General features: G+C 40.8%; 4 protein-coding genes across 6 annotated transcripts; 1 reads left to right on the forward strand and 3 right to left on the reverse strand.

Annotated features, from left to right (window-relative positions):
- Positions 1-8891: 8891 nt before the first annotated feature.
- On the reverse strand, positions 8892-13354 carry dctn6 (dynactin subunit 6). The gene is made up of 7 exons (XM_082528797.1): positions 13042-13354; positions 12742-12806; positions 12530-12635; positions 12285-12373; positions 10367-10414; positions 9709-9851; positions 8892-9600 (listed from the first exon to the last, which is right to left on the reverse strand). Exons 1-7 carry the CDS (start codon positions 13074-13076, stop codon positions 9502-9504), a joined length of 585 nt encoding a protein of 194 aa, XP_082384923.1. The 5' UTR covers positions 13077-13354; the 3' UTR covers positions 8892-9501.
- Positions 13355-15906: 2552 nt separating this feature from the next.
- Positions 15907-74076, forward strand: LOC309703381 (zeta-sarcoglycan-like). The gene is made up of 8 exons (XM_082528166.1): positions 15907-16293; positions 32275-32469; positions 40761-40862; positions 50535-50622; positions 52891-53013; positions 54063-54135; positions 68915-69038; positions 72139-74076. Exons 1-8 carry the CDS (start codon positions 16255-16257, stop codon positions 72328-72330), a joined length of 936 nt encoding a protein of 311 aa, XP_082384292.1. The 5' UTR covers positions 15907-16254; the 3' UTR covers positions 72331-74076.
- Positions 74077-77490: 3414 nt separating this feature from the next.
- LOC309702988 (uncharacterized protein) lies at positions 77491-87043 on the reverse strand. 2 transcript variants are annotated; one of them, XM_082527692.1, is made up of 19 exons: positions 86847-87043; positions 86664-86686; positions 85698-85910; positions 85535-85601; positions 85253-85440; positions 85092-85172; positions 84936-85004; positions 84688-84855; positions 84323-84490; positions 83733-83796; positions 83541-83631; positions 83319-83460; positions 82340-82444; positions 82021-82120; positions 81606-81858; positions 79654-79728; positions 79422-79524; positions 78733-78848; positions 77491-78352 (listed from the first exon to the last, which is right to left on the reverse strand). In XM_082527692.1, the coding sequence occupies exons 3-18, from the start codon at positions 85701-85703 to the stop codon at positions 78741-78743; spliced, it is 1788 nt and encodes a 595-aa protein (XP_082383818.1). In that variant the 5' UTR covers positions 85704-85910; positions 86664-86686; positions 86847-87043; the 3' UTR covers positions 77491-78352; positions 78733-78740. The 2 variants fall into 2 exon arrangements, with proteins under 2 accessions (XP_082383818.1, XP_082383817.1); XM_082527691.1 differs by lacking the exon at positions 85698-85910 and having other exon boundaries at positions 86847-87042.
- A 1021-nt stretch (positions 87044-88064) lies between these two features.
- On the reverse strand, positions 88065-96635 carry mfsd8 (major facilitator superfamily domain containing 8). Of its 2 annotated transcripts, none has more exons than XM_082526463.1 (12): positions 96004-96635; positions 95505-95587; positions 95265-95308; positions 94107-94347; positions 93885-93998; positions 93652-93796; positions 90348-90406; positions 89988-90096; positions 89421-89555; positions 89238-89341; positions 88868-89094; positions 88065-88795 (listed from the first exon to the last, which is right to left on the reverse strand). In XM_082526463.1, the coding sequence occupies exons 1-12, from the start codon at positions 96057-96059 to the stop codon at positions 88589-88591; spliced, it is 1524 nt and encodes a 507-aa protein (XP_082382589.1). In that variant the 5' UTR covers positions 96060-96635; the 3' UTR covers positions 88065-88588. The 2 variants fall into 2 exon arrangements, with proteins under 2 accessions (XP_082382589.1, XP_082382588.1); XM_082526462.1 differs by having other exon boundaries at positions 95505-95590.
- Between the last annotated feature and the right edge of the window lie 6393 nt (positions 96636-103028).

The raw sequence follows: 103028 nt of genomic DNA on the forward strand, positions 1-103028 counted from the left end.
GAGAGAGTCTGTCTTTTTTTGCTGAACTTGCACCTCAAAGGCAACAAAAGAAGGAAAAAGCAGTCGTCGTGGATGGGTCGTACAGATTTCTGCTCTTTCCCCTCCCCGATCACGTCTGTATCAATTACGCCGCGTCTGAAGCGCGCGCGCCGAAGAAGGGACACGGCAGAGTCTTTTTATGCTGATGAGAAGCGGCTGATGGGAGAGGGAGGAGGGTCTCGGAGCCTTCGAAGCAGATAAAAATGGAAATGTTCCCCTTTGCTTCTCGACACCCCTGTATCAAAGCTTCCAGCCCGAGTCTGGGGAGCAAGGAGGGGGAGGAGAGGTAGGAAGGCGGAGGAGAGGATGGGATAGGAGTTGAGGCGGGGTGACGGAGAGAGCGGGGTGGGGGAGATGTCCCAGCTGTGTTTGACAGGTCTCAGGGCTGAGCTGTGTGGTCTGATGCTCGGAGAGGGAGGGTGCCCACCACCATAAAAGCACACACACACACACACACATGCATATATAAAGACAGACAGACACGCTGAGGATGTGTGTGTGTGTGGGGGGGGGGGGTGAAAGAGGAGCCGGCAGGAGACAGACTGGTCACGGTGTCCTGGGTAACATGTCAGCAAGCTTTGACATGGTCCAGCCCAACATGAAGATATCTCTGTGTTATCTAAGGGGCTGCTGGGTTAGCAAAAAGCAACAATGTCAGGCAGGCTGCTCAGAGAAGCTTTGTTTCTTTGAGAGTTGATAAAAACAGAAATAGCGTGCATAAATCTTGTTAAAGAGTCGGGGGAAGAAGGTTAGGAGTAATACTTGAAAGCTACAATTGGGAGCCGGTAAAGTTGGATCAGCATAAACATCATCTAACCCAGCTCTGTTTGAACCTGAAAAAAAAAAAAAAAACAGGCACCTACTAATAACTCAGGTCTTACCTTATTATATTGGTTTGATATTTCACCACCTTCCCTGAAGTTCTTTTAAAAGAGCCCTGCTGGGGAATTTCCTCAGAATCAGGTCTCAACAATGTCCGAAGACTTCTCGGCTCACATGTAAAACACAACAGGAGACTACTGAAAGCACTCGAGTTTGGTTTAGCTGTCTGAGAGGGCTTCAGGAATCAGACTTCACACAGATTTTGTACTAGGGACCTGGCAACACAATGTGTGTCATTTGTGCCTTCCTATACATGCATCTCCACTGGGAAATGTCTGGGAAAGCTGAGGCCAGGGATGCATGTGTGAAAACAGCTGGCGGCTCTTGTGGAAGTGAAAATGGAAAGGCATTTTTGTAGCACTTCCCCAGTCTTACCGACCACTTGAAAGCGCTTGACTACGCCTTTCAGTACAGCCCGTAATTGTTTCATTCTTATTTTATTATTCCAAACAAAAAGTGAAAGTACGAAATTTGTTGCTGCACTGCTGCCAGATCATTAGCACGTAATAGCCCAATATGTAACTCTTATAACATAAAGTGTAATTTTTACACTCTTTTTTTTTGTTAAACAGATCAAGAACACGAGCCTTTGCATAATAACTATTTGTCTTTAGAGATCAGCAGTTACCTTTTCTCTGAGCCAGACCAGCTGTTTCTTTACTGTTTCCACACTTTATGCAAGGCTACAAGCTGAAACTGAAGCTTAAAAATTTTCCCAGTATCCTCCCATTGTTTCCCAATATGTCAAAGCACTGCTTCAAGAACCAGAGAACTTTTCTGTAACAAGCTAATCAACAACCAAAAGCAGGAGTATTGAGACACAGATTATCTAGTACCTTCTTCTGGATCAGTGACTCATGGCTAAAATGCCAGCTTGATATTAAGCCCAAAACAAAAATCTATCATGACACATCGCCGATGTATTGACCAGCGGTGGATCCCTGAGGGAGGACTCCCGTGGATCTTGCAGTCCGCTCAGTGAGCACTGCAGTCAGATGACTCAACAATGTCTTGCTTTGCCTGTAACTCTTCCACACCCTTTCTTTGCATTCCAGCAAACTCCTTACAAATCAACAGTTAGTATCTTTATCCTGTATTACCAAAAGAAAAAAAAATCAGAGGATGAACAATGTTGCTAGATGTCAACTGTAAAAACTGTCTGTAAACCTAGTAGATCAGTGTTTGGCAGGGCAATGCACTTCACCCCTTTGAGTGATGTGGGATAAGTGGCTCTCATTGGGCTTGGAGCCAGGTCATTCCATTCCTTGGACTTACTGATACAGAGTGTTCCTCCCTTATTCTCGCTGCCCTTTGATCTTCCTCTAAGATCACTAATGAGCAATTTGTGGTCAGATTGACCCGCTCTAATTGGGCTAGAGAGGTTTGGTGCTTTGTTTCAGTTTGATCAGTCCTTTTCGCTCTAATTAATTACCCCCACCTCCGCGCCACAAAAAAATCACACTAAGTGACAATACCAGTAATTTTTTTAAAGCTTTTTTTAATGGGCGAGCTTGTTCTCTTTCCTTTCTGTCCTTTCAAGTCGTTGTGCTCAGAGATCGCTGCCTTCAGAGACAACATTTTGCTGCAATAAAGCCTTCTCTATTTTTTACTAAGCCACTGAAGCCTTTTTTAAGCAGTGTCTTTTCAGCTATGCCTTTGCCTCTGGGCAGCCTCTGTGCATACTTATTAAATGTGCATACTGTGTTAGCTTGTAAAGTATGTTTTGATCAGTTTTCCCTGATAGCCAGAATCTGTAACTATTACGTCCATGTTGTACAGATCCTGTCACCCGCCATATCATGAAAGGAACATAAAACACAGAAGTCAGTATGGCTGACTACAAATCCAGAAAAAAATTAGAAGACAAACATTTCCTTAACAGTGTGGACAAAAGGAGGGGATGCCTGACTAAGTTCCTGGAAATCTACTAAGAATAGAAAAAAATAAAAAACATTTTGTGCTCTCTTTTCTACAATGAGATTCAGTTTTACTGTGGAGATACTGTAGCTTTTCTAAGACTTTAAGCCACGACATATCATGGGAAACATTATTTTAATCAGGGTGACCAACCGTCCTCTTTTCCCCGGACATGTCCACTTTTCACGTTCTGTCCGGGGCGTCGGGGGGGATTTTCGAGATTAATAAAAATGTTTCCTGTATTCCGACAGAGGACCCATGTGTGAGGAATGCAGTAGTTGCTCAAATATTGGTGATAAACCAAATAATTGTGCTGCTTAATTAGCTTTATTTAATTTAGCTTAGTGGTAGAAAAAAACTTAAGCAACTTGCAGAAAACAATGATTACCGTTTCGTTTTGTTTCGAGAATCCGTGTTAGCTTGAAAAGTTTATTCACGGTTACATTAATATTTCAACAGTATTAACAATATTGAAGTTGGACTGAACATAGCTTCATCATATATTGTTGTGCCACGTTTATCACCTAAGATTAGACTTTAGGGTCAATGTGAACCACAAGTCTAGCCCATAAATGTGCCTAACCTGACTCATCAAAATACCTTTCTGTCTTTATGTAATGGACCTGCAGTTGTGTGAAGATAAAACATCCTAAGCAAGAAGGCACAAACTTTTGTCAATAGACACTACCATAAACCTTAGTGGTTCGCTGGGCAGAGGACGGGTTAAGTAGAGAGCAAGGCATTGTGTCAATTCCCAACTGTTGACATAAGACATTGTAATGGACTCTGATGTTCCCTTTGAATGTTTTTGAGTGGTCCTAAAATGTCTTGGGACAACTACTCTTCTGTTGTATAGCAGAAGTAATAAAAGGTTAAAATAAAACCAGGGCCCTAAAGCCTTTCTCATTCCTACTGCCTTTAATCATTACTGAACAATGTGCAGGTTTAAAAAAAAGTAATTTGCTTTCTGCAGGTTGCTTTGACCAGCCGAATTACTTGGCACGTATGTTACATTGGCCTTTGCTTAAAGTGGATATAAATTATGCATGTATGGTCATTGTCATTTTTGCTCCATTTCGTTCTTGTTCTTTGATTCTTATTCTTGTGAAGTCACCATTTTAAGCTATCGTGATGATATATTTTTTTAATGAAATATTGATTTGCAGTGCAGAAAAAACATGTTCTTAAAAACTGTATTTTGAGTACAATATTTAAATTTATACAGGGGAACATCTGCGTTGAGGATGCTGAGCTTCATTTATTTATTTCACGCATTCTTGTCTTTTGTCCATTAAGTCCTTATTTCAGTGCCATATATGCACATATAAAATGGAAAAATGTAGAATTCATTTATGTAAATGGTAACATTACCATGCGAACAGGCCGGTGCTCAGGAGAGGCAAGGGCAATGGATGAGAGAAGGAGGGAGATGGAGAAACAGACAAATATTCTGTGGCAAATGGAAGCATTTAGTGCGACATTCACCTCAAAAGGTCCTGTCATCTTAATCTCAAGAACTGTCACCATTGGTGGGCAGAGTAAAAGACCTCGCCCAAGCTGGTAAACATGCTATGACTGAGTGCTTCCAGACCAAGAAGCATCACTTTTCTTGGCCTGCAATCAGAGGGTTTAACCTGGGACTTCATGATTCAGTTCTGAATCCTCTTGAAGTGTTGACCTATTTGTAAAAAACAGAAAACAAAACCCAGGAAACTTAATTAATAACCTGGAAATCTGCACCACTCGCTCATCCATCTCACAAGGTCTGGGGTCTAGCAAGCTTTATTCATCAAGATTGAGGTTGTAGGTTTTAAATAAACCTTCTAATTAGAATAATATAAAAAAATAAAATAATAAAATTGCACTTATCAACACTGAAGCAGTATTTTTTTGGATAGTCTGTATTACACAGTAAGCCTTAATATTAATCAGACGACATCATTAAATATCCAAAAATGCTCCAACAGCACAAACAAAGTGCAAAGGTCCAAATACGTGACTCATCGGTTCCAGTTTCGCATCAGGGTGTGAGAGTCGGTTCTCATTCCCAGTGTGTAACATACCGACAATTTGTCACATCCCGAGGCGTCTCATAGTAAGGTATCCTTCTGCGTCCTTATGAAACGCGCCAGATTGTGGATGGAATTCAATAGAATGACGCTCCTGGCAGTAACACAAGTTTTTGTATTCCAGCACTAACCCTAAATTTATCCCTAACCTTAACCACAAGCTTAATCATATTAGATAGTGTTTTCCAAAGTGATTCATGATGAGAAAGTAAAATAAATGTACATGTCTAGATTAATTCCAAACTGTTCTCATGTTTCCGAAGACGTAACATACTGATAATTTTTCACAAGTGTCCATCACAGCCACTGTCTGTTCTTTTCGTACTTCTGTTTTCTGATGTTTGATGTTGTTTTCACACTTTTGCCATTTCTGGTAAACTTCATTGACACATTCCCTTCCCTGCTTTGGTCTACTTGTCAACCAATCAGCATTGGACTGATGCACCCACATGGAGCATGCTATTGGGATTTCAGAGGACTGCATGTAAGCACGTTTACATTGGTTGAAAAATCCTATGTGTAGCCTCTCAGCTAGCATGGGTAAGTTAGCCAGTAAGCAATTAAGTATGCAGACTGACGCAGGTAAGTATACTCCAGTGGTACATTACATAGAACAAGGTTAACATTATTTCTTTAACTTGGCATGTCTATAATGAGGTACCACCAATGTTCCCTCTAAGCTGCGCGTGTGCGCAATTACGCAGGCACGGTCTCTGCGCACAGAAAATCTGCGTTGTGCACAAAAAAGAAAAAATCTAATCTGAATTGAAATTAAAATGAATACTTTAACAATTCTGTTTTGCAGTGTTAGTCTCTGACTGGCTGCTGCCGTATGGGATTAGAACGATGCCACCATATCCGATAGTCCAGCCAATGATTCACATTCGTATATACGCAGCTAATCAACGTCGACAGGGTATGACAGCGGTGTTTTGAGATGTGAGAGATTTGAGATGTTTAGTGCAAATCTTGTGTACTTAGTGTGTAGTGTAGTCAATAGTTTTGTTGTGTGTCAGAACAATGAGGCGACAACTGAATGTTACAGGTGTTACAGGAGCGATACATCCTGTTGTCAGGCCTGCAGGTATCAGGCTGTTGTTCTCCTTCATCTCATAGTGGACAGAAAGTATTTTTTGGAGTGGCACAAATAATTTGTGTGGCAGAAAATTTGATGCAGAAGAGCTGATTGTTCTGTAAATAGTTTGAAATGTTTATTTTAAAAATGCCTTGGCTGCATTTTTAGGTTAAACAGCTGCAAAAAACTTTGTTGTTTGCATAACTTGGATACTTTTTTGAAGAAGTAACTATATAATTAAATTGCCCAACATTGGTCATTATATACTGTATTTTGCAGACACAGAGTTACAGGACTCTCTCCCAGACCACAGACTCATAATACAAGTCAGAGCTTTATATATATATATATATATATATATATATATATATATATATATATATATATATATATATAAAGAAAGAAAGAAAGAAAGAAAGAAAGAAAGTTGTGTTTTCAAAATTGGAGTTCAAGTTATTGTTTACTTACAATAGTGTTAACATGCCACACAGGTCATGAACAATTTTTTTTTTAAATTTTCATTGTATGTGGGCTAAAGCAGTTAATTAAAAGTAGTCTAACATAAATGTAAATGCTGTAATTGGATTATTTTAATAAACCAGGTAACTTGGATGGATTTGATGCTGGCGTGACCACAGTGCACACGTCTGCTGTTGCTCACAGTGGTCCAAGGGACCACTCAGGGAGTTTGTGTGTTCGCTCAGACACATGAAAAATTAGAGGGAACATTGGTTACCACTACTACTACCATGACCTACCACTACTTTCATCCCACATATACTACTAAAACTAAGCTAACTTTGGCCATGTTAGCTTAGTTGGCCTGCTAGCTTATGAGAGCTTTAATTAAAGCTATTTTCTGCAGTGCCAATCATATAAAATAATTTTACAATCACACATTTAGAAAAACATGCTTTCAAGCACATGCTGCATTGTCTGTAAATATCTTTATGTTTACTGCATTACTTGGATCTAAATGTCTCCCAAGTAAAAGTGTAGGTGTAAGCTAGCAAGCTGTGTGGTTGTAATAGCTTGCTGGTACACTGAATGGAAGTGATCCATTTATCATTCCACCAGTGCTTTCCCTGCTGTAAAGTCAAAATGTTTGCCAAGCAAAAAAGTCTCTTGGCATTAGGTGCGCATACTGAAGTGACAGTCAATAATGGTTAACCAGCATCAAGCAACACCTGCCACTGGAAAGTGGCTCAATGAATACCAGCAACATACCACCCGAGAGCAGCAGGGAATGTGACATATGCCACTGAACCAGGAGTGGCATACCACTCCACACTTTTCAACAAGGGTGTCACTTGGTGTTTAGTCATAAAATAAAGTGCTGTATGTACTGAAACCGCGTAGCCACAGTAATTCAGATTTGACCAAAAGTGCTGCACTAACCGAGTGACGCTGTAAGCCACAGAGCCAGGCAGCTAACACGGCAAAAAAGGCATGACATCCAGAGGTTGTGGGTCCCCTTGTGATGAAATTAATTATTTCTGTGGGACTGCAATGGAAATCACTGCGGCCTATAGGTCACATTTCACTTTTCGAAGGTGGACCGGACCTGGATGCAAAGGTCAGCTGTCAGAAAGCTTTTATGTCCTCCAAAAGCAACTGGTGGCCTGTTTGAACATGACGGACTACAGTGGATTAGACCAAGACTCTCTGACTCTGACTGCAAGTGCTGCTGAAAGCACCATAATAGCTCATTAAAGAGCAAGAAAACACATTCTCTCACCCTTTTTTTCATACCAATAGTTACATGTTTCCAAACAGTGCTGGCTCACATTGTTTTCCAGCAGCCTGCTCAGTATCCAGCACTGTTTTCCCATCTAAGATCTCATACTTCTCTTTGTTTAAGATAAGACATTATGGAGTGTTCAAAGAATGCTGCATATTGTAGCTAAAGCCAAATAAAGACTTGAGATTTAAAAAAAGAAAAAAGTGAATACCACTGCAATCTAGAGCAGCCCGCTTTAACAAATAAGTGGAAGCTGGATAATTCAGTTTCAGAACTGTACAGTAAGGGAGGGGTATAAATAACTGCTTCCAAATATAGCACAATATTTGAACTTCCCCTCACATTCCTGCTATGAGCTGCTATCACCATGGCCATTTTGCCTGCGTAAAGAACCCACTGCAGATTAAAGGCCACACCAGCCCCCCATGAGGTGTTTGTCACTCTCCACATCCGTGCAACTGTGCGCAGCATCTGTCTTCCTTGTCACATTAAAGTAAACTGACCGCTTCAGCAACACCCCAAAATAAAAATGAGGGTAGTGGAAAAAAAAAAAAAGAAAGCTGAAGAAGTGAGAACAGAAAAGAGCCTAGACGTGGCCCCGGCTGCACTCCGTTGTTGAAGTAATTAGCCCCCTGGTTGACGTGCACTCCTTGTGGGACTCCACCGTGACATGTTCAAATGAGTATTGGCAGTGTGCGACACCAGCTGTGGGCCTCCTGCAGGGAGCCGCTGTAGCATGCATTGAGCACGACACCAGCCCTTTAGACTCCGAAGAGCATGAGCAGTGGCCTTGAGCTTGTTTTACAGCTAAAGGAAGCAACTGTAAACTGTGACTTCTGAACTTTTTATGTCAGGTGATTCAGGCGGTGATGCTCTACTGACTGTCCACCAAACACACACACACACACATTCAAATCTGTGTCTGTGCTACAGATGGGCTCAGCAACTCTAAAAGGGGGCTTAGACACGATGAGGGGAGGGCAGCCAGGCATTAATCAGACCCATTCTGCAGCAGAAATTGAACCACACCCGCTCTGTGTGGAATTCCCACTCTACCCACCCACAGCACCAATTTGGTAACCCCTGGTGGGAGGACACATGACTGGCAACACCAACATATCCAAGAAAGGGGGCTGCCACACCCATCCTTATCTTTTCAAGGCCTCACTTTTGCTCAGTGATCGCATTTATTAAATCATAAACGAGTCACAGCCAAATCACGCTTCATTTGAAAGGATTATATTTAACCACACACAAACTCGATCGTGTGAGTATTATTTCTAGAACACACACAAAAAAGATATTTTTAGTCGTGTTATTTAAGAACGCTGCTTTAATTGGATATTTTGCATCACCTGATGAAACAAAGGCTTCGTAGCCAAGAGCTGCTCAACAGTTCCTCCTAGTGGTCGAATAATATTATTAAAAAAACTGAGCTTGAAAGGAAACCTATTTGAATCTTTACTGCATTATTTATGCCATTTTATTGGAACATTTATAAACATAGATGAGACACATTAGCATAAACAGACATGATAAATTTGAGATTTCAGGTCCAAAGTAGATCATAAATAGTCACAATATTGATCTAAAAAGCGAAAGTGCACGTGGTTGTTTTCGTTGGATCCGTGAAGACGGGCATGGAGAATCAGAATCAGACAGCGAAATGCTGAAGTGTAAGATAAGTACACATGAATTCAAGTGAAGTGCACGAGTGTAAGGTGTCTGTGTGTGGAGGTGCTTGGGACTGCAGGAGGTTTCAGTCCTCTGGATTCTCATTAGTTTCTTACAGGCGTGCCGTTTCCTTTCACCGTTTTCTTCAGGTGGTGGTAGTTGGGCAGGATCTTCATGAGGAAGTCCAGCTGCAGAGTCTGAGGCTATGTGATTAAAAAATAAATTAAAAATCATCCCAGGTTATTACAAATGTGCCTACAAGCCAGCAGAACCTGGAGGATCGCAGACAAGCATCAGCGTGAAGCACTGACCTGTGGCTTTTCACTCTGCACACGCCTGATGCAGTTTGATCCGTAGACGACTGTGTTCTCCGGCACGACCTCGCACGTGTTGATTTGACAGCACGCGCCGACGATGCAGCCGCTGGTCAGGATCACGTTTCTCCCGAGATCAGCTGGGAATGAACATTACAAAAACACACTGTCAAAAATATGAAAACTGGGCTCACTGTAAAACCATATTTACATGTGAGTTTTAGTGGTTTTTGTAGATTTAAGTAAAGACATGTGAACAAACAATGTGTCTTTGTGACAGGCTGCTAGTAACATAGTACCTAATGATGCGTTGTTGCAATCTTTGCTAGGTTTTCCATTATGTGTTGTGACACTGTCAAATACAAAGTTCATCTCTGAGCAAAGTGACTTTCTGCTTGAATGATTTATAGGTTGGTAGTGAGTGGCTTTAAAAGACAAATGAAAATGGTTAGGTACAAGGACTGGACTGGAAATGGGTGAAAAGGCAGCCAGTATCCAAAGAGAAATTTTAAAAGACCTTCAGAAAGCCTGGAGAATTATTGCTCAAGAGCACTTTAAAACATTGTAAGAAAGTCTGGATCCTTGGAAGCAAAATATCAAGAACTCAGGGTGGGGTCAAGACTCAAGTTTTTTCTAATGTTAATGCAGTACTTACCCTTGGACTCAATCACATTGTTGTCTCCAATTTTCAAAGCTTGAGAGACTGTGTCAGACTTGTCAAGGACTTCAACCAGTACATCAGGGGAATGAAACAACTGATATGTAATCAAAAGATATTGCATACTGACTTATATTGCTGTTTTCATACGTGCTTTCCCTTATTTTCTGTCATATATATTGTTACAGTTGTGAGTAAACATGGACAAATACTAAATACTAAAGTCAGCGTATGTACAAGTAATCCCTGTGACCACTGAACTCGTTTTCTACTCTGTACAATGTCATAGCGAATGGATAGCTCAAAAATAGTCATCTCAGGCACACAGCTCTAGCTGTGACCACAGAAGCTCCACCCACCAGCCATTCAATCCTTCTGTTTGATAGGGACAGCCAATCACAAGGAAGTTGTCTTAATATGATGGTTCTTAAAATTTTTCCACAATGTCCGCTTTGGAAGCCAAAAGTTTGATTTTTTTTTAGGTTTTTTGTTTTGTTTTGTTTTTTTTACAATAAACAATAAAATAACAAAGATCCAAGATAAGTTTGAATGTGATGTGATGCAGTATGTTAAAAACTAGCCAAAAATGCATACCAAGGATCCCAGCTGAGCACAATTACAAAGAAGCGATGACACAGTGATGAATAATCAGACTTTCCCATATTTGAAATGTTTGTTATCTTAACTTCACTGTCTTCAAACATTCTCAAAACTATGTCAAAAAGAAAGTTGTTTATTTAACAGTTTGTGGGGCATAAACTGCAACTAAACATGGCACTACTTTGTCCTAAACCTCTCGGGCGTGAGAGGAAAATCCCTGCTCAGCACAGGGGTGCGACTCGGCCAGTCAGCCAACAAAAATTGCTCCCTTTGGCACTGCTGGTAACTTTTCCGTCTTTAGCCTGAGGCGATGACGCTGTGTGAGTTGTGATCATTGGTTTCCTGTAAACCTGGTGGAGTTTTTAATCAGAGATTAAATCATTTACGAATGTGCTGCTATGACTGAGTATTTTTCTACTAAATCACCGTCTTTCAAAGAATTGCCACAGTTTGACATATTCGAGTTAAAAATTCATAAAAAATAAACAAAGAGAAATTGATTAAAACTGCTTATTGGCATGGTAACCTACATGTTTTTAAATTACCGGAAGCAAAACCGTTTTCACACGCTGTGCCAAAAAAAGAAAGAAAAAAAAAAGTGGCCTCCTATTTCTTAACTAACCCTTCATAAAACAGTTCATGTCACATTCAAATCATGTCCTCCAAATCAAATGAGTCTCTCACAAGGAGGCCTGCACCACATGTTTGAAAACAGCTGGGTTGAGTGGATGAATTTAGAGGCAGCACAGTTACTTTTAGAATAGTTACTAGAACAGTTACTTTTTAGAATATAATAGGAGTGTGGAGTAGATAGAAATGAGCATTAAGGAATTGCACTGTACTGTATGTATATAGTATGTGATGAGCAAGTCAAAGCCTGTTAGTGCTCTCTGGTGGACAAACTCTATATGGACAACAATATTCCCAAATGAGAAAAAGCATTTAACTTATAAAGCAACAACAACAAAATTTAAATGATAATTTAAAAAAATAATAATAATACAAAAATCAGGATTGTATATATTTATTTAATAGGCTAATAATTATAGAGGGCCACGAGTGCCAAAATGAATCAAACAAATACATCATTAAATGTGTCATTAAATCATTAAATTGGAAACAAACACAAATAATTAATTAAATGTATTATATTAATTGATATATGATTAATGATTCATGTATTTAATTAATTATTAATTTCCATTTTAATTAATTAACCACACATTTAATTAAATGATTCATTACGTATTTATTTAATTATTTTTGGCATCCGTGGGCCTACATAAATAATGGCTATTGTTACAGCAAAGGATACCACATCCAACTTCAAACACATTGTTAGTCCCGATTGTCATGGCCTTTGGCTCGACTCCCTCCGAGTCTGGCATTATATTCTCTGGATAACTATTAAGAGACATTAAAGGGATGTAAGCGTGCATGAAAATGATCACTCAGGAAAAAATAAATTTAAAAAAATAAAAATAAAAGCGAATAAATAAATAAATAAATAAATAAATAAATAAATAAATAAATAAAAGTCACACATCACCTATGGGTTACCTGTTAATGATAAGCGCCTGCTCCTCTATTAGATTCCCCTCTCCGATGATTATAGGCCCTGCTTCTGCTATGATCCGCGCTTTTGGGTGGACCACTGTTCTAGCGCCTGTGAATGAAGAAGAACTGGATTTACATGGAGCTTAAAGCAGCCGCTGTAGATTTCTTTATTCTTTCTTTTTATTTTGAAGGTAGTAATAATATAAAAGACTCACCGATAGTCACATCTCCTCTTATTTCGCTTTCAACACACACAACGGCTCCAGCGGCGATTTTAGCACTGCAGGAAAACACGCACAGACACACACAGATATACCGAGATCATCATTCAAATAAACGAGGACTACACGACAGCGAGAATAAGCAGCACATATAGATCATCGCCTGGCTGCTACAGTGTCAGCCAGTGCAATACATGGAGAATATGATTGAACATTTTAATTTCCTGACATCTGTCATTGCTTCAAAATACGCCACGCACGGTGCAGTGCAGGTTGGAAAGCAGGGGGGTCTACCTTTTCTGTGCCATTAGTTGCTTAGCGTCGGACATCTTCGTGATGAAGAATGAATTGATCCACGGTCGATTATTTATCCTTCAACTGGGGAGCTCTTGGGTTGATTGCATCTGTCTGGCTGGAACATGGTTTCCCCCCTCTGCTGGGACTCCAACGCTAAAAACGAGGTGCACGAAGTGCAGATTGCAACTTAAGCGACGCACAGTCTAAATTATCTGTGATTTCAAGCCCAGTTTAATGAGCACCAGAAGTTTGTTTGTGTTTTTACACACTCACGCTGACATAAAGATCGCCTCCTTTTTGCTGCACTGTCGGTGTGCCTCCTGCAGGGTGCAACAATCACCAACTTTTGGGAGCTGATGGAGCTGTACAGTGAGCCAGTGACATTGATGCCTTTAACTAACAGAGAGGAAACTCTGTGCTGACCTGCTTGTTCATTTAGTGTCAAATACTCTCACATTTTTGTGTCTACTGATTTCTCCCGGAGAGCGTAGGCTTTTTCAGAATAATCCAATTTCTGCCTTTGGATTGTCCGTTAAGTGGGATTTATATTTTGTAAAGTCAACCGGAGTTCACTAGGAATAAACCGGAAATTGAACAATGTGTTATTTTCAGATTAAAACGATCTACTTTGCCATGTTTAAAACAAGCTCAGTTCAATTTTCTAGTCATTACAAAGTGCATCTGATGTTTGTTATGTCCCCCTATTATTATTATAATTGCTATTATTATTATTATTATTATTATTATTATTATTATTATTATTATTATTATGAGAACTTGACTCGTCTTGTTAGGTCTCTTCGGGCTTCTTCAGTTCAAAAAATAGATTTGTTAGGAAATGTCATGTATTTAACCCCTTGTGGGTGTTGTGCCCTTTGGAGGTGGTCTTGAAGTCTGTGGACCCACTCTTAATCGTGTGAGTCGTCCAATGAATGTAATTAAAAAGGCTTGGGTCATCATTGTGCCCTATACTCAGTGTTGGGGAGTAACGGAATACATGTACCGCCGTTACGTATTTAAAATACAAAATATGAGTAACTGTATTCCGTTACAGTTACCGTTTAAAAAGGTGGTATTCAGAATACAGTTACTTTGTTGAAATAAATGGATTACACTGCGGTACTTTCCTGTTTCATATTGTCGCGGGTCAGGACTGTTTGGGTTTTGTTTGACAGCTGTGTTCTGTTGTTCCAGGCGGCAGCGTTACGGTTGCCATGGTTACAGGGCGACGCTCTCTCTCTCTCTCTGCGACTGTGTGTTTCCTGGGTGAGAGAGCGCCTTTTCGTTGTTGTTGTGCTAAGCTAACAGGCAGAATGCTACAAGCATAGCTTCGGTGTTCGCTGTTTGCGTTCGGTGTGAACACACCGTAAAGAATGTAGCATCATGGGCAGTGTAGTTCGTGTTGCAGGGAGAATGGACTGCCATACACGTTATGGGTCTGTGAGCGCGAGGAGGGAGAAAAAGGGGAGTGGAAAGGTACGAGTTGTCATCAAGGAAAAACGGGAGCTGGAAGCATCTAAATATAATAATAACCACTTCAGCCAAGAAGAGTGCCTGACGAGCCCAGTTGTAAGTAAGCTATTAAGACTCGACTGTACACCGTGTTCGTGTTTTCCTCCGAAAACAATAAGTTCCGTTGGCGCAGTCTTTCAACGCCTCTCTCTGTCTCTCGCAAGAAAAGTTGACCCACACAACAAAGTAAAGCTATTTTTCGGCTACGAGCCGACAGGGACCCCGCCGTATTAGTCAGAGGTCCCTCTACTACAGTTCGGAGTCGCGGACCTTCAGTAATATTAATAAATCACACAGCAATAGTACATTCACGTAGTTGTAAACAGCATGATAATATATTAAGTAATCCAAAGTATTCAGAATACGTTACTGTCATTGAGTAACGTAACGGAATACGTTACAGAATACATTTTGGGGCATGTAATCTGTATTCTGTAATGGAATACATTTTAAAAGTAACCTTCCCAACACTGCCTATACTATTATGCGACCTAATGAGGTCATCTGAGGCAAAGTGTGAGTGGGGGTTGAAGGGATTTCAAGATGGCATTGTGGGTGGCTGACAGCTTTCGTCATAAGCCATGATCTCCTTTTGATGATGGTCCTTTACAGTGGACATAAATAGCCTCCTTTACCCCTTTTTCAAGACACATGTCTTCTCAGTCCAAAATGTGAACATTGACATCCTTGAAAGACTGACCTTTATACTTTAAGTGCTGGTGTATTGTTGTAAAGCAGATACTTTCAGCCAGAGGTTTCTTCCTCTTAAAAGGGAGTTTTTCCTTCCCAATGTTGCCTGTGGCTGCTGGGGTTTCTCTCTATATTTTTTAGGCTCTTTACCACACATTGAGGTGACTAAGTTGAACACACCCACATTTTGATGAATGCATCAGAGAGAAACTTGGGGTTCAGTGTCTTTTCCGAGGATACTCTGACATGCCAGGGATCAAACCACCAACCTTCCAAGATGACCTGCTCTGTCTCCTGAACTAGAACCAGGACCACCCAACAAAGGACGTAGGAGAAGGAGCTTTCAGTGGGGAGGAAAAGAGGAAGACCTCAGAGGAGGCTCATGTATGTAGTAAAGGAGGACATGCAGACGGTTAGTGTGATAGAGGAGGATGCTAGGAATGATGGGGACTGCTAAATGGAGCAACTAAAGAAGATGAAGAAGAAGGTGGTCACTTCTGTATACAGATTAATTTAAAGTAAATAAAAACTCTTGTAACAACAAACAGCATGTTGACTACTGTGGGTTTCCCTTCTTGAGCGGCGCTGAATAAGCGACATCATTTTCCGACCTTTATTTTGAAGTTAAGCAGCGGAAGTCCAGCTGGTTATTCCGTCATACTTGTCGGCTGTTGAGTTTTGAAGGAGAGCGAAGCGTGTCAAAGCGAGCTGCGAAGGGGGAGCGCGCAAGTCGGAGTACATTAATTAGACCGCAGCTCGTTTGAACACCGGCTTCCGTACACAATACAGCTTAAACACAACTTAAGTGTACCGTTAATATATACATTAAAAAAAAAACAGCCTTCCTGAAACAGCAGGTATATTTTTTTTATGCCGCTTCATTTCTCTCTTGTTCTTTCTCTAATGAGAGTGAAGAAGTGGGTCTAGCGGCGCGGCGGGGGAGCTGAATTTCACGCGTTCGCCTCAACTTTGTGGAAATATGTGAAGTGTGATAAATGCCACTGGAAAATGGAGCAGTCGGCTACTCTGGACATAGAGACTCTGAAGGTAAGCCCGTCACAGTGGAAAAAACACCTTTTTTAGTCTTCGTTTTAATTGGAACCGCGCACGTGCACAGGTGGCATTAACCATAGCTTAAGGCGCATGTCCAGTTTGGCAGCATTAAAGGGGTTTCAGGCGTGTTCTGGCCGGCAGGAGGACACCTGTGGATGCCTGTGACATTTTTATCAACGTGGATGATGTTGTTCGTTTTAAATGCAGCAGCTCAAACTCGCGCAGAGTCCTCTCTGCAACAGGTGCGCCCTCCGGCTTCAAGTGTTCCTGTTAAAGAAAAAAACTCCCAGCTAATTAAAGATGAATGGAAAGTGTCTGCTTCTCTCTACAGGCAGTAGTGTGATTAATAACAACTGACCAGCGCTCAGGCACTTCAAGAAGCCTGTCTGCATGGACTCCTTCACACATCTCCCCCTGCTCCTCCTCATCCCCCTCTTCCTTTGCACTACACCTCATATTGTATGCATCCTGCTCTTCAAGAATCACTGTAATGTGACAGCCTATGAATATTCTGCTGCTATGCTTTCTCATTATTATTCCAGCCTAGCAGTGGAGGCAGTAACCTCTGGGTACAGTATGTGCATCTTGTCAGTTCTGCAGCCCCCCCCCCCCTCCAAAGAAAAAAAAAAGAAGCTACTCTGAAGCCCATCACCCGGTGGCTGGGTGACTCTTATCAGTCGAGAAACCCCTCCTGCCCCGCTCAGAGTCCGTCCTGCAACTTTTCCTTTCACCATTTCCTCCCCGTTTCCTGCGAAGGCTGTGCTCCGTTGAATCCTCTGAATTGACACTGTGTTATCTAATTAAAACAGAGGCTTTGTTCGGGGTGCTTTGTGACAGTATTTCTGTTGATAACGCTGCGCTCAGTCTGGCACTTCACCCTACCCCTGCCCCCAGTGCGTTCCTCTGATGAATGCAAATGATGACTACGGGGTGCTGTCCAAAATGGCCCCGTTGGCTCTCGAAGGATTTGCCAGGGATTAGCAGGGAAAGCTAGTTTACTGTGGAGAAGTGTGTGCCTGTTTACATCAGCAGTTTGTCGACTGTCTCGCACACCATCACTACCACGTTCCAACCTCCCCAGAGCTGCTGAAGAGACTTCACACCAGCTCTCGACTGTAATTAACGATGCGAGGGTCAGAAGGTATCGTCGGCCACATGATAGGTGAGCCACGGCCGGCCTGCCCATGTTGCCACAGCGTCCTTGAGTAAGGCCCAAATTGCTCCCCGAGGCAGCTGCCGTTTGTGTGCGCAAGGAAAACACATTGTGAAAACACTCTGTAAGAACCCATCTACCTCTCAAAGGCTCTGTATAAGTGCAGGCAATTTGCCATTTGAGGGAAGTGTCTTCAAAAGCAGAAAGGAAACTCGCCCCCAGCCCCCTACCCAAATGGCATCTTCAAACAGCCTGTGATGTGATGCTCACTCTTGGTGCCTGTGAGTGCTCCGACTGAACAGCTGCGACCTTTTGTTGCGCTGGGCTTATTGGAGATCTTTGATCCCCGCTGGTCTCGTACTTACAGTAGAGTTACCTTGTTGCTTTGACTTTTTAAGGAAGCGCGCGCCCGTCCATCGATTTGCCTAGAAAGGGCAACCAAACCGCAGAAGATGAACCCACTGACAAACTATTGTATCTCCTGCAGAGATGAAGGAGCTGCAAAAATTGGATTTCGCGTACAAGTGGAATGACTATTGACAGCAGCACCACCCTACCCACCCCTCGCACCCAAGTGCTTGATTGTCACATCAACAAAATGTGAGAGAGTAACGTCGATGCGGCGAGCTTGGCTTTGAGGAGCGTAATTGGCTTTCCCGCTTACAGTCGTGTATTCAGGCTCAACTGTGCGACCCTTTTGATTGAACTTTCTGTCAAAATAAAAGCCCAAAGAACTGAAATAAATAGGTGCTTTAATACTGTGTGTCAGACTTGGAGCTAGATCGTGTCCATCTATTTTCCGTGCTGCTGCCTCAGCGATTGTGCAGCGATCGCACGCGGGATGGACGCGTACGAGCTTTCCAGTCATTAGTGCGTCTCAAATGTTTTCTTACCTCCAGCTGAGGCAGCCCTGTGGGACTCCAGTGGCACCGCTGAGCGAGAGAGCGCTCGCCGATTTGCTGATTAACATTATCAAGCATTAATAACGTCTCATTTTCTTTCATTAGGGGCTTCTCAGCTGTATTTTGCTGCCTCTGCAGCATGTCGTGCATTTGATCAAAGCAGCGTGTAGAGTATCACCCTCTGTGCTAATTGCTGAAGATGAGGCACGCCAGCAGTGGGAAGGGACTGCTGGGTAATTGCTGGCTTTGGATCCAGCTTTAAGGTCTGTAGTGAAAGCAGGACCTAGTCCCACCCTCGAGGCGAAAAGTAAAGTGACAGATTCAGATCTCAGCACAAACTTAAATGGGATTGATGAAGAGGCATGTGCAAGGATAACTTTGGTTGTGCAACAAATCCACGCGGATGTTTCCAGCACACTGTTTCATCTACAGAGATAGCAGCTTTTTGGCCTTTTGTACCTCAGAGAAGCTAGTTTCTGTGTAGGCGTTTACTTCCTATGAATAGAACCTGCATGTAAAACAGGTTGTAGATGGTAAACCATCTGAGAGGATTTCAGACCCACCTGTTCACGATAATTCGTTGACATTTGTCTTGAGTGCTGTAGAACATATTTCGATGATTTCAGCACTGATAGCTCTGTTAAATTACATACAAATACAAATCGGTACCTACAGATTTTAGCCGTCAGATTAAAATCATTCTCAGACCTGCAATTGTGAACACAAACGTATGGTTGTTGTCAGTGGTGTAAAGCTTAATTGTTTATTTTCAGAAGACTCTAAAGCTTCGAGTCTCATTTTGGTTAAACTACATGAATACTCAACAATGGTCAGATTATTTTTACTTTAAAGCAGTTCTTGTGACCTGTGCAAAATTTAAAAGGTCATTATTATTATTATTATTATTATTAACAATAATAATAATAATAAATCCTTTATTTAAATTCGTGTGATCTCTTTTTTAAGAATGACCTCTGTGCAACATATTATAACGACACATGCTTCATCACAAATTTACACACGTACAAGAGTAGTTGTTGCGCGTGGGGGATCGATACAGCATATAGTGTTGTGACATGTTGCATGGTGATTATGTGTCGATACAGGGTGACCAAATTTAAAATATTTATTAAATAAATTAAAATCCTCTGGGAATAATACGAACTAGAGGGATCATCCCATGCACCACCATCCTGTTATAATGTTAGCTGAGCAAAATTACATTAAATTGGCTCAACCGAAAATCCGTCCAACACTGGGTACACTTAGTTTGACAAAGCTGCCTAATTCAGACAAAGCTGATGGAGGAGTTGCACCAGTAAAAATAGGAAGGCATCATCGTTCATCTACATCTAAAAACAAGAACCAGTGTCTGCCTGGTGATTGTATTGAATTTCAATTGTGACCGCTTTTGGTGACAGGGTGATGGCACAGGTCGCCTGATAGGAGACAGCTTGTCTGCAGGCAGTCACAGTCTGACTTGGACTGACTGCAGTCACTCTCAGATTGTCAAAGGGTTGCAAATAACTGTTGTCTAATTTACAAACAGATTGCCATCAGTCTGAAAGAGTCTTTGTCGATGAGCACAACCTGAGGGGACTCAGCTCGTTGCCAGCTGCTTGTACTCTGGTTATATTCCTGTAGAACAGGAAGGCTGATGAGGGCAAATGTCATAGTTAATTGTGAGTTTACGTATATGTGATGTTTGGTGCTTTATCACAGTTAATTGTTGTGTTATTAGAAAAAGGCTGCATGTAATTGCCAGCTTGACCCCCAGTCAATCACAGACTGATATACGTGATAACAGGAATTGTATTTTTGATCTAATTTTTCAGTAAAAAAAAAAAAAAAATACAATTAATAATTAAAAAATCAACAACTTTATCTCAGTGGATACAGCATATATTGGCAAAGATTAAGTTTAAGCACATAATTTAGAGTGGAAAATTGTTATAAATCACAATATATGTCGTTGCAGTACTAAAAATCTGAGTAATATTGCATCGTGGGGTTTCTGGTGATTATCCTGTCTTATGGTTGCCAGTGAATAGTGTCAGCAGGTAAACAGGTGGCCTTTGTAGTACAGACTTTTAAACAAGTCGTAATTCCAACACAGAATCAAGAGGCTTTGAAGTGGATGTAGACGCAGGCATATAAACTAGATGTAGAAAGAAAATACTTTGATGAATTGCCAAATGCACTTGAATGGCCATTAAGATATCTGGGTTTGCCTAAAATGTAGACTTAAATCTTCAGTAGTTTTTGCTTAAACCCAACCTATGTATCAACTGATATTAGCTATTAGCTAGATGTATCGGTATCAGTTTCTATAACAGCTCATAAATTAAAGTTTAGAAAAGTAAAGAAGAGATGGAGGAAACACCCTTCAACAATGGTATCAGTGTTGATGTTGCCTGCTTTTTCCACTAGAGGTCACTCTGCAATTTCTCTGTTGTCAACACGTGTTTGAAACAACACAAACACAACATCCGAGTGGAGTTGGGCAAGAGTAAACGAGTAATCCACAACTTGTTGGTACAATAAAACATTAAAGTTTATAGTTTTCTCTTACTAAGGACTCATAAATAACTGCACCTAACAAATGTCAGAGATTTGCTTTGTCCGAAAGAAAAAATATATTAAAATAGATTTCTAAATCACCAAATGTCAATGAGGGGCTTAAATGCCCCGTTTCGGCTCTACTTTTACCTTCTTTCTAATTGCACAACTTGTGATATTCTGGGCCCATCATTAAAAAACTGAGAATTAGAGCAGTTCTATTTGTTATCAGTGTTTTCTTCTTAAAAGTCACTGTTGTTTCTTACACTTTGATGCAATTGGACATCTTCATCGGTCCAGGCGTGCGTGTTTGTGAGCGTCAGCTGTGACCAGCATGCTGAAATGACAAATTGACAAAGTGCCAGCCACTATGCACTCCTCCATTAGCTCTATGAATAACCAAGCTTTAGGAGGCAAGAGTGGACCAGGGTAATATATGCATTAAAAACCCTTGCAAAGAAATCACAGGATCTGCTAGCATTGGGAACAGTGGGTTGCCATAGAAATTACAAGTGCTGAAGTTTCCCCTAGCAACAGTGGATTGAAAATAGACTAAAAGTGTCCAGCAGGGCCATGGCTGTAGGCTAAAAGATTGGTTGGAAATAGTTTTTTTTTTTTTCTTGGAGTTATTAATGTTGATAGGTCCTCTTGGATACCAGTTGTGTAAAGATCTCATGATAATTTTGAGGGTTCAGTAGCTCAGGTCAGTTTTGTGTAAACATCTTCCAGTGTTGTGAAAAGTTGTGGCTGTGAAAATGACTTGCATGACTACACAGAGAGTTGATTTTATGCCTCTGTGTAAGCACCTCTCATAGTGTTCTTGTCCCTCAGCTGTATTGCTGGTTAAATTGGAATCACTGACATTTCTAGGCCAGCGATATGGGTCATTTGTATTTGCTGCTAAGTCGCAACATCCATTTGTGAGACATCTGCCAGCACCAGCAGATGTGACCCAAACTATCCATCCATGGAAACAATCACTTGAAGAGTGGATTAGGTTGTTTAACAGCAGAAAGCTTGTGGGAGTCTTCTTTTAGATGCCGTGTTTGCAGCGAGGTATGCTGCTATTTGCAGGTATTAGTATTTTCTTCAAGGCTTAGCTGTCCTATGTTTGAATGGCTTTTTTTTTTTTTTTTTTTTTTTTTTTTTAAAGGATCCATCACAGCAGTTAATGGCTATTTTAATTATTGAATGAGCTGTCAACATAGAAAAGGGGGTTTATTGTACTACATAGGGTGACAATGGTGGGTGCTGGGCTCAGTCTGAAGTATGACTTCAAACTGCTCTAAAGGTTGTTTTTTTTTCCAGAGCAAAATAATGGTGCCAACATGGAAGTGGCAGAAATTGCAGTTTCTCTTGGTCAGGCGTGTCAAACATAAGGCCCGGGGACCAGAATTGGCTTGGCAAAGGTTACGTCCACACTAGCCCGAATAGATTTGAAAAAACGGCGTTTTTGTCGGAAAACGCTCCACGTCCCCCTAGCGTTTTCAGCCAGAGTTGTGCGTCCACATTGAAATGGCCGAAAATGCTTACGTTCTAGTACTGCGCATGCGCGAAACGCATTTCTGTCTGCCGTTTATTTACTTTCCGGCTCTTTGAAACGTCGCGGCAAAATGTTGAGCAAAAGCACCGAGTTTTTTAAATATACTGTTGGTGTTTTTATAGACTTAAAAAAGGTGTTTGATACAATTGATCATTCTATATTAATAAATAAACTAGAGAGATATGGCATAAGAGGGATAGCATACAAGTGGATGAAAAGTTACCTGGATGACAGATATCAATATGTCGAATTCAATAATGTAAAATCTAAGCAGTTGAAGGTAACTTGTGGCGTTCCTCAGGGCTCTGTGCTGGGCCCTAAATTATTTATATTATATATAAATGACATATGTAGTGTTTCCAAACTGTTAAAATGTGTATTGTTTGCTGATGATACCACTCTGTACTGCTCAGGTAAAAACTTAGAACAGCTTCTGACTACAGCGGAAAAGGAGTTAAATATATTAAAAAACTGGTTTGATGTAAATAAGTTATCATTAAATATAAAGAAAACAAAATTGATTATTTTTGGCACTAGACAAATGAAAAATGTATCTAAAATAAGGGTTAATGGAATTGAAATTGAAAGAGTGTACGAAAATAAATTTCATGGAGTGATAATTGATGATAAGCTGAGTTGGAAGTCTCATATAAACCATGTGAAAACAAAAATGTCAAAAACCATTGCTATTCTCTATAAAACAAAGCATGTCCTGAACAAAAAATCATTATACACACTCTATTGTACTCTGTTGCTTCCATATATGACTTACTGTCTGGAGATATGGGGTAATGCATATAAAACGAACACTCTTCATATTTTTTTTTTTTTTTTTTTCTTAAAATGACATCAGAAACAGCAGTATGCGACATTACGTGATGGCAGAGCTTCAGTTCATCCTTTGTCTTTTTTTTTTTTTTTTTTAATAAATAGGACAGGGGGAATGAATGAGAGAAAGAGGGGGAGAGAAAGAAAGAAAACCAAGGGGGAGAAGAGATGGTGAGAAGGGGGGGGAAGAGAGAGAGAGAAAAAAAAAAGAACTCCTGGGTCACCTGTATGGAGAAAAAAAAAACAAAAAAAAAAACAAACAAACAGAGGAGACAGCAAACAACAAAGAGCAACATAATAATAGAGAAAACAAAGCACCATCACAATAAACTAGCTAGTCATAGATATCAATATTTACTAAATAATAAACGATATTGTGCAGCACGCAAGATAGACAGCGCACAGTGTGCTTTGAGGCAGCAGCCAAGAAAGCTTTAGTCCGCGTCTGTGAATACCCATGTGTGCATACCTGTGTGGATCAGCATGCTTGCATTCCAAAGGTTTCTCCATGTAATGATCTGCTAGGGAGTGTGGGGGGGCCACAGCCCCGTCCTCCAGGGTGTGAAGCAGGTATGGAGGAGATCAAAACTCCAGACATCCAGAGGCCCCCAGAACACAAGAGACCATGGAAGACCAACAGAGGGGCAGCCGCGCCACTGTCCCAGTAAGAGCTGAGGAGAGTCCCAGATGAGGGCTCGCGGAGCAGAAGTCAGGGGGAGTTGCAGTGACGCGCCCGTGAGCTCCGCCGGCCCCCAGGTGTGCCTGAGTGACCGAGCCCCCGGCCGAGAGGCCGGGGGCACCCCACCTCCAAAGGGGCCCGAGCGAGCCCCAGGCCCCAGGCCCCGACAAGCGGCCGCCAAGGAGTGAGCCGGTGTGTACCTGGACGCCCACCCCCAGACACAAAGAACCACCAACACACCGACACCTGAGGGAGTCCGCCACCGGCAGGGGAAGTGGTGGTGGGTGGAGATAGGCCTCCAAACCTTGGAGGGCCTGAGGTGTCCCCAGAGAGGTGGCGTCTGATACCCAACCTGACATATAGACACAGACATACAGGCACACACAGACACAAACATCCATTCCCACCCTCATGCTCTCATATGCACTCACTCCACACTCAACCAACGTGGAGACAGACATAAAGAGACGCTGTACACACAATCACACTCCCCAAGCGTACTCTACAAACCGGGTCTAGGTACCCTTGCCCCTGGAGGGGGGAATTGCACCCAGACCCAGGTGGTGTTACCCTTTTCCCTGCGGTGGGGAGAGGCAGACCACCCCGACTCCGCAGCAGCAGGAAGGCTCCACACCCCAGACCGCAGTCGGACGGCCAACTCCTCCTACTAGCCCTCCCGCTCCAGCAGGCCGCAGAGAATGGGGGTGGGAGAAGACTCCAAACCTCCCTCCACCCGCTCATTGTAGTGTTGATGCATATGTGTTCTAAGGTGCAATTAAAACCCAGGAGGGCATGGAGCTACCTGCCAAGGAGCAGCAGGTAAGCGCATAGTCCCTCCTGCTAGCCCTCAATGACTAAGTGTATTTAAAATTGAGAGGTGGGCAACGACGTCAGGGGTGAGGTATACACCCTGATGGTAATTTGCACTCTTCATATTTTCAAGTTACAAAAAAGAGCTATAAGAATTATAAACCAATCAAACTATATAGAACCAACTAACATTTTGTTTATTAATCTGAATACCCTGAAATTTTATGATTTAGTTGAATATAAAATGGCACAGATAATGTATAAAGCACAAAATAACTTGCTTTGCCCCAGTACTCAGAAGCTGTTCAAAGTCAGAGAAAGTCAATATGACTTAAGGGGAACAGATTTCTTTAAAAAAAACAAGATAAGGATAAATATAAAGCAGAGATGTGTTTCTGTTAGAGGAGTTAACCTGTGGAATAGTTATGACAGTGATTTAAAAAGGTGTAGTTCATTTTCCTTGTTTAAAAACATGTTTAAAAATAGAGTATTAGAAAAATATATAAATCAAGAATGAAAAGAGCAAAAAGGAGAAAAAACAACAACAACCTCTTGATTCTTTTGCTTTGATGTAGTTACTTATCTAAGGTGGAAAGTTTTTTTTTCTTTGTTTTTTTTTTTGTTTGTTTGTTTGGTTTTTGCTTTGTTTTATTATTTTCTTCAAGCCCTGTGTACAGGAGCTGCATACAAAAAGATATTTTGTGAAAAGGGTTGGCGTAATAAGCAAATGCTTCAGCCAATACCTTTTGATTAGCCTTGTCTCATGCTTTCTTTCTTTCTGGTAGATTTTTGTTCTGTTTTCACTGTTTTTTTTTTGTTTTTTTTTCACTGTTTTCACTGAGATTTGAATTTGAATGCTAATCAATAAATCAAAAAATCAAAAATAAATAAATAAATAAATGGACTAACAATGAGGTGGAGTTGTTGCTGCGAGTAACACAAAAGTACAAAGTTGCAAAAGCGAGTGAGAATTAAAGAATTTGAAGAAAAGCTATGTGGAGCATGTACAGACTGATAGTAATCTTTAATAGGGCTGTCAAAATTGAGAGCAAACAAAACAGCTGCTGTATAATGCCCTCCGCTATCTTAGTTTAATTGGTCACATGACTGCATCATCATTTTAGAAAGTCTCAGTTTTCGCTGTCCACACTGCGACGTGAAAGCACCGTTTTCAAATGTATGCATTTCGAGAGCGTTTTGAAAACGCTGCATTTTCCATGAGCGAAAATGCCAATTTATGAATGAAACCATGTTAACTTCTGGCTGCAATAAACCAAAGCGGCGGCAGATTCAATTCAGTATTTCAATAATATTTATTCTCAATATGGGCTAGAGGGCTATCAAATAAAAAAATAAAACTTCTTCTTTTACATTTCAAAAGGGCTTTTGAGAAAGTTTTCTCAAGTCCTTAAATTAACAAAAGAAAGTAGTTTGAGTTTCCCCTTTCATTCTTTTTCATTAACAACATTTCACATGTAACCAAGCTCAGGAAACACTGACAGCAGCTCTTTTCTCTCTTTCTGTTTCCCTCACTTACTTCTTGGCACGTCTGCATCTCATCTCGTCACAGACTTTTCTGTTTACGCACCTGCGCACACAGACATTTTCAATGAAGTGACATGACTGGCTGATTAGCATCACGTGGCTGAATTGCATTGGTGACCTAGGTTTGGGACTGTCTGTGGGTTTGTGACTTACCAGTGTCAACTATCATAGTTAAAAATAGTGTTGTTAAGTGTTGTAAACAAAAACTGATTAATATTGTAAACAGGCGATGGTTACTCACCAGTTTATTGCATCTTTCAGTAACCAGTGCATCCTCAGCTTATTGACACACTCCAGTAGAAGAAGGTGACTGCTCCTAACAGCATTCACTCCCTCCTCTCACTGAAACTTCTCGTACTCACTAGGAAGAGACTTGCCTCCCACAGCAAACATTGAGAGTCAGACTGAGTCACTCACACAAGTGCAGTTAGGCTATTAAGTGTTGAGTGAAGCAGTTGAGACAGGCGAACTGTTGTGGACTTAATTTTGGATTTAACTACCAGTTTATTATCTGTTCTTTCTCTCTCTGCACGCTGTTTAAATGCCCCGCTGTGCCCCGTCCCTTGGCTTACAGGTGGGCCTGCAGTTTGTGCTGACTGAGTATTTGTTGTGGTTTAGGCAGGAATATTTTGCTAGCATTAGAAACATGTATTCTGGTAATGTCATTTGATATGCCACCAAGCACCTCCTTCATTCCCATAACATCAAATACCTCAATCCACTGAAATAAATGGCCATATTTGCCATGTAGTATAAAACCTATGTTCACAGTCCTCTCTTAAATGCTCACACTGACCATTTTTTCCTATTCTTGGCTCTGCATGATGTCAGTGATAAAAGATATTCCGAATACGGTCATGCTCACAGCTCTGGCTGTGAGCACAAAAGCCCCACCCACCTGCTGCTGATGAAACCTTCTCTTTAAAAGGGGCATCCAGTGGGAAGAAAGTTGGCATGAAGGGGAGGGGAGAAGGGAAGGGAAAAAAAACACTTTTTACACACAGAGGATAAACTGGGGAGCTGCACGAAGGCCTGGTATAAGATAAAGAAGGATAAGTGTGAGTCATGAAAACTCTCTAGCAGAGTTCAAGAATAAAAATATGGAGCAAGGAATGAGCAGTAGAGGTCCCATTTACGTGTGTGTGTGTATATATAAAATATTACAGAATAGTTATAGTGTATACATGATGTGATAGGTTGCCCCTCAGTGCAGGAAAGCTATAAGATTAATTCATGTTTTGTCCCCTTGGTCTTTTGAATATCACATTCTTCAATGAAGTCACGAGTTGGAGTTGTGGAGTAAAGAATCTGAAAAAAGAAAGAAAAATGCAGGCGTTTCCATGAACTCATCCGCAGCCCGAAGGTTGTGTCTATTTCTAGCACCAACCTTTTACCACCACTCCACACACTGCCTGATGATGCAATGCTGCACAGTTGTACAAAAACACCTTCAGTGTCTCTGCTTTTATAATGACTAAAATTCATCAACCGCTCACCCTTGTAAGAGATATTGATTTGTTGCAACAACACAATACCTTCACAGACTGCGACTCTGGCCTGACTGTTAAAACAGATATTGTTCCCTCCCTCTATAAGACTCCCTCTATAAGTAAGACGTCTGCAACCATATATATATATATATATTCTGCTTTACCGTGCTCAAACCTTGGCAAAGTAGTTGAGTTCTTCTTGGAAAAAGTCTTTACCCTGCTGAGAGTCTTTGCCCGTTCTGCCACAGCTAATGAAAGCCTGTCAGGGGGGGAAAAACACATACAAGCTAATGATGCCTGCCATAAGTGTCTTATCAGAATCAGAATCAGAATACTTTATTGATCCCTGGGGGAAATTATTTTTTGTTACATTATGCTAATGGCATGCTGAGTGTGAATAAAGCATGTGGGGCATGGCTTTACTTGTGCATGCATTACACATCTGGGGGTCTCTCAGAGGGGAACTGTGCACAGGTGTGTCAGTTATGGATGTGTGTGTAATGGAATTAAAGCATTTCATACTGCTTTGATAAATTTATAGTTTCTGCTTTGTTGGTCTAAAAAAAAAAAGTAGAAAAGAACAAAATTGACATAATAAAACGGACGTTTTATCTTGGATTGTATGGGCTGGTATCTTTTCTTCATGTATATCTATGTGAGTGAGTGGCATGGCAAACTTAGTATAAATTCAGGCCAGCTACAGCTGAGCAGAGCAGCTGAGAGCTCAGCCAACCTTGCACCCTGTGATCGAGAGTTTCACGCTGTCAGCCAGCGGTCACGATCTGCTGAAGAACAGCGACTGCTCGCCCTCATTCGGACAGCCGCACTTGACAGACATCATCTTCTCTGATCTCAGATCAGAGCTCCCATGTCGCAGCTTCTTCGTGGCTGGCAGGCACCTAGTTATTCAGGCAGAGTGGTGAGGCACTTTGATGGCGCAAAATCGACCCTTCAATCAAATTCCAGTTTATCCTGTTTTGATTGATGTGGAGTGGATGGAAAAACACAGAAATGAGCATCGGAATTTAAGCTGTGTTATGTGGATGGGATGAAGTGGAGCACTAAATTCTCTGTCATGTTTTGTTATTTTGGGTTCAGCAGACTGCATAAAAAAAAAATGAAAGAAAAGTGCATTTTTATTTATTTTTAGTTGTTTTTAACGTTACACACTAACAGTGCCTCATTGGACATTGTTCCATCTCACAGTTAAGACCCCTAAATGCTGGCATATTGTAGAAAAAAGAAAAACAAATGTTAGTAAGAAATCAGCGTAAAGCTTTGAAGTCATAGTGTGTAGAGGGCCATCACTGTCCACGAAGCCAAAAGCTTATTGAAGTGATTTTAAGATCTGCTGGTGCCTATTTGTACAGGACAGACAGAACAGAGAAAAATGAAGATCTGAAGGGGACTCTAGCAGGGCTTTAACCCCCCTGAGCACATGTTCAGATCTTTTAAGATAACGATCTGTGATGACTGAGTGTAGACATACGGCATTGTTCAAAATTCTTTAGACGCCCTTGATTTCTTTATAATTTGCTTCCCTTTTAAAATTGGTCTTGAGCAATAGTCCTACAGGCTTTCCAATGGTCTTTCAAAGTTTTTCTGTGGACATTTGGACATTTCCACGTCTGCAGAAAACGGTGGAGGCTCAGTGGTGTTGGAAACAAGCGCAGTGAGATTTTTGCTCCATTGTGTAAAAGTTTCTTGCCGAAGACAGTTCAGGCTGTGTTGAAGAATAAAGGTGACCTTACACGTTATTGACTTTAGAAATTGTTTTTACTGTATTTCCATGTATGTTTGCAAATATTTCAATAAATGTCTGAAGGCTATTTACTATTTTCCCACCAAATACAAAGTGATGAGCAGTGGCTCAGGACACTTCAGTGTCTCCGCAGTGCTAAACATGCCTGTAGCTTAAGTTATCGCTTTGGCGTGGTTTGAATCTCCAAAAGGAGGCAGCTTTAATGATGTAGAGAGAAGAGCTCGCCTTTTTAGCCTTTTACTTATTAAAGATGGCCTGATCCGGCTTTCTTCTAGTTCCATAGTGATACCTCGACTGTGTGTATCTGCTGATAACAGGAACTGAGCCGATACCAGTGTTAAATTAATAATGGGTGACCATAACTGAACAACAGAGACCGAGAATCATTGTTATATGTGTAAAGAAACATCAGACTCAACTTTAAAGATCCTTTCAAACTTTGTAACATAAAGTTTAAGAAAAAAATACATCCAAGAAATTTCCAGAATTTTTGGTTGATATCAACAAGATAAATACAATGGAACAGCAATGTACTTGTGTTATGCATCTGATTTATTTGCATTGGACTGACTTTAAAAATCACAAAGTGAATGCTACTGCTTCATTGTCAAACAGCTACGGAGCTGACAGGAGACAGCTGAAGTGAAATATTATTTAATGGCATTGACAACACGTTACTTTATCACAAGTATAATGAGAGCTTAAAGCAGCGTCCTTCTAACGTCTTGGACAAACTCTCTGAACAAAGTGAGAGTGAGTGAGAGAAAGAGAGAAAGCCACATCTGATCTTTTCACCCATGATGGCTCACTTTAACCACAGTTTGTTCTTACGTGAAACAGTTTTGCAAACATACAGACAGAAGCTGTTGGTGTAGCTACAGTGAAACACCTCCAACTCCAACAGAGAAGTGAACTGAGGGGACTGACACCGGATGATTGTCAGAGAGATTACCTTACAATATAAAGCGCCTTGAGGCGACTGTTGTTGTGATTTGGTGCTGTATAAATAAGACTGAATTGAATTGATATGGGCTCCATCTTTTTGGGTCTATATCAGGCCGATATCCAGTCCAAATATCGAGTCGGCACAGCCCTATTACTTATGCTAATTTACCTTAGACTGTACATAAAAGATGGCTATCACCTTTTGACTTTCTGGCCACACGATTTGAAGCCTCAGAGTTGGTGCACTGGCTGGCACATTTTTGTTTTTGTAACCATAGGTGAGTGTTTGCAGATAGCTGCTGGGCACAGCTACCCATGACCAACAAAATCCAGATGATTTAGCTTTTAAAAAAAGATAATCTGTAATATTGATTTGAAGGTATAAATTCTTATCTTGTGTTGACTTGAGGCTGGAGTTGACCCATGGTCACTGTCAAAACACACTTAATAGATGAATCATTCATCACAGTAATTGGTTGTAAAAATCAGAGGGAGTTTCTAAGTTGCATACTGAACAGCAGGGCTTCGTGCATTATGTTGGTCTGTGCCGATGTCACAAGTATTTTACTTGGTTGTTAACAGTGTGTTTTCTCAAACGTTAATTTAGGTGGGCTGGATTTACAACGATGCAAAACGAGAACATCGCCGAGAAGCTGAAAATGGCACAATGACCATTTTCCTCTCGATTATCTCGTTCTCATAATCATTGGAAGTCAAATTAATTGAAAAAAAAAATAATTGAAAATAAAATAGTCTGGGCAGAACTCCTATACTTAAGTCGTGTGCTGACTGCCTGTGGCAACCGTCGCAGTGTGTTTCACATCTTGTGCTGGATGTAGCTCCATAAAGCCAGCTATGTGAAATATTTTCCACTGAAAGGTTGATGGGTAGTAACATTGTGAAGTTCTCAGCCCGAGGCGAATGCTGCACAGGTCATCTGCAGGAAGCCGTTGCTCTCAGTGACTTTCTTTTCCAAGTACTGGAATGACAAAATGTCAACAAGTAATTAGCAGTGAAAACAAAGCTGTGACACGTTATTAAGCCGGTACAAATGAAGTTTGATTTTTAAAGAACGTAAATACAAGAAGAAGAGAAAGGTCAAGGACCTTGTTTTCCAGAGTGTAGCTTACATTAATCACTATGATTAGCTCGTTAGTATCTAGTTTTGGCTGTAGATTTATGCTCATTGACTTGCAGTGTATGCTGTTTAAGAGCTTTTCCACTTCGGGGCCAGTTACTCCGACAACTGATGGCTTTTCTTCTGATCAATGAATGTTGACAGACGATCCCTCTTTCCTTCAGTGGGATGAAATGCACAACCTTTTAAGGCTTTGATTTGGTTTCTTATGTTGTTGTTTTTTAATAAAATTAAGTCAGAAAATGACTTTGTCTTTTGGACACAGCTTGATTAATCACTGGGCTACTGTGCTTGTGTTTCCAGGTTTATGCACATTGCAAACAACCAATAAATAAATTGGCTATTTGCAATTTTCTCAGTAGAAATCTGTAACTGTGGTCTAAGATGCCAGGTAATACCCTAGCTGATATTCATGCCATGCTTTCATCTTTTGTTTTTTTGCGTAGTGGCACTACTTTAAAAAAAATTGTAAAATAACACAGCCGTGCCTCAGCATAGAGTCATTTTAGCGGCACTTGCAAGGTAATAACCACTTAGAATATGGGATTGCTTCTGTGCGGAGTGAATATATCCTTGACAGCCGACTAACACACAGTTTTTTTTTTTTGGTTTGTTTTCCAGATTACCCAGGAGCAGTTTATTCTTGCATCCCAGTCCCTGCACCTCCAACGACCAGGCTGCGATGCCGTGTACCCGGTAGGTTTATACGGGTGGAGAAAAAGATGCCTTTATTTCTTCCTGCTACTGCTCCTGGTCACCATGATAGTTAACCTGGCCCTCACCGTCTGGATCATAAAGGTTATGAACTTCTCAGTGGTGAGTACAGCACGGCAAACACACACTTTGAGTTATCAGAAGGAAGCCTATGATCTCATCATTAAAGTCGACATATGAATAGATTCTGACTGATGTTAATATTTGGTGATTTAAAAAGTTGATTTGGGCCAGTAATTATTTTTCTTGCAGGCACAAAAAACATAAACAGATTTTTTTAATAACATTTGTTACATGTATTTATTTGTGAATTCTTACTAAGATAACATGACTGCTGTTTAAAAATGATCTTGTTTTATTGTCACAACAACTCGTGGATTACTGTGCCCAGATCAGCTGGTTCTTTCCAATCTTTCCAATCCAGTTTATTTATAGAGATGTGTTTTAAAGGGAGCCAGTTTAGCTCAGTGAGTGAGCAGGTGACCCTGTGCCTTGTTTGGTATCATCCTTTTCAGCACAACCTCAGTTGTGTTTTCATTTTGACATACTGTATTAACACAATTGATCTAAAATTAGACAAAAAAACAAAATCAGAGTAGAAAATGTTATATTTTTTACTGTAACAACCAAAAACATGTTTAATGAATCATATTTCATAACTTTAAATGCAAATATAAATAGTCAAATCTAAAATCCTATGCACAAGTTTTGCAAACAAAGTTTGCAGTTATTTATTATTTGCATCCATTTACCTTTTACCTTGATTTTTTTTAAATAACCATTTCAAACTATTTACAGAACAATCAGCTGTTCTGCATTCAATAAGATGCCACACAAATTATTTGTGCCACTTAGGGATGGGTATCGTTTAGATTTTATCTGATACCAGTGCCAAACCGGTACTTTTGAAACGATGCCGGTGCTTAAACGGTGCTTAAAGAATGGAGAACACAAACTTTGTCCAAAAACCTCTCATGTTTAGCTGTTTTTTTGTAAAAAGATAACAATGTTAGCCTTTTCTGTAGCTATAGGTTGTATTAGAGAATTTACAGAATTTATCTGCTTGTCTTGCATAAAATGAAAGGCCAGTTTGAGACCAATATTAGCCACTGTGGTTTTAATATATGGCTGCAGAAGGCCCAGGATCAAGAGAGGAGCAGCGCACTACAGCAGTGGTTTAGGGAAGCTGACATCATTATTTTTATGGACATGTTTACCATTTCTATGCAGATAACACCCAAATTTACAACGCCATGGTTAAAAAAAAAAAAATCAGTCCCAGCAGGAGACGGTAAAGAGGAAAAAAGAATTCCACATGACAGAGAGGCTAAGGAAGACAGTAGCTGTGTCCCGAAACGTAGGCCGCATCCTCCTGAGGCCGCATTTGTAGACCGATTATGTCACAGTGACGCGACAAAGGCTGTCTCAATTCGTAGACTCCTACGAATGCGGCCCACAAATGCTTCCTCCTTTTCCCCAGATTTGAAGGGTGGGTCGGGTGTATCCTTCATGGCCCAGCCAATTCCAGTTTCCAACAATGGCAGCTGCTACTAAGTTTTAATATTACTCTTTTATTCTTTGTGGGTCACAAAATAAACTTTTAAGATAGTTTCAGGCGAGAATGTAGCTGCGTAAACTTCAAATATCTGCTCGGTTTATCAAGACATCACATATTTGCAAAAGTGCTCCGATGTTTTCGGAGACGTCTGTTACCCACCAGATCGATAGCGAGTTGGGGGTTCAAGGGTCACTAGAACAGCGGACTCCCGTCTTCATCGTTTTCAGACCCCCAATGTCTTTTGCTACTCAGGTTAAACATGATATGTAAGTCACTCAGATAACTTAAAAATGTTATTGTTTGGCTTTTTTCAGTGTTTTATTTGTTCCTGAGTAAATCGGTTTGGTTGAGATCAAAGTTATTAGATTAGATTTGATTAAATAAAACTTGATTAATCCCTCGGGTGAGTTCCTCTGGTATTTTCACACAGCTGGATAAACATCAAACAGAAAACTGATTAAAAAGAAGTATGAGGTGGTCAAGAATTTCGGCAGTGTCCTGTTATATTTTAGACAGCAAGGAGCAGACAGCTGAGTTTATTAAACTCCACCGAGACAGCGGTGACGCAAATCTGAAGGCTAGACCGTCCTATTTCAGTCTTGCACTTCCGGCTTTTTCTTTGAAGGACCCGGCCTATGTAGACCGCTGCAGAGTCACCAAAGTGGACTACTTTTGTTTGTGGCTTTCCAAAAACATAATGCCTACAAGGAAGTTGGTTAGTGCCCTCTGGTGGACAGACTATGCAATGCCAGGACTCATAATATTGGTGGAATAGTGTTTCTCACCTTGCTTGTGTAATTTTTAAATGTTTATTTGCCAGCTGATAAAAATCCCAGTAGATATATATCAGCAAATGGATAATATTGGGCAATAATATCCGCCTGCTGCTATATCAGTCCCGCTCTAATCTGAAGTATGAAGAGGAGTATTTGAATAAGCCAGGGCTTGTCTGTGATTTGTGGACTCCCGTAGATAGAGGGAGGGGTCATGATTTTGGCTGCTTTGCTGCCTTCTGATTCCTAACAGGTGCCCATTATTGAGGGGAAAATGAATTCCCACATTATCTTGCAGAATAATGTCACGGTGACTGAGTAAAGTTTGCAGGAAAAATAAATCTCCGACTGAATTTCATCAGACAAAAAAAAACAAAACAGTATTGTGTTTGGGGTGGCCTGAGAGGAAATCTTATTTCTGTATGTGCAGGTAGATATTTGAGACCAGCACTAGAGATCATATATTTATACATATATTCATAGGATCTCTAGTGCTGTCCTCAAACATGTAAAGAAAACTGGTCCAGAATTTCTCCTTAAAGCTGTCCGGCTCTCCTTCAGAGCTGTCAGATGTGCACAATTAAGCTCATTGTTGCAAGGAAGGCTTGTACTCTTATTAAATCCAGCATCACTGAAATGAAGTGTTGGTCTTAGCCCGTCCTCCTGTGCCTATCAGAGGTGTCGACCGCTAACTCAGTAGGAGAACCATAATGCTGTATCCAGAACAGCATTTGTGGTGTGCGTCTTGTTCTCTCAGACACATTAACAGTCGTTGGAAGCTTTTATTGCACTTAGAGCAGGCTAACAAGTTGTTGGCAGCACTGTCTTCGCTTTACCGTCTTTACCCTCTCTGATACACTCCAGTCTGTGCTGTGTTCCAACCCTCTCCTATGAAAAGCATTTATAGTAATAACATAATTATATAAATCAGACAAATCAGCCAGTGTATAGCAGTTAGATTTGATTGAGACTGCTTTAGTGTCTAAACTAAACAAGTATTGACAGCAGGGTTACAAATATAGGGGATCAAATATATAACGGGCATCTCGTGCTGTGTACTGGATTCGTCTGGATTCTGTAGTATTAGGAAAAGCCTTGGCAGCAGAACGTGTTAATCTCAAGCAAAATCCAAACAGGCAGAAGCTGCGAGCTCCTCCCGTGACATTTTCAGGGACAATGCACACAATTTACCATTTTGTCAACAAATTCCCAATGGCAGCACCCCTCCCAACCCCCCAAACCCCCTCGACTATTACAATCACTCCTCTGCTCCTTCTTCTGTCATCAATCTATGTCATGAGTGAAAGACCTTATCAGTGGTGTTGGTGTTGCTTCAGAAAATGCACTTCGCTGCTCCAGATCTCTCAGGACTCAGCAAGTTTCATTAAAAAAAAAAAAAGCATAACAGTAGCTTCTAAGAACCGCACCACGAGGGCATTGCTGTTACATTTTAAAGTTGCCACTGATTATCATTTATTAAAATGAGACGGTATTGGAGAACTTGCATTAAAAAAATAAGTCACTTTGAACACTTGGTGCACGCAACAATGCTTGATTTAAAATAAAGCAAGATTTTCCACTCAGCAGCCATATTGACAATCCTATCAAGGGAAAAAATCCTCAACATTAAGTTTCATTTTCTCCAGTACATAAAAACTGCATTACTGCATTTTGTTGCGGCAAAATGAGATTGTCAAGCACAACAACAAATTTCATTAAAACCTGCTATAAATGTTGCCAGAAAGAGTCAGTCTGCTATCAGTGAGTGATTAAATGGAGTCAAATTGGTAATATAACTGTAATAAATCATGAAAAATCTCATATCTGTTGTTGTCTACGTAGACAGAAATCCACAGAAATATAACCAGACTATAACCAGCTGGCAGTCAGTTGGGTCGAGTCCCCTGGAGTTGTGCTCACTGACAAAGACTCATTTAGACTGACGGCAACATGTTGGTAATCTGTCTATAAATGAGACAGCAAACCTTCAACAATCTCTCTCAGAGCGATTGCAGTCAGTCCAAGTCAGACTGCAGCTGTTTGCAGAAAGGTTGCCTCCTATCAGGTGACCTGTGCAATCGCCCTGTCCTCAAAAGTGATCTTGAGTGTGCAACACCCTCATGTTCTGGGTAACCACTTAGTCTGCCACACAATATGAAAAAATTCAAAACAGTCATCAGACAGCACCTGATTCTTTTTTTTCTTTTTCTTTTTTTTGGAGATGTTGCTCTCCTATTTCTACTCATGTGACTGAGCCATTAGGTTTGGCTGAATTAGCTTTGTCAAGCTAAGTGTGTCTATTGCTGGATGGTAATTCAGTTAAGATAATTTAATGTAAGTTTTTTTGGCTAACATTATCTCTGGATGGTCGTGCATCAGATGATCACTCATATTTGTAGTATTTCCAGAGAGTTTTCATTTAATTGTTTGATGAAATATCGATATTTGGTATCCTTGTATTGATACAGTATCGTGGTAGTACAGTTTGTTTGTTTTATTGTGGTAACATGGTTTGACATGTAATATGTTGTGTAAATACAGTATAAGTAATTGCTCAATGATAATTCCATCATTAGAAAAGTAATAGACTGTCTTGCGTGTTCACTATGTTAATGTATTAGCAGGTATTCTGTTTGGCTAGAGATACACCACGGTGCTTCTATCATAACTCTGACAACCTAATCACACATTCAGTTGCTTCTGAATTTGACTCTCTATTCTGAATTTCAGTAAAAGTAGTTGTTCAGTATTTATAATCTCCAGGATGAACATTATTAGCTCAGTTCAAACAATGATGTTAAGCACTATGATGTAAGGCCAACAGGGATTCATTGCAGTTCTAGCAATCAAGCTCGTAAGACTTTGAGTCAACTATTAATCTTAGGATTAATAATCCAGTGGGACGGGATAAACACTCACCACAAAGCTGCCCGGTAAATCAGAAGTCACAACCTGAATGTTTCCAGCAAGCTGAGTGTGTGAATATCTCTGCGGTTACATCACACGGGCAGCCTGATGATGCACACTACTCAAAAGCATTGATTGTTAAAAATAAAGTTTCTCTGAAAATGCTTTTTTCCCCTCTAAATATGGGAAAATGGATTATGTGAGTCAATCCTTTTTGAAGTCACTGGTCTGAAAACCATGTGGGCTGTTTTCCCTTTTTATTTATTTATTAATTTTTTTCTGGGTGAAATGTGCATGTGCTATCTTGGATCCTCTGACTGGATCAAATAGGATGATAAAGCAGATATGTAGCATTAAAGAAACAACTCCAAAACTTCTGCCCGTCTGTCGAGGGCAGAGGGGGTAAAGCTCAGGTTGTTTTTGGCTCTACAGTTTCTCTTTTAACTGTGGCAGGAGTTCCTCCTCTGGAACATCACCCTTTGTTTCACTGATGCTGACGGTCTCCTTTAGCCTTTGAACATTATCGAACTGGGGCTGTTTGTGACACCCTCCTTTTTCTCCTACCTCCCATCTACTTATTTAAGTGACTGCAGCGTGTGCTGAATTCTTCACACCCACTATGCCGCCTCCTTCCAGCACAGCAGCAACTTCACAGTCTGACCTCCACACTGCCGCACACACCTCCGAAACTCCCCTGACTTTGTTCTCCTGTCTGTCCCTGCTCTTTGCTCTCATGCATGATGGCGCTCTCCCTGCTTTTCTCTGCCTCTGTAATTCACTCCATCCATTTGAGCACTATGGACTCTTTCAACACATCCCTCAGGGCCAATCTGTTCATACACATCTCTACAAAGCTGCCCTCACACTTCAGTCTGCTCATTGTGGTGCAGCTAGGCATAACCTTGTCCAATTTCTACTGAATTATATACAGCCCAAAATCAGCCCCCGAGTAAATGTGAGGTGAAGTTGCGGGATCATGCTTCATTTCATACAGTATTTGGTATTTCATTTTTTTTAAAATTGATGTAGCTTCTGTTGAAACGGGATGGCAAAGAATCAATTTAAGTGCAAACCACTGGGCTGTTACCTGTGGAGAGAGGTAGGACTAGCTGTACAGCTAGATAGTTGAAAAATCAGTGTGACTTTTATTGGCGTGACTTTTGTAAAGCGCGCAGGTGAAGCAAAAGATCCCACCAATGATGTGCTGCTTTTCAGAAAGTTCAATCACACAGATGGCCAGACAACTTTTAAAGCTGAAAAGTTTAAATTTAGCTTCTTACTGCAGGAAAATCTCAAGTGAAACAAATTCGTTATTAACGATCCCTATTTTGTTCATTCTAGCATTAATTAACAGCTACGGTTACCCAGACGTTGTGCTATTAATAATGAAAATTAAACGTGAAATCCTGAACACGTGGAAAGGTAGTTAAGGTGGAACAAATTTCTTTTGAGAATCAATTTTTTGAAAATATTTTTCTATTTCTATAGCAAAACACAAACTAAGATGCATTGAACATATTTACAGTCCGGACAATCAGAGAGAAAAATTAATTAATTAATTAAAAGTAAAGAAATTACTTAATTAAAACAAATATAGCAATAAATAAATAAATGAACAATTTAAATAATTTTAAGTACTAGTATTGGGACAATAATGCAACACACAAAAATAAGCTGGTAATTACCAAAATCCTTTTTTATGTTAACACCATTTATTTCCAAATGTACAGTTTTACCAAAAAAGAAAAAATGAGTAAAGCACATTGTTGCTTTTTTAATCAAGATACCAAATCAGTTATTTTCTTGCATTCCTGAGTAGAAGAATCAGCTTTAGTGGTTAAACTTGAACGTTGAACTAGTTTTAAGCAACTTTTTTGAGAGATTTCCCGAACTTCCTTGTTTTTATATATAGATATGTATATAAGATGTTTATTTGTTCATACCACATACTTTTTATTTTTTAATTTTATGAATGATGGATGTAGCCTCAATGACACATCCCATTGTGTAGCCAAATCATCAAAAAGTATCAAAGATGGTACAAAACAATGAAGCCAGTGCAAAATGGCTTAAATCTAAACACCACCACGATAGTTGTGGCTACAGAAAGACTTCCTGTCCTATAGAAGTATATGAGAAAAACAGCTTTCCGTCTTGACCTCTGTGAACTCTTTCCTGCAGAGTTTATGGGCTCAGTCACACAGTTTGAGAAGCGCTTATGTAAAACTTGAAGGTGAGTAAGATAATGGATAATAGCTGGAACGGGCCATCTCTGCAGAATATGGATGTCTTTAATGTCACGTGCCTCTCCTTTCTAATGGTTTTCCTGCTATTACATGCCAAGTGTCTGATTTGACTGTTAAATTCTAATACAGCGCGCTGCTTGAAATGTAAGTTGGTCCTTTTTCAAAGAGGAGTTGGCTGGCTCTTGCAGTTATTAATCATTAAGCCGTGTGTGGCGAGGAGCATCTTGAGCCGTTTTGATAGCAGTTAAAGAAAGCTGGTGTGTAAGTGGCAGTGACTGTCAGGTCCCATATGGTTAAAAAAGCTCTGTTGACATTGTTCGCAGCCATTATTTTCCACAGCAGTGTCTTTAATTTTGTCCAATTTATCACACGTGCCCATTTATGTAAATGCAGTGGACAAAACATTAGCAGCAGCTTTGAATGTATCACAGTGCAGTACAACACTACCCACTTTGACCTTGGTAAGAAGAAAACTCCCAAAACTTGCATATTAATATACAATATTGAGCTAATACTATTTCATGCAAATCAGCAGGACCATAAATCTAATTTCTTTCTTATTTCCATGAGTCTTCTCAACATTCGCTTCCATAGCTGCCACATTAGTCTGTTCCTCCTCAGTTTGCCTCCCACTGCATGCAGCCTGTCACCCTGACAGTGCTGAGTGTCTGTGGCATTGTCACCTCGATGTCATGTCCTACTTCTTCCCTGTCACTCAGCCCCGCTGCCTGTCCACCGGCCTGTCTGCTACACAACAGCTTGAGCTCCGTCTAATGTACTTCACCGACGCCAGGATCCTTTTTTTTTTCTTTTTTAAAAAACGTTTGGGAAGCTATAACCCTTTAAATCAAATCAGGAAAATGAACACAGCTTCTTACAGCGTCACTGATGATCATGACTCTGTTTCAGGATGGAATGGGAAACCTCAAGCTGAACCAGGATGGGATTCGCATGGAGGGAATCAGCGAGTTTCTTTTGCCTCTGTATGTTAATGAGATTCAGTCCAGAAGGGTAAGTTGCTCCCTTTTCTCACCAGCTTCAAGTTGCTTGTTGATCAATACTCTGATGCACTAGGAATAAGTACCATTGACTGAAACGCATGTGAAAAGCTCTCAGGGAGAAAGATGTCTCTAAAGCTGCAGACAAGTTCATATTGATCTTTCACTGTTGAGGAAGTTATGATCAATTTATTATCAACAAAGGCCAACGTTCCTCCAAGCTCAGACTTTATGCATGCCTGGGTTTAAAAAATAAAATAAAATAAAAGACGACCCCTTTCCTCTCTGTGTATTACTCCTTTCCTCTTCGGCTTCCCTCATTTCCCGTCGTCCTCAAACGGCGTATTATCAGGGCCTCCCATCGGCAGGAGGTGGGTAATAGGCTGCTTCTCAGCTCCTCTCAGGCCACATACAACCTACAGGAGATTACAGACGATTACAGGGGGGGACCAGAGTGTCCCTGCTGGATTTCCAATCAGGCCCACACGATAAATTCCTCCCCCTGTGCACTTCCTCCCTCTCCTTTCTCCTCTTTGATGTTTAGTAGATTAACCAACACAGCTCCAGCCCAAAGTTGATCCAAATGTTCTTCTCCCACACAAATCACAGACACTCAGTTGGATCATCCCCTTTTTCAGTGATTAGGCATGGTGCAGAAAGCAATTTCAAGCACTGTAGGCTAGGGTTCCAGTATAAATTTGATTTTTTTTTTTTCTGCTTTTTCTCCTTTTTTTTCTTTTTTTTGAGGGACATGGATGGAGGAAGTGGCTCGATTATGGCTCCAATTTGCCACAGCAGATTGAGAAACAACTCCGAATTGCCCACTCGTGCTCTTTGATGTCCTACTTGGAGCTAAATGTTGATTTAAATATAACGCTCTTGTGCCTTAGCGGTAGAAGGAAAAACCACCTCACGGCCGTAGCAGATGCCCAAAACTGAGTATTAGACAAAGCCAATATTTCACCGCTTAGTTCAATACCACCTGCAGACATTTTTACGGTCTTGTTTTACAGACAGCGCTGTGCAGGGCCCCTCTTATCTGCCGCACCAGAGATATTTGCAGGACAAAAGTCTCCATGGGTCACTCAATATTTCCTCACCTGAGGAAATATGTCAAGCACACACAGAGCAGGGATTATGGTTATGTTTACACAACAGTGCACGGTGCTTCTCTACAGTCAGATAACCAGCATTGATCAATAAGCCATTACCACAAATGGCAGTGAACTTGGTAGTGCATCAAAGGTTTCTTAAAATCAAATATAGCATGACCTTCTTTATTTATTTATTTATTTATTTTTTCAAGCTGCAGCTGCTAAACTCACAGTAAGCTGTAGTTTGATATGTTTTTTTTCCTTTTCACGAGTCAATCATTGCTTTAAATTTTAATCAGTAACTGAAGCTGTAATCTGCGGGTAACATATTGAAATACTCCCTCTGCTTATTTTGGCAGTAACTCAGCATGTACTTTGCTGGCAGCAAAGTACATGCTGAGTAGCCCCTTAAAAAGGCAGAGCAGCGTCAGAGTAGCATGTTGCGAGGTGACAGCTGTTCTCTTTCAGTTTACATTGATTAACCGAGCAAAAGGCATGGGAAAAATGCAATCAGGTTGTTTTTGTTGTGTTTGTGAGGTGTCAGCAGGTTAGCATTTTGACCTGCAGACTCTTTTGCAGGTCGAAATGATTAAAAGAAAGTCACTGTGGATGATACGCTCTGTTTAAAGGCGTGTGTGTGTGTTGTTGTGGGGTTTTTTGTTTTTTTTTTACTGTCATTCTGTATCATTGTTGCTGTTTGGCCCTACTTTCAAATTCAATTGAATTCAAATGAGTTGAGTTGAAGTTCAGTTTATTCCTGCACATTTAATTGCATCCACCTACCTGTCACCCAGGGGAGTGAGGCAGACAGGAGGGAAATAAGAAAGGAAGGAAGAAAGAAGCCACTGTTAATCATAAAACCAAAGTCTTGTCGGTTTTGTTTAAATCTTTATTTAACCATGAAGTGGAGCTCTTGAGATTTAAAATCTCTTTTGTGCGAGTCCGCTGGAGAGCGGGCTGCGCCAACCTAGTGTTTATTTAATGGTAGGTTAATGCAGTTTACAATCTCTGTGTGACATTGGTGATAATGGGTGGATGACTGGATATGTAAAGCGCTTTGGGGTCCTTAGGGACTAGTAAAGCACTATATAAATACAGGCCATTTACCATTTATTTTACCATAAATAGGCCACATTAATAAATCAGGGTAGTTACCCACAAAACAAAAGCTAAAGATTTAAGCAATGTTTTAATAAATATATTAGTAAGAGTTTAAATTAGATTTTTAACACATTTTATTTCATTTTTCTTGTAGTATAAATTGTTATTTAACAGTATTTATTGGTTACATGTAACAAGTTTTGTCTCGGCAGTGTACAGGATCACTGAATGTTTGGATTTCTGTGTGACTTTTGTAAACCTTTTCATATTGAGAGCTTAAAATCATGTATCATAACCATATGTATATCAGAGTTCTTGTTTTGATGAACCTACAGAAAAAGGCTCTTCAGTTTTATTTTGTGTGTGTGTGTCTTTTTAGTTTTTTTCACCCACAACTTTAGCGTTTTGAGTCGCTCTGTCAACCTCAGCAGCAGCATATGGCTGTTTGAGTAGAAACCTCTGATAAAATCACTGTTCACAACTTGTTAGGCACCAAACAGCAGGCAGAGTCGCCGGTCTGCTGCTGAACATTTTGCAGATAAAGAGCCCGATATATGACCGAACAGAGTTAAAAGGAAAGCGCCTAAAAGCATCAGTTCAAAGGAATGCTAATGATGGTCAGCATCTGCTGCTGTATGTGTAAATAGTGTGTTAGTGTTAATGGGTTACCCATACTAACATCATGAGATGATCATATGTCTGCGTTCACAGCTTGTTGCACTTTACCAAGTGGTCAGAAAATCAATTATTGCTGCTTTCAGTTTTGATATTATTAGTAAGTTTTTCCAGCCGTGTCTGTGTAACCTTATAGCCATGAAAATGTATTTGCTCCTTCCTGATTTTTTGCTTTTATGTTTTTTGCATATTTCTCACATTTTTTATGGTAACCTGAGTAAATAGCCACAGATGCAGTTGTTAAATGTTGATTAATTAAGAGAAAGAAATAATTCAAATCTATTTGGCCCTGTGTGAAAAAGTAATTGCCCCCCCCCCGTTAAGTCATGAATTAACTGTGATAAACTGCATTTTTTGGAAAGCTGAGTTCAGTTTTACGAGCCATGCATACAAGACCTGCTGAATCAAGAAATCGCTCAAACAGAACCTGTCTGACAAAGTGAAGAAGTTTTTAAAAAAGAAGCCAAAAATGCAAAAATGCGATCTAAAGAAGTCTTTGGCATCTATCAGTCTGGAAAGTGTTATAAAGCCACTTCTAGGGCTACCGACGACTCACTGTGGAGGTCACAAAAGAACCCAGAACAACGTACAAAGAGCCGCAGGCCTCACTTGTCTTACTTAAGGTCAGAGTTCATGATTGAACCAAAGAAAGAGACTGGGCATCCACGGGAGAGAACAAGGAGAAAACCACTGCTGACCAAAGGGAACTCAAGGGCTCGTCTCACATTTGCCAAAACCCGTCTTGATGATCTCAGAGACTTTTGGAAAATATTCTGCGGACTGACGAGACAAAAGTTGAACTTTTTGTCCTTTTACGTCTGCATGAAACTAACACAGCAATAAATAAAAAGAACACCAGCATTGAGATATGGTGGTGGTAGTTTGCTTTGCTTTTTCAGGTCTTGCTGTAACTGATGCAATGATGACTTTTTCTCTCTACCAGAAAATCCTGAAGGAGGATGTCCGGCCATCAGTTTGTGCCCTGATGCTCAAACACACTTGGGTTATGCAGCAGGACAATGATCCAAATCACACCAGGTTCACTTTTGAATGCCTCATAAAAGCAAATTTAAGCTTTTACTAGTCAAAGTCCAGAATCAAATCCAATTGAGGTGCTTTGGCTTGACCTTAAACAGGCCATTAATGTTGGAAAATCCAGTTTGGCCTAACTTAAAACAATTCTGCAAAGAGGACTGGCCGAAATTCCTCCAGATTGAAAGACTCAATGACTATAATCACAAAGGCTGCCACGATGACACAACCAGTTATTAGGCTTAGGGGGCAATTACTTTTTCACACAGGGTTGAGTAGATTTCAATAATTTTGTTCCTTTTAATAAAAAATGCTTTTCCCATATTGTAGAAAATGCTCAATAACACACACGCCATCAAATGAGGGTCTATTATCTATATTCATTCTAAGTGTTACCATAATGTTGAGTTGAAGAGTTGAAATAGTAAGGACATAAATGAAGTGTAAAACGTTAGAGCCTGTGAAGGTTCTCAGTCATCCAGGTCATCGTAGTCAAAGGAGCTTGCAACGAAAAGCGTCTGGACTTCTTTAAGTTGCTTGAAGACGTTTCACCTCTCATCCGAGAAGCTTCTTCAGTTCTAAGGCCAAATGGTGGAGAGTCCCAGATATAAACCTAGTTGGAGTTTCCCCCCACAGAGGGACAAAAGGACCCCCTGATGATCCTCTAATCGCCCCCCAGACGCTTGTCTTTGCAAAACGTTAGAGCCTAACACTCAGCTTGTTTTAATATGTGTGATAATGTTAGCCTCTTTTGCTGCAGTTCTCATATGTACCTGTGCTGAGTTGTCTGTCAAAACTGACAGGCAGATGGATGGAAGGAAGAGTTTCGATATTATTTTTTTCCTGCCCCGAAGGCTTCCTCACTGCCTGCATGTCTGTCCACCTATCTCAGCCCTCCCTCCTTCCCCGCCTCTCTCCCGTCACCTGTCAGCTTCTGCAGATAGCACATTACATGCAAACTTGAGCTGTCCCACCAAACACAGTCTTGTATGAGGACTGTGAAAACAATACCGCGAGATGACCTTAATATCAGACGTTTGGATTACAACAAAATTCAAGCATATGATTGCGAGACAATAGCTTAAATTACACCTGTGAAAGCCACAATACTGTTATAATTTCAGGCACGACAAATCAGTTTGGAACTCAACATTTTTGCCCGTCTGAGTGCAACAGCAATTTCAGGCTTTTTGAAATCGTCGTCACACTTGGAGTTTTACCTGTCAGAGGAACACTGCATTTATAATTTCAAGTGTTTGTGAAAGCAGACGTGTGAGCGGGCACTTCTTCCCCCTCCCGCTTTCATCGAGAGGAAACTTCTCACAGGGTAGATCAGTACTAATCACTATCAGTATTGCAAAGATGTTGGAATAAATAAGGGTTGGATAGCTGGTTAGTATAAACTTTTAAATGACACTGGGACTGCACAGATGAATATATATGGCTATCTGAATATTTTGGTTGGGGCAAAGTTAAAGTTGGTTAACGTCAAGTTAAATGAAAGATTTTAGGCACGTGGGATTGCATAGCTTAAAGTCTCAGCAGATTTCTCTGCAAACAGAAAATGAATGCACAAAGGAGACGCGTCTTGAGTTTAGCAATTTATCTTTTGGAATTGCTCCTGTTTTGCACATGCATTAGGCTAATAATCTCTGCTGCCTTTAAGGACAAACTGTGGTCAAATTAGATTCAGTGAACAGCAGTGATATATTTTAGCAAAGTGGCCAGTCCACTCTAATTAGTCTTTTTGCTGTTTTTTTGTAATTTAATGATGTAATTCCAAGAACTTTCAATTACTGGCGATTAAGAGGAAAGTGTTTTTATTTATGATAAGAACTTTTTTTTCTTCTGCCAGCTCAAACATTTACAGAAAGAAAGAAATCAGCTGCTGGACTGGACATAACACAAGGCAGGAGGCCTGGGATGTACACCAACTACAAATTCTCCATTTATATAGTAAAGTAATTGTAGCTGAATTCTTTAACCCTCTCAAGCCACAGCTGCTTGCAACTGTAGAATTTTACCCCCATTAGGAACGACAGTACGGAGATCAAATCTGACAGCTGGGAGGCTCTAGATGTGGGAGCAGTCAGTCTTTATTTAAAGGTAATCTTCGCAAATCATGGAGCAGACATGGATTTTATAATAACACAACATTTCTGGGGTTTTTATAAATGATCTTGTAACTTTTTAACCACTAGATACAGATGGTACTGTCGCTGATTAAAGATGTAAATCAAATGAAAACTTGGTTGGAATTTGAAAACTGAACACAGTGGTACGAGTGCATCGCAGTGCCCAGATACAGTTAATCACATCTCTGCTGTTCAGACTGTTGGCTCTCGTTATCGTCTCCAGGGAGCCTGACTGATCTATAAATAGCCGCAGATGCAGGTGTATCTTTATTGGAGTGAAACTTCTCCTTCACTAAGCCTCACCTACTTGCATTTGATAAGCATGAGAGAGCTGATTGTAAGCACTATTTCTGAATTCAAGTCGGCAAAAGACGGCTTAAAGCCATCCACCTGTTAATCTCAAGCAGCCTAAACCGCAAACTGCAGCGTCGCCTCGGAAAGCTAGAACCGCCTTGATTTGCATTGCACTAAAATACAGGCAACTTTTAATATTGAATATGACTGCAGACATGTTTTTAAACAGCCTGCTGCAAGATTTCTTATTTAAATGAGGAAATTAAGGCATAATAAGCATTGCTTTTTCACGCCTGGCATTTTAAAAAAATTACATTTAGTTGTGCCGCTCAGTATGTAAATGAGCCTCCAGCACAACAATCGGTATAATTAAAATTTAAATGTATCTATGCAAATAGATAGTTAGGCTTACAGTTAAACTCTGAACAGTGCTCTTTATCTGTGCTTTAAACAGTTTTCATTTTATACTCACTCGCTGAAAGTCAACAGCGTCAGACAGCACACATTTGCTTTGTTTTGAAACTATTTCTTAGGAGCAGGGTGACGTGCTCTCGCTTTCTGCTCTGAACTTATTCATCATATGCGGGGAGGCATCCTCTGCCGTATACCAGTCATGGTAATTTTTCAGTCTGATGGGGCCCGGTACACCTACAACAACAGGCTCCGTTTACGTGCATTCACTCTGATCTGCGCTTGACCTTCCTCGGCAGACACAGTGACTTTAAAAGCCTTTTATGTGATCCCGGGGAGGTTGTAAGGAGAGCACGAGCGTCTCAGCCGTGCCCCCTCAGGATACTGTTAAACACCTATAAACTCTTTAAAGGGATACTTCAAATCAAGAAGTCAAATTTCTCCATGATGCCGCTGCCTCGTGGTGAAACTTGATGATGCACATTAACATCGGAAAGGAGCGAGCGGGGAATGAAAATGAACCAAATGACCTCTGCAAAGTTGAGATAATTATTAAGGGAACGGCAGAATTATTTGCTCAAATACTAGACTGTGATTAAATGCTTGTAAATGTCACTTGTTTTAGTACAATTGTAGAGCTAGTGACATGACGTTTTTCCTGGGTCAGAATGAGCCTGTGGTTGACTAACACACTGCAGAACGATCAGAGTGCTGCAGTAAAGTAATAGTAAAATTCTCCATCAGCACCAGTTGGTGTTTTAAAGAAAGTAGCAGCTGGCTTACCTGACTAAACATAAAAAACCTTCTACAGGTACTAGTGTACCCCTAACATGTACGGAGGTAAATTCTCATATATTCAGGCCACTAAAATAGCAAAATAAAACACACTGGCAATGAGTGCCCATGCTGTTTGGTCTGTTTGCGCAGTTGGCATCCTGCACTGCTTAATTACATTAAAATTTAAAAAACAAAAAGAATAAATCAAAGCTAAATATAGTACTGTTTATATAGAGTAAAATATATTTAAATCCCTGTGTGATCACGGGACAATGCCAGCTTTCCATTGTCTGAAAAATAAGCGCACTCCTACACTCGTCAGCCAGACACAATCCACCTCCATTTAATAAAATGTGTAATAAAATATTGGTATTCAAGACTTAAGTAAACACCCATATGGTAAAAAAGGATTTCAGAAATCAACTGTCATTATGTTTGCATGTTTATGCCTTATGGTTTACCCATACCTGTGAATAACATGCACCTGGCAAAAAAAAAGCTAAAATTACATGCTTGAAATGGACCCTGCAAAGCTCACGTCTTGTTGTACTGTATGTTGCAGCTTTAGTCTGGTCTTAACACATCATATGATCGTATTAAGGATACCCATTTTTATCGACATAGAAATAGAAGAAAGCGCCTGGAATTGACTGTTCAGCGGAGTCGCATGGATTACTTGCACATATATCTCAGCTCACATGCAAGCAGAATAGATCCACTTTTACAGAAAAGCTTTTCAGCACTGTGGCTAAAACATCGTTGGGATGCACCAGTTATTCATCTCTCTTTACTTCCTCCTGGTGACTAACTCGCATAGAAGTATCGCCCAACCAGCCCTCTGCCACTAATTTACACTGAATGGTCTTGTTGGATAGATTGAATTGTGTTATGAAACTGTGCTGAATTACATGTGTACAGGGGATCATTTTTAATAATAAATAATAATAATAAAATAATAAAAACAGCGTGTTTAAAAGGAAACGACACACAGAGCTCTCAAAACAATTCCAAGTGAAGGGTAATTTCGCTCTGTGGCATGTGTAAAAGAGTAACTGCTTACTGCTAACTTTTCACCATAAGAGTTATACGGTGGCGCTAGGTCAGTGTTGCTACAGCTTCTTATACTGCCTGAAGATGTCCAAAAATCAATTAAGGCAGTCTTGACATACTGTCTGGGTTTGCAGCCCTAGAGCACAAGTTGTCATTATGTCACTGAGCTTCCAGCAACATCTGTTTTTACAGAATTCTTATTTATGTTGCTCTTATAGGTTTATAAAATATTTTGGTCAAGTACCAAGAGAAAGATCTCTAGCTGCTTTAGGACGTTTGACAGACCGATACAACACACAAGAAACATTGATATGTGCTTCACATTTTCGCAGACCCACATAACCCTCCCAGAGTATGTTGATGTTCAACCATATATACTTTGTGTGATAGCAAGTGTGTGATTGTAGCGGTCAGGTATTTAAAATCTAAAGTCCAGGTAGAAGTCTCCTAAATGTATTCATAAGATGATGTTACTGGGAAATGTAGACGTCTGAGGTAGAATGGGTGCATTTCAAAGCTTTTTCAAAATGCACATGTGCCATCATTCAAATGTCAACAAGCTATAAACTTGCAAAATGCAAAGCTGCCAGAAAGCAGGACAGGTCCACAGCCGAAATGTCTGCAGCGATGAAAAGGATGCACCCACGCTCATCACACACACGTCCTCGGCTGCCCCGCAAACCCCTTCCTCCTCCTCTATCTCTTTCTTCACTTCATTACTCATCTTTCAATAATTCGGTTTTAATTTGTTCCATTTTAGCCTTAATGTTGTGTAATTCGGTGGTTATTATCCAGGAAAGATCCACTTGGGAAACCTTTTTACTGTAGACTACAATCTACTTCGAACCAGCATAATTACATTAATTCTGATTTCAACAAGACAAGGCAGCCTCTGATAGCTGCTGAGTGTGGGGATTTAAATAATTCCTGTTCAGTGATCTTACATATTTAATTTCTTCCTTCCTCTGTGGTTCTTTAACATTGAAAGAATAAGTTTAACAGTTTCCAACGCTGTTTATGAGATTTAAGCTTTTTAATGCAGCATTTTTTTTTCCTCTCTTCTCCGTCTCTCTCCCACTGTGTGTCTCTTCCTCCCCCCTCCATGCTTCCCCCTAGGACAGCTTGTTGGTCTTGCGGTCAGACAAGAACGTAACGCTGAATGCCAGAAACGAACAAGGCCTGCTAACTGGTCAGCTCACAGTGGGTGAGTTTCCACTTCCTCCTTTGTGTACCTCTACACTACTACTGCTGGTGCCATTTCCATCCTGAAACTATAAATTGCTGCTTGCCTCACCTGCAAGGAAACACCTGCTGTGGAATGACTGTCTGCAATGTAGCCTAAAAGTAGTTTCAGTTTTTACAGTGCTGTGCAAAGGTCTTGAGCCACCCCTCATTTCATTATATGTTGCTGTTTGCCATTTTAAACTTTAACTTGTGCAAACATTGACCAGGCTTTTTAAAGGTTTATAAAATATTTTCCTTGGAGATTGGCTGCTTTTTCACTTATTTTCCATTTTCCAATTTAAAATTGTATTTTCAAGCATTTTATCACCAGCAGGCTGTCGCAAAAAGGCTTTTCACCATGTGTATTTATGAAAATTATGATTATGAGAACACATTTTGACAAACATAAAATTTTGTTTTGAAACCTTACCTTCAAAAACTATCTTTAGTAGAAGAACAGTATCTGAAAGTTATGTTCTTAACAAAAGGAAAAAAGTCCTGACAGAGACCTGAGAGATTAGGCCACAGGTTCGACTCGAACCTTTGCTGCTCCATTTCATCCACAAGGCATATGGGCGCTTGCTCAACCAGTAACCTAAACGGGTGCCAAAGAAGCCATTCTTAAGGAAGCAAAACAAGGAGAAAAGGCTGAGTTCTGCCAAATTACAAAAGAACTGGAAAAGAAACACGCGATTAGATTTTGATCCAACATGTAATACAATCTGGAAAGCTTCTGATTGGCAACTCAATTCATTTTTCAGCATGACAATGATCCAAAACACACTGCCAATGCAGTAAAAGAATACCTGGATAGAAATAAACACACAGTGGTATGCTGTCCGTCATGGATTGGCCTCCCCAGTTCCTAGAGCTGCACATTATTGAAGCAGTTTGGGATCAACTCGACAGAGAACAGAACAAAAAGCAGCCAACATCCAAAGAAGAGCTTTGAATGTCCTTTAAGAAGCCTGGAAAACTGTTCCTGAAGACTATTTAAATGACAAGAAAGCTGCCTAACAGTTCAGGCTGTGTTGAAGAATCACATTTTTATACCAGATACTGACTTTCAAGCTTGTTAGAGTTGTAGAATCTCTGTTTTTGGCTTATGAATGTTTTTCTAATAAAATATATGAAGAAATAAGATGCACTTCCAGACTTTTGCACAGCATTGTATTCCTCTCTCTTTGTACAACTTATTATTGAAAAAAAAAACTGGTCTTGGATTAATCTGGCCACAGCTGTATAAATTACCAGATCAATACCATTTGTTGATGACTTCATTTAAGATTAGCACAACAATTTATCTTGAAGTTCTCTTTAATGCTTCTACATCTTATTCGAGTAGTTTGTTTTTTTTTCCAGACGCTAACCTTTGATGCTCTTATTGAAAGAGCAATAGTTTCATCTCTTTATCATCAGGTTCAGCCATCAGTCAGACTAAATTACCAAAGTCATTTACATGATTAATCACCACTAGAAAGCAAATGACCTGCTTATTAACATTAATAGCTATTGATCTTAGCCAGCATAAGTAGAGAGTTGATGGTGATTTGACAAGACTGTTGATATGACACGTTTTGGTCACGCTTGACCTTCCTCTGAAAATTACGCCTGCTTTTGTGGGTACTGCGTTTCGTCTGAAATGAGATGAAACTCAGCGAGAATAATTAAATTCCCCAGCCGTCGCAGGGCATGGATTAATGGCAGAGAGAGGAGAGGAGAGCAAGAAAAGGAGACGAATTTTGTGCATGCACATCTGGAAAAACACCAAAGTCTGGAGAACAGGAATTAATATTCCTCACCAGCGGAACAGATTACTGATTTGTCTTCATTCATCAGAGAAGCATGGCTGATCCAGCTTTGTTAGGAGCCTTTCATTTGCAAAGCAAGCACTCCACAAAGTATTTCAGATTGCTAATAGTCTTACATGCACAAACATACTGTAGCTTCCCGGAGCAGATTTAAAAGACCAGAGTCGCATAAGTCAACCTTTATTTGACAGCGATATTTTCAAAAAGTGAAAGTTGTTACCACTGCAGACTAATAAAACTTTTGAGGTGGAAATTTTTCTAATCGTAACTAAAATGTATAGTTAGATCTAGAAACATTCATAAAATACTGGAAAATGCAGTAGAGGTAAATGAATACAAATAAGCTGAATCGTTCCTTTGCCGTTAAATTGAGTGCACTCAGCAACGTTTACTGAAGGTTTTCAATGGAAACTTGAGTATCTACGTCTCTCTTGCAGGTCCCGAGGCTGTGGAAGCCCAGTGTCAGAGGCTGGAGGTGCGAAGCAGAGACGGGGGCACACTTCTGTTCACTGCCGACGAGGAGGAGGTCATCATGGCAGCAGAAAAGTTCACAGTCACAGGTAAGACGATGCTGGAGTCTCACTCAGTTGTCTTTGGATATCTTAAATAAACCGTGATCAATGGTGTATTGTCTAAAACTAAAAGGGCAGATTTGAATCTTAAGTTTTTGTACTGTAGGTTTTCCCGGAGTATATTAGAAGTCCAGCACATTAATGAGTAAGGCATAAGTAAGACTTAAGACTTTAATCCACAATATGTCAACACAAGTAATATACACTATCTGGTGATTTCATTTGGTACACCCGTTTGGCTGCTTGTTTGTCAGTTATCTAATCAGCCATGGCAGCAATGCATTTGGGCATGCAGTCAGATGACTTTGAACGTGGCGTGATTGATCTACTAGGATTTTCCCTCTAAAACATCTCTAGAGTTTGCAAAGACGGGTCCAAAAAAACAGAAAATATTCCATGAGCAGCTGTTCTCTGGGTGCTTTGTTGATGCCAGAGGTCAGACTGCTTCATGCTAATTGGAAGGCAACAGTAACTCCAATAATCACTCGTTACAACCAAGGTATGCAGAAGAGCATCTCTGAATGCAAATATACAGCAGAAGACCACACTGGGTGACACTCTCAGCTCCAAACAGGAAACTGAGGCTACAGTTGACACAGGCTGACCAAAATTGGATATTGGTCACCTGGTTGGGTGAGTCTTTTTCCTGCCACATCATGATGTTAGGGTCAGAATTTGGTGTAAACAACAGCATGAACGAGTTGCCTCCATTGGTCTTCTGGTTTTACACATTTGCTTGGCAAGTAAAAAGGCAGCAGAGCTAATCACACAGCCAGTGCTGGGCTTAGCTGTTCTAAGGATTTTAATGATTGAAAGACTGCAGCAGGAGGTTTATGTGGACAATACGTGCCCATTGCCTGCAGTCTGTTCACTTGTTTTTTCTTCTCTTTTAAATGGTGATATAATGTAATTGAATCATGCAAGTCACTGAAAAATATGGATTTAGTTTCTATGTTTAAATCGTTACCAAAAAAGTATTTTGTGGAACATAATATAAAGCTGCACTGAACACGATCTGGGATTTGTTTTATCCGCAGGCTCGGAAGGAGCCGTGTTCAGACATTCAGTGGAGACTCCTCTGATCCAGGCGAGGGCTTCTGAAGACCTGAAGTAAGTTCATATTCAATGACTTTACTGAAATTCATTAAAGCTTAATGTCATCTGTTCATGTCCTGTTAAATTAAAATTAAGATCTTTAAATAATGATGATAGATGTTCTGTGGCATTTCAAAGTCAATGACTGTGCTTAAAAAAAACACATGTGGCAGGAGCCATTATTCACCAATATCATTATCTCAAGCACCCTCTTGTACTCAAGCGTCTCCTGGTCGCCTTGTTATGATACAAATGTAAAAGAAGATTTGACCAGTTTTACAGCCGAGGGTTGAGCTAATTTGTTAGTTATTCTCTGGCAGGCAGGATTTGATTAAAGCACTAAGAGAGCTTGGAGAGAAGGGGGTAAGGTTGAGCTACGTGTTGGAGTCCTATACTCCCTCGTGCATGTGATCCTCACTGCACTCTGCCTGAGGCTCTGAGCCCTGCGTCGGTCCATTAACGAGCTATAACGAGTGTGGTTTGTTGTCCACCTTACTGGTCCTGAAAGGAGGGCTGGGATCAAAGTTGGCAGAAAAAGCGGTGTTCTGGCAGCTAATTCCCCCAGAGTGAGAGGAATACTGATGAGTTTCACTTTAAAGCGTGTGCGCACACACAGGACTCACACAGACACACACAGGCTCAGCTCAGGAGCGACCATCTGCAATGTGGTCAAAGTCTTAATGAGAGGAAACCGAACAGGAGACGGTCGACACACAGAAACGGCAACATGACTTAAGCTGGGCTCTGATTTTCTTCTGTTTAAAAGCATATTCGATCAAAGATATTTAATTTATCAAAGGTTGATTCTGTTTGGGTTTAATTTAAAGATTTCCAAATTGAATTTCCTAAAATCCACGATGCTGTCTGACTGTGGACGACTGTCTTCCCTCACTGGTGAATTACTGAAGTATTTCCAAGCAAACAGATGTACAAACTGTACTGTGAGGACTAAATAAAGACTCCTTTTATATAGACCTAATTTTCTTTCCAAATGTCTTATGAAAGATTTTTATTTCTTTATTTTTTATGTTGAGTCAAACGGTTTTCTTAAAAAAGTAAAATGAAGGAAACATAATCCTGTGAGTTATTTATGACATCACTTGAAGCCTAATAACATTCTGTCTGTTTATTGAATAAGTGGGTTGTGGGAAAAACAACATTGCAGTTGATGCAAAATAAATATAAAAGTTAATTTATTTTATTTTATTATAATTCACAGAAATCTTCAGAGGATATCCTGGGGGACCTGCTTCCTCTTTAGTTATTGCAAGCTATTAAAATAATCATTAAACAAGCTTTTTAATCAGATTTTTTTCAAATTTAAATCTACAACCAAATGTATTTTTACCTGCAAATTAGCAAAATCACAATTTTTATCTCTTAGTTGCAGTCATGAAAAAAAAAATGCAGGACTCTTCGCTTGTGAAAAACTTAAGCAGACCCTTAATGCTTCCATGGTAGTTAAGAAGTCACAGCAAGGTAATTCTAATCAAATATACTTGCTTAATTGATCATCAGCAAGTGTGAGCACCTCAATGAAAGCAAAGGTTTTGGCATTTTGCTGGTCTGGAGCATTTAACTGTGCGTTAACACAATGCCACAATCTTTTCAGGAGTGGAAGTGCCAGCAAATTCACACCAAGTTCAAACTATGCTCAGAGAAACTACCGAAAACCCAAGAGCTTTACTCAGACTGTACAGGCCTCAGTTAGCATGTTAAATGTTAAAGATCATGACAGTAAAATTAGAAAAACAATAACAAGCATGGCTTGTGAAGAGAAAGAATATATCAGTATGGGCTATGTTTTAAAGTGGCATCTGAACACAAGACTTCTTCAGAGAGATGAGACCAAAGTGATGTTTGGTTGTAACGTGCAGCACCAAATTTGGAGAAAACGTAACACTTCATACCAGCTGTAAAGCACGGTGGTGGATGGGATGAAGACTTGGGTTTGTTTTGCAGCCACAGGTGCTGGATATCTTGCACTGGCTGAGTCGACCATGAACCCCTCTGAGTACCAAAGTGTTCTGAAGTCCAATGTGAGGACATCTGTCCAACAGATAAACTTTGACTGGACCACTGCAACATCCTGATGCTTTTCTTTTTTAGCAGATTTGTCGCTGTGCTTTGGATCATTGTCCATGACCCAATTTCAGCCAAAGTCCAGACTTCAACTGAAACTGAAATAATGTTGGGTATTACCTTAAGAGAGCTGTGCATAAATGAAAGCCCGTAAACATCAATGAACTGAAGCAACATTGTAAAGAAGAGATGCGTAAAAGTCATCCACAAGAATGTGAGAAGTTGATGTATAGATGCTGAAAACGATTACTTAAACTTATTGCTGCCAAACTTGTGATTCGTGGGGTGTTCTTGGTTTTTCAGAGATTCCTGTGAAAACTTTCTTGTCCACATGACTGTAAATGACCAAGATTCAGATTAAAGAGTAAAAGTCTCTTGCATATTTTAAATTCAGTATGTCAGTGGTTACATTTTTTAAATACTAAACTAGGCTTTACAGTAGAAATTGGATGAAGTGGAACGTTTAATATTTTGTCCACAAAAAAATTAAAATGTAATCTTAACCTTGAATTAGTGATTTAGAAACTACTTTCCTTTGTCCATTAGATGTGTTTTTTTTCCAGCAATGAGCAGTTAAAGCAGCCATGTTTTGAGTCTGTGAAAGCGTGACTGTTTCCTAAAATAACCCAACTCTCACACCGTGCCAGCAAAACTCCATCCCCACAATCGCAAAGCAGAGACTTTTCATGATATAGCCAAACAGTAAAATGTGAGCTGGAACAGCCTCGAATGATTACACATGTAGATCTAATAAAGTAGTCAGTAAGGTGACATCATCTTCAGAAAACACTGTCACTAAAGTAAAATATATACTTAGATTTTTACTTTAATGCCCAATATAGCTCATTCAACAATCTGATTATTTATCCAAAGAAAACATTTTTTCCCACATCTCCAGTATTTCTTTTAAAAGTGGCATTTGCCTTGTTCAGCATTGTTTATGTATGCAGCTCTGGGCCTTTCCGTAAATGCTAATGAGGCTCTTCCCTCCCGCCACCTCGCTGAAATCATGACAAGTTAAGCCCTCCTTGCAAATCGTGTGTCACCTGTGCAGTAAGCCCCTCCGGATGATAAGGACACAGCTTGGCTTGCGTCCACATCACCTTTCTTTCCCCGTTTAAAGAAACATCACTCTCTTTGTGATGCGTTTTATTTCCCTGAAAGCCAGGAGTAATCTGGGAGATGAACAGAGCAGAGTCAAATCAAAGAAAGCCACATGAGAACTTCTTCCTCTTTGAAGCACCTGTTCTTCTCCTGGAGTTTACCCGTGTACGCTGGCACTCAAGTCTGTCTTTGTTTGTTATGATCATTGCCTTTTGTGATTTAATTTCTTATTATGTGTGACTTTTACTGGTGGACAAGTGCAAATGACTTAGCCAGAGTGGCTTCCAGCATCTTTTGCGTTGGCAGCCTATTTAAGCGTGAGACAACTGAGATGTACAAGTTTAAACTGGAATGAGAGAACTGGAAATCTGAATTTGTAAATCTATAATATGTATATTTGTTGATGTAGATGCAGACCTAGCAGGAGAACTACATCTTTCCAAACTACAATCAAGAGCAGGAATAAAATTAGACATAGTTTCACATACTGGAAAGATTGTGCTTACTTTTCTTCATCTGCTGAGTCATCTGCTTTTTCTTAATTTGTTTTATTGGCTGGTTGCCTTGTGAGAGTTCTTAGTCTATGTGAGAATATCACCTGATAGACTTTTGTGACACAGCTTCAAGTGAATTTGTGGGGACAATCTGAAAGCCTTACGTGCTTGGGACTCTGTCCTGCTGGGGAATTTCAATGCTCACATGGTAAACAACTGTGTGACCGTTGGAAGGTACAGCCTTACAAAATAATAGTGTTTTTGTATTTGTTTTGCTTTCATGGTAATCACTTTTTCGCCATTAGTGCACTTGGCAACAGGACATCCTAAGTCAGAACTTGATGATTGATTTTATAATCATATCATCAGACCTTATGTGTTGGACACTAAGGTAAAGAGTGGAGCAAAGCTTTCAACTAATCAAAACCAGGTGGTGAGAGGGTGCTCACTTATCAGAGGCCCTGATCTACAAGATCTTCAGTTCCCACCTCCAGCAGAGCTTTGACAGCATTCTGAGGGAGACTGGTGGTCTGGTGCCTGGTCTGGTCCACTCAGTGGTTGGTGCCTGGTCTGGTGGTAACCTCAAACCAGATATTGGACACCAGAGGGCAGCTGTCAAGTTGAAGAAGTAGTCCTATTGAGTTTGATTTCACAGGCAGCCGACAAGTCAGGCCAAGTGGGTTGCAACCACAGCTGAAGTCAAAATTTGGATGTTGGAGGAGTTCGGTAAGCAAGACTTTCGGTCATCCTTAAGGCTAGGGCTGCTCGATTATGGCAAAAATGATAATCACGATTATTTTCACTGAAATTGAGATCACGATTATTTGACGATATTTATTTAACCCTTTAAGACCTACTATAGAACCAAGTCCACCAGAGCTTATATTATTTTTTTACATGCTGTAGTGCCATTTGTGGGAGCATTTCAAGTTGCTATACATCAATACAACTGTTATAGCCCATATTTTAATAATATGTATGCATTAAGTCCATAGTAATTACATAAATTGCAAAAAAGTGCAATAAACTACAAAAAAAAATTGAAAATCGCTTTTGTTTTGTTTACATATATTTCTACTTGGAGAAATTTAAGAGGTTTATCCCTCAAAACTTTAAATACAATAAAGTTGCAAAAAATAGTTTACAACAACAGGAAATTTATTTTGAGTGTCTTCATAGTTTTATTTTGGAGATACAGCAATTTTTATATACTGCAGGAAAAACAAAAAACAATCCTATGATGCAAATTTGCAAAGAAAACAGCATGTGCATCATTTCACTGTGGGAAGTGTTACGAACAGCTGATAGGAACGGCAAAACGTGTTTCTGGAATATTATGTTTTTGTTCCTGCAAGCGCTTTTTATGCAATTTTTGCAAAGCTATATGTGGAACGAAACCGTGACCGAGGACAAGCTGATGGCATCAGATGTAAGTACAACTCCTCCGGTTTCATATGCAAAACAAATTATTGCGTTAGCTTACACGGTTCAGGTTCTACAGGGATTTAACAATAGTTACGCAAAACGGAGCGTGCTGCTCTGACCGGCTTTAAAGGGTTAACAATGACTTTAAAAAAATTATATAAAATAGTGTGCAACACCACTGAAGTTTTTTTTAAACTCTCTTTTCAACCAACGGCAGTCACTCTCCTCTCCAAATAACTTCTGCTTAGCTTTCCGAGCTTCCCTCGGGTCCTCTTAATCAGCGGTCTCCAACCTTTTTTGCGCCACGGACGGTTTATGCCCGACAATATTTTCACGGACCGGCCTTTAAGGTGTCGCGGATAAATGAGGGAGGGGCTAATAATCGGCTCAGTCATTTTTAATGATCGTTGAAAGCCCAGATCGTAATCGTGATTAAAATTCGATTAATTGAGCAGCCCTACTTAAGGCAATTCTTGGAAACAGGAAGCAGGAATATCACACTGTGTAATCCTGACTCTATACTGTGCACAGTCAGGATGCAGTACCGCCTGACTGCAGCTGAGGATATTTTAAGTCCCACTGATATCCCTTATGTAGCAGGAGCAGAATTTGAGGGTGGTGGGTTGACTTGCTCATCATTGTCGTGTTAAAAAGCTGGGATTTGTAAGGCTGTTTTGGTTAACACACTTGTGCAGCATTCATTCATTCATTTCATTCATTTATTTGTTCATTTCAGGCACAACAAAAATACATGTGGAAGTTGGTGACAGAGCCAATGGTTTGGGAGACTAGGGTGTTGGTCCCATCTTATATGCCAAGCTGCTGGGGAAGAGAGTCCTTTTTTTTTTTTTTTTGTTTTTAAATCAAAGTTACGATTAAAGAGGGGCAATGTGGTTTTGATTCTGGTCGTGGAACACTGGACGAGCTTTTTAATCGTCTCGAGGTTACCTAATATGCACGGAAGTTTGCCCAATGAGTCTACGTGTGTTTTGTGGACTTAAGATTTGGCATTTGACCGAGTCCCTCAGGACTTCCTGTATGCAAAGGCTGTCTCTTACCCCCTCCCAAATGAGTTTTGTCTTTCAGGAAGGGGTAAGAGACCTTGATAAGCAGAATGAGCATTATATTAAAGATGAAAAACAAAGACCAGGGGTGTTAAACTCACTCTTGTTTATGGGTAATGTATAAACAAAGCTGCATAATAACCTGACTTTCTAGAACTACAGGTATATTGTAAAAACAGTGAACAAACAATTTATAAAGTTGTGATGAACATCTGAGATTCTCACTAATAATAATTGTAGTAATATTTAGCAATATTGATTACCACATGTGCACTGCATATTTCACCGAATCTGCAAAAGCAAAAAACCTTGACAGGTAACGTTGAACAACAGAAGTATTTCACTTTTTATGATTCAAACAACTTGTTGAAACTGATTTTCTGAGACCGACTATTTTCTTCACAGTAACACTGACATCACCTCATGTCAGATATTAATGACTTCACTGCAATTTCCACACTTTCCACCGCACTCTAGGGGGCTGAATTGGTCCATTTGGTGGGATGGTTCTAGCAACCGGTCCTCATGTTTGATGAAAACAGAAAAAGTCATTCTGAAGTAATTTCAGCCACAAATATCAAAAGACAAAATTAAATTCTTAATTTCTGAATACTTTGACAACACTGCTCTCTGCATAAGTAAGAATCTAACTAATTACTTAATCACGCTACTGTTTATGCTTTAGTCTCCTGTGTAATGAATGCTGTGACAGCAATGTGCAAGGTTTACAACTGAGTAGAGTGTTTGGTCCTCTGCTTCGTCACCTGCTAACTAAAAGGTATGCTTGCGTGCTGCGACTTGTGGATAATTGCACTTGTGCTGACAAAGAAGAGAACTCTTGATGTTAGGTCTGTAAAACGAGGGGATTGCAGTTATGAAGCGGATCTGGTCCTGCTGGAGAGGCGCCAGTTTGTCATCTCTTGCTCTCAGCTCACAGCTTCATTACCTTTAGACATAGCTGTTTTCAGACTCCGATCAGCTCCCTCGCCCCACAGTAATTTCTTTAGTTCAGTTCCACTCGTAAAATGCGCCCCCGAGACTGAGTTTGAGACAAAACGAGAGAGATAATTGCTGTAAACTTGGCTCCGACTCTCTACCTAACTGCCCTCTTAGCTTGATGATAAGGAGCAGCTTGCTTGTAGCCCACAATTATAGGCTTAAATATTAAAATGTTTCTGTCAATTACATAATGACATAATTTCACATCTCATTCTGAAGGATGGTGCTCTGATTCCTAATGCGAATGTCCCAAATCCATCAGGACAGGCAAAGGAAGCTGTGTGATACTGCTGTGATATTATCCTGGTGTAGCTGCGATACTTCTGTCATCTAGTTTGCATACACTTAGGGAGACTTCATCTATTCTTTTGACATCTCTTGACAACAGATGGTAGATTCACTTCTAATCAATGTGACACAAAGTCTCCAGGTCTCAATTATATCAAGAACGAACATACTCAGTTTTTTGGGGGTTTTTTTTGCTGGCTATAAACTGCTGCTTGAACCCACACAGGAATCTGCAGTGAGACAAGTCTGACATTAAGCAGCAAAGGCAGGACAGACAGGATTTGAAGGCTCTCTGGGTTCTTACAGTGCAGACATCACATGATGAATCAGGCCCAGAATCAGAGAGCAGAAAAATTGTTTTTCATTTCGTTTTCTCTGTAACTTTCTGCTACTAGAGCTCTCCTCTGCAATGCGGCCAGCTGCACGTCTGTCTACAGTTTATCTAAGCAGCTCTGAGGACAGTCCGTGCTCTAGCCGTGTCCACACATGACTGACATGTTCATTAAAGAGATAAAAACTCTTCTTGTTCCCACTTAGCTCTGGTCGGACTCTACTACTGCTACCAGTTAGGGAGCACAGAGTTATTACAGAAGTGTGCACATGTTCTTTTCCTCTTATTTTGACTGCAGCAGTGAAATATTGTTTCTTGGTTATTGCAGTGGTCTTGTAGACCAGATGAAGAATGTTTGGACTGCTGATAACATTACTTACAGATATATTGGAAATAATTGGTGTAAACCTTGTTAGGGATACTGATTCACTGTCGTACTTGCTTCTCCATGTGTCTTCATAAGTAAAGACATGGACAAGTGTGTGGAGCTTTTGGGATATCTATTATCGTACCCCCTTCCTAAAGGTCCAGACGCCATCAAATCTCAGCATACGGTTAGGTCCTTAAGTATTTGGACAGCTACACAATTGGCCTCTGTACACCACCACATTGTATTTAAAGTCAAACAGACAATATGTAACTGAAGTGCAGACTCTCAGCTTTTATTTCATTTATAACAAAAGTACTCCATTAGCTGTGGCTCAAATGTAATTGGACATCATTTTAAATGTAAGGATTGCTGAGATGCTTTGCCAGGCTTTTAATGAGAACACCTTCACTTCGTGCATGTTTGTGCGTCTCTACTTTTGGCCGTTGAAGAACATCCCATTTGTTTTCTTTGAGAAGTTCTTGGGTTGCTTTCGCATTACGCTTTGGGTGATGTGCAGATTATTTTGGCTGAATCTGAGCAGAGAGTAGAGCCGTATACACTTCACAGTTCATCCTTCTGTCAGCAGTCACATCATCAATAAACACTCGTGGCCTGGTTTCACTGGCAGCCTTACATGCCCATACATTAACTCTGGATCACGAGCAGTTTCTCTCCTTCTCTATACTTTTCTCTGTCTATCATTCTGGTACAAGTAAACCTTGGCTTTGTCTCTCAAAAGATTTTCTTCAGGCATGTGCAGGCTCTTTTAGATGTTTTCTGGTGAAATGTAAATGCCCTTCTCATCGTTTAGTGCAACGAGCTGGTTTGCACCTTGTTGTAAACGCCTTGTAATTGCGTTGAGTTGAAGCTGTCTGCAGTTTACATATTTCAATTGGTCTGAAAGATTTCTGATACTACAGCATCTGACCTGTGTCATATTTTCTGTGTATTTGAACAGTTTGAGCCATTTCAAAGCGGATGAGGATGGATGGATGTTCCATCCTCTTTGTCTCTCCTATGGGAGATTACTAAAGGGCGGGTTGATAAGACAGGAAATGTATGCTCATGAGCAGTCGGTGGATGACGTGTCCATAATATCACATTTCTGGGGTTGGTGGTGGCGTCGACCACTGGTGATTGGCAGAGATGGTGTCTCTTCATGACTCATGTTTGGTTTAAGTTTGGGTGGGTTCTATATTTTACTCGCCTGACAGGAGATTGTGACCTGAGGAACAATTAGGTTGATTTTAGTTTTGTACTGCAAAAACCATTCATGTCCTGCCTCTTTTGTTGTGCCATTTTAGATTGCATCTGAAAGAGTTCACTGGGAGTTCAAGTAATGTCTGTGCATGCATGGCTTTTACCTTAAAGATGAGATTTCTAATAGTGTATCTAAAGAGGCCCTTTTAAATGTTTCTGATCAGCTGCTAATATGAAGCTTTCCATGTTGATGAATATGTGTCCTTCCATTGTGGCATAGTTTAAATTCTGTCCATGTTTTATATTTTTCATACTCCATCCTATGTTTTTGTGGCCACAAGCCTGAATATAGCTTTCATATTTATGGTGGGGAAAACAGTAGCATATTACCTTTTTTTTCATTCTGCACCCATCACATTACTGTTTAGTGGTATGCTGTAGTAGTTTTGGAAAGTTTTTCTTTTGCTGTGTAATGTTTGAGATAGTTTTTGGGTACTGCCACACATTCACCACAACCAGTTATTGAACTTGTGCTAAAAGGGAAACTGATAAAGATGGTAGTATATAAAGCCCAGTGGATCCCTGTAAGTGATAGTAACATATAAAAATAAATTAGTCTTTCACCCCCCAAGCAAACATGCTAGATATGCACTATTTAAACAAATCTCTTTCTCTTTGGTATCACCTTTTTGGTCATCAGCACATCCTACAGCTATTTTCCTCCAAAGCTCTGTGATACGGTGACCTTTATGTGGACGTAAAGGTCAGCTTGAATACACCACAAAAGGTTGGTCAGGTTTCCCAGAGAGCGGGAGAGCCTGTCATAAACAGCCTTTACGACTGCTAATACCAGATAAGTTATCACTTGTGACGGCTTTACGTTTCAAAGCCCTGAAATATGGTGGATGCGTCAACCTCTTTTAACTGACGCCCTCATCAGTCAGCCTAATGATCGTAACGTTTTGGGGAATTGTGACATTTTAAGAAAAACTCATTTAATGTTTTATCACATTTTCCCATTCTTCTGCAAAGGCAGAAGACAGTTTACCAACTTTGTAAAAAAAAATGTTGAACTAATTTAAAAAATGTTTGATGAAAAGCTGTGTTTTTCTGTATTTTTACCCAAGTCTTTTAAAATGTGGTTGAAATCTGTGACACGGTAGAGAAATTTAACTGCTGATTTGTTAAATTTGAGAAGCAGAACACAAACAACTCAATCAAGTCAGTCCAAAAATGTTAAATGCAGACTGTACACACTCACTGACCTTGCGTCTAGTACTGGGTTAGAGCCCCATTGTAGACTTCAGAACTGCCTCAGTTCTTTGTGGCACAGATTCAAGAAAGTTCTGGATCATTCCCCAAAGATTTTGGTCCATATTGACACAATAGCATCACGCAGTTGAAGAAGATTTGGACATCCCAAAAGGTGCTCTTTTTTTTTTTTTACAATCTAAGCATAGTGAACTCATTTTTGTGTTCAAGAAACCAGTTTGAGATGATTTGAGTTTTGTGACACGGTGCGCTATCCTACTGGAAGCAGGCATCAGAAGATGGTACACTGCAGTCATAAAGGGGGATGGACATGATCAGCAACAATACTCAGGTAGTCTGTGGTGTTTAGACTTTGGTCAGTTGGTACTGAGGAGCTCAGAGTTTGCCAAGGAATTATCCCCAACACCATTACACCACCAGCCCTGAATCACTGATTCAAGGGGCACTAACTCCACTGGAGTGGCTCTAGCTCAGGAGGTAGCGCAGATCACCTGCTAATCGGAAGGTTGATGGTTCAATTTGTCTGCATGCCAAATATCCTTGGGCAAGATACTAACACCAAGTTGCTCTTCGATGCATCGATTAGAGTATGAATGAGTATAGGTGTTATATAGAAAGAGCTTAGAAGAAAAGTGCTTGTGTGAACGGTGTAAAGCGCTTTGAGTGCTCAGAAAGCGTAGAAAAGCACTATACAGTGGCCTGCAAAAGTATTCAGCCCCCTTGAACTTTTCTACATTTTGTCACATTACAGCCACAAACATGAATCAAGTTTATTGGAATTCCACGTGAAAGACCAATACAAAGTGGTGCACACGTGAGAAGTGGAACAACAATCATACATGATTCCAAACATTTTTTACAATTAAATAACTGCAAAGTGGGGTGTGTGTAATTATTCAGCCCCCTGAGTCAATACTTTGTAGAACCACCTTTTGCTGCAGTTACAGCTGCCAGTCTTTTAGGGTATGTCTCTACCAGCTTTGCACATCTACAGACTGAAATCCTTTCCCATTCTTCTTCGCAAAACAGCTCCAGCTCAGTCAGATTAGATGGACAGCGTTTGTGAACAGCAGTTTTCAGATCTTGCGACAGATTCTCGATTGGATTTAGACACCAGACAGGTCAGGTTTAAAGTTATTGAGAAATTTAAAGCAGGCTTGGGCTACAAAAAGATTTCCCAAGCCTTGAACATCCCACAGAGCACTGCTCAAGCGATCATTCAGAAATGGAAGGAGTATGGCACAACTGTAAACCTACCAAGACAAGGCCGTCCACCTAAACTCACAGGCCGAACAAGGAGAGCGCTGATCAGAAATGCAGCCAAGAGGCCCATGGTGACTCTGGACGAGCTGCAGAGATCTATAGCTCAGGTGGGGGAATCTGTCCATAGGACAACTATTAGTCGTGCACTGCACAAAGTTGGCCTTTGTGGAAGAGTGGCAAGAAGAAAGCCATTGTTAACAGAAAACCATAAGAAGTCCCGTTTGCAGTTTGCCTCAAGCCATGTGGAGGACACAGCAAACATGTGGAAGAAAGTGCTCTGGTCAGATGAGACCAAAATTGAACTTTTTGGCCAAAATGCAAAACGCTATGTGTGGCGGAAAACTGCACATCACTCTGAACACACCATCCCCACTGTCAAATATAATGGTGGCAGCATCGTGCTCTGGGGGAGCTTCTCTTCTGCAGGGACAGGGAAGCTGGTCAAAGTTGATGGGAGGATGGATGGAGCCAAATACAGGGCAATCTTGGAAGAAAACCTCTTGGAGTCTGCGAAAGACTTGAGACTGGGGCGGAGGTTCACCTTGCAGCAGGACAACGACCCTAAACATGAAGCCAGGGCAACAATCACCTTTCTTCCCCATTCTAGTGCTCAGTTTGAACTTCAGCAGGTACTCTAGATCATGTCTACATGCCTGAATGCTTTGGCTTGCTGCCATGTGACTTGCTGGTTAATTATTTGCATTAACAAGCAGCTGAACAGGTCTACCTAACAAATTGGCCAGCGAGTGTATAGTGTGCTAGATTTAGCTTAAAGGCCATTTTCATCTGCACCCCCTGAGCGACGGCTTCTAATGATTCACAGCTTACTAAGAAAAACAGATAACTACTGTGGTAAATTAGAACCTGGCATTTAAAAGCACAAACACAATAAAACACTTCACAAAAAAGCACAACATTAAACAAAATAACAAAACTAGAAGACAAAACAAACCCCCCCACGCACAAAAAAACAATGGTCCTTTCTATCATCAGCAAAGCAAAAAAAAAAAAAGGAAATTAAACATTTTATCAATGCCAGAAAGTGCTGATGCTGGCCTAAATGTTAGTGTCAACCTTTTAACATGTGGAACTTATTAAACTCACACACGGCTCTTTTCCATTCACTATATTTAATACAGTTATCAGGAATATTGGATTTAAATGAATCTAATGTACACATGTCTTGAGCAGCCATCGATGAATTCCAGTTGATATGTCGTTAGTGATTGCTGGGTTTATTTATTTATTTATTACACCAGTCAGTCTCAGGCAGAGTGAAGTGTGACTTCACGCTGCTGCGTTAGCCTCACAAAGGCCATACATGATAATGGAAGGAGTCTGAGACGGTTATAAAACCGAAGAGACATTTTTAACTTAATTCATTTAATGCTTTTTTTTTCTTCTGGACTGTGCCTGAAACAAGCACTCATGGAAATTGAGCACTTTGTCTTTTGGCAGAAGCGCCTGCTCTGCTGTGTGTGTGTGCGTGTGTGTGTGTGCGCACAGTGGGTGATGACAGAACTGCTTTGAATGGAGTGAAAATATCACAGGCTCATGCATTACATATCACAGATTTCTTACGACACGGCTCAGTGGACGGTGTTTTAAATGGATCTTTTAATGACTGCCCTGTCCATAGAGAATCAGCAGACTCTTAACAAATAATTATTGGGGGGTTTAAGAGGAGAGATGGGATTTTGAGTGCTGCCACTGGAGATGAATGAGGTTGTTTTTTTGTTTGTTTTGGGTTTGTTTGTTTTTACACAATAAATAAAAAATTTGAAATTAGTACTTAAAATTACATTCTTGCCTTTTTTCTGTAATAAGCCGTTATTTGCATTCACAAAACCAACAACATGAAGGGTTTGAGATTAAAATTGAATTGGAAAACGTAATACGCAAACAAACATGTCATAACACTGTATGCTGAAGCGTGGCGTATCTGCTCACTGAACAGCTTTCACGGAGAAAACAATAGATGGGTATTAAAAGAAAAGCCACTCTATCTTCTTTATTCCTTCACGTCTAGAGCACAAACAATCCCGGGTCAAAGGCACGTTTTCACAGATCCCCTTCAGACTGTATCTACTGACAGGCTTTTCAAATGCAGATGAAATTCGTTTGCTCGTCTTTCTTCGCACCCTTATTTCCACTAGTGCATAATCCAAAATATGTGTCACTTTCAGAGCGTATGGAGATTTAAGCGATTTAAAGGCAGCTCCTTAAAGTCTTCCATTTAAAATTCATTGAAAACAGATTTGAGAGAGATGTGCGCGTGGGGGGGCGGAATCAATTTGAAACGGTTATGAGTTATGAAAACAAATTCCACATTGATTGGCTCTCACACTTATCTTTCCCTGTGTAAACAAATAGTCCACAGGAGGAAAATGCAAATTGCATTAGCCTCAGCGTGGCTGAAGGTCAACATCAGCTGATACAATTATGGGCTGTTTAGGACAGCCATACTGCTTTGGAATAATGAAAGCAGCTATTTAAACATGAACAGCAGCTTTAATATTCCTCCGGTAGGGAAGCAGTTGGTACGGCAAACCCCAAGCTGCACTTGCTCAGACAGAAATATCAGTGCGCTTTCTTTCCTTCTTTCTTGTTAAATTTGAGACATTTTGACTCAAATTTGAAATCCTTGGATTTGTTATGAAAACAAAGACGATTCGCGTCATTAATCTGGCCTAAACACGGAGAGATGTATAAAATATCAACTGAATAACAATCAGTGTAACCTTGAATGAATTTTGTATCCTTAGCTATTAAATCCAACTGAGAGGCAACGTTTTAATAATGCAAACATGCTGAAAGTATAAGCAGAATAAATAAATGAGCTCATCCGCTGCATCACTGAGCTGCTTCTTTTTTTTTTTTTTTTCTTTCTTTTTTTTGTCAGGCTCGAGTCTCCCACACGAACCCTGACCATGGAGGCTCCCAGAGGGGTGGAAGTGAGTGCCGCTGAAGGGTCGCTGAAGGTCAGCGGTCGCAAGGATCTACGGCTAGAGTCCACTGAAGGAGAGGTGAGGAGCATTCGTTTCTATATATGTATATCTATATATTTGTTTTAAATATTCTACCACAAGGCATGTGATATGAAGCAATCAAATGTGACTGAGTAGTTTTAGCTTTAACACAGGAGGAAATAAGAGACTTTTTTTATAGTCTTTCCATTTTCACAGACTTAAAGATCTGTCATTGTTTCTTTAATCGTAAATTAAGGAACTCACAAGTCTGGAGTTGATTCCAAGTGTTCAATTTATATTCATGAAAAATGCAAATGCAGTATTTATTCAAGTCAAGAACACCGCTGTCATGATACTCCTGATGTGATATTATTGCGATTTTAAACGTTTTGCTATATGCTGAGTATCACATTAACATATATTGCGATTTATTCCCTTTTTTTCCAAACTTGGTCAGCATCTCTTTCTTTTACTTTGTAAAGTTCTCGCATTTCTGTCATTTTATTGCAGCAAAATAGAACTGTGAAGCAGACAGACTGACCAACACGGTCATTAACACCCATCAAAATGTTGCATGCACCTGACAGACTGAGCTGTTTGTGCTACATTGTGTTACATTGTGTGCGACTGAATTCAAATGTGTGGGCTGCTGTACTATTAAAGGTATTTTAAGCAGCGGTAGCCAGTCATCTGTGAGATAATGAGCCACATATGAATCCACAGCATGTAATGTCCAGATGTCTCAAGTTAATGCAACCCTTTGCTGTACTCACATTTATGCCTGACCTCTCTGTAGAGCCTGGGTACAGCTGTATCCATCAAAGGTGTCACACACCTGGGTTCCAGTGCCTTGAGATTGGGGAGGGGAAAATGCTTCTTTTTGTCCTCCACGTAGTTGCACAGCCAGGTGTCCTTGAGTTTCTTAAAAGGCACCTATAAATATTTTCTTAGCTCTGAATTGGGAGGTAGTTTTGTCAGTGGTCCCAGTGTTGGTTGTTTTGTAGAGACAGCAGCCAGCAGTGAGGACAGAAAGTTTGCCAAAGTAAACTGTATGGTGGACCACCATGAAAACGTCCCTAATAATAAACCCAACCAGATACTATTTCACCTTCACAAACATGAACGTTTTCATGAAACTAACAAAGGCAACACGAACAAAGCTAAAGCTATTCAGAGCTCGAGCCAACCGCGAGCTAGGAGCCTCGGTATGAGCAAAGGATCAAGACTGTGATGAGGGGAAATTATGGAGACGAGTCAAAAAAAGAGAAAAGGGCTCATCTGGTGACTTTTTAAAAACACAGTAAAAGTGATGTAAGAACCTGACATTTGTTTTGTCATGTAAATCTTTTGCTTTTGTTTGAGGCAAATATGTCAGGTAAAGGTGGATGTGCAGCAGCTCCCTTTTAATTAATTATTTGTAGCTGTCTCCAGTGTCAGAGCAGTTTTTCGGTTTCAGTGTGAGAGCACGTGCTGCAAAATCGAATAATTCATTTTAGTTTGAAGAATTTTATAATGTAGAAAATTAGATTTAGCAAAGATCACTATGAGCAGGTCACACATAGAGAATAACCGAAAATTTGCATCAGCCAAGCTAATGTTCATAGTTCTCCCAGAGTATTTTATGACACTCCCGTGTATTATATCCACCTCCTTTGTCCCTCCTTTTTTGTAAATCCAAACTTCTTTTTTTCTACAATGCTGCCATCTGTTTTAAAAACTTCCTCCCGTATGCCGATGTCACTTGGGGAAAAAAAAACACAAGATCACCATCTGTTGAACTGTTAAAGTAATTTCTTTTATTATTCTAGGGCTAAAAAGTTAGTATTGTCTTTGCAGATCATATATTAAAATATCAATATTTGATGGGTCTGTATCAATACAGTATTATCTCTCAAACTATTGCAGTACTCTGGCGTATCAGTACCCTCTGCCCTTGTTACCTGGATGATGGAAAGAGAGGGAAAGCAAGGACTAATTATCCAAAGCAAAGGATTCATTGTGATTGCATGTACGGCTACCTGTGGAGCTAGGTCTGTAGTATTAATTAGCTTCAGCAAGGAGGTTATGTGGTTTGTTTATTTAGTCTGTTTGTTAGCCGGATGACTCAAAAAGTTGAAGATGATTTGCATGAAAACTTGGCCAGAGCCTGGGCTTGGCTCAACTTATTTATTTCAAATTTGTCATTTTACAAACTAGTCTAAATTCAGATATCCTTCTGGATCCAGGAACTCGTGCATGGTGCGGAGGAAATGATCAGCCTTGGCTGGGTTTTTGTAGTCTCTTGTTGTGAATGCTGATAAAAGAAGCAGGCTAAATTCTGGGCCGTGGCTCTACTTCCTGCTCAGATTCAGCCAAGTGCTGTAAAACGAAAAGGACGGTTTTTTACGGTGCAAATGAACAGTGACCTCAAACATCCCAAAACAACCCAAGAGCTTCAGAAGGCAAAGGATATTTAATGCTCTTAAATCGATGAGTCACTTGCTTGATTTTTTAACCCAACCGAGCCAGCTGTTCACTTATCTGAGACAAAAACTGAGCCACGAACGCTGAGACAGAAGGCAGCTGCAGTAAAGGCCTGGCAGCGCATTTAGTGATGTCATTGCTTTCAGACTGCAGGTGGTAACTGACTGCAAACAGTCTGCAACAAAGTCACAATGCAATCCTTATATTTATGAGTTTGTCCAGTTGCTTTGAGCCTGTGGATATGGTGGAAATGAAGTCGTTTTACTTTTCTGTTTTTCTTTTTAACATTTGAGCCTGGTGGTGGATGGAAACAGATCTCCAGAGTTCTAATAATGGTCGTTTAGAGAATTGTCAGTCACTAATTGGGAAATCTTGGCAGTCTGTTTAATAGTTGTTGAGCCATTTCAGTCTGAACCAAAGCAGCGACCCACCAACTGACACTCTGCTCCCTTGAGCCACTAGTGTGGCCAAAAAAACAAAAAGAGAGAGAGACCAATTTAATGTTCCAGGCCACCTTCACTGCTGATCTAACTCATCAGATCAGGACTGCTGTATCTCACTCCACCTGCTACTGTATTTACTGATTGTGCCACAGTCATTTATCAGTTCCAGTTGGTACTATATCACTCCAGGACACCCCTGACAGTGTTATTTGAATGACTTCCAGCTTGTCTCCAACGTTGTGTCCTTCCAGATACTTTTAGATGCCAACGCCGTTCAGTTTGGAGGCCTCCCGCTCGGCACCTACACAGCGTCGCCCAGGCAGGCCTCGCAGGAGCAGACCGTGTACGAGGTGTGCGTTTGTCCCAGTGGCAAGATCTACCTCTCTCCCGCAGAGAGCAGCTCCACCTGCCAGGCCATGAGCAACATCTGCCTCTGGAGCTGACCTGGGAGCAGCGGCGGTTGAGCGGAGACAGTTAGAACATCTGCTCTGGAGCTGCAGAGAGCGGGATGGGTCTCTCCGATGGTACAAATGACAGAGTGGGACACTGAGATGGAGCTGGTAAGAGAGACTGCAGTCAGGTCAGCACAGAAGCATCCAGGTTGCTACCTGCAGTGCGTTGAAGGAGGTCAGGACTCTTCCACCAGTGGAAGTCGCGGCGGCTCTCTGAAATCAGGAATATCCCACACGGAGAGGAGAGCCTCCATCTCCTTATTAGATTCAGAGGACACGACTTTTATTTTTCTACTCCAGGTTGAGTGCTGGCAGGCAGTGACTGTTTTTATGATAAGGAAGAAGAGGAGAGGTGGGGATGGATGAAACACAGGTGCCTTCAGCTTTAAATGGCTTCATTCTAAAACTGTCTGTGCAGCTGGAGTCAGACATTAGCTGTAATGGTAGAAAGTGGAGTAAGCACAATGATGTTTTTCCCTCTAAAAATCCCATAGACTGAATATAAAAGATGGACATAATCACTGCAAAGCCGCTAACAGGTGTGTGAAGCCTTGAGTGTAGCTTTTTGATGGTCACATCTTTGTTAGATCTAACAAACTGAGCAACACTGCACAAACATACAAAAAAAACTTGCTAACTACACGCATTACCCAGTTTGTCCTTGATGGCACCAATGGTGACGTTTGTTAAAGTAGCCCTGAAAATACTGATTGAGCCCAAAACATGACAGAAAATGGTTTAATGTGTTCATGAAGAGAGAAGTAGGATCATTTTCTCATACAGTCGAGCTTCTTTCGCAACAAGATGAGTCGCCCTCTGCTGGTCATTAAAGAAAATGCAGGTTGATCCATGTTTTATATGCAGTCTATGAAAAAATTTAGATTGTTTTTGTTTTTGAATGATCTCAATAGGTGGTGTGTGTTTGTTTTCTACTCTGTCAGAGGCTGTGTATTAAACTTGTTTCTGTGTGGCACTCATCGTTCTTGACATTTAACTATTCCCCGAGGTTCAGGTGGACAGATTTCCAAAGACTTCGCTCTCTAAGATAACTGTGACATGACGTACTACAACTTTAGCTGGAAGACCGTCTCATTGAGAGTACACGTTTGGAGCGTATATCACATATTATGTGATATTCATTGTGTTGAAAATTAAGTTTAGCTGAATCGAGGATAACTTAAACTACAAAGAATGAACATTATGTGATCAAAAGCTCCAGAACAGCAGGTCAATGGACCTTGTGGTAAGTGTTTCTTTGACATTTGTTCAATGACAGGGGAAAGTCCCCCGATTCTCGAGTACTACAGCGCCACCAGTAGGGCAGAAGTTGAAAGTGCATTTAAGTCGTACTTCACAAAAAAATTAGGTGTGGTTGGATAACTTGCATCAAGCCAATTTCAAAGCACCCTATTAAGTCAGTTTCTGCCATACTGAATGTTGTTAAAGCATTTAATACACCGGGCACGTTTGTTATTTTCCCCAAGTCAGCACCAAAGAAGGCACAGACCATCTTCAGATTAAGCCTCACAAAAGCTGAAATTAGTGGCAAAGTTGACAAACAAGCAAAGCCGTGTACCATCAAAGCTGCGATTAGTCTAAACTAAACTTCAGACAAATGCACGTTGGGTGACTTAGTGAATCTAAATTTGCTGTAGACGTGAGTGTGGATGGTTGTGTGTCTCTCTGTGTGTTTGCCCTCTAAGACAAACTGGTGACCTGCTCAAGGCGTGCCCCACCTTTCCTGCTATGACAGCTGGGATAGTCTCCAGCTTCCTGCGACCTTAAATTAAACAAGTGTTTAAGAACGTGGATGGATGGAAATGTATTTAATAGTCATCTCAAGGTATTTTATATAATGCATGCTGTACACCTTAACTGATATTCACTATCTTGCTTCTTTCTTTTTAGGTCTTGAGGCTCAGCTGGTACTCCAGTGTCCTCTTTCATACTGGTGGATGCTGTAGGTAATACTCAAGTACTACCAGACTTACAAAACTCCAAACTAACCCTTTAAGTTGCCGTGCACGTGTCATCTGTGTGGCCGCTGCAGCTTTGTCCCACAGGGTGTGTGGTGCACGTTTAGCAATGACATGTGACAGACAAAAACCTAAATTATATTATTACATTTAATTTAAACATACCTGTTTATTTAAGGCCAGTAAATGATTTGCAGACTGTATTTAGGTTCTCTTCTCTCGTGTGAAATCTCTGGCTGAAGAAAACGAAAAGCCAGAGAAAGACACAACATGTTATCCACCAGTACTTTCATAGCTGTGATGCTTTAGCTTCTCTGCAAGTATCAGAATTCTTTCTGAATACATTTCTGCTGTCTGTTGCATTGCAGCTCTTTAACATTTTAGCTACATTTTCTTGCAGAAGGTTTGTGCATTTTCCACTCTGCATGAGAGACTATAGGGGCTTGTGTTATAGGGTGATGTCATGGTGCAAAGCCTCTATAGATTGGACGAATTACACCCAGAAAAATGCATAACGGCGCTGCACCCACCCGGTTAATCGGAGCCAGCCTAGAGTTTTATTCTTATAAATTGAGAGACAAAAAGGGAAGATTTTGGAGTACTTACGATGACACATCCAGTGAAGGGGGGAGGAAAAAAACGCCCTGCTTTTCCAGCCTGTGGCCTGGAGAGGAATGAACAGCAGTCTGAAAAAGCAGCAGAAATGATTCAAACCTGCCTTTTAACAGACGCCGCTACCTCTCTTTTTCATAATTCTCTCTGCCCGTAATGTTCGTCGTGCACGGGAGCAGGAGCATTATAAAACCTTTTTTCTCTGCCACAGGCAGTCTGAACAGAAGAGGCAGAGGAGAGTGTTTAAGGAGCAGGGTTAAGAGCTGATATTATCGAGCCCGCTGCTGTACATTCACGGCTGGGTGCACTTCACACGTTTTCTGCCTCTAATTAGGTCCAAAGTTGCCATCAAGGAACCCGATTGGTGTCGCAGGAACTCTGTGGCTGCTGTATTTTAAAGTCTCGCTTTTCAAGAGGGGCTCTGCGGCAAGCAGGTAGTTAGACGATTCACACAATTAACACCGCAGGCCCCTTCAGAAGTCGCATCAAATCTCCAAACTAATAACTCGCTCCCCTCCACCTGTAAGAATACATAAACCCCGTATGAAGGGAGTAGGGTGACAGGTGAGAGGAAATCTGTTCACATTGGGGAGTTGAGTGTTTTCGCTCCCGGCTAAAGACGGCCTCTTTGCATTTGTGATCATGCTGAAGCATTCATTTGACTCAAACACGCACCATATGCTTAAGACCTCTGAGAGTATCCCTGCTTTGGATTCACACCTTCATATGCATATCAGTTAAGAAGCTCAGTGTGAATATTTGTTTCTGATCCCTAAGGGAGGGGGAGGCTTGATTGTTTGGCGTGCCGAGCCAGAAAAAGTTCAGATTTTGTGCTTCTGTTCAGATCTGTCCAATTCATACACCTGTTCAGAGCTTTTGCTGATGAGATGCCATGTTGTTAAAATGCCAGCTTTTTTTCTTCGTCTTCTTCGTGCACGTGGCTCTCTATTCACAGGTTGAACGCATCTTGCCAAGCTTTCTGTTTCACTCCTGTCTTTGAGTAAAATATTAAGCACACTCGTAGCACGATGCGATAGATTTGTAGAGCACTATACCTGCAGTCACCCACGTAACAAAATGACTCAAAATTGAGGCTGCAAAGAAAAGTCAGTAACACAAAACCGTGGTGTTTATTAGAGTGGGTGTGTATTAATGTTTCCAGTGGAGAAAGCATGTTTAATGATGGCAAATGTTGAAGCTGCTGTAGCTCCAGGTGCTACAAAGGAGGTGTGTGGTCCATGATTGTAACTCCATGTGCCATAAGGGTGAATTTATAAAATATAATTTGTCAGGATTTTTTTCAAGGCTGGAACACCATTTACTTCTGGCTCACATTTTCATTCGCTTGATTTTGCTGCCATCTATTGGCTGATATAGGTCTCACATTTACAGCTCCCTGTTCAAAGCTGGATTACTGCCTGAACACAAAGGGCACATGTCCTGAGAGCCACTCCCACAGTTTACTGAGAGCTAATTATTTTTGATTTAGTTTATTGTAGACATATGCACTGATCACATATATTTAATTACGTAAGTCCTGCTCTAAATGTTCATCAAGAGCTCCATCTTATGTGCACATTTTCCAAGTTTGACATTTACCTACGTCCACACACCAGCGCAGTTTTCAAGAAAAATATAAATTAGTCTTCAATCCAGACGTAATTGTTTTCATCCCTTTTCTTTTACTTATCCTCATCAGGGTCATGGGCAGGCTGGGGCCTATCCCAGCTACCACAAGTGGGATACACCCTGGGCAGAAACGTGGATTTCAGTATTCTGATTTACCAAGATTTCTGCATCTCCTGGAATGGGCTCCATACAATTTTGGCACTTTGACTCATGTTTAGGGATGAACTGATCATGTTGGTCAAAGCGTCAGGTGACTTCACAGCAAAACAAAAGTTTAAGGCCGATTATGACAAAAGTTCAAGACATGAGCCAACAGGGTGAGTGGGTGCCCCATCACCATGGTGGTTAGCACTGTTGCCTCACAGCAAGGTCTTGGGTTTGAATCCACTGGCTGATGAGTTTGCATGCTCTCCCCGTGTCTGGGTTGGTCTCTCATGACACTTAAGACTTCCTCCCAAAGTTCAAAAGTATGCAGGTGTAGCCTACCTCTCACCTCACAGCAGCAACAGTCTTCAGCACAACTACAACCCTGTATGGGATAACTGGAAGAAGACGGCTTTGACTCTTTAGTTGTCTCTACTTATGAGTTTGAAAAATGACATTTTGCTCTGATTTTGGTGTTCCACCGTTTTTCTTGTGTGTACCCGCTGTAAGGAAATCTTTTTAGCGAGATATTTTTCTGTTTCATTTTCACCTGTTTGGATTGCAGATGGTGTGATTTGTGTAAACAATGCCCTTCTGTAGGGGGGAGCTGGAATAGCCGTAAATGTGATGTCAAGATCAAGACCTGATTCACACAGATCTGGTCCACTTCTACACTTTCAATCACATCTGTAACAGGACACCCCACTACAAGCTTTCTCTAGAAAGGTCCATCTATGCCCCATGAAGTTAGTTCATATCTTTAAAAAAAAAGAAAAGGATGATGCAGGAGTCCAGAGTATAAAGAAACTTTAATTGTTGGATTAAGAACAACCTTCACAATTTGAGGACTTTTATATTTTAAAAAAGAAATGTGCAATGGCCTTTCAACCCTTGAGGTTTTTCCATTTAAGACATGTTTCAGGTAAAAATAAACTAGGAGCACTGAAACCGCATAATGCTTGTGTTATACAGCTGTATTAAGCGTATAATAAGAATTATGGATGACCATAATGACTACAGATAATTTTGGAAAACCAGCTGACCACATGTTTAGGCTCTATATATTATTTAAGTATTTCGACATAAAACTTTAGGGATTCCTGCTGCTTAACATGTTTAAAAGAAATTATGTAATACTGTATTTGATGACCAATGTTACTTGCATCACTCAAAAATTGTCCACGGAACAACTTTTTAATTAACACTCAAATTTACTTATTTACTCAAACAGACTGGTGTGCTTAGCTGTAAGCCTGCTCTGCAGTCTTAGACTAATCCGCAGACTTTAAATAAACAAATATGTAAATTATATACTGTTTTTTTCTGAATACTAACATTTAAAATACATACCCAACCCTTCCATGTAAATTGTCAGACTGAAAATTTTGGCAACATGAAGCGCTTGTTAACATCTGGATTCATCACCTTACAATAACACAATATTTTCAGACATAACTTACCAGGTAATTTTACATAAAGCTATTACATCAGGAGAACCTGTAGATACTGTTGATTAGTCTGTACTGGACAAGAAGTATTTATTGAAAACAACATTCAGGCCAAGTAGCAGCTGGGTCTTCATTCAGTAGTCCCCTCTGTGGTCGGGGATGGGTTTCTAAGGACGTACTGTCCTTTGGCTTTTCTCGTTATGCCTGCAATAAAAACAAAACTACATTTGAGGTATGAGTCACTTAAATTTAGCAGTTTAAACACATAATCGCATTATAATCCTGCTATTTATGTGTTGGATAATTAAATAGCTTGCTCCTTTATGCCAGGGAATAAAGTTTTGAACTATTCCTTTAAACTCTTGGCCCATTTTCACACATTAAGTCTCATCCTGGCAAGATGGTGTCCCCAGGTGTCCTTTTCTTATGTAGCTTTCAGCAGGACACTTCCAGTAATCAGACTGACACTGACACTCTCTCACTACTTAAAGTACTCTGTTTGGTTCAGGTGAGAGAGCCGCCCGGGTAGAGCGAGCAGGAGGCAGCACAGTCAGAGCTGTGAAGTCTGGTATGAAAGGACTCACCTCACGTTCTAATCTGGCAGGTCATCAGCTCTCAGGGCAGATCTGGAAATACCCAAGCCTGCAGGAATCCTGTCCGGATACCTGACAGCGAGCTTGTTGTGATTCAGCTCAAAGCCCTGACGAGTGAACACAATACTAGTTTAGTGGGTGGAGGAGTAACCTGGGCACGTGACAAAGTATTCACCAAAATCACAGAGAGACGCGTGACCGTGTGATAAGAGTTACACATCAACAACGCATTCACAGCATGATCCAGACAGTTTCAGACGACTCAAACAAAAACTAGACAGACACAAGTGTAGAAAAAAACTGGCCTAAGGAGATTAGGAAAGGGGGCACACATAAAGACGAACCCCTAAAATGCAAAATTCAGGGCTTGAAGCAGGGCAGATTTCTGACCCTGGAGATTGATGCACTTCTTTGCCTGCAGTCTGAATTTTTATTATTCATATTTAGTTGAATAGATAAATGACAAATTAAAACTCCTTTCATAAATTCAAGGGCTTTTGTAGCTTCGGTGTCTCAGGGAGTTAAAATTTAATGATACATTAAAGAATCTAAAGCGGCCCCGCTTCCTGGATTTCCGCCAGAGAGCCATCCTGCAAATTACAACAGCGACTGCCTCTCTGCAACTTCACAAACAGTACTATGGAATTACAACACAGTACCACAATAAAGGATGCACTTACATGAAAACGTCGGATTGCTTCATCACAATGTTCTTGTTTTGTATAGTTAACAAAGGCACATCGTTTGGCAGTCAAAACCTTGACGCTATAGACGACCCCGACCCTGCAGGACAGGAGTGTGTAAAAAAACAAAACAAAGTTACCATAAAAAGTGTCTCACTACACTACAGCAATGCAGAGCTATTTACTTTTATTACATAACAAACCCTAGAACTCCACTACAGGCTCTTACTTGTTAAACAGGTTTGCAAGCATGGAGTCGGTTACTGGGAAATTCAGGTTTCCCACCCAAACTGGAAACAGCTCCCTGTTGAAAGAAGACACCATTTAAAAAACAATATACGACCTATGCACAAGGTCTGTTTTGGGGATAGCTATACAATAATTTATAATATGCATAGTAAACAGTTTAAAAAAAAAAAAAAAAGCCTAATGACTTTCTGCTCTAATGATTTCCTGGGATACACCGTCTAATTAAAGGTGAAAGAATACCAATAAAGTACCTTGTCTGTTGACTAATTAAATTTTGCAATTACAAAAACCGATTGAGAATCAGTTGTTTTTTTTTTTATATTAACCTTCCTGTCTCGCCACATATACCCACGCTGCTTCTGCTTCATGTAATCAATCCACCTGTTTACACTAGCTGTGGATGAAGTGGTGGTTATGAAGTTTGAGGCTGTGCCATTTGAGGTCATTATTATCCAATTGGAAACCAGTAAATCAGCAATAGTAACACAAAGGGCCATTTTTGAGTTAAAATATCAAACTCCGCTTTTGTTTTTTAGGCACAGATTCAATCCAAGTAGGGCTGCCACAAACAATTTTGATAGTCGACTAGTCACCGATTATTTTTGCGATTAGTCGACTAATCAGATCACGTACGTACTGATTAGTCGCTGTACGTTTTACGTCCATTGGATGTAAAACTACAGCTTATTGCACCAGCCTACATCTGCTCTTATATAACTATCATTAGCTTACAGCTTTAAGTGTTTAAGGTCTGTGCTAACTAAAAATAAAGACAAGATGATAGTTTATTAAATTTTAATGAAATTTGCAGATTGTTTCGGTGAAGTTTAATAAACTCCTTGCTATCTAAAATATAACAGGACACCGGAGTATATTCTCCAGCATCTCACACTTCTGATAATCAGTTGTCTGCTTGACGTTTATTCAGCTGTGTAAAAACTATAACTTTAAACTCAGCCAAACCGATTTACTCAGGAACAAATAAAATACTAAAAAAGCCAAACAATAACATTTTTAAGTTATCTAAGTGACTTATATATGTTTAACCTGAGTAGCGAAAGACGGCGGTGGGTTTGAAAACAATTAGCTGGGAGTCCGGTGTTCTCACGGGCTCTAGTCAGCCTAGCTCCCGGCTAGCTATCGAGCTAGTGGGTAACAGACGTCTCCGAAAACGTCGGAGCGCTTTTGAAAATATGTGGTGTCTTGATAAACTGAGCAGATATTTGAGGTTTACACAGCTACATTCTCGCCTGAAAATATGTTAAACGTTTATTTTGTGACCCAGAAAGAATAATAAGAGTAATATTAAAACTAACTAGCTGCCGCCATTGTTGGAAACTGAGCTATGAATTCTGGGACACAGCTTCTTCTTCTTCTGGGTTTAACGGCAGCTGGCATCCTTGTACATGCAGTGCTGCCATCTTCTGTTTCAGTCCATTATTACACTCTTAAATCCTACTACTTATTCCTGCGTCTTTTGTGATCTTACAAAGCTTCAAACGACGCGTCGACTATTAAATTAGTCGTTGACGATTTTGATAGTCGACGTAATCGTGACTAGTCGACTCATCGTGGCAGCCCTAAATCCAAGCTGAGTGAGTGGCGTGCTTACGGTGTTCTCTCGCTTCATTAGTGGTGCCGCACGGGAACAGTAAGCAGAGAAATTAAAGGGCTCCTGGTGTACAACCTCAATCCCACATTGTTACTTCTGCACAGTTATATTAGACTACATTTACTCCAAGAATTAATCTGTTGTGAAATCAAAACTAATGTATTTTGAGAACTTTAAGCCAAGAGTCCAGTCTGGATTTTTTTCCCCCACCATCACTTCAAAAGATCCTTCAATGTCCACTATAAACATTATCATGTTAAAAATGCAACATCTCAACCTTCCACGTAAGCACCCTGCGGTGAGAGTGAATCAGTACTCACAGTGATGGTCGATTAACGCCGTTGCTGGCCTTCATGGGCTGAGTAAGAATAGGCTTTGATTGACTCTGAGCAGCAGATGTATTCTGGACTGCGCCCAAAGGTTTGTTCATAAGTGTTTTTTTCAGCGCATCCTTGGACTGAGCAGGACGCACAGCGGAAGCAGGTGCAGCGATTGTGTTGGCTGAAAGGATTGGAGACACTCCAGTGACATTTGCTACTTGAACAGGTGGGAGAGAGCCGTTCGGAAGAGCTCCTGCACACAAAGATCAGCAATTAAACTGGATAAAAATACACAGTTAAACACATTTCGTCAGTTTAAGCCTAATATACAAGTGATACTCTCTGTGGATAATACACAGGTGGGCTACAAGAACAAAATACTTATTTCCACAACTGCGTGGAGTGAGAAACTCACCTGGTCGATCGTTTAACTTAGACAGCACTTCTAGTGCTTTTTTAACCGTCCCATGAATTATTAAAGCATTTGAGCTCTGCTCTCGAGTAAAACCGAACTCCTGAAGCAAAACAGAAACACACAGTAAGAAGCACATTCAAAAAAAAAAGGCTCAGTCTTCATTTTCCCAACTTTCCCTCACAGCTGAAACCTCGAGCTGCAGGCCATTTTTCTCATCTCAACTATGAACATGTTAGCACTGTTTCTGGTTGGATTCAAGTACACAATGTAGTTACATGCATGTAGTGTGACTGCACCACTAAGCGCAGCTGCTACATACCATTAGCTGTGTTATCTGCACACGCATCAGCTCCTGCGCAGCTTCTGCACACGAACTGTCCAGTTTGAGAACTTCCGTGAAGGCCAGGGCAGCTTCCTCATACCTCTGAAACATTACGGACAGCAAGAACTTCAATTCAAAGTAAACCTGGGTTCAGATCAATTTGTTGCTTCACTAATTGGCCTAATTGCTGTCAGAACACTGAGTCAGAAAAAGTCTAATGCTTCTTTCTCAATAGTATCTACTCGACTCGACTGTTTCAGTTGCTCTCTGTTACAGTTGAGGATCACCTCAATGTGTGTGGGGTTGTTATAGCAACACGGCTGATGTCATCTGTATGTGAGGCGATAGTATACGGCTTTTTAAACGGACTTTGTGGAGCCATTTCCCTCATTGACAGGTTTCAGAACTGGCGCTCTCATGACTCATCAAGTGACGTGACTGACTGGCCAATCAGTGGCACGCGATCTCTTCAGGTCACATTCTCAGATTGACTCAGCTCACTTGGAACCCCGACCGAGTAGGAAAAAAAGTTCCTGGTTCCAGGTATTACTACGTAATGGAAAACCCTGAAAACTGAGTTGAACTGAGCCGAGTTGGTCTTAGGGGAAAATAATGTGAACCTGTGCAACAACTGCAGTGATGCTGCAAACAAGGCGACATTGTCAAAGTCGCTGTAACCTGAACTGTAAACATTACAACCGCTGACGGGTCACATCCAGTATGTGCCGCTACACAGCCGACTGCAGCTGCATCAACAAGTTAAGACTAAGCTAACTTCCCTGTGACCAGCACTCAAATGTATGTCCCTTTATAATGTTTCTCATTGGTTGGAAAAATGTGTTGCTACTTTGGTTAAAGAGTGCTTTGTAACAAAGGACACTGTTGCACAAGAGTCTGCTCTTAAAATCAGAAACACACAGCATATTAAACATGACATGTGAGGGTTGTTAAGATTAGATAAAAGCTTTATTTTTACCTTTAGACCAGCCAGAGCTCTTCCCTTCCTATACAGGCCTTTATCCCAACCTGGACATATGCCAAGCGACAACTCTGCATCCATTAACGCCTTCTCGTATTCTTGCAACTTCTCAAAACAGAAGGACCGATTTCCAAATAGCCTGCGACAGATGCAAAGATGGCATTAAAGCTAGTGGTGCAAGTGAAATCACTGCTGTTACTTAAAGTGAGATGTTCTTACTTAAACTCTTTAGGGTTGTGCTTAATTGCATCTGTGAAATACTTCACAGCCATATTAAAGTCTCCAGCACTCGCATGCTTATTTCCAATGACTAGGGGAAAAAAAAGGAAGATAAATATTTATTTTACGTATTCTTTAAAAGTCAAATCACCTCACTGAGAATTTATGTGAATGAATAATGACGAAACTTACCGGCAAGCTCTGTGCTTATTTTTACATGGTCTTCAAAGGAGGGAACGCTGGACGCAGCAGAGTCCTGCGTAGACAGCAAGAACAGAGTTTCAACCTTTAACGTGCACCAAAAGACACAATACAGCAGGTTTTACAGCTTTGTGGTCATTCTCCAGCGTTTCCTTCATCACTGCTGTTTTATCTAAGATGTTTAACTAACAGATGTGCACACATTTCATTTCTCTGCGGTGAGTTTCACACACCCACACACTTTCGTTTTGACATCTTAGTGAGGACATCTAATTGACATAATGCTTACCTAACCCTTAGCCTAAACCTAACCATAACCTAAATGTAGCCCTGACACTAAAACCACATTTTGAGTCTCAAAACTTCCTTCAAACCCGTGAGGAGAGGCACTTCTGTCCTCACATGTGACTGTTGGTCCACACAAATATAGTAAAATTCCAATTTTTGGTCCCAACAAAGACGTCTAAACGGGTACAAACACACAAGTAAGAAGGAGGAAAAGCGTAGTTTCCATCTCCTACTTAACTCACTCGTATGGAGGAAACACTGCATCAATCTGATCTGTATGCGAGCTTCTTCACCTTCTTTGCAGCCTCCCGTTCTTCATGTGATTTTTCGGGGACTGTTTTGTATTCTTCTTTTTCTGGCATCTTCCTTTTCTCCTTCTTCTCCAGTTTGGGCTTCTGCTCCAGTTTATGCATGGCTATAAGAGCAGCTTTTCTCACAAAACTACTCGTCATATCAAGTTCCTTAAAAAGAGACGAGAAAAAAAATGTAATTGATGAACAGAAAGTGATATAATTTACAGCCACATCTTATGCGATCATCTTTTCCTGTATTCAGTAAATTGGATTAAAAGAACAGTATCAGGTTAATGGCACTTTACACCATCAGGCATCAATCAGTGGTTCATTTTGAGAATGATATCCACTCTTAAAAGTGCTACCTCTGAGTCGCCTGAGTCGTTCTTGGAGTTGCCGTCTTCATCACTGGAAACGTCGCTACTGTCACTGCTGTCTGTATCTTTGGCTGAGGCCTGCGGTTTAACACTAGTATTGTTATTGGCTCTGTGTTCATCATTAACAGCTTCACCCTCCTCTGCATCATCTTTTCCCTGTAAAGCACAGAAGACAAGTTTGTGAAATAAGAGGACCGTTTCTTTTTTCGAAACGTGTTGCATAAAACAATCATCACCTCCTCGTTTTTTTCAGGGTTCAGCTTGTCCTTCTCCAGCTTCTCGAGACGTTTCCTTTCCTTCTGTTTCTGATCAACAAACACACGCAGTGAACATTACTCACACGGGCTGACATTTATTACCAATCACTTCATATTCAAGAAAGCAGGATTTACCCGTTTCTTAAGCCGCTTCTTCTCAGCTTTGTCTTTCATTTTTTTAGATTCTTCTAATAATCTGGCTTTTCTCTCAGCATCCTAAAGAAGCAGATTTGAATCATTTAGAGTCTGCAGCACAACTTCACATCAAAAAGAAAACGGTAAAACTAAACACTTACGTGCTCCTTTGTCTGAAATCTTAAAGGGGACGGGCAAGAAGAATTACGGGCTGAAGGGTATACAGGCTGATATACAGCGCTGGATGACCTCAGGCGGTTTGCAGGGTATCCATGGAAATCATGACTCCAACTACCGGTAACATAATCATCATTGCCTGGGTCGTCTAGATCGTCATCGTAGTCAATACCTGTAGGAACAACAACAAGTTTCATACAGTCACACAAATAAAGACCGACACACTCAAATGTGCACAGCAGACATGTTGCACAATATCTCCTTACCAAGAAGGCCACATCTTATTATTCTTTGCATATGAGGACGTCCTTCAAACATCCCTAAAACAGTTCTCTAAACAGGAGGGAGAGAGACAAAGAGATTTGAAAAGTATTCACAAACAGTCACGTACAGTCCTCGCTCGCAGCCTCTCCAGCCTTGAATTCTTACCCACATTCCACCTACATCTGGATCCCAGTATGATAAGTGTGGAGTATTCCCACAGCTGCTGAAAAACTGCACCACTGCCACTACTCAGCATGCCTCTGAGCTCCAGTAAGAATGCTGGCACTGAAAAGCACCATGTCCAAGAGTTTCACTTTCCTTTATCCAGAAGCTCTGAGTCACTGGATCAGCAGGCAAGCCCCTTTCTCTGGTCTTGCACTATAATAAATACACGTGAATGCAACAACAAAGCAGCCTGCATCTAATTTGGGGATGTGGAGCATATTCTCATACTGAATACTATCGTTTATTTTAGTCAGACTTATAGAAGAATCACTATAAGAGCTGTAATGTTGAGCACAAATGCAAATAGAAGGTTGGTGGGGCAACAACATGCCACTTAATGAAGAAATGTCACTAACCCAACAGATACGAAGACGGCACTTTTCCTTAGAATAATCCACGGACTGGTTTAGGATTTGTTATGGAGTCAATATATTATATTCGGAGCAGAAATGTCCAATTAAGACCACTTTGCACGTACAATACGAGATTATTACCTCAAATATCCGCCTCACTGTCACGCAAAAAAGCAAAGCGTGGTTTGTAATTCCTTGTAGACGGATTACTAATATCACTGTTTTCTAAACCATTTCACAGACATCCTGCTCACTGGTAAAACTGTGTTTAGATTTCCGTAAGAAGCAGCTGTGCACGTACAGCGTTTCTCTGAATACAGGATATGTACAGGAAGTGACACGGCGCAGTGTTTACATGTTTCCATTCAGCAAATTAGACTGTGCTGCTTTTACGGCCAACCTGCGAGGAACCCATTGATGATCTTAACACCTTACCCATCCGGTCCCCAGACCCATAAACTCCCCCCACGAAGTAAGAGCCAACACGCGGGGAGCTTTTCCACAAAGCGTAAGCTAACGCGCGCGTAAACTTTAAGGAAGAGAGCATACTTACGAACATATGAGGATCCGGAATCTCTGCAAAACCAAACAAAAGAACAAAGAGCAATATAAATACAGTCGGTTCAATAACCAGGCTTTGGCTCCTCTCTACACAAACATGACTCCTACAAGCGAGCTAGCTTCGTAGCCACGTTAGCCAACAACTTTTTAAAAGACACAAAAAGCGCTTTCTTACCCTCCTCTTCTCTATAAATCTCCATGTTTACTAATATAAGTCCTGTCACGGCTTTACACACTCTCACGACGCAGTTAATTTCACCCTAAGTTTCATTACTAATGCTAATGTTAGCAGCCTCTAACTTTTGCTGCCAACATACTGGCGCGCTCCCTCTCGATCACTTTCAACATCGCGTGAACGCACACGAGCGCACGGGCGGGACTTGGCTTTTATTGAACGCATGCGCGCCGTCTTCCTGCCCCCTTCCCGGACACATGGATGACCTTTTGTTGTTTATTTGCAATAAAAATGTAAATGTAGTGGGTCTGTTTCAGTCCTTGAACCTGCAGATGTGTCTGCTAGCTCTGCAAAGCCTACTTTGGTATGGAATTTGGTAGGAATTAACAGCATTAGACTGTGTTGTAAATGTTATGTCATTATAACAATATAGCCAAGTACGCACCGTAGACACTGGATTGGCAAAAGCATTGGTTCGTCTGCCTTCACACGCATATGAACTTCAGCGGCCATCTTTAGGTTTAATATGATGTTGATCCACAGCTTTTACAGCTTCCAGATCTCATGGAGAGGCTTTCTCCAAGGTTCAGGAGTGTGTTTAGGATTTTTTTTTTTTTAAACCATTCTTCCAAAAGTGCAAAGTAGGGTTTACATGAGAAGGTCTCCTGTTTTTTCATGCTAACAGTGTTCTCTGGTTGAGGTCAAGACTTTGTGCAGGCCAGTCAAGTTTTTCCACACCAAACTCACTCACTGTCTTTATGGACCTTACTTTGTCCACTGGTGTTCAGTCATGCTAGAACAGAAGGGTCCATCCTCAAACTGTTTCCACAAAGTTGGGGACGTCCAAGATGTCAGTATGCTGAAGCTTTAAGAGTTCCTTTCACTTTGAATGAAAAACAAACTCACGCCATAATCCCCCCACCACAAAACTTTATTAGTCAGAAAGTATCGTTCTCCTGGCAACCAAATGCAGAGTCATCCATCCGATTGCCCGAAGAGGTCTGCAGTGTTATTTTTTCTTTAAAGAGAGGGAACACTTCCTGCCTCTTCTCATGTTTTTTTTTGTTATGTTTTTTCTTTAACAATTTAAAGTGCACAGCTGCTTAAGCCTTCTCTGAGGAGCAACAATGTTAGGCTACACATAATACATTGTCTGATATAAAGAAGCCCACCTCATCATAAGATATACACATTAAATACTGCCAGCACAGGGTTAGATAAAATCTTAAACAGTTTATTTATTAATCAGTTTATTGTTACCATACACACCCGCACCCACCCAGACATTTCTGAATATTTTCCAATAGACAAAAACCCGCAGTTTTAAACAACTACAGGTTAAGCCATTAACAGAAGGAAAAATAATATCAGTATTTTTTTCCATTAAGAAAAAGAGTTTAGCAGGAAATGTTAAAATTGTCAAATGTAATGTTCTATGATGTAATGCATGTGTAATTATGTTCATCACTCAAAGACACACTTCTGTCATGTTTTCTTTCCCAACAAGTGAGCGGCGCGTTCACTGCAGTTTTAGCTCCTTTATAAATCATGAAGCAGCGGTCTTCGATCATGTTATGAAAAAAACTGTCTTTGCAAGAGTTAAAAAGTCAAAACCCTGAGTTACAAACTTTTAAAAGTTTATCCGTCCCCACTTTTCAAAGTGGCAGCGACAGAATGTCATGATGGCCAGGACTTATGTGCTGAAAGCAAGTATAACAAACGGCGATCGGTTTCCATCAATGCTACTCTACAATCCTTCCATGGCGAACAGAAAAGGCAATGAGTCTGCGGTAGGCCGAGATGAGGAGGATGATGGCTCCTGCCACCATGCCGCAGATGAGGCTGAAGGTCCAGCGAGGTCCCAGGTGGGTGTAGACATGGGAGACGAAGACCGGGCCCAGTGTCCGTGCCCCGCTGCCCGACGCCGTCAGCCAGCCCATGTACACACCCTGGTGAAACATTTGAGAAGTATATGGGCGCGTTCAAAATTATTTTAAAGCATCACACATGTTAGTATTTACCTGAGGTTTGGGTCCAAGGATTTTGGAATACAGTGTGTAGGACATCACATTGCAGGCTGGGTATCCCACTCCAATGAGGAAGTCCGCTGAGAAGAACTGAGCTATGTGTATAGCAGGAGTATACTGGCACCAGGTTTGTTCGATGGGACACCCCGTTGGCTCCACAGTACTGTTCGGGGCTGGCACGAGGTCAGGCATCTGAGTCACAAAGGAGTTGTTTTTTATGTCTGTTTGTGAAAGAGGAGGGTAGAAATTAGTTTAAATCTAAACAGATGCTTGGAAAGATGTAACAACTACACACTGAGCTGTCAAGAGTCAAAATGGCAACAACTGGAAACTAATCTGACTACTTAATTCAACCGATCAATACCTGCCCACTGGATTTTAGGATAATGGTTTCCCCATGGAAGAAGAATAAAGAAGCCACAGAAAATAATGACCAAGCCGATTAACAACACAGGCCGATCTCCAAATCTGGAAGGAAATTAACGAAATTCAGGAAAGGCGATTCTTTATTTGATGTAATTTATATGTGCAGTGAGAGGGGTGATACCTAAGAGCAGCCACTTTTACAGCCAGAAACACCAAGATTGATACAAATCCGATGCAGCAGAGAATGATCCCGTTGTACAGCACAGCTTCTTCCCTTGTCCAGGCAAACATGTCCATAGATAGGGGCGTGGTAATTCTGAAGAAAAACACAGAATCACAACAGAGTACAAAAGAGGTTTTAAAGAGAGAGAAAGACTGCCTAGACTGGATATAAAAGACAGGCATAGCTCTGGCTGAGAACTGTCACCATGCTTGCGTTTTGAAACCAGGAAGCTTGTCAATCGCAGAGATAATGTATAAAATGATCTCCTTTATATTTTTCTGTTTTATCCTCAGTTACTTTGACACAAAGTTATCTGCTGTGATGCTTACACCTCTGATGAAGTCTCACATGTACTTGTAAATGATCATTATCACAATATTTCTGACTGAGTCAAAATGAAATCAAACCGGGACCTCATCAATCAAAATTGAATAACTAATAGAAATCAGTGGCGATACCCAGCCCTACTTGGAACCAGCTTTTATGTACCATCTGTGAGTCTGACGTCTTTGAAGAAATACATACGTCTCAAAGATGGCAAAGATGAACATGATGATGAAGAACAGGATGTTGGATGTCATGACAGCCACCTGATCGATGCTTTCAACAGTTTCTTCTGAAATATCAACTCTCTCTAGAAAACAAATGTATCTTCCATCAGAAACTGTAAAACATGACTCATTTTTTTCCATATTCAAAATGTATGATTCCTTTAACATTAGCCATTCAGACTCGGTGCAGTACTGCTTTATGTCACTCTGTATCTTAAATGACTTAAAAATAAATAAATGTTTTAGTCCAAATAGTTTTCATTTTTTCTGTAAATTGACTTCAGCAAGTGTCTTTCCTTGGCATACAGTAAATGCTAAAGAAAAATAGATACACCTTCTGATGTGTAGTTGATAGATTGAATGTGCCTTCCATCTTCATCAACGTGATGCTCTCTGATGGAAAGAATCAAACATTTTAGTTAAAGGGTATATCCACAGTATTTTTTAGTCCATGTAAAATAACGAAATAAACAGTCAAATACTGAAATTTTCCAGAACTATCCTACTGAAGACCGATCCTTTTTTTTTTTCCTTCAAAAAAAAAAAAAAAAATGGTTAAGGAAAAACAACTTCACACGTTAAAGACAAGTCAAAAATATTTCAGGATGCAGGAGTATCATTGTCAAGGTCTACAATCACCTTCATGAATGTAAATATGGAGGATTTAAAAGGTGCAAGCAACCACTTGAAGGCCAGACTAGACTTTACCAGCAAACATCTAAAAGAGCACAGCTCTGTAAAAAAAAAAATGTTTGTTCAGATAAACCCAAGTTTAACTTTTATTAACTTGTATCAAAATGATGGGAAGAGAAAGGTATGGAGCAGGAGAGAAACAGCTCATGATCTGAAGCATACCACATCATCTGTCTAACATGGAGGGGCTAATATTATGGCATAGACACGTATGACTGTCAGTGGTGTTTTGTGACTGCTGATGGAAGCAACAGGGCTGCACTCTCTGCTCGGATTCAACCAAACGCTCCTGATCAGACTGTGTAAACAGATAATGACCCAAAGCAAACTGCAAAAGCAATATGAGTTTCTCAAATCAGCAAAATCAGATGTTCTTCAAATTCAAGTCACCTGATCTCAACTTATGTTTTTTAGGTTATGAAGAGAAACTTGGATCATTTTTTCAGTATGTTCAATAAAAACCAAAAGCACAAATAGTGCTTTAAGACAGAATTCGAAAGAATTGTGAACCTTCACATTTATACGGCAAAGGAAGTCAAAGCTGTCCTCAACATGAAGAAGAAGGCTTTCAGGAGCAAAGTGAAGGAGGAGATGAAGGCAGCACAGCGGGAGGTGAAACGCTGCCTGAGGGAAGCAAAGGACACCTACAGGAGGAAGGTGGAGCAGAAGTTGGAGAGGAACAATATGAGGGAGGTCTGGAATGGTGTGAAAACCATCACAGGCCATAACACCAAGAAAAGCACAGTGGGGGGGACTGTGGAGAAGGCAAACGAACTCAACAACTTCTTCAACAGGTTTGACCAGCCCACAACCCCCCCCACCCTCACCTTCACTACAGAGTCCAATCCCCACTCTCCTACCTCCCTCGCTTCCCCCCCTTCCTGACACCATGACACCCCCCTCCTCCAATCCCTCTCTCAGCAGCAAGACATCTCCCCCCCTCCCCTCTTCCCAAACATCTCCCAGTGTCACAGTGGATCAGGTCAGGAGACAACTGAGGAAGCTTCGCCCCAGAAAGGCAGCAGGCCCAGACAAGGTGTGTCCTAGGATGCTAAAGGCGTGTGCTGCTGAACTTGGGGAGCCGCTACAACGAGTCTTCAACCTCAGTCTGCGACTGGGGAGAGTGCCCGCCCTATGGAAGACATCCTGCATCGTCCCGGTCCCCAAAAAGAACCAGCCCAATGAGCTGAATGACTTCCGACCGGTGGCACTGACGTCACATCTTATGAAGACTCTAGAGCGGCTCTTCCTCAACCTCCTCCGACCACAGGTACAACATGCCCAGGACCCACTACAGTTTGCATACAAGGCGGGTGTCGGAGTGGAGGATGCCATCCTGTACCTCCTACACAGAGCCCACTCACACCTGGATGGGGGAAAAGGCACGGTCAGGATCCTGTTTCTTGACTTTTCCAGTGCCTTTAATACCATCCGGCCCTGTATGCTTCAAGAAAAACTGAACAGGATGGAGGTGGACCCCTGCCTGGTGGCTTGGATCTCCGACTACCTCACCGACAGACCACAGTACGTCAGGCTGAAGGACATCACGTCTGACACAGTGGTCAGCAGCACAGGAGCACCACAGGGAACTGTGCTGTCCCCTCTTCTCTTCACCCTGTACACCTCTGACTTCTGCTACAACTCTGAATTATGCCACATTCAGAAGTTTGCAGACGACACAGCCATCATGGGGTGTATCTGGGATGATCAGGAAGAGGAGTACAGAAGTCTGGTGAGGAACTTTGTCGCATGGAGTCACACAAACCACCTGCAACTCAACACCTCAAAGACTAAGGAACTGGTTGTGGACTTCGGGAGGTCTAGAGCAGGTCCACTGCCGGTTCAGATAGAGGGGGAGGAGGTGGAGGTGGTCAACAAGTACAAGTACCTCGGGCTGTGGGTGGACAATAAACTGGACTGGTCATGCAACACAGAGCACCTGTATAAAAAAGCCCAAAGCCGACTGTACTTCCTCAGGAGGCTGAGGTCTTTTAACATCTGCAGGAAGCTCCTGAGGATGTTTTACCAGTCGGTGGTTGCTGGAGTACTTTTCTATGCTGTGGTGTGCTGGGGGAGCAGCACAGCAAAGAAGGACTCATCCAGGCTGGAGAAACTGATCAGGAGGGCTAGCTCTGTGGTCGGCATGAAGCTGGACACTCTGGTGACAGTGGCAGAGAAAAGGACATTAAAGAAACTGATGGACATTATGGACAATGCCAGGCATCCTCTGCACACGGCCATTAACAACCAGAAGAGTCTGTTCAGTGACAGGTTGCTTCTCCCAAAGACAAGAACTAACAGACTTAAAAACTCCTTTGTCCCACACGCCATCAGACTGTTTAACTCCTCTCTGGAGGGGAGAGGGAGGGGAAACAGGAGGACAAAGGAGGGAACAACTAAGCTGTAGTGCCTCTTCACCTCACTGTACAATACCTTTTGTGCAATACTTTTGTAAATAGTCAACAGTGCAATAGACTCAATACTTGAAATGTGCAATTCACTTGTATTTTTATTTTTATTCCTATTTATTCTATTTATCCCCTTCGTATATTTTATTTATATTTGTCTCTGTATTTATATATATATGTGTGTGTGTATAACTCTGTAACTTCTGTCGGTGCTGTGCTTTTTTGGAAATCGAATTTCCCAGAGGAACCCACCCGAGGGATTAATAAAGTTCTATCTTATCTCTTATCTTTAAAAACATTAATTATACATAAACTGACAGATCAATAATACTAAACTCTCAAACAGTCCTGATTTAAATCTTTGACCCTGCTGACCGCTAAAGTTCATTTAGGTAGTGCCTCAAAAAACAAAGAAAGAAAAAAGAAAAAAAAAAGGCCCAGTTGAGGGATGAAGACAGATTTACTACAGTACAGAGATCAAGTTTATGGCAAAACTATAAACAAACAAGAAGTCACATCAAGAATTTGTTCAGTCACCTCAGCAGAATAACGACGAGCAGGATGTTGATGAGGCCGAACACTGCAGCCAGTAACGCTGGGGTGGTGTACATGTTGAGCTTCAGCGCTATGAAGTCCAGTGTGACACCTTCCTCTCCAATGAAGGACAGACATGCCTGCAGGGCTGACATATACACAGAAAAATAAACAAACATTAAAACTGATTTTTTCTTCAGCAAACTCGCAGCTTTGCACCCTGTTGTCAAACTTACCTGGCCCGAGGATGAAACCAAGGGCCTGGCAGGCACTCATGTTAGCCATGGCACCAGTCCTCTCGTTCAGTGATGTAGCTCCAGCAACATAGGACCTCACCACAGCTACGTTACCTGACATGGAAAGACTGAAACGTGTCATGGATCATCATAAAGGAAACAGATCCATTTGCTTACTAAGGAAATTATATCAAACTTTTAGGTCTATATTTAAATGATCACCTGCTCCAAAGCCCACAAAGACTCTGGACATGAGGATGTGATACTTGTTATAGGTCTTCGGCAGGTACGCGTAGGCATAGTAGATGTTGGCTGCCAAGTTAATGGAGATGGAACACACCAGTGGTTCCCTGCGTGGCCGATGATTGGACCACCAGCCAAAAATGGGTGAGGCCACCATCTGTCCGATGCTGTATGCTGCAACCACCCATCCCAGGAAGCTGGCATCAGTGCTGTCATCAGTCTGTAAGAAATGAATGCTCCACATTAGACCTCATAGGAAACCTAGTACAACATCAAACCCCACTGTTGATCAAAGCCACCACATATTAAACTGAATACATGTTTAGGCAATAATTCCACCGGCTTCCAAGCTGCATGAAGTGGGAGGAAAGTTCACTGGTAGATCACCGTGTTCTGGCTAAAATGTCTCAGTGTAACAGTAAAATCAGAACATGCAGGGTCCTACACATTGTCTAACCATAAGGGGGGCTTATACACATTATTTCACCTCTTCATTGCATACAAGTGTATGTAGAAAGGTAACAGCATTTCAGGTTTTCAAATATACTTGGAATCCAGTTTTAGGACACTGAAGTGACATACATGAACATATACTGCTGAAGCGTAGCTTCAAAAGCACAACGTGGTGCAACTGAAGTATACTGCAACTTAAGCAAGACAGAAGTTGAATTAAACACAATGGAACAAGCAAAAAAAAAAAAAAAAAAAAACAGCAGAAGTTCAAGGAGATAAATGAACTCAGCGGCAGGCATGACAGGCTAACAGAAAACAGTGGATCATCCTATTAAAACACATCATGGGTCATGTAACTGCAGTCTGTTCATTATATACTTGAACAGACTGCAGTTACATTCAAAGCAGTTTAAAGCACTCAATTAAAAATCCAAGCACCTTTGTAAACCTTGAAAACACTACATAAATTCAAGTATTCTCCAGCACCCGTATAGGAACCCTGCTTACAAGTGCTTAATCTTTCAGTCATTTGACCAGGGCAAAGAGCAGGGCACTATATCCTAAATTAAATCCCCAACAATCCTCTTTGCAAAAACAAACCACGGAGCTTAGTTTGTATTATTGACATCAGTTGAATCAGGCAACAATCTTCAGCCCAAAAGACACCGTGTCATACTTACTTACCTTTTGCAAATATGGCCAAAGTGATGTGATGACAATAGTGAAACCTGAGAGAGAGCACAGATCACATTAATGACACACAAGCTGTTGAAGATGCTCAACATGTTTTTAGGCTAGAAGTGACTGAAGTTATTTCATGTCTCTTCAAATGGCATCACAGGTCAGAAACCACAGTTTTTCCTGTAACAGTGCTGAGATCATTACTTTGAACGTGATAAAAGTGTTATATTCCCGTGTCCTCACCTACACTACTGAGGAACATAGTGAAGTACATGACTCTGATGGACCTCCACCGACTTCTGTAGTCATCATCCTGCGAGTCATCGCTGCTGACATGGAGTACAGATTATCCATAAAGGATGACATACCAGCAAGACAATGTAACCTATACGAGTAATGTACGAGCCAGCAAGATATATGGCCAAGTGACAGGTCAGCGTCTCCTTTTTATAGGAGCGAGAACACAGTATGATAAAGAAAAACTGGGTTAAAGAATAAAGGTGAATAAAGCTGCTGCACCCACCATCTCTGACTGCAGTTGCGTGTTTTATTTAGCGACTGTAAATAAAGTCTACCTATGTTAAGTTGCTTTGTAGCTTAGCTCTGTTGCTTACATACGGCAAAACAGACACAACACAAGGCCAGTAAATCCAGTGCTTCTACAACCTGTTGGGTAACAGTGTATTCATACTCAAGCTTCCTCTCGTTGTTTTTATTTAGGGAGGCGGCTATCTGGACTTACCTGCTCCTCTCATCCCTGAGCAGCGGGGTGGTGCTGTCGGGTTCAGGTTGAGACATCTTTTAACAAAACACTAACTCTGCGATATTATGACTCCACCCGTGGACTTTGAAAAAGCAAAACAGTACTTTTAGGTCGCCATGTAGTCGAGGGTCAGTGAACGACACTTGCTAACTTTCACCTCTCCCATAAAGCTCCGGGTAGCTAGCTAGCTAACGTTAGGGAGAAACATTTGGCCCCTTAAGTCATATGCACGAGTCTAACTGATACCGCAAACCATGATAAACGGTCGTTTTACCAAGAACAAAGCACAGTACGCCACATAAAAACACGCAAAGCTGGACTATGATATCAGTGACAGCTCTAACACGCAAGGCACCCATTATTTAAGCATCGGCTTCCGGTAAATTCTTTCAAAATAAGGCAAATTGAGTCCCAAATAAACTGTGTTCTGCCGAGTTTTTTCTTCAGTACGCTTATCATATCTTATCAAAAACTTAACATGAAATTATTTATATAAACATTAAACACTCTGAGGTGTCTTTCCTTTGTTGTTGCACAGGCTGCGCAGTGTTTTAGACGCTAATTTCGAATAACATCCGTGTTTACTCGACTGTTAGCGCGCACCTTGACGAACCGCGCTCACGTGAAAACTAGCAAACCACCCAAACAGCAGAGTGAAGCTGACCCCCCACCCAATTGAAACGTAAAGGCGGAGCGGTTAGTGCTACGTTTGTGCTGATTTGTGCAGGTAAAATTAGCGTTTGTGCTGCTACGGTTTCCGAGATATTAAACTTTATTTTATAGGTCATTCAAAGGTCACCATCCCCCCAGACTGCTCCAAAACGGGCCAAAATGGTCTACTTTTTTAGTGCTACGTTTGTGCTGGTTTGTGCAGGTAAAATTAGCGTTTGTGCTGCTACAGTATCTGAGATATTAAAAGTTATATTTTTTGCTGATGACATCACCATCCCCCCAGACTGCTCCAAAACAAACCAAAATGGTCTACTTTTTTAGTGCTACGTTTGTGCAGATTTGTGCAGGTAAAATTAGCGTTTGTGCTGCTACGGTTTCCGAGATATTAAACTTTATTTTATAGGTCATTCAAAGGTCACCATCCCCCCAGACTGCTCCAAAACGGGCCAAAATGGTCTACTTTTTTAGTGCTACGTTTGTGCAGATTTGTGCAGGTAAAATTAGCGTTTGTGCTGCTTCTGTTTTAAAGATATTAATGAAAATGTAAAGGTCAACCAGCCCCCCCACATTACCCAAATCCAACAAAAGTGGTATCAAACGTTTGTGCTACGTTTGTGCTGGTTTGTGCTGCAAAGATTTTCGTTTGTGCTGCTATCATTTTAAAGATATTAATAACAATTTCTAGAGGTCATCAGAGGTCAACCAGCCCCCCCACATTAATTAAATCAAACAAAATGGGTGTCAATCAACTGTGCTACGTTTGTGCTGGTTTGTGCTGCTAAAATTTTCGTTTGTGCTGCTTCTGTTTTAAAGATATTAATGAAAATGTAAAGGTCAAAAGGTCAACCAGCCCCCCCACATTACCCAAATCCAACAAAAGTGGTATCAAACGTTTGTGCTACGTTTGTGCTGGTTTGTGCTGCAGAAATTTTTGTTTGTGCCGTTATTATTTTAAAGATATTAACAAAAATTTCTAGAGGTCAACCAGCCCCCCCATATTAATGGAATCAAACAAAATGGATGTCAAACGTTTGTGCTGGTTTGTGCTGCAAAAATGTTTGTTTGTGCTGCTAACATTTTAAAATGTTTAATAAAATAACGTCTTGATGCGTGCTTAATCATCCAGGTAAGTAAATCCCAAAAGGTTGATTCTGTTCATCTGGACATATTCAGTTGGAGAAACGTTTCGTCACTCATCCAAGTGACTTCTTCAGTCTCAGCTGACTGCAGGTTTCCCCAACCTTATAAACACCCGTGAGTGAAGTTACCCCCCCTACCTTCTTCAAATCGAACAAAATTGATGTCAAACATTTGTCCTGCAAATTATTTTGTTTGTGCAGGTTATGTTTCCCTAATTTTATAAACAGTACATGTACAGTGAGAGAGAGATGTTACATCTGTCTTCACTTGCATCCCAGTCATAGAAGCGTTGGAGGTCGTTCATAAGAGATTACAGGATCATCCCAACCTCAGCAACAGGACCACTCTCAGCACTGATCAGTTGTGTTTGCTTTTGGAACTGTCTTAATTCCACCTATTTTGCATAAGGGTCAGTACAGGCAGAAATCTAGGTGTGCCATGGGTTCCCACAGGCCCCTGGTCAAAGTCACCAAACCAGTTCGTAAGCAGGTACAGGTGTGGCCAGAAGGGTCCTCAGAGGCACTGCTTTTCCACCACAGGCCGCCACACACGACAACACCACAGACTTTCAGGAATATACAGAAACTGTCACTGCCTACATCCCAAAATGCATCGATGATGTCACAGAGACCAGGACTATCACTGTCTGGGCCAATCAGAAACCATGGCTCACAGGTCAGGTTTAAATGCTCCTAAAGTTGAAAAATGCAAGCCTTCAGAGCCGGGAATTAGGTGAGTCTAAGAACAGCAAGGGCAAACCTGTCACGTGGCATCAGCTACAGCAAAGCTTCAGCGACAGCAGAGATACTTGGAGGCAGTGGCAAGGAATACAAACCATCACAGACTATAAGCCCACTCTACAGACCGTGGTGACACAATCCCCAGACAGTGTGTGGAGATCCCTCCACCATCATTACTGAACCCAAGAAGTCATCTATCTCCTGCTTTAAGGACTACCGTCCTGTCAAACTCACCTCCATCATTATTAAGTTAAGTGCTTTGAACGGTTAGTCATGCATCAAATCAAATTATTGCTTTCCCCCAACCTGGATCCATTTCAGTTCGCATACCGGTCAAAACGCTCAACCGATGATGGAATTTCAACTGCCCCTCACTCAGCCCTCACACATCTGAACACTAGAGACTCATATGTCAGAGTGCTGTTCATAGACTTCAGTTCAGCATTCAACACCATCATTCCCCAGCAACTCATTCACAAACTGGATCTGCTGGGGATCAGCACCTTGCTGTATAACGGGCTGCTAGATTTCTTGACAGGAAGACAGCAGACAGTACGGGTCAACAGCAACACCTCCAGCCCAAGAACACGGAATACGGGGGCTACCCAAGGATGTGTGTTGAGCTCCCTTCTCTTCACTCTGCTGACCCACGACGAGATCTACTACAGGGGTGAAGTTAACCATCTGCCAGAGTGGTACAGCAACAACAACCTGTCCCTGAATGTGGAGAAGACCAACAGTGACTCTACTTCCTCTGCAAACTGAGAAGCACAAGAGATTCAACCCCCATTATGAGCACCTTTTACAGAGGCACAGTTGAGAGTATCCTCACCAGCTGCATCACTGTGTGGTATGACTCCTGCATTGGGTTCTGCAGGAAAAAATGACAACGGGTAGTGAGAGCAGCCGAGAGCATTGTGGGGACTTCTCTTGCCTCCCTCCCCAGGAGATCTACTGCACCTGCCTCATCTGGAAGGTCGTCTCCATTACAGGTGACTCCACTCATCCCTTCAACAGCGTCTTCAGTTTGCTGCCATCAGGAAGGATACTGAAGAGCCTCCGGGGCAGAACCAGCAGACTGAGAGACAGCTTCGTCCATCGGGCTGTCAGGATGCTGACCATCTCTGGATCGAGAAGGGGGGCCCAAGGGTACATCTTTCGCCATCCTACAATGCTGTGATTGTAGCCATTCCCCACTTTCTGTGAATGGTACTCATGGCCATTGATCAATAGGCTTTGATTAGTTGTCATTGATCAATGGTCATAAGAATTTGCATACTAACAATCATGGAATTAACCCCCCGGCACATTGTTCATTCAGTGGCGCTAGTTTCCTTCACTATGCAAATGTGTACTGTTTATAAGGTTGGAGAAACCTGCAGTCAGCTGAGACTGAAGAAGTCACTTGGATGAGTGACGAAACGTTTCTCCAACTGAATATGTCCAGATGAACAGAATCAACCTTTTGGGATTTACTTACCTGGATGATTAAGCACGCATCAAGACGTTATTTTATTAAACATTTTAAAATGTTAGCAGCACAAACAAACATTTTTGCAGCACAAACCAGCACAAACGTTTGACATCCATTTTGTTTGATTCCATTAATATGGGGGGGCTGGTTGACCTCTAGAAATTTTTGTTAATATCTTTAAAATAATAACGGCACAAACAAAAATTTCTGCAGCACAAACCAGCACAAACGTAGCACAAACGTTTGATACCACTTTTGTTGGATTTGGGTAATGTGGGGGGGCTGGTTGACCTTTTGACCTTTACATTTTCATTAATATCTTTAAAACAGAAGCAGCACAAACGAAAATTTTAGCAGCACAAACCAGCACAAACGTAGCACAGTTGATTGACACCCATTTTGTTTGATTTAATTAATGTGGGGGGGCTGGTTGACCTCTGATGACCTCTAGAAATTGTTATTAATATCTTTAAAATGATAGCAGCACAAACGAAAATCTTTGCAGCACAAACCAGCACAAACGTAGCACAAACGTTTGATACCACTTTTGTTGGATTTGGGTAATGTGGGGGGGCTGGTTGACCTTTACATTTTCATTAATATCTTTAAAACAGAAGCAGCACAAACGCTAATTTTACCTGCACAAATCTGCACAAACGTAGCACTAAAAAAGTAGACCATTTTGGTTTGTTTTGGAGCAGTCTGGGGGGATGGTGATGTCATCAGCAAAAAATATAACTTTTAATATCTCAGATACTGTAGCAGCACAAACGCTAATTTTACCTGCACAAACCAGCACAAACGTAGCACTAAAAAAGTAGACCATTTTGGCCCGTTTTGGAGCAGTCTGGGGGGATGGTGACCTTTGAATGACCTATAAAATAAAGTTTAATATCTCGGAAACCGTAGCAGCACAAACGCTAATTTTACCTGCACAAATCAGCACAAACGTAGCACTAACCGCTCCGCCTATTTGCCTTTACGTTTCAAGTGGGTGGGGGGTCAGCTTCACTCTGCTCACCCAAACACAGTCCGAGGGTCACTTGATTGGATCGGCGAGAAGGACGCCGTGCTGCGATTGGTGGATGCAGTTATAGTGCGGGGCTGATACAAAAGTTATTTAAAGGGCAACTAGTTCAGCTTTAATGTAGAAGAATCTGAGCACAATTATTGACTTTTATATGTGAAAAATTAGAGTAGAATAGAATAGAATAAAATAGTCCTTTATTGTAATTGTACATGTACAACAAAATTCTACAGGAATAAAATATAAATATCAAGACGGCATAAATAAATAACAAACAGGAGAAATATGTACAAAACAAGAGGAATACAAAACAATAGAAGGACACACATTAGTGAACAGGATGCAACATGCTTGAAAATAGTGCAGAGGACTTGGTCTGAATATAGTTCATGTGTGAGTGACCTGAGTATTAAGGTAGATCAAGGGTTATGACAGATCACCTTTTAATCTACTCGTGGCACTATTAAAGTATTAAATCACATGAGATTTCAAATTGCAGGAAAATCACTGGAGTTATAAGAGGCAGACAACTAGACACACCACGTGTATGCTATTGCTATTTATTGTGGTTTAACCTGTCAAGGACAAAAATGTAAAGAAAATTCTGCATCAAGCCTTGAAATCATAGCTTTCCTACTTTTGATAAGCCTGGATTGGTGGCATGATGGTTAGTGCTGCTGTCTCCCAGTAAGAAGGTCCTCGTTCAAATCCACCATCTGGCACAAATGGTTGTTTGTCTCTGTGATAGAATGGTGAGCTGTCTGGGGTGTAACCTATCACTTCAGGATTAGGCCCCAGCCCCCCTGCAACCAGGATAAAAATAGGAGGACGGTAGTTGTTGTAGATCCATTCACTTTATATGGTAACCAGACTCTAGACTTTGTTGAACATTATGTAATATGAAGACAACATGTAGTATTTAAGTGACCAAGTAGTATTGGGCTAAAAGTTATTGAATAGTGTTGAAATAAAATGACAAAATTGTGAAGGATTAAAATATTCCAAGAGCTCAACTTACTTCATCTAAACATGTTTCAATCGCATTTTATGAACCTCTAAAAAGAATGGGTGTGTTTTTCTTATAATTTAAAGGTTTACTGAATTACATATAAAAACATAAACACAGAACAAGGCAGTTCAAATACACTGACATAGAGTACGGTGTGCAAAGAAATGTGTACAGTGAGTTATTGGGTGATATACATTTGCCAAACATCTAGTGCACAGTCTCAAGATCAATACAGGTTATGTTTCCACTTTGTCTTTGGATTTGAACCCACATAAACTGTCCCAGTGGTCTTTCCTTGTCATTTTTATAGTTAAGCCTTATTAACATCCTCTCACATGCAGCAACAGTGTTCATCATCTGTCCAGAATGGGACTATGCTCTATATTTTACAGAATTCAAGTGCAATAACTCAATTCTAACAGCCTATTGCAAAACCTTTGAACTCGTAGCTTATTAATTAAATAATGCTAAGCAAATTATTTAAATTAGTATAAAATAACCCTTATTTAGAACAGTGTTTTGAGTGTGTGCAGGACAAATGTTTTTAAAATTTTCTTGGTTTTAGTCAAAGGTGTCTTTTCTTCCTCACTACATCCACACACCTCCTCTGGTCTTTCTCTGTTTCTCCACAAGGACCTCCTGTTACACAGCTAAAGTCGTTGCATCGTCTGCTCTGCCACCTTTAGTCGTTTTGTCAGTGTCACTGTCTCCAACCCGTACATCACCTCGTTACCACCTTATATACAGTTGGGTGTCTGTTATTGTCATTTTTTAAATTTTTCTGTTTTTACTTTAGAGAATAAATACTGTACAAAAACACGATGTGTAGGTCGACAATGATCACTTGTCTTGTTGTTTAGCAGTATGCTAATTGTCAACTAACCCTGGGCCGTCTTTCTGCTGTCAACATTAAACGCTTGTTTTCTTAAGCGTTACTAGATT

The sequence above is a fragment of the Aulonocara stuartgranti genome (assembly GCF_965226115.1).
Source record: "Aulonocara stuartgranti genome assembly, chromosome: 3".
Lineage (NCBI taxonomy): Eukaryota > Metazoa > Chordata > Actinopteri > Cichliformes > Cichlidae > Aulonocara > Aulonocara stuartgranti.

Bases quoted from the DNA above. Each gene is read 5' to 3' on its own strand.
- LOC309702988 (XM_082527691.1), bottom strand. From the start codon at position 86,871: ATGGAGATTTATAGAGAAGAGGAGG. The intron at 84,856-84,935 runs GTGATGATTGTT...TGTGCTTTACAG, and splicing joins ACCCTGAAAAAAACGAGGAG to GGAAAAGATGATGCAGAGGA. The intron at 79,729-81,605 runs GTGAGTACTGAT...TTCTTTCAACAG, and splicing joins GGCGTTAATCGACCATCACT to GGAGCTGTTTCCAGTTTGGG.
- mfsd8 (XM_082526462.1), bottom strand. From the start codon at position 96,059: ATGTCTCAACCTGAACCCGACAGCACCACCCCGCTGCTCAGGGATGAG. The intron at 94,348-95,264 runs GTAAGTAAGTAT...CATTTCTTACAG, and splicing joins TTTGGCCATATTTGCAAAAG to ACTGATGACAGCACTGATGC. The intron at 93,999-94,106 runs GTGATCATTTAA...TTTCCATGTCAG, and splicing joins CTTTGTGGGCTTTGGAGCAG to GTAACGTAGCTGTGGTGAGG.
- dctn6 (XM_082528797.1), bottom strand. From the start codon at position 13,076: ATGTCCGACGCTAAGCAACTAATGGCACAGAAAAG. The intron at 12,636-12,741 runs GTGAGTCTTTTA...CTTCATTCACAG, and splicing joins AAGAGGAGATGTGACTATCG to GCGCTAGAACAGTGGTCCAC. The intron at 9,852-10,366 runs GTAAGTACTGCA...GTTCATTCCCAG, and splicing joins CAATGTGATTGAGTCCAAGG to CTGATCTCGGGAGAAACGTG.
- LOC309703381 (XM_082528166.1), top strand. From the start codon at position 16,255: ATGGAGCAGTCGGCTACTCTGGACATAGAGACTCTGAAG. The intron at 16,294-32,274 runs GTAAGCCCGTCA...TTTGTTTTCCAG, and splicing joins TGGACATAGAGACTCTGAAG to ATTACCCAGGAGCAGTTTAT. The intron at 54,136-68,914 runs GTAAGTTCATAT...TTTTTTTGTCAG, and splicing joins AGGGCTTCTGAAGACCTGAA to GCTCGAGTCTCCCACACGAA.